At 34.4% G+C, this 144,179-nt stretch overlaps 9 protein-coding genes and 2 pseudogenes across 49 annotated transcripts; 4 read left to right on the forward strand and 7 right to left on the reverse strand.

Annotated features, from left to right (window-relative positions):
- Positions 1-6,059: 6,059 nt before the first annotated feature.
- Positions 6,060-10,126, reverse strand: LOC130979016 (GDSL esterase/lipase EXL3-like). Its single transcript, XM_057902359.1, has 5 exons — positions 9,877-10,126; positions 9,658-9,788; positions 9,072-9,299; positions 8,732-8,987; positions 6,060-6,260 (listed from the first exon to the last, which is right to left on the reverse strand). Exons 1-5 carry the CDS (start codon positions 10,085-10,087, stop codon positions 6,067-6,069), a joined length of 1,020 nt encoding a protein of 339 aa, XP_057758342.1. The 5' UTR covers positions 10,088-10,126; the 3' UTR covers positions 6,060-6,066.
- Positions 10,127-18,702: 8,576 nt separating this feature from the next.
- Positions 18,703-24,276, reverse strand: LOC130980304 (lysine histidine transporter 1-like; annotated as a pseudogene).
- A 3,249-nt stretch (positions 24,277-27,525) lies between these two features.
- On the forward strand, positions 27,526-34,109 carry LOC130980305 (uncharacterized). The gene is made up of 2 exons (XM_057903995.1): positions 27,526-28,002; positions 33,954-34,109. Exons 1-2 carry the CDS (start codon positions 27,526-27,528, stop codon positions 34,107-34,109), a joined length of 633 nt encoding a protein of 210 aa, XP_057759978.1.
- A 2,837-nt stretch (positions 34,110-36,946) lies between these two features.
- On the reverse strand, positions 36,947-43,474 carry LOC130978980 (lysine histidine transporter 1-like). 6 transcript variants are annotated; one of them, XM_057902316.1, is made up of 13 exons: positions 42,963-43,474; positions 42,725-42,870; positions 42,519-42,590; positions 42,092-42,408; positions 40,789-40,924; positions 40,584-40,688; positions 39,720-39,919; positions 39,129-39,512; positions 38,486-38,879; positions 37,851-37,956; positions 37,638-37,729; positions 37,477-37,545; positions 36,948-37,254 (listed from the first exon to the last, which is right to left on the reverse strand). In XM_057902316.1, the coding sequence occupies exons 7-13, from the start codon at positions 39,866-39,868 to the stop codon at positions 37,156-37,158; spliced, it is 1,293 nt and encodes a 430-aa protein (XP_057758299.1). In that variant the 5' UTR covers positions 39,869-39,919; positions 40,584-40,688; positions 40,789-40,924; positions 42,092-42,408; positions 42,519-42,590; positions 42,725-42,870; positions 42,963-43,474; the 3' UTR covers positions 36,948-37,155. The 6 variants fall into 6 exon arrangements, with proteins under 6 accessions (XP_057758300.1, XP_057758299.1, XP_057758297.1 ...); XM_057902317.1 differs by having other exon boundaries at positions 36,947-37,254; positions 39,720-39,881; positions 40,584-40,924; XM_057902314.1 differs by having other exon boundaries at positions 40,584-40,924; positions 42,725-42,754.
- A 2,802-nt stretch (positions 43,475-46,276) lies between these two features.
- LOC130979677 (heavy metal-associated isoprenylated plant protein 27-like) lies at positions 46,277-53,981 on the reverse strand. Of its 30 annotated transcripts, none has more exons than XM_057903177.1 (8): positions 53,427-53,981; positions 51,143-52,988; positions 50,246-50,618; positions 50,023-50,097; positions 49,776-49,842; positions 48,335-48,415; positions 48,074-48,211; positions 46,277-47,726 (listed from the first exon to the last, which is right to left on the reverse strand). In XM_057903177.1, the coding sequence occupies exon 8, from the start codon at positions 46,782-46,784 to the stop codon at positions 46,419-46,421; it is 366 nt and encodes a 121-aa protein (XP_057759160.1). In that variant the 5' UTR covers positions 46,785-47,726; positions 48,074-48,211; positions 48,335-48,415; positions 49,776-49,842; positions 50,023-50,097; positions 50,246-50,618; positions 51,143-52,988; positions 53,427-53,981; the 3' UTR covers positions 46,277-46,418. The 30 variants fall into 30 exon arrangements, with proteins under 30 accessions (XP_057759160.1, XP_057759165.1, XP_057759157.1 ...); XM_057903182.1 differs by adding an exon at positions 48,562-48,640 and having other exon boundaries at positions 48,346-48,415; positions 50,246-52,988; XM_057903174.1 differs by adding an exon at positions 48,562-48,640 and having other exon boundaries at positions 50,246-52,988.
- Positions 53,982-66,031: 12,050 nt separating this feature from the next.
- On the forward strand, positions 66,032-70,049 carry LOC130982386 (uncharacterized). Its single transcript, XM_057906377.1, has 6 exons — positions 66,032-66,236; positions 66,538-67,363; positions 68,608-68,685; positions 68,762-68,953; positions 69,199-69,280; positions 69,792-70,049. Exons 2-6 carry the CDS (start codon positions 66,731-66,733, stop codon positions 69,836-69,838), a joined length of 1,032 nt encoding a protein of 343 aa, XP_057762360.1. The 5' UTR covers positions 66,032-66,236; positions 66,538-66,730; the 3' UTR covers positions 69,839-70,049.
- Positions 70,050-72,303: 2,254 nt separating this feature from the next.
- Positions 72,304-78,880, reverse strand: LOC130982384 (lysine histidine transporter 1-like). 6 transcript variants are annotated; one of them, XM_057906375.1, is made up of 13 exons: positions 78,458-78,880; positions 78,184-78,334; positions 77,978-78,049; positions 77,551-77,867; positions 76,265-76,400; positions 76,060-76,164; positions 75,189-75,388; positions 74,598-74,981; positions 73,955-74,348; positions 73,288-73,393; positions 73,077-73,168; positions 72,916-72,984; positions 72,304-72,693 (listed from the first exon to the last, which is right to left on the reverse strand). In XM_057906375.1, the coding sequence occupies exons 7-13, from the start codon at positions 75,335-75,337 to the stop codon at positions 72,595-72,597; spliced, it is 1,293 nt and encodes a 430-aa protein (XP_057762358.1). In that variant the 5' UTR covers positions 75,338-75,388; positions 76,060-76,164; positions 76,265-76,400; positions 77,551-77,867; positions 77,978-78,049; positions 78,184-78,334; positions 78,458-78,880; the 3' UTR covers positions 72,304-72,594. The 6 variants fall into 6 exon arrangements, with proteins under 6 accessions (XP_057762358.1, XP_057762357.1, XP_057762356.1 ...); XM_057906374.1 differs by having other exon boundaries at positions 76,060-76,400; positions 78,184-78,213; XM_057906373.1 differs by having other exon boundaries at positions 76,060-76,400; positions 78,184-78,329.
- Positions 78,881-81,656: 2,776 nt separating this feature from the next.
- LOC130983290 (heavy metal-associated isoprenylated plant protein 27-like) lies at positions 81,657-82,127 on the reverse strand (annotated as a pseudogene).
- Positions 82,128-82,581: 454 nt separating this feature from the next.
- LOC130982586 (uncharacterized) lies at positions 82,582-87,984 on the reverse strand. Of its 2 annotated transcripts, XM_057906624.1 has the most exons (8): positions 87,719-87,984; positions 85,813-85,910; positions 85,297-85,674; positions 84,968-85,203; positions 83,790-84,005; positions 83,483-83,575; positions 83,285-83,386; positions 82,585-83,192 (listed from the first exon to the last, which is right to left on the reverse strand). In XM_057906624.1, the coding sequence occupies exons 4-8, from the start codon at positions 85,181-85,183 to the stop codon at positions 82,809-82,811; spliced, it is 1,011 nt and encodes a 336-aa protein (XP_057762607.1). In that variant the 5' UTR covers positions 85,184-85,203; positions 85,297-85,674; positions 85,813-85,910; positions 87,719-87,984; the 3' UTR covers positions 82,585-82,808. The 2 variants fall into 2 exon arrangements, with proteins under 2 accessions (XP_057762606.1, XP_057762607.1); XM_057906623.1 differs by lacking the exons at positions 85,297-85,674; positions 85,813-85,910; positions 87,719-87,984 and having other exon boundaries at positions 82,582-83,192; positions 84,968-85,271.
- A 2,510-nt stretch (positions 87,985-90,494) lies between these two features.
- Positions 90,495-93,042, forward strand: LOC130978967 (uncharacterized). The gene is made up of 4 exons (XM_057902303.1): positions 90,495-90,523; positions 90,952-91,156; positions 92,359-92,603; positions 92,738-93,042. Exons 2-3 carry the CDS (start codon positions 90,954-90,956, stop codon positions 92,594-92,596), a joined length of 441 nt encoding a protein of 146 aa, XP_057758286.1. The 5' UTR covers positions 90,495-90,523; positions 90,952-90,953; the 3' UTR covers positions 92,597-92,603; positions 92,738-93,042.
- A 33,805-nt stretch (positions 93,043-126,847) lies between these two features.
- On the forward strand, positions 126,848-128,029 carry LOC130980306 (uncharacterized). Its single transcript, XM_057903996.1, has one exon. The coding sequence runs from the start codon at positions 126,848-126,850 to the stop codon at positions 128,027-128,029; it is 1,182 nt and encodes a 393-aa protein (XP_057759979.1).
- Positions 128,030-144,179: the final 16,150 nt, after the last annotated feature.

Below are 144,179 nucleotides of genomic sequence, written 5' to 3' on the forward strand. Positions count from 1 at the left end.
ACATTTTAAGTCAAATTAATACAATTATGTTAAATATGCATTAAGATTATTTATTAAAATAAATCAACAATATAAATATATATTAAAATATAAAATATTTTTAAAATAAATTTAACAACATATATATTTATTCATAAATATATTATGACAAATTTTAATGATTGATATATAAATAGTATTTTTAAAATTCATATCTAGTCATGGATTGGAGTTGTAGATTTCCAAATCCAAATAAGGGGGTATAGATGAGCAAAGAGGAAAAAGAAAAACAGTTACGACGCCAACAAGGAGCCCAAGAGGTATTAAAAAATAAAAACAACCATTTGTAACATGAATTTTACTGATAAAAGTACCCATTAAATAAGAAAATTAATGTTGTATTCATTAAAGATGAATTTGGTACGACAAAAGTACCTAAATCCTAAATTTATGTTGACTTTTTAATAAAATTTTAGAATTATCCCCTATCATTTATCTTGGATCCCTCTTCTCTTCTTTCCCAAATCTCAAACACCTCCATTTATTCTCATTTTTTTTATTCAAAAAATTTGAGAAAAAAAATATAATTATAAAAAATTAACAAGAATAATAAAAAAAAAGATTAAAAATAAGTTGTGCCCCTTATTAGTGTTTCTGTATCTTTTCTGTCAGGATTGACACAAAATACACTAATTCAGTGTCTCTGAACACAATATCTCTGTCTATATCTCATATGTCAAACAAGATTTTGTATCTATATATTCCTGTCACAGTGTCTTGTCCTTGAAAACAAATGCAGCCTAACATCATAAATTTTTTGTAAAAAATGGCCCTGACAAAAAAAATACCTAGCTCATCAGGAAAGTCCGCGGATTAAGCGATGCAAGTTAAGCAAATTTTTTAAGTTTGAAGATTTTAAATTTCCAGCCCAACCCACCTTTTTTGACGGATTACGTGGACTGACTTGGCGAATTTCGGCCTGTTTGCCATTTCTAGCGGCGACGAATCCGACGATGGGGTGGAGCTTGAGAAGGAGTGCCATTGGATAAAGTTCACTTGACTTAGAAGAGAATGAACTAGTGAAACAACAAAATAAGCCCTAATTTATTTTTAAAGAGAATAAAGTTAAAATTTAAAAAATTAAATAAAAATATTTTAAAAAAGAAATGTTATCAAAATTTTAATTTCTACATTAAAAAATTTTGATTTTTTGTGTCTTCGCTTTAAAAATACTAAAAAAACTGAAATTTTATATTTTGACACTAAATTTTAATTTTATTCTCTAACCACCGGATATAAATACATAATATTGAGTTTTACTTTCCTAATTTCATTTCCAGCAAATAAACACACAATGTGGACTAAGGGGTCACCGATGGAAAACAAGAAGCTGTAATTAGAAACACAAAAATGGAAGGGAGATAGGGGCATACGGCAAGATCGATGACGATAGAACATCCATTTGTTGAATTTTTGTGTGGCAATTGGGAGGTTGTGTAAGACTTGGAAGTGGAACATGACAGAGAGAGCAAATGTAATGAGTCGCACATGGCCCTTCACTTTTCAATACCTAAATAATTGTACCTTCTAGTTCTATACTAAATTGTTGGGAAATAATAATAATATAATTTTGTTTTTTCCTGATTGATACGTGTACATTACAGTCACCTTGTTAATGAAAAAGTTGATTCTCAAGACTAATCTGTCCTTTGTTAAACTCTTTCCGCCACTAGCGGGTTCACCATGCATGCGTGCGGTCCATTAATTAGGCACTTGTTTCTTATTACTAAGATACAAGGACGAATTCCGAAATTTTAAAAGAGGAGGGTCAAATTAAATATAAAATAAATTAAAATATAACATAATAAAAAATTAATAAAATATAATTTATATTATATAAATTAAAATTAATAATTATAGTATATGAAATTAATATTTAATTATATATTTTAAAAGTTTGATATTTTTAAATTTATTTTGTAATATTTTATATAATTAAAATTGTTAATTTATTATTTAAAATCAATTTTAAATTTTTTTTAACATATATAATTATATAATATGTTAAAAATTTATTTTTTATTTTGTTTTAAAGTTTTATTTTAATAATTTTTATTATTTAAAAAATCTATTCAATTGTTATTGTTATTATAGAAAAAATTAAAACAAATTTTTTTATAATTATTATTTTTTTACATTAATCCAAACTTATATTTTTTAATAATTTTTTAATTATTTATATATGTATACGTTTTTATTATTTTTTAAATTTATTTATTAATTATTACTAATATATTATGATACACATTATAATTTATACATATTAAATTATTAACATATAAATTTTTTAGTATGTTAATATAATAAAATATATTTAATTTATAATATATATATATATATATATATAATAAACTAATAATATTAATTTTTTTAAAAAAATTAGAGAATTAACCTCCTTAAATCCACCACTGCTAAGGTGACAGCTTTTTTACAATTTTCGTGAGAAAAAAAAACTAATGACGGTTTTGTTATAAATACAGAAAACAATAAAATTAATCAGGAGATCATTTAAACAATTTTATTTACTAGAGACTTAGTAATTATTGTCAATTCCTCAATAAGATCATTTAATGATTTCACCCCCAAAGTCATACCATATAAATATCACAAATATTACATGTATAATTAATTTATATATAATTACTTATGTAATTTACCAAAAAAATATAACAAGAATAATTTTGAAAACAACCAAAAGTATATCATTTTAAAAAACATCTATTTAAAATAAAGCAAAAAGAATTGGCTGTTTGAAAGAAAACATTCAAAAAGAAAAAATTATTTTTGACTTATAATTTAAAACTGTCATAAAATTATTTATTTTAAAAATTTAAACTGATAAAAAAAGACAATATTAATGATTATATTTTTAATAAAGATATATGTAATGTATGAAGCTTATACATAATTTTTATTTAAATACTTAAATATTTAATAGCGCAATAAGTTACCCTCGTGTTAAAGTCAAGAAATTAAATTTGTAATTAATTAACATTTTACTTTCTTTTTTTTTTCCACGCGCATAGTTGCAAGCTACTTTAATCGGATAAATTTAGTTGCCTATATATCTATAAGAATTTTTCGTATAAAAAATAAATGAAAGATTTTATTCTATTTTATTTATATTCTGACACATCAATAATATGAGTCACGTTTATTATTTAAAACTAAATTTTTTAAAACTACCTAAAAACCATAGTTAAATAAAAAATTTCATATTCTTTTAACTAAATAACTATCTTTTTCTTTCCAACATGACTATTATATCATAATCTCTCATATTTACTCTTACAGCACTTAAAAAAAATTCTGATATGATTGTTAGATTCTATGTGTTTTTCACTATAATTATATTATTATACATTAAAATAAGCCTTATATTTATTTGACAACCCAACTTATGAAACCTAATCGTAGGCCACCGAAGAAATGCACCGGCTTCTGTATGTGTAGTGTGCTAACCATGTGACCTACCATATCCACGTCACGTTGGCACACGAACGGTGCTTTATGCGAGTAGAAATGTTATAAAAATAAAGTAAAAAGTGAAAACTCAGTACTCGACTTCACGTGAAGTTGATACCTGAAAGCTGTTAAATGATTTGATTAATTTGACTAAATTTTCATCTAACAGTTTTCAGGTGAAGTTTATCAACTTCACGTAAAGTCGATTACATTTGAATTTTTACTAAAAGTAAAAACTCAGGACGTTGAAGTTGATAATTTAATTTATTTGATTAAATTTTCATCTAATAGTTCTCAATTATTAACTACACATAAATTTTCACTTAAATGTTATTGTTTGTTGAAAAATAGAAATTAAAAATATATTATTAAATTATTAAAATAAAAAAATAAATTAATAATTAAAAATAATAATCAAAATAAATAAATTATGATTTTCTGTTACGTGAGTGGCGCGTAGTGAGTAATGCATAGAATATTTATATACGAATGCTTTATTCTGGTTGAACTAATTATTAATTAATAAATATAATTAATGTCTCTTTATGATTAGACCACAATCTTTAACACTAGAGACAAACTGCGAGACTGCTGGCAACGCAAATAAAGTAACTTCCTATTAAAGTATTGTATCTTTATATGTATAAATTTCTGGAAGGTTATCAGGTGTACCGGGAACATCGGTGTTTCAGTTGTTTTAACCGTTGATCTAAATTATAAAAAATATATATAATATATATTAATTAAAATCAACGGTTAAAACAACTGGAACATCGATGTTCCTAGGTATACCTGATAACTTTCCTTTCTTTATATTAGTTAGTACAACTAATTGTTTTGTCACGGGCAAAATGGAATAATAATATATGTATCGTGTATACTTTTGTATTCAACATATATAATTAGGAAGTTACCAAAAAAAAAAATACATATATAATTAGGTAGGTATAGATGTATGTGACTTTATCAAAGTCTGAACCCTTTATTTATTTATTTTTATTAGACAACTCTTAATCTTAAGTTACACAACACACACTCATTCACACATATTAAAGGTTCTATCACTGCTCCGTTATAATTGAGATTTGAATCTGAGATGTGGCTTTGTGAGGCTAACATATTGGCCATTAGTGCAATACCTCGGCCACAAGTCTGAACCCTTTAATTTGCTGCTTTTTTTTCCCCCTTGGACGGGGCTTTGCTTCTGCTAACTAGGCTTCACGGACCATTTTTAGGTTACGACAATGCATGGATGGGTACAAAAATGAAGTAATTAACAATAAAGTTTCCAACATGAGAACCATTTTTTGTCTTGATCTAGCTATATAATAATATGATGATAAATTGATAATCATTTGGTTTAACTGCCATACATCTATGTCCTCCTCTCTTGTTAATAAAAAAAATTCTGAATTTGGTCGTTTAAGAGTTTGTCGAGCAATTCGAATATACACGAGGTGAGATTTAAATAATCGATATTTAGATTTAATTTGGTAAATGTTTTTATAAGAGTGTTTGTGCTTTCTAAAAGTATAAGCACTTTATTTTATATTTAATAAATAAAAAATTTACGTGCTTGTATTTATAGCTTTTAAAATTCAGGATAATTTTAAAAGTATTTAAAGGAGAATTTTTTAAAATTATTTTGTATTTATTAAAATTAAAAAGTCTAATATAATTTTGTATATTAATTAATATTTAAATTTAATTCTTACACTAATGTTTATTATAGTATTTTTTAATTTTAAAAACTATTTATAAAATACACTTGTTATTCCTTATACTTATTAAAAATTATTTTTAATTTAATTTATCAAATAAAGATGCTACAACTTTTAAAATTTTTTTTTTTGGTTGTGGGTTCTAATTCATGTTTTAACCTCCGACATCAAAATATATATATATATATATATATATATATATATATATATATATATATATTTTCACGGTATTCTTTCGGTTCGAGGCCAAGGATCAATCCGCTGTTGTACTGAGTTCCATTTAAGAGTTTGTTGCTGACTAATAAATTACTACATGCACAAAACGAAACTCAAATCTTTAACACTTGTTTAAACAAACTAGTAAACTAACTACTAGAACAAACCAACTTGATTGACATCAATAGGTTTTTTTTTAATCTTTCTGTTTTTGTTCGGAACTATTTTGGAACAAACTATGCTATCATCAGTTTTACATGATTCCTGACCCAAAAACCTGAACAATTTTCTTGGATTGGATTAGTTGTTACACACCCAATTGTTCAACAAAGCCCAAGTTTCCTAACGCATTCCTTGTAAGTTACCAAGTTCTGAATAGTCATTGACGACGGAAAAATGATTCTCTTGATTTGGTGTTGACATTTGAAAATATATAATGTCTGTTTTTCTAGTCATTTTTCTTTATGATCTCTTTGACAAGGATATCATTTCCAATTGGGATGACTAAGAGTTTTCAGTTAAACCACATAGCTAGGTGAACTAAACAAAAAGACATACATTAAGTTACAAATAAAAAAGTATATGAATGAAGAAGTAACAATACATAGTGAGAATGAAACCAGTGTCAAAAGAAGTCGTTGATTTTGTCACGGAGAACCATAGAAGTGATCAATTTATAGGCTTTCTCCGTAGGATGGTAACTATCCCAGAATATATAGTTTGAATCATCCGTACATGTGTTTATGCTGAGGGAGTTGCAGGACATGCTCGCTTCTATAATTCCTGTTCCACAGCATCCTTTGTCTACTACTTCAAAATCTACATCAACAGTTACCATGTACATATAAATTTAATAGTGCAACTGAACATGTGCTAGCTAGCTAGCTAGTGAGATAGATATGGAAGTATGGAGCTCTATTATATATACGTATGTACGTACATATTGTTTTATGTTGGTAGTTGAGGTATATCTATTGCCATACCCATATGATATGATTTGATACCATGATAATTAATGAAAGAAAAAGTCTAGGGCCAGCAACTTTGTTAAATTCTGGCCAGTATGTAACCAACAAAAAAAAGTGAGTCATTAGATAAAATTTTACACCATTAAAACCATTATTGATGGCTATTTGATGGCTACAAATCACAAAAGTTGCTGGCCCTAACATTCTTCTTAACAAAGGGTGCTTGCTCCAATACAAATTTGAAGTATAAGTAGATATAGAAAAAGAGAAAAGAGGGAGGGAGTCCCATTGATTCATTACTCAATATGAATTATAATTCAGGTTTAATTATTTATAATGAATTATAATTTAACCTTAATTATCATTATTTTTTTGTTTGTAACTGATATTTTTATTAATGATTTAAGAGTAAAGTATCGTTTTTCTCCCCAACATTTGGGGTAAGTTTTAAATTTGTCTCTAACGTTTCAATTGTCTTATTTAAATCACTAACGTTTAATTATAATTTTATCCTTTAATAATATCAATTTTTTACTGTACATAGTACTCAATTATTTTTTAATCACATCTAGATAAATTATACTTAATCACATTACTTTCATTCTAAATAAATTTATTTTTTATAATTTTATACTTAAATAAAATAAAAAATTATTTAGAATAAATTATTCTAAAATCTTTCAGGACTTAAATAGGACGATTGAAACGTTATAAACAATTTTAGGATTTACCTCCAAATATTGGGAACAAAAACGATACTTTACTCTTAATTTAATGATTATCATTTTCATCTTAATAACTAAACAGTCATAATATGAATATCAATTATGATATATGTCTATAAAAATATTTTTTATATCTAATTTAAACAAGTACTTATATGATAAACTTTATAGGTTCCATTTAATTATGTTTAACATTCTATATTTATTGATTTTTTATACTTTTTAAACATTTACTGATTCTGAATGTTAGAATATCTTTTACAGGTATTCATTCACTATATTTTTTGATATCTAATTTATATTTACGTACTTTATCAAAGAAAAGAGGTATTCATTCACTATATTTTTTGATATCTAATTTATATTTACGTACTTTATCAAAGAAAAGACATATTATAATAACGTAAAAAAATGAGTTATATATGAGAAGTTCCATAAGAGTAAATATTTTGTAAATGTCTCTTTTTATTTAATTCGTTTACATTTGTATCCCTTTGTATGTTATGTATATATTAAACAATGATTTTAGAAAATTAAAAAAAATTTAAAATTTATTTTATTTAATATTTATTAATCGTTACAACCACAAATATGTATCTGAGTAAGATCTTTACCAGGACTAAGAGTATGAAAACGGTCCAACATTATGATTTATGAACATACAAGTGAATTTAAGGTTAGTCTAGCTAGTCGCTGATTTCTCAATGAATGTTATGTTAAACTAGTATCACCATAACTTACAGCATGACTATATTAGACCACTATTTATTATTTGTTTTTATGTAACAAAATAAACACAAAATCAACGTAGTGATTAATTAAAGAACTCATAAAAAAATATAATATGTCTGTCACGCAACTTAAATTTGGTCTTTTTAAATTATATTTCTGACAAATTCTTTTATCACTAAACTATAATATTATTTTAATATTTTTATTGTTTAGCTAAACCATTTAATGTAAGGGTAGTGCTAGGGAGCCAATGACCTAAGTGTATAATGTGTACAATGGGCTAAATCTTTGGTCCATGAATAAAATGAACATCACCATACTATCCAAAATAACCATCCGGATACCGAGGATAACCATCCGATACCAAGGATAATAAACATCTCAATAAAAATTTAAACTAATTTTAGAATTCACCAAGGATCAAACTCTTGATCTTTCGGATCTAGAACTCTAATACCATATCTGAAACCACTCATCTCAAAAACGTAACCTGACAGGATAATGTAACACTAATGGTCATATCTCTAATACTTCTTAAACCTCCATTGTACACATTATACCTTTGGCTCCCTATACTTTCTCTTAATGTAATATAAGAACCTTTCCCCTTTTACATAATATTAAATGCTAGTCATAAATATTGCAGGTGTACAATCAAATTTTGGTTAGTAGTAGTAGGTTTATTCATCCGTTTAAGTAAATATTATGATTTGAATTTTATTTTGTGTATTTACTAATCCATTGACCAGTGATAAATCATTAAATAAAGAGATTTACGATAAATTACTCTTTAATCTATCCAATTGAAGGATATCGCGTATAACAACCAAAATATTACAAGTGGATAGAGAGAGCATTTGATTACCATATTGAGCTGGGTTTTGAATCACATGATCTAATGTGTTGTAAATATCGAGGTAGACGATCCTAGCATATGGAAACTGTTTATTGAGGAGCTTTGTTTGAGAGAGGAGTTTCATGTTGAATAGAATTGCTGCTTGATTTTCAAAATCTGAACATGCTCTATTTATGCCTCCCTCTACTGTCCTCTGTGACGGCACACACCCTATAATTGGCATGCTAACCACTCCAATCCTCCTAGCACCTACCCCATAAAGCTCCTGCTTTCAAATTCCAATTCATCAATAATCAAGAATTTAGAAATGGGATCTATAATAATTCAATTCAAAACATATATAATATACCTTTAAGAATGTGAAGGCTAGTGAGGCCATTAAGTCAGTGTAAGATGGAATATCATATTGTGATTGTCTAAATGGAAGGTAAGTGTTAGCAATATCATCACTTCCCAGGCACACTATGTATATGCTCTTTGATACTATTGTTTCTGCTCTGTTTTCTCCAACTGCTTCCCTTATCTTCTTTTGGTACTCCCCCAATTTGTCTAATTGATCTGATAGTGACATTGCACCCTAAATCACAAACAATAGGAGTGTAATAATAATAATAATAATAATAATAATAATAATAATAATAATAATAATATGTATTCTCCTATTAGTTTAAATTTTTAAAATAAGTAATTTTATGATATAAGAATTCAATTCTTATTAATTTTAAAAGAAAATCAACATAAAATAAATAAAAAAAAAGATATGTAAAAAATTTATGCAAAATCTAAAAAAAAAATTTACTTAAAAGAATATAATAAAAATATAATTATTTATGTGTTTTTTTAGCATAAATTTTCCACACAAATGAATTTATTACTAATAAATAGTTTTGTCTGCATTGATGATATTTCAATATGAATAAAAGATAATAGCTTACTGCTGCTTTTGAGGTAAGAGGATCGTATCCAGCGCCTCCCGAGGCAAAACTTACACCAGTAAGAAGTTCTTGAAGTTGCAGATTTGGATCCAGATATGGTGGCAAAATATCTTTTACTCCAAATATTTCAGCTGGAAAAATAATAATAATAATAATTGAGTTAGAACATATTGATAATGTTGACTACTACATGCAATGGCACGTAATTGAAGTTTTTACCAATGAAATCTGAAGGGACTAAACCATTGCTGAACCTCCCATTAGGTTTATATCCTCCAGCAGCAAAGTCTCTACCATATGGTGGGAAATTGCATTTCGCAATGGTTTTGATGTAGTTGTTGTTACCTGTGTCCACTATGGAGTCCCCAAACACAAAGATTGCTGGCACACTTTCATTCTTCTTTCGTATATTCTGTTCTTCACACCTCATACCTTTGACACAACATGAAATAATAACAAGAATGACTATAGCCACATGATAATAAGGAATCGCTTTAAAGATAAACCTTATCATCTTAAATTTTGAGACTAGAACAATGATTGTGTATATATATTATTGCAAGCTATTTATAGACATTTCTTTAAATATACAAGATAATTAAGGTTCAAATATAAAATTATATACTGATATCATTTTATCTTAATTATATATTAGTGCAGGATGACAAATATTTTACATTTTAATTTAAAAACTTTAGATTCATGTTTTAGGAATAATATATTTTTTTTATGAATATACAAGAAGGGTCTTAATTTGTTTCAAAAAAATTTTGCACTCTAATTACACCAAATCTCATTAATTAATTTTGTAAAATATTTATATGATATACATATAATTATAGAAAATATTTAAGTCGCTTCTTCACTTGAAATTTCATGGTAATATATGGAAATTAATTTTCATGGATATTACAACACATATATTTGTTGAGTAAGTCAAGAGGTAGGTGAGGATCATGCATGATCATGTGAGTTGAAGTGTGTGTTTAATTATAAGCCATGAATTTTTAACGTAATGAACGCCGCTCCAAATATAGTGTAATTTTATCATTATTAACACTATTACTAGTGTGATTATTGGGTCTCATCTAATACATACTAATTATATTTGGTTGGTATTTTTATAAATTCTGCTACTTCTTTTCTATTTACAACATAATATTCTGCAAAAGTTGGATTAACTTGGTCAAAAACGTATTTCTGAGATTTTGCACAAATTGCCAATAACATTCAGTCAAGAATGTAGTTAGAGATTCGAACAATTAAACAACAAGATGCAAGTTATATTTCAAGTGACAACTTGAGTTTGAAACTTATTTAACATAACGAAATAAAGAGAAAAAAACTGCATAAATTGAGAAAACGGGTGCAGACGAAATTATCGGAAGGAAGCGCAGATGGAACTGCCGCTTGTCTGAAGGAAGCGCAGAGGGAACTTCTGCTTGTCGAAGGAAGTGCAGATGGAACTGCCGCTTGTCGAAGGAAGTGTAGATGCCAAAAAGAAACGCAGACGGAACTGCCACAAGGAAACATAGACGAAACGCAGACGAAACTGCTACGAGAAAACGCAGACGGAACTGCCACGAGAGAACACAAACGGAACTGCCACGAAAGAACGCAGATGAAACTGCCATGAGAGAACGCAGACGGAACTGCCACGTAGAACGCAAACAGAACTATCGAAAAGAGAGCGAAAACTATATGATTTATTCATGAGAATAGGTAAGCAGCGGATGACAATGGTGTTTGATCATTCGACTCGAAAAATCACAAGACAGAGGAAATAAACTAGTCGATGAGGTGAAAAAGCATAACAGGAGTGATAAAAGGAAAAGAAAAATGGCATAGAAAAAAATACAAAAACTACGATGATTTCACCGCAAGGAAAACAACCTATCCTCTTAAGGAGGATACCATAGTTCTGATACCATGTTATAAACAAGAGACTGAACTGGAGGAAGGATATGTGTATTATTGAGTGTGTTCAAGTTGTATGGAACAATACAATATAGAAGGGTATTTATAGGTGCTATGAGAATCGTAATAATAAAGACATAATATCCTATAATAAATATCCAAATATGCTAATTGATCATAATTGATCCTAATTATATTCTAACATCACTGTCAATCACAGTTTATAGAAATTCGAACAATTGAGATATTTATAAAATTGAAGATAAAACTATGACTTCTGTTGGATGTGCACCATATGAACAAGCTAGATCTCTTTTATTTAATATTACAATAATGTGAATGACTTCTTCTGAATAAATAGTGATAGAACCTAGCCCACAACAACCCCCAAATATCATCTTAGTTGTAGGGGTGTATATGGTCCGGCTCGGTTTGAAGATTTGGTCTGAATTCAAAGAATTTTGGACCATGAAGATCCGGACTCAAAGTGACCGGAGGAGAAGAAATGAAATCTGAAAAGTGAGTAAAACCGAGATCGGGCTATAGTTCAGGTCACCCAGATTCAGTCCGATGGTCCGATCATCATACATAATTAATATTCTTAATTTCTTATGTTAATATTTTATATTTGGAATGAATGATAGCTATTTTTATGTGAAATTTAAGTATTGTAAATTTTAATATTTTGTGTTATTAGTTATTATAAGACTACAGGTTAGTGTTTAATGTTTAGAATGCATAAGACTTTAGACTAATGTATAATATTGTGTTATTTGTATTGACTTAAATATTTGGTATTATTAGACAATATTAGTATTGATTGTAGTTATGCTTTAATTTTGAAGAAGGATTGGTTCTTGTTATATTTTTTTAAGTGAATTTTACTATGTTAATAATGGTTGGAATTTTAAAAATTTGGATATTTTCAAGAAAATATTAAGGTAATAGAAAGTTAATTGTCTAATTTTCGCTTGATTTTTACCCGATTTTTACCCTATATAATTGTGATAAAAAGTATGTAGGTTTCATCGGGTTTAGCATCGGATTCGAATCTAATAAATAAACTCAATATATATTTTAGACCAAATTTGTATCACATCAAACTCGGTTTCACTGATCGACTCATGAACACCTCTAATTAGTGGTAACTAATAATTAATTAGTATTCTTTAAGCATAATAATTGCGCAACTGCACTAACATGGCTTATAAGCTAAGGGCACATGGGAGTCTTCAAGCTAGACTAGCTAGTTGTGACTTGTGAGTAAATTTAAGAGTGGGTATGGCAGATTCAGGTTGAAGTTGAAGTTGAAGACGGTTGGGGATTAAAGGGGTATGGGTTTCCACACTCAAAATTAAGAAAACGTGCACCTTGCACTCACTCATCAGACAAGTAGACAAATCCATTCAAGGATCAGATTTTCAAAATGCGGCGCAGCACCAGAAACAAACTCAGAAATTAAAGAGTAGCTACAAATATATATAACTAAGAAATGTGTTTCCAATACTCAGAGACGGATCCAGAAATTTTGGGGCCAATAACATATATAATATTAAAAAATTATGCAAAAAATTATATAATGTAAAATACATTACAAAAATATATTGATAGAAAATATATTTTAAAGTACAAAAAATATATATGTACTTTTTATTAACAAGTGGTCGATTCTTTGTTTCATAAAATTTATCGATAATAAAATTTGTGTCAATTTTTTCTGTAATTTTCTTTTCAATATAATTAAAAGATAATTAACAAGAAATTTATCTTTCATTTTGTTTTTGAATTATTCTTCACAATATTCATAGTTGAAAAAGAATTCTCAGTTGTAGTAGTTAAAACAGAAAAAATTAATACCAAATGAATCAAGAAAGATATTCACAAGGAATTGAAAAATTTTATTTAATTAAAAAATATTAGTAATAATATCTTTTCATATTTTTTTAATATTGTTACTTATTTTTTAGATATTAAAAATAATTAATATTTAGGTTAGACTGAATTTTTATTTATATTAGACTAAATACTAAATAAATTTTAAAAAAAATTAAATCATACTTAATAACTTATTATTATTAATCTTTTTTTAAAAAAATTGGGGCGAGGCCTCCACTCCCCGGGCCGCGTAAGTCCGTCCCTGCCAATACTACTGAGTAAAACTCTCATGTCTTACACGAGAGATTCAATTGGTAGAAGCATGAAATACTTAATGAACTTTGTTTATTATTAGGTCAAATTTCTTTCATTTTTTTTAGCTGGACCAAATAAATACCACACAATGACAAAACAAAATCCTCAATGTACAGAAATTTTCCTACGCAATACTACTTACCTAGGAATTTAAGAAAAATGTAATTTATATTGTTTACGTATATAACTCTTTTTTTATATGATAAAATATATTTTTTATTTTTTAATATTTATTATTATTCCTTTTAATACAAAAAATAATAAGTACGTAGAAAAAAATATGTTTTGTAACATAACACCTATACAAAAATATATTATTATTCTTTTTAATCCATAATCATCATATAAATCCGCAATAAATTAGTGTTAGCAAAGCCTTTTTTTCTTTTGGAGAGTGATGTACTTTTGAATTTTCTGTTAGGAGTAAACACGGATCGGATATGACCAAAATTTCGATCTAATCTGCACTAAAATATCGGATCCAATCCGATTCATATATTTGCATATGTGATCGGATATGGGATATATCCGCAAAACATATAAATACTTTTTAAAAGTTTATTTTTATTAAAAAATATCAATAAAATATCTTTTTTCTATTTTTTAAATATATTTATTTTTAAAATAATATTAAATATGTTTTTTTTAAATAATAAAAATAAAATAATGTAACATATATGATAATTATTAGTTAAAATAAAATATAAAAATAATATTTATTTATTTATTTTTACTGACCCACTGATATGTATATCGGATACGTAAATATCTACATAAAATCTGCAATTTAATTGTATTAGTGTGCGAATTAGATCGATAGCCTTGCAAATTGGATCTATATCTGTAATTTTCGAATCGAATTTAAATAAATACCGCAGATATATTCATTGAATCAAATTCGATCCACAAACACCATACTTTTCATGGGTTGGGGGCAAGAACGATTTGAAAAAAAAGCCCAATTCTGTAAAAACCAATATGAAGAAGAAGAAAAATGGGGCTCTAGTGAACAACTAACTGCTATGGTCAAGATACAGACATCCCCCTGCTCTAATGTTAGTCAGCAATCTATTACTTGAATTATAGTCATGTAATAGTTATTCTCAAATGAAAAAGACTAAATCTTTCTTCTGTTGTTGTAATTGAAAACTTCGTCTATGTTACACTTGCGGTACATAGCCGGTCCCAAACCCGGATAAAGGAGGAGGGTTGTGTTAGGTCTTCGACAACCAAGATAAAAATATAGTCGAACCCCCAGCTTCCTAAGATGGGTAGGAGAAGAGGTAAAGTGGGATGCGAATGGAAGCGCGAAAGAGATGTGGAGGAAAATTGCAGAAGTTATTAGCAGAACAGTAAAAGAAAGCTTTGGTGAATCTAAAGGAATAGGACCAAGAGACAAGGAGTCATGGTGGTGGAATATGAGTGTACAAGATAAGATAAAGATAAAAAGGGAGTGCTTTAAAGAGTGGTCTCTATGCCGCAACGCAGATAACTGGAAAAAAATAAGGCGGCTAAGAAAGAAACAAAAGTGGCTGTAAGTGAAGCAAAAACAAGAGCATATGAGGGTCTCTACCAATCTTTGGGCACGAAAGAAGGAGAAAAAGGTATATATAGAATCGCAAAGAGCCGTGAAAGAAGAACGAGAGATTTGAATCAGGTTAAGTGCATAAAGGATAAGGATGGAGAGGTGTTGGCTCAAGAGGAGAAGATTAATGAAAGGTGAAAGAGTTACTTCTACGAGTTATTTAATGAGGGACAAAGACTCTTCCGAGCCTTGGTCGGTTATGCACAAGGGAATAAGATCAAAACTTTGACTACTATCGGAGGATCCGAGACTTCGAGGTAAAAAAAAAGGCTCTAAAGCAGATGAAAAACGGCAGGGCAATATGACCTGATAATATCCCGATTGAGGTTTGGAAGGATCTTGGAGAAAAAGGCATCAACTGGTTAACCAAGCTTTTTAATGAGATTTTAAGGTTAAAGAAGATGCTTAATGAGTGGAGAGCACATTGGTACCTATCTACAAGAATAAGGGGAATATGCAAAGTTGCAAAAACTATAGAAGGATCAAGCTTATGAGTCATACCAAGAAGTTATGGGAAAGGGTGATAGAACGGAGGTTGAGAAAAGAGACACAAGTAACAGAGAACAAATTTGGATTTATGCCAGGCAAATCTACCACTGAAGCGATATACCTTTTAAGAAGGATGATGGAGAGGTATCGTAGTAATAAAAGTGATCTACATATGGTGTTTATTGATTTAGAAAAAGCGTATGATAGAGTACCAAAGGAGGTCTTATGGAAGGTTCTAGAAGAGAGGAGAGTAATGATAACATATATTCGTGCAATTAAAGACATGTATGATGGGACCACAACTAGTGTGAAGACTCAAGGTGGTGTGACAGAGAAATTTTCTATTGGTATAGGATTACACCATGGATCATCCTTAAGTCAATACCTTTTCACATTAGTCTTGGAAGTACTCACAGAGCACATCCAAGAGCCTGTGCCATGGTGCATGCTTTTTGCCGATGATATCGTCCTTATGGGAGAGTAAAGGGAAGACCTAAATAAAAAGTTGGAATTATGGAAAGAAGCTCTAAAAGTGTATAGTCTGCGCATAAGCCGTAGCAAGACGAAATACATAGAATGTAAGTTCAGTCTGAGAAGGGAAAACCCTAATATATAGGTGAAGATTGGAGAAAATAGCCTATGAAAAGTTTAAAAGGTTTAAGTATCTTGGATGCATCATACAGGATAATGGAGAGATTGAACAGAATGTAAATCATAAAATCCAAGTAGGTTGGTCAAAATGGCGGAGTGCATCTAATTTTATATGCGACAAAAAAGTGTCTTTAAAACTTAAAGGTAAATTCTATCACACCGCTATAAGACTGGCTATGCTTTATGGTACGGAGTGTTGGGCGGCTAAAGGGGAGCACGAACATAAGTTGAGTGTGGCAGAGATAAAGATGTTGAGATGGATGAATGGTCATACGCGATTGGATAAAATAAGGAACGAAGATATAAGGGAGAGAGTGGAGTAGCACCCATTGTGGAAAAGATGGCTAAATCGCGTCTCAGGTGGTTTAGACATGTGAGAAGAAGACTGATAGAACATCCATTCAAGAAGGTGGATGAGATGGAAGATGGACAAGGGGTGAAAGGCAGAAGAAGACCCAAGAAAACCATCCATGAGGTGGTCAAACTAGATCTACATGTAAACGGTCTCTCTGTAGACATGATACATGACAAAGCACAATGGCATTGTTTGATTCATGTAGCCGACCCCACTTAGTGGAACAAGGCTTTGTTGTTGTTGTAATTGAAGAAATGAAAATAAAAATTATCAAGTAAATTTTTAGAGTTAGAAATTCTACGATACTTATGAAAACTATTTCCGTCGGGGTTTAAATGAAAAGAATCATCAGTTGCAAACTCTTTTAACATTTACCTTCAAATTGTGAGTTAATTAGAATAAAGAAAGTTACTTTTATTAATATAAGGATGTTAAACCTCTTTCGAATAACAGATTCTGCTCTTTTAAACTGATTTACCTCACTTCTCACTTATCTTAAGTGTTGGATATAAATTTTTTTTATGCATAAAACAAACAACATATTTTATCATGTTCATCCACTTTATATACTAAAGAAAAATAAAAATAAAACACTAAGCGAAAAGAAAGAAAGAAAAAATACTAAGCTATTGTGAGAACTGAGAAGAACTAATAAAAATTTTGGATACAATTAATTTAATTACTCTCTCACAAAGAAAATGTGTTACAACGAAAATAAAAAATGTTTAAAAGAAGTGGTCAAAACAAAAAAATGAGTGAAATATTTCTCATGAATGTTGAATATCTTGCCTCTTTAAAATAGCTAACTACTCCTTAAAGTACCCGAGTACTCCTTAGAGTATCTTATCTCTTTAAGAAATAAAAATTTTAGGAATGCACACATATATATATCCTAAATGATAAAAAGAATAAAAATTCATTTTCAACACAATAAAATGATTTAAAATTATATATATATATATATATGATGGAGGAAAAAAGATAAACTTAGCCTCAAAGAATCATGTGTAGTAAGTAAATGTTACTCAAACAAACACACATTTTCTTTAAAAGAGAAAAAAAAAAGAGATAAAACACATGTAAATACATCTATACACAGAAAATTTATGCAATAGACACCGTTACACTTACATCTAATCACTCACCATTGTAATTTATTACCGAATGAAACCAAAGCAACCCAATTCTTTTCTATTACTCTGTCCACCAAACATGAAAAATCTACAAAACACTGGGTAAAATATAAGGGACAGTAACATTTGCTTTAAAATATAGATATCAAACATTTATTATAGTTAAAAGAAAAAAGAAAAAATTAGTACTCAATAAAACAAAAAAAAATTACTGGTCATCATTAAATGTAATCAAACAATTTATTACCAATCTTTAGCAAATAATTCCACAAAAGAAGATAACAATATAATTAGTAGTCAAAGGCTTGCTAAGCATACAGTCTGCATCAATCACCCTTGCAGATTGCTCAACATCAATCACCCTTGCAGATTGCTCAACATCGAAATCCCTTTCTTTCAAAACAAATGATAGGATTAAACAAAAAATATTAGCTTCTCCTATAACTCATTCAAATACACAAACTTTCAAACTATTCACCAAAAAGTAAAGAGGCAAAGAAAAAAAGTGCAAAGAAAAACATCAAAGAAGGTTATCCCAACAGACCGACCTAAGAATGTAAAAATCAGAATGCAATTTGTTTTGCCAATCTTTATATTTTTCATCCAAATTCACACCCTCTATATCATACTTCTTCTCTCCTGTTTTAAAATTTGGGGTCAAAGAGAAAACACTTCTTAATTTTAATTATTAGCTGAGAAAAAAATTATGATAGCATAACCATCGATTTAAAAGGTAACAATCCTATTAGTTCTTAGACATAATCATCAATTTTACATAACTTTTTCTACAAACATTAGTAGAACTCAATCCATATCATTCACAGAAAAATGACAAATTCAACTCAATCCATTTTGGCCTATGATTAACACCCAAAAGGAAACGTGTTTTGAGAAAACATATTTTTTAAAAAATAAAATGTAGTTTTGTTTTGAGTATACTTTGTTTTGTTTAAATCTTTTATGTCTTCAATGCTGATGTTAGTCCTGCATGCCCTCCATTAGGCCTTGACCACTTCCATCCATCCACCAAAGGTCCATTCCTGCCAACTGATCATAAAGCAAGCAAGCATCATTAAATTGCAGCTAAATGATAAGCAACGGTGACATAATGAATACACAACACCACCACAATAAAAATACTTCTCCGACAAAATAACCTCTCAGGTTTCCGCGGCAACATGAAGTTCATCTTCTTTAATGAATTTAGTGAAGGATGAATGATCACACACTCACAAGGAATTGCTCGTCACAAACAGTTAATGAGCAAAATGCTTAAAGGTAAAAAAGTTGCAAACTTTGAGGGTACCCAACATCATAAAAAGCAGAATTCGAACCAAATTTATAAGAAAATAGAGAGAAATGAAGGATGGGGTATCGATAGAATAGGAGTGTACCGATTACTTGAGTTGGAGAGATGAAGCTTGAGGTCTTGGGGTTAGAGTTCGATACCGTAGCTCAGCCATTTCACGAGTTAAGTCTTCTACTTCCTCTTTGTCCTTTAACTTTTCTACTCGCAATTCTTCCTTGTTAGCCTTCAACTCCTGCACATAAAAAGGCATTACAATGAGAATTTCTATTTTAATAGGATATAAATTAAATCATTATGACAAAGATATATCAGATGACTAAAACTTGAATCCACCAACTGGTCCTACTTGAAGAGCACCTTGAGTAACATCGTCCATTAGCCCTGGTCCAGCCCCTGACCATGAAGTGCAATCCAAAAGATTTGCAATCTGCATAGCACACATACAAAACAGTAAATAACTATTATTTTCTTTTATAGAAAAAGATTTTATCAGAAAGAGAAATAAAAGAGATGAGACATCCTCACATAAATACAAAAATATATTATTAAAACCTAAAGGGATAAGTCATGTACCAATGTTAGATTATCCTTTTTCATTAGTTAGGAGAAAACACTTAAGCAGACCAGGAGCTTTTCATCATAGGAAAGCCGAAATGGTAATCCAAATTCCTATCCCAAATGAAATCACATTTGAAAGTACTCAATAAAATTCCTAGGGTTTACCTAAGCCAAAAACTAATAATGTTTTTCAGAAAGCAAACTTATATTATTCACAGAAAGCAAGAAACAGGCATGAAGTTAGCTCTTCTGCTTGAATGTAAAAATATCTACAATCAAGATATTAAAGGAATATATAGTGAATTTGCCACTCATAAGAAGGGCCAGAGTTATATGCTTATAGCCTTTCCTGATCTTATGCTCAAATTTTAGTGCCACTTAAGAAATAAAAAGTAGAAATCAACTAAGCTCGAAGTCCATGTGATTATCTATTTGATTGAACATATCAAATTCATTTAGCTTTGCCATGACATTTATCTTTGCATGTAGCTTTTCCAAATTCGACAGTGTGATTGACACTATCACATGGACCAACCTATGAATAGAAGAAACTTGTTATTTAAAACAACTATCCAGTCTATCAATTATTTGGAAAATGCATCTCTTCTTTTTTTAAAGTGTGACTAATAATTAATCAGTATTGGTATAAAATTTTAGTTCTTCTTCCTAGTATTGTTCTATCATTTTCTTCTTCCTTCTTTCTAAGTCAAATCCTAAAGACAGGTTTAATAATAATAATAATAATAATAATAATAATAATAATAATAATAGCAAAAAACTTTGCACTGCAAAAGCAAAGGAATTAAACTACACAAATAAATTCTAAAAAAAAAAACACCATATTTGGCACTTTCTATCAAACAGAGATCATTTTTGGAGAGCCAAGATATCATTTCTTTCTTTTAAAACTATTATGTCAAAATTTTTAGGTGTCTTGGGGAGGTTAAAACAATAGTATACTCACATTATTTATTTGGTGGCCAGTGCTCTCTCTCTTTTTTTTATTCCGTAAATTCGCACATATCAATTGCTAAATTTGTTTTCTTTATTTTAAATCAACAATGATGAGAAGACTCAAAAAAGGAAATTTAGAAAATAATAGAAACAATGCAATAATCTAAATAAGGACCATTCTTGCCTTACAGCAAATTATACTACTTTCACCACTAATATAACAATAAAGAGACACTACCACCTTTGCCACTGCTAAATGATCAAACCTGATTTGGTTTTGCTCTTTTGCCAGAACTATTTGATCATTTTTCTTATCATGACATTTGCTATGGCCTGTGGAAAATAGGAACCACTCTCACTGCATACTATTACCACCTATCACTGTTATGTTATTAAGCACACACCCATATTATCCCCAAGAGATTTCAGCTTCGGTTTTGGTATTCAAGCAATGTAGAATGATAATAAACATTAATACGAAATCAGATGGAAACTGCAAGAATCCTATGCTTACCTGTTTTTACCCATGAATTACAGAATTAATTACGACAACTCTTTAAGCTGCAACTTGTTGGTATATGTGCAAAACCTATACAGCAAAACAAAAACGACAAAAAAAATCATGCTTGAAGCAATCAGCAAAAGAAAAGAACTCTAATGTTAAAAACTGAAGCCCAATAGTGTTAAAAAAGAAAGAGTGAAACTGTATAAGGTGATTAAGTTACCCAAAACTGACCATCTTTGGAGACCTTGAGTGATGAAGAACTTCTCAAAGCTCAATGAACAACAGCAACAGTGTCTTCGAAAACCTCATCAGCCTTCACATTACCAAGAGATCCACAACCCGAACCAAAGTTTCAAAACGTAGCAGCTATTCTACCGAAACACTAAGCAGGTAAAATCAAAAGCAAACACAGCGTCGTACTTCGCGTAAACACGACTCCTAAGGCAAAACCCGCCGCTGCTGCTGCAGGGTCTCAGCCTCCTTTCCCACAGAAGGATTCATTCACCAACCTCAACTCGCAGACCTTTCCCTTTTCCCTCTTATTCAACTCACGCCTTTTCCAGTCTTCCTTTTTGCTTCTGTATTTTCTCTAATCGTGAATGGTTGTGAGATTGAATTGAGAGAGAAACAAATTGAGGAAAAAGAGAGAGGGAGAGAGAGAGAAATGATGAATTCGAAATTTTTTTTGAAGATTAAAACTTTAAAACTCATTCAAAAATTTTTGCGGGAAAATTCGCGCTCATGAGTTTTGTTTAGAATTTGAAATAAAAACATTTGGCTGATCAGTGAAAGGCAATCCGTGTGATGGTGTTATCAGCCAATCAAATGCTACGATTATCCACTGAAGAAAAAAACAAAACTACAGAGAACAGTTGTCACTCTCTTAGAAATCATTTAACAGTGCTAAATAGTGTGTGAATTTACTGTTTGGCTAGTTAACCATTATATATTAATAGATAATAAATAAAAAAATTTATTTAAATTAAAACAAAAACAGAAAATATTTACAAAATCTTATACTTTATAAATGGAAAGACAATACTTCTTAATCTTTTGTCAACAGAATATCAATATATAAGTAGCGTTACCGCTGAACACAGTTGGTTGAAGTCCTCTTGATTGAATACACCTGCACAGAGAAAGAGAAGATGGAAGATAATAATAAAGATATCAATAGAATATCAATATATAAAGAGTGTTACTGCTAAACACAGTTGGTTGAAGTTCTCTTGATTGAACACATCTGCAGAGAGAAAGAGAAGATGGAGCTGCTTTAGTTGGAGCTGGAGTGCTTGGATCACTATGCCATGTCTCAACTTGGATGGTTCGTTTATTCCTTTCATCCATCTCCCTCATCAATTAAGTTTATTTTTCTAATTGAAATTTTCATTTTTAATATAAGATTCAGCTATCAGTATCCTAAAAGCACACCTAAACATTACTACTAATCAAAATTTATAATTTTCTTTAATAAATATATTAAAAATTTAACTTTACATATTTTTCTATAAAAGTTTTCTTTCTCTTATTGGTCTGGCATCACGGTTTTGGTACTTTCATGGATATGCACACGGATGGCAGATGATTGAGATGCACATAGCTAAGTCTGGGGAGAGGTTTGATAGGTACCATGAATTAGGGAGATATGCCTTTGGGGAGAAGCTAGGGTTATGGATTGTGATGCCTCAAACACTCGGCGGACGTTGGTACAGACATAATTCACATGATTACTGGTGGCATGAATAACAACAAATATATTAGCAACGGCAGTGAGCCAGTGGGGTTTATCGAGAGACATGAGGATGTTATCAGTAACAGAGTTTTCAAAAGCCCAGAAGTAGCACAAACCCACAACAATGTAAGCAGCAATCAGTCCCTTCCACATGGCCTTCTTTGAAGGCTTCTCCGGCGTCGAAGGAACTATTGCTTGGATCTCGAAGGAACTATTGCTTGGATCTCAAATAACACATTGTGTGCAGCATACCCAAATGCTAGGGTCCCCAAACTCGAAAGAAGTCGAAAACGTTCCCCATCGTAGTTGAAGATCTTCCATCATATTTCACATCTGGTAAGGCACCTTTATGAGCCGAACTTATCCATGCAATCGTTGAGTAGCTGCAATTTTCAAATATATGTAACTATCAAGTTCTTAACTAATATAATTAATTACCATACTAATATTATTTTAGCATACAATATATATAAACTTTTAGGCTGTGTTTGGAAATTGTATCTAGCACAGAAATATAGAGATAAAAACCAGAAAAACAGAAATACATATAATGACCGATTTTTATCTTCTTGTTTTTGGCTCCAAAACAAGATCGAAACACGGTCTTAATTGATAAATAAATATGTGATTACCAGATGAACATGACGGCTGCGGAAATAGATACACCAATGATGGAATTGAAACTCAGGCTTGCAAAGATCATAATGAAGTAAGTGGTCCTAATTGGCTTACGGTCTTTGCAAAGAATCTGATGGGCCTTCTTCAAGGAATTTCCACCAGTAATCATATATATTATGTCCATACCAACATCCATTACGAATGTTTGAAGCAACACAAGCCATAACCCTAGCCTCTCTCCGAAGGCATATTGCCCTAATTCATTGCAATAGTAGTCATCCATATATATAACATGCATATCCATGAAAGCACCAAAACCGTGATGTCAGGACCCCTAAAGGAAAGAAAATTTTTATAGAAAAACATGTAAAGTTAAATTTTTAATATATTTATTAAAGAAAATTATAAATTTTGATTAGTAGTAATCTTCAGGTGTGCTTTTAGGATACATAATAGCTAAATCTTATATTAAAAAAGAAAATCATAATTAGAAAAATAAAGTTAATTAATGAGGGAGATGGATAAAAGGAATCAACAAACCATCCAAGTTGAGACATGGCATAGGAAAATCCAAGCACTCCAGCTCCAACCAAAGCAATGACACTGTGAAAAGCACTGTACCAAAAGATATTGATATTCAGAGAACTTCAACCAACTGACTTCAGTAGTAACACTATATATTTATATATTGATATTCTGTTGACAAAAGATAACAAAAGATTAAAAAGTATCGTCCTATAAGATTTTGTAAATAATTATAATTATTCAAACCTACTATGAATTACATAATAGAAAACCAAATTCAATCTAATGCCTACAATTCATAGGATACCTGAGAAATCCTAAATCAATCTAAACCCTACTAACCTCCTATATCTAATCGAAGATCTTCACCACCTACATCATCAGATCAGAGAATCAGAAGGAAGAGAGAAATCGAACTTGTAAAGCTAAATATCTTTCAGTCACTCCCACAAATCTCTCTCAGAAATCGATACTCATCTCTCTAAACCCTAACCTAATAACACTAGAGAGAGATAGCAGAAAAAATGTGGCAAATAATAAAAAATTAAATCAAACAACACAAACAGAGAAATAAAAGAAAGGTTTAAAGAAATGAATCAATCAAAATAGAATGCTCACCAGCCTGAGCAGGAGGAACAGCTTAGAAGCCAACTGAGTTTGCTGCTGCTGCTGAGCCGCCGCAGCTGAGCCCTTCTTGAGTGGAGACGCTGCTGCCGCCGCGGCGATTTGCCGTGAGGGGTCCTCGGCGTCGTCACCTTGCAAATGGAAAGGGTTCGACGTCGCCATTTCTAGAAAGCTGGCGCGACATGAAGTTCGACGAAACAGACCAGAGAGAGAAGATTCCACCGGCTGAACTAACCCGCGTCGTCGCCGTTGCTGTGCTCTCAAACGACGAGTTCGAGTAGCTACGGTTAGGATTTCGGATGGAGATCGTAGCGATTGGTGATCTCAGAACAATGGAGGAAGAAATTGGCGAAGATTGAAGAGACATACGAACTTGAAGGAGGAAAACGGGGTTGAAGAGGTCAAGAGGTAGGGTTTGGGAGATAGATCGCGAGAGATAAAAGAGAGATCGACGGAGCGAGTGTGTCTTTGTGTGTGACGAAGTAGTGGTATAAGACAGAGAGCTTGATTTACAAAAAAAAAAAAAAAGTGTGATACGAGGTTGGGTTATTTGTGCAGTTTTAATTGTACAGTGCAATTTAGATGGGATGATTTAAAAAAAAATACTGTTCTAATTTGATCCAATTTCAAATAGTTTTGATTAAATTGAATTTATAGTTTTTTAAATTAAAAAAATTAAATATACATAATAAATTTTAATATCAAATTTTACATAATCAATAGTAAAATAACAAATTTTAATAATATTTTAAAAAATAAATAATAACATAGAAATAAAATTATAAATTAATTAAAATAAATAAATAAATTTTATTTTAAACATAAAATATTTATTAAATAATAATAATAAATGAATAATATAAAAATATATAATAAATTAAACTTATAAATATAATAATAAAATAATATTATTATAATACATAACGTGGTTTGAATTGGATTTGATTGGTTTTACAGAACAAATCTAAAATTTGATCTGATTCATACAGTTTACAAAAATAGAATCCAATCAAATTTAACTTAGTGTGATTTTAATAAATTTTCGATTTAAATTAAAAAGGATGAATAATTTAATTTAAATTAGTTTAAATTCAAATACTCCTAATACCAATTAAACTCCCCACTCTTTATACAAGATTATTGCTTAATAGATTTTTAATATTTGAATAATAATTTCTATATTAGTATATAATATTATGACTTATATAATATTTTTAGTGATTACTTTAAACAAGCTTTAAGTTAGAATAATCCATTTAAAGGATAAACAAACACAAACTTTTTATCTGATAATGAGTTAGTCTTAGATTTAATAATTATGAAATGTTTTTATGTCTATTTCCTATGAGTATGAATTGTAGTTGTTAGTATAATTGATACTTGTTGTAAAATAAATAACTAAGATATATTAAATATAAAATAAAGAAATAGAATTAGGTGACTTTAGTATTAACATTCACCATAATTAATATCTCAATATAATATTTCAAAGATTGATTTGGTACTAATTATTAATCTAATTTGAATCCTGAAGCAACTTAAAAAGCACAGAAGAACCTAATATCTAATTTCTTCAATCCCTAATTTCTCAGATTCACTTCAATTATTCTATAGCATAAACTCAAGTTTTTTTTATTCACTACTTTTTTCAATGATTCTGTTTGTATTGAGCGACTTTAATTTGTTTTCTTTTGTTTTAGATTGAATCTTAACTCTATAATTTGTTATTGAACTCTTTTCAAAGCCAACTTCAGCTTCATTTGGAAATCCCCTATTTCAGGTGTAAACCATGACCTAATTGTAATTTTCTATTTTCTAAATCCAGAAATCCTGGTCATGTTTTTTCTGGTCCTAATTGTGACTCTCTGAAGTCATGAACTCTACTGAGAGGAAAGAATTATTCAGAAAGTTTTAATTTATGCCTAGAATTAATCATGTTTGTAGTGGCTAAGTCATCTGAAATCTAAACTAAATATAGGTGTTGTTGCTATCTGCATTTTGTGTAGGACTCAGATCTCTCTATTTCATTGGCTACATTCTGAACGGGTTGACTAGTTGTTTGCACTTATTAGATTTATCGCAAGATTTTACAATGACTAATTTGTTGCCATAAACTAACAATAGTTAAATCCTGGTCATGTTTTTTTTTTGTTCTATTTTATTTTAAGAGCTAATATGTGTCTAAGTTCTGTACTAACAGAAAACAAGTTCGCAGTGGAAAGTGGAGCCAAAACTGTTTGTATATGCTACTATGAGCAGGAAAACAACTGGTTTGTCCTTGCTTCTTTCATATATTTTATTTTTCCATGCTTATTGCATCCTGGCAATGTAATGATTATGTTTTTCCATTTTTTCTTTTGGGCATACTTATGACTTTTCCTATATATCTTATATAAGTGCAATTTTTTATGTCATTTTAGATTTTTCTTATTTTTAATTTCAGTGAATGATCAATTAAGTTAGATGATTTAACTATTTTTGTCTTTGCTCAATGAAGTGTATTGATGGATCTGTGTTCTGTTTGTGCTTGATATTTTTAACAGTGGAATTCTTAGAGAACTTTGGGTGCTGTTAACAGAATCCAGTTTGTTTGCCAAAATGCTATTCTTTGTGTGCCAATGAAATACACAATGTGTCCATGAAGGTACCAGGTTGTATGGGCATTCAGAAAAATATGGTAAGATGGGGAGGTAAGGTCAGAAGGCTAGGGAATTCAGAAAAATATGTCTTTTAACAAAAATGTTGGAAACAAATCTGGGATGGTGGAATTTGTAGGCCCTAATGGGGAGGTTTTCATCTGTAGAAGTGATGTGGAGATTAGTTTGTCTCACCAAGATGCATTGATTGAACTTGGTTGCTGTTGTAAGAATGACCTTGCTTTAGTACACTATGCTTGTGCACTCAAGTGGTTTATTAATCATGGATCAACAATTTGTGAAATATGTGGACACATAGCCAATAATATCAGAATCTCTGACTTCAACAAGGTTGTTGGTTCTGTGAAAGAATATGAATCCTTGAGGGAGAGAACTGTCAGTGGGGATCCTGGTCCTCATGTTCATGCAAATAATAATACTGGCGTTGATCCTGACGCTGTGGCTGCTATCCGGAGGCAAAGGCTAAGTGAGATTGCATTATGGTTTTGTCCTCATAATACCAGTAGTATAAACAACAATAGCATTGCCGACACAGTTTCACAGGTTGCTGATGATTTGGATTTTTGACGGTTTAGAATTTCTCAAATAAAATCTCGTCGAAGTATAGTTTCTAAACCAAGCAATAATCCTTTCATACAAAAGATTGTTTGTCACAAGTAACAAACCCCTAAATTTATAAACCAAAGTATTCAAACCTCGGGTCGTTCTCCCTAGGAATTGTAATGAAGTGTTTTGTTACTGGCTGAGTTATTTTGGGGTTTTGGATAAGAAGCATGAAAAGTAAATATCAATGAAAATAAACTAACAACTATAAAAGGCTCTTGGCAAGGTATGAAAATTAGAAGTCCTATCCTAGTTATCCTTCTCAATTGTGATGAGAATTGTTCATTGCTACCACTTAGTTAACCCTTACTAAATAAAGGAAAGTCAAGTGGATGAATTGACTTGAGCCACAAGTCCTAGCCAACTCCCAAGGAAAGACTAGTTTTAGTGCACTCCAAACCAATTAGCAATCTCTCCAATTACCAATCAACAAAGGAATTAGATAACTCAAGTGTCACTAATTACTCTACCTAGGCCAAGAGGAACAAAATCTATACTATATCTAGAAGAGGTATTTCAACAAACACATAAAGGACAATAAAAGTAAACAACATAAATTGCAAGAATTAAAGGGAGATCTAACTACAAAGGCAAGAGATCAACAATAGAAAAGCAAAGAAGAACAATTATTATGAATTACCTCTTATTGAATTGCAAGAAAATGGAAGGAACAATAGTAGATCTACAACAAAGCATAAGAACAACATAAAGGAAATTACAACAAAAGAATAGAGAAAGATCAATGTAACAACAAAGAATTGAAAGGTAGAAGTAGAAGAAAGCAAAGATTAAAACCTAGATCTAAGAACTAGTCCTAATCCTAGTCCTAGAGAGAAGTGAGAGCTTCTCTCTCAAGAAACTACTTCTAACTACTAAACTAAACTAATGGTAACTAACTTATGTTTTCCTATTCACTCCTTGGGTTAAATAGCATCAGAAATGAGTTGGATTGGGCACATAAGGCTTTTGAATTTGCTGGCCACGTTTTGCTTTAAGTGAACCAGGTGGCAGCAACGGCGCGTGCGCGTACAATGCGCGTGCGCGCCACCATACGTATAGCAACTATGGCAAATCTTATATCGTTTCGAAGCCCCGGATGTTAGCTTTCCAACCCAATTGGAACCGCATCATTTGGACCTCTGTAGCTCAAGTTATGGTCGATTAAGTGCGAAGAGGTCAGCTTGACAGCTTTTGCGTTTCCTTTATTTCTCCATGAGTTCTCCATTTCTACATGCTTTTCCTTCATTCCCTTGGTCCAATCTTTGCCTTCTAAATCTGAAATCACTTAGCAAACATATCAAGGCATCTAATGGAATCAAGGAGAATTAAATTTAGCTATTTTAAGACCTAAAAAGCATGTTTTCACTCTTAAGCACAATTAAAGGAGAAGTTATAAAATCATGCTATTTCAATGGATAAATGTGGGTAAAAGGTTATAAAATCCGCTAAATTCAATACAAGATAAACCCTACAAGTGGGGTTTATCAACCTCCCCACACTTAAACCAAGCATGTCCTCATGCTAAAACCAAGAATGAAGTAAGGGTATGGCATTTATTTAATGGGAACTAACTAAATGCAATCTACCTATATGCAACTATCTACATGAATGCAATTGCTTGGTCAAAATAAATAAATTCCCAAGAAGCATATATGCACAAGGGCTAAGGACTAGCAAGTTTAATCCACAATTGAATTGAGTTATCAAATAGTTTTACAAACTTGCATGAAGAGTGATGATTGATAAACCCCATTTTTAGGGTTTATCTTGTATTGGATTTAGAGTGTTTTGATAACCTTTTCTCACATTTAGCCTATGAATTAGCATGATTTTGTTATCTCTCCCATATTTATGCTTAAGTGTAAAAACATGCTTTTTAAGCCTTATTTTGATGAATTCTAATTTCTCCTTGATTCCATAAGATGCCTTGATGTGTTTGCTAGTAATTCCAGGATTGAAATAAGCTAGGCATGGATCAAAGGAGCAAGGAAGGAAGCATACAAGTGGAGAGAAGCATAAAAAGTCAAAGAAGCAAAGTCAGCTATGCACGCGCACGCGCACAAGGCGCCCGCGCGCACATTGCAGAATCGACCAGGGACGCGCACGGTACGATGACCGCACATGACTTCATTAAAGCAACACGTGCCTGGCGATTTAAGAGGGTTTCTGAACCCATTTTGGCGCCAAATGCTGATAGAAAGGAATAAAAGGATCAAGGATTGAGGGGAAGGCAGGGAATTGAGCATATAGCACAATTAGGATTAGTTTAGAGTTAGTTTTTAGAGAGAGAAGCTCTCACTTCTCTCTAGAATTAGGATTAGGTTTAGGTTAATCTCTCTTCTTAGATCTAGGTTTAATTCATGCTTTGATTCACTTTTCCTTTACCAATTCTTAATCTTCTCCTCTTCCTCTTTCTAGTTATGTGCTTTAATAATTGTAATTCTTCATTTTGTTTTGGATAGATTGTTGTTCTTTTATTTCCTCTTTCAATAATGCAATTTGAGGTAATTCATGATAATTGTGATTTCCTTGATTGTTGTTGTTAATTCCTTGCAATAATTGTTGTTAGATTTTATTCTTGTTCTCAAATTACTATGCTTTTCTTTTATGCCTTCCAAGTGTTTGATGAAATGCTTGGTTGGACTTTAGTGTAGGTTTTGTTCCTCTTGACCTAGGTAGAGTAATTAGTGACTCTTGAGTTATCTAATTCCTTTGTTGATTGATAATTAGAAGTTGCTAATTGATTTGAATGCCTCCAAAGCTAGTCTTTCCTTTAGGAGTTGATTATGACTTGAGGAATTAAATTGATTCATCCACTTGACTTCCCTCCATGGTTAGAGGTTAACTAAGTGGGAGCAATGAACAATTCTCATCACAATTGAGGAGGATAACTAGGATAGGACTTCTAATTCTCATATCTTGCCAAGAGCCTTTTATAGTTGTTAGTTTATTTTCATTGCCATTTACTTTTCATGCTTCTTATCCAAAACCCCAAAATAACTCAAAACCAATAACAAGACACTTTATTGTAATTCATAGGGAGAACGACCCGAGGTTTGAATACTTCGGTTTATAAATTTTAAGGGTTTGTACTAGTGACAAACAACTTTTTGTATGAAAGGATTATTGTTTGGTTTAGAAACTATACTTTACAACGAGATTTCATTAGTGAAATTCTAAACCGTCAAAAATCCAATCATCAATGATTGTAGGTGGAAACATGTAATTGAGCATCGAACCCTCACCGGTAGTGTTTGCACTCTATTCGCTCAAGTGTTTAGGGTTAATTCACTCAATTCTCCTCTAATCATGCTTTCCAAGATTTGTTCTTCTTCTAACAATCAACATATATTTCATGCATGCATACAAGTATCATGAGGTCTTTTCATAGGTTGTAATGGGGCTAGGGTCAAGGTAGGATGCATATTTGGTCAAGTGAGCTTGAAGTTTGAATCTTTGATAAGCTTAGACTTCCCACCTAACCTATGACATCCTATACAATTAAGTTCTAACCTAACTACCCATTCTTCACTTCTCCACATACTAATGCATTTTCTTTTTGATTCACATTCCATATGCATTGATTCTTTATTGTTTGAGCTTCACTTTGGGGCATTTTGTCCCCTTTTAGATTCATTAAACTGTGAGATATTACCCTGCCATAGTGTAATGTGTTTCCAATGCCAGTAAAAAGTAACCCAGCCAATCGTATTTAACATCCAGAAAACTGCCAAATAAAATGCGTCCCAAGCCGAAATATCACAAGTACCACCTCGTCATTGTTTTTCTTTTTCTTTCTTTTCTATTTTTTTTCTTTTCTTTTTTTCTTTTGTTTTTTTCAATTTTTTTTCTTTCTATATACAAGAACCTCAATGCATAAGGTTTTACATTTGATCAATACATGAGTATGTACCCAATTCCCAATATTTCCAATAATAATACAAAACTACCCTTTTATTCACCCAATGTCCCAAGGTTTCCACACTTGAATGATACTCACACACACTTGCCTAAGCTAAACAAAGATCCAAATAAGGACTTTTATTATTTTCTGCTTTAAGGCTTGTAATGTGCTAAATTAAGAACAAAGTGGGTTAATCGTAGGCTCAAATTTGGCTAACAAAAGAAGATAAAAGGTAAGGCCATTTGGGTAAGTGAGCTAATGAAATCATGGCCTCAATCATATAAATGTATGAATACACAAAATAATGGACATAAAGAATCAAACAAATCAAAGATTACAATCATAGGAAGAGAATAATGCACACAAGAAGGAAAAATAAGTGGTTATAAGATGTAACCACACTATTAGGCTCAAATCTCACTTGCTCGTGTTCTTAGCTCATAAATCATGTTCCACAAGATATATAATTCAAGCAAGTTCTATGAAAAGTTTTCACTCAAATCAATTGGTGCCCTATAGATAGAAATCTTGAAAATTTTCATTTTGACTAAGCTTATTGTGTATATATATATGCAAAACTAAGAAAATGCAAGTAAAAATCCTAAAATCCTAGAATGAAATGCAAAAGTGTTGGGATTAGAAATTTGTCACCCAAAATCGCCGACCGGTCGGACGACCTCCCCACACTTGAAGATTGCACCGTCCTCGGTGCACGCAAAGGAGAGCAATGTGGACGGATTGCTACAAGTGATGAGCTCCGTCAAAAGATTGTGCGGATGACTTGTTTGTTGCCCTATTTAAAGCTATTCATTTCTCCCTTCTTGGTGGCCAACCTAAAAGGATAGAAAGAAATATTAAGCCTATGACAAAGATATCAAAGCAAATAGAACATAAGCGGGGGTTAATGCCAAGTAGGAGTATGGTTCTCTACTACATGGTAGCTACAACATGTAGAGGAGGAAACAATAAGAGAAAATGACATATCAATGATACTTGATACAAGAGTAAGGTCAAAGCATGAAGAGCATGATGAGCATCAAGTTCAAACAAGAGAGAGTGGGCCATGAAAGACAATATGAGGTCATATCAATGCACAAAGACACAAGAGTCATTCAAGATGAAGCATTGATTTAAAAGTTTCATCACCCAACAATATCAAACAAGTCAAGAGGCACCAAAATAATGTAAGAATTTCTCAACAATTGAGTGTAAGAATCCAACACCATTATTGAAATGACACTTAGAAAAAAAAACTGAAAACATGCTATATAAACAAAATGAAAATGGAAATAGTAGAAGTATGCAAATGCAGTGAACAAAAGAAAATGGAAGATGAGAAAAAAACTCTTTCTTTCTTTCTTTTTTTTTTTTACCGACGCGTGTGCGTCATGCACGTTTACGCGTCAATGGGCAAATTGGTTGAAGGACGCGTACGCGCCAGGTGCGTGCACGCGTGCGTCGAGTTAGGCGAGTGCTTTAAGTGAACCAAGTGGCAGCAACGGCACGTGCGCATACTATGCGCGTGCGCGCCACCATACGTGTAGCAACTATGGCAAATCTTATATCGTTTCGAAGCCACGGATGTTAGCTTTTCAACCCAACTGAAACCGCATCATTTAGATCTCTGTAGCTCAAGTTATGGTTGATTAAGTGCGAAGAGGTCGGCTTGACAGCTTTTGCGTTTCCTTTATTTCTCCATGAGTTCTCCATTTCTACATGCTTTTCCTTCATTCCCTTGGTCTAATCTTTGCCTTCTAAATCTGAAATCACTTAGCAAACATATCAAGGCATCTAATGGAATCAAGGAGAATTAAATTTAGCTATTTTAAGACCTAAAAAGCATGTTTTCACTCTTAAGCACAATTAAAGGAGAAGTTATAAAACCATACTATTTCAATGGATAAATGTGGGTAAAAGGTTATAAAATCCCCTAAATTCAATACAAGATAAACCCTACAAATGGGGTTTATCAGTTGCTTCTGAGCAGCCTTCAAATTTTGTTACTGAAGATGCTGGCCCTGCACAGAGTCCTGCAACCAAGTGGGCCGTGGAAGGCACAGGGATCCTGCTTGCTACTGGCCTGCTTACAATCACCCTTGCGTGGCTGATAGCTCCTCGAGTTGGAAAGATACATAAGATTTAAAGCCAATCACAATAAGTGGTGAAACATACCAAATTCTTTATATGGTAATTTCTTACCTAGATGTCTTTTGCCTGAATGTGTCTGCATATTTTGGAACTGTCCTAAATATGGGGCCTCAAAACCTATGCATTTACATTAATTATTATAGGGTTGAACTTCAGAATGTCATGATAATAATGCATGCATTGGGGTCATGCAAGCATGGTATTTCACTAAAACATGGAGCAAAGACACTAGTCTGCCATTGCTTCCATATAATTTGTAGAGCTTGCCTTTATTTCTCATGTCTCTCTGTCTGCTAGATTAATACGAAATTGGAAACTTTAGCTAGCAATTTTATTCAAGAAATTTGTTATCATTCTTATAAAGGACATGAGATTAATAATGGACTCACGTTGATGTTATGGACTGGTATTTTCATACTGATCACTTATAAGGTCTTCTTCCCTTTGGCCATACGCATATTTAGGGCTTGTTTGGATATGCTTCTAATTAGAAAGCCTCACAGAATTAAACTAACAAACAATTAACAATCAAATGGATCTAACTACTCATAGTGTAATAAATCATCGTTCGTTTATAGATCAAGATTAAGCCTAGCCTAGAGTTTAGATAACTTACTCAGTTCCGATGTTTAGAGCCACATCAATTGATCAATCAATATGAATTATGTGGACTCTGGCTTATATTCATCTGTAGGCTTCATTTCTTGTTGTCTTTCTTTTGATTGGACATTTATATTGCAACAATACTAAAGTTATCTACGGATTAATTTATACACAAAAAAATAATATGGCTAGAAGTATATAAAATTAGAGTAAATAGTAACTCAGAAAAAAAATTTTAATATGTGATTAAAATGTCAGAATAAATTATTTTACTTTAAAAAAACATAAAATAAAATTTTAAATTTCCGAGGACAGTAATTTAAAAAATTATGCGGTGATTTAAATGTATAATGTCTTTAAAAGAATACTAAAACAATTTAAAATCACGATTTATTGGTAAACACGTAAAATAATTTAAAATATAGAATAATATATAATTTAAAATTGAATAATATTAATTATAAAAATCTATTAAGTATAAAAATGATGTGAATGAATTTATGAATGTTATATAATAAATAAGGAATGTATTTTTATTATTATAATATAAATTAAATGTAATAAATATAAATTATGTATTTATTTAATAAAAATATAAATTGATAAATGTATATTATTATAATGTGTTATTTTTTTGGAATTTAGATTTTCTAAATTTTGAATTTCACTTCAGTGGATAAAATAATCTCTCACAATTTATTTTATAAGTAGGACCAAGAAAAAATATGAGAGAGAAATCATTCAAAAGTGAGAGATCACATTTTACCCTCTAAATTAAAATTCAAAATTTAAAAAATCCAAATTTATTTTTTAGTTGCTCACAATATCCCTCAATCCGTCGGACTAAGGATTAATCCACACACGACCAAACCAAATTATTTATTATAATATGTTATTTAATATATGCAATCAATACTTTTATATAGAGTAAATATTAAGATAAAAAACATAAGACCGAAAAAAGAATAAATAAACGTTACTTATTAAATAGAAAATTTTGGCTACTTTTGTTTCCTAAAGTTTGGTTCCAAATTTTCAGTTTCTTATCTCTGTTAAAATGAAAATTTTGGCTACTTTTGTTTCCTAAGTTTGGTTCCCAAATTTTATTTTGGCCAAGAAACACGGAGTGTACTCTAATGAAATAACCTATTAAAAGCAAAAAGGAAAGCCATACTTAGTACTTATTTAAACGTCATTATCTTAACTAGGGGTGTGCATGGCCCGGCCCGGCCCGGCCCTGAACACTTTTGGGGTTAATTTGGTGTGATTTCATCGGGTTTAGGGTCGAGTATGGGTCTCAAAAATAGACCCGGTCATTATTTCGGGTCGGGTCCGGGCTATAGCTCGGGTCACCCGAAATCGGCCCGGTGGCCCGGTCATCATACACAATTAATATTTTGTGTTATTAGTGATGGATGATGGCTATTATTATGTGAAATTTAAGTATTGTAAACCTTAATATTTTGTATTACTAGTCATTATATATAAGACTATAAGTTAATGTTTTATATTTAAAATGCATAAGACTTTAGACTAATGCATAATCTTGTGTTATTTGTATTGATTTAAATATTTGGTGTTATTAGGCAATATTAGTATTGATTATGGTTATGCTTTAATTTTAGAGAAAAGTTGGTTCTTATTATATTTTTCTAAGTGAATTTTACCATGTCAAATAATAGTTGGAGTCTTGAAAATTTGGATATTTTTACATGCTAACTTACAAGAAGGTATCAAGGTAATATAATGTTAATGACCCGGTTTTCACCCGGTTTAGTCGTGGCCCGAAAGTGTATAGGTTTCATCGGGTCTAGGATCGGGTTCGGGTTTAACAAATAGGCCCGTTATATATTTCGGGTCGGGTCTGGGTCACATCAAACCCGGTTTCACCCGGCCCATGCACACCCTTAATCTTAACAAAAAATATCTTTTTAAATAAATAAATTTTTTTAATTTTTTAACATATTTAATAAATTTCTAATAATAAAAATAAAAGTACTAAAAAAATAAAAAATGTTCTTTTTAAAAAATTATAATTTACATTTTTTTAAATTCTTTTTTTTAAAAATGATATTTTTCATATAATAAATAAACAAAAATATTTTAATATTATTATATCCAAATACAATTAAAAAATAAAAAAATCTTTTCACATGAAATATCCAAACATAAAATTACTTTTATTTTTTCATAAAATCTTCTAAAACAAATAACTAAAAAAAAATCTTTTCTAACAAACTCAAGCTAAATAAACCCTTAAAATCCTTAAAATGAAAGTAGTCTGTTCTAATAATATACTTCACTTGATAAAGGTGTTTTTCTAAAATAGCTAACTAGACATTTTGACCAAAGGGCTAAAAGAAATAGATGAATAAATGTGATGAATAATATCGAGAGTAACATCATCGTTGACGCAACCTACTTTGTGCAAAAAAAGATCAAGAGAAAAATTTGTAGTCCTTAGCTTGCAGTATGATCTCCCTCATTGCGCCAATCGAGCCTAAAACCATCAATAATACTCCAAATACGATGCAAAACTGAAACACCATGAAAAAAATTTAGAGTCATATATATAGTATAATGGCAAATTTTGTGAGATTTTAATACATTCACTCTTAGTGTGTGTAAAAGAGTACTACACTTATATTTGATTTTTTATTAGTTATTAAGAGCACTATATATTTATTAGATGTCATATTATGCAATATATGGAAATTCAACTATATAGAACTATGAGAATAATTTTTTAAAATACATACCCAATTTGCACACCAGGATCCGCTAAATCTCTTTGGTTTATAGACTACTAGCCATATTATGCAAGGGAGCTGCGAAAGTTCATTAAATTGAATACCATCAGGGTTTGTTTGTAGGTTGCAAAATAATAAATAAATAAAATGGGATTCATTTATTTCCTTACGAAGTATGAGGTTGGAGCAAAGACAAGTCCTCCTAAGAAGCTAAGGAGCCCACCAAAAAATGGAAATATAATTGCAACTAGCATAGTAAGTGCTGCATTGCATGTGAACAAAATTTTCAACGTTGCTGTTAGATTCTACTCACGTGTGCATTGAAAAAGAACAACTATTATATATATATATATAGTAGGAAAAAGATTATGAAGAACACTCACCAACATATATATTGCGGGAAATGAAACGAAGGTACCAAGTTGGCTTGAAATTCATTCTCCGTACCATGAATGATTCCATCATGTCAAACACCGGAACAGCAAACACCTAGCAACAACATGAGAACTTCTCAGTGCTCTCGGGAACTCTTGCATTCATTTATTAGTTAAATGATAAGTCATTAATAAATATTTATAACAAAATTACTTTCACGAGATGATAATCCTCTTATTTATTCTAAGAGCACCTATACAAGTTTATATATCCAGATAATAAATTGTGATGATGATGCAATACATCTTTTTAATTATCAAGTTTTTGATTTTTTTTTTTAATGTTTTTAAAAATTAACATATAAATTTATAGTTTTTACTCTTTTAATTATTAGGAGAATAAGTAGCAAGACGAATTAGGATTTTTAATTATTACTTTATATAAAAATATATGTTGACTAATTTTTAATGTGCAGATAAATTCTTGAAACAGAAATTTGATAGCTAGTTAGTGACTTATGTTCATTTAACTATTTAAGTTTTTGTGTAAACAAAAATTTATAAAACTAAGATACGTGAAGCCCAATCTGGAACTCTAAACTAGCAAATAAATTAACACAGCCTTAGTGTAAAGCGAAATGTACCTGATAACTTCCAGTGACATGAATAACGACAAATATATTAGCAACGGCGGTGAGCCAGTGGGGTTTATCGAGAGACATGAGGATGTTATCAGTAACAGAGTTTCCAAAAGCCCAGTAGCCAAAGATTGCAACAGGGAAGTAGCACAAACCCACAACAATGTAAGCAACAATCATTCCCTTCCACATGGCCTTCTTTGAAGGTTTCTCCGGTGTCGAAGGAACTGTTGCTTGGATCTCAAGTAACACATTGTGTGCAGCATACCCAAATGCTATGGTCCCCAAACCGGTAAAAAAGTCAAAAACGTTCCCCGTCGTAGTTGAAGATCTTCCATCATATTTCACATCCGGTAAGGCACCTTTATGAGCCGAACTTATCCATGCAATCGTTGAGTAGCTGCACTTTTCAAATATATGTAACTATCAAGTTCTTAACTAATATAATTAATTACCATACTAATATTATTTTAGCATACAATATATATAAACTTTTAGGCTGTGTTTGGATATTGTATCTAGCACAGAAATACAAAGATAAAAAACAGAAAAACAGAAATAAATATAATGACCGATTTTTATCTTCTTGTTTCTGGCTCCGAAACAAGATCGAAACAGAGTTTTAATTAATAAATAAATATGTGATTACCAGATGGACATAACGGCTGCAGAAATAGATACACCAATGATGGAATTGAAACTGGGGAGATGCGAGAGGAAAAACTGAAGGCTTGCAAAGATCATAATGAAGTAAGTGGTTCTAATTGGCTTACAGTCTTTGCAAAGAATCTGATGGGCCTTCTTCAAGGAATTTCCACCAGTAATCATGTAAATGATATCCGTACCAACATCCACAATGAGTGTTTGAGGCACCACAATCCATAATCCTAGTTTCTCCCCGAAGGCATATTGCCCTAATTCATGGTACCTATCAAACCTCTTCCCAGACTCAGCCTCGTGCATCTCAATCATCTGCCATGCCGTGTATAACGTGCATATCCATGAAAGCACCAAAACTGTGATGCCAGGACCCCTAAGAGAAAGAAAATTTTTATAGAAAAAGATGTAAAGTTAAATTTTTAATACATTTATAGAAGAAAATTACAAATTTTGATTAGTAGTAATGTTCAGGTGTGTTTTTAGGATATATGATAGCTGAATCTTATGTTAGAAAAAGAAAATCTCAATTAGAAAAATAAAGTTAATTGTTGAGGGAGATGGATGAAAGGAATAAACAAACCATCCAAGTTGAGACATGGCATAGGGAAACCCAAGCACTCCAGCTCCAACCAAAGCAGTGACATTGTGAAAAGCACTGTACCACCACTTCCCATTCCTGGACCTTGTCACTGCGAGCCAATTATTGATATCTTTATTATTATCTTCCATCTTCTCTTTCTCTCTGCAGCAGTTGTGTTCAATCAAGAGAACTTCAACCAACTGTGTTCAGTAGTAACACTATTTATATTGGTATTCTGTTGAGAAAAGATAACAAAAGATTAAAAAGTATCGTCTTTCCTTTTATAAAGTATAAGATTTTGTAAATCTTTTTTGTTTTTGTTTTAATTTAAATTTATTTATTCATCTTTATATTTATTATTTAAAACTTAAAAATTAAAAGATTCAAACATCACTCTGATTTTTTTTTGTCCAGTTAAAATCCTAATTACAGTTATCTTTTATTAATATCTTTTGTAAATAATTTTATCTTATTTAACTTTCTTTTTTTAAAAAACTTACGTAGAAATTACCTTATTGTAGATGACATAAGAAAAACCTACCTTTTTCACATAATTTGATCCTTCATTCTATGAAATTAAAATACGATATGTATTAAAGATTAATACTAATAAACGCCGCGATAAATACTTTTCACCTTAAAATTTCCTTTCATCTCATACAAAGTAATTAGTAACACTATTTTATCCATGGAGTTTCGGTTGGATAAAATTGGTGTACACAAAAATAAATTTAAAATTTGCTTAAAATATGATAAATCCCATCTTAATTATTACGATTTTAACTTTTTCTGTTTAAATTTAATTGGAGGAGTTATTTGTGTACGATTGATTTTAATAACCACAATATGACAAAGCATATGTACCTATTTCATCCACTCCTCAAGTCCATTATATCATTGGATTTCAAATTTTCCTCTCCTGCACTCTTCTTTATTCGACACCCAAGCTTGGCTCCAATACTTTATCTCCTATTTCACGACTTCTGTATTTAGACTTTTGCTTTGAAACATTTTGCAGTTTCTATGCTTCCAAATACACCATGTGGTTGCAAAGAAGTTCGACACCTACCGCTGCTTGTACCTTGCTGGAATTGGTGCCGCAATCCATGACTTGAAGCATTCCTTAGCTCATCATGGCCATGTTCAGTGCGGACATTCTCTGGCCCTTTACGACACATTAGCCATCCATAGAAGCTGGTAAAATCCTGCAAAACATGTCACAAGCAACTTCAGAAGCATATTTTTTTACTATTTTGACTCTTCTGTTCATTGCATAAAAGCAACAAACATATCAATGGTGCCCCCTCATTGAATTATATATTGCATAGTTGTACGGTTAACATGAAACCCAAATTTTAGCATGATAGTGGATATGTAAACTTAAATGCATACTTCAAAATTTAAATACTTTTTGGAACTGATATGAATTCATCTTATTATCAAATGATGATGCAAGACTTAGTAAGTAAAAAAGATGAGATTTAAAGGGAGAGGGACAACTGGTAATGCATATAATTGGTTCATTTTGGAAAAAGAGCTAGCCATAAAGGATCTTGACGATCCTTTAGTGTCAAAAGCATATGGTGCAGTATTTACTCATCTATCTCCTGCATCCACTCCACTGCAATGAACTCTAGAATATGCAATGAACTCCAGAATATGAAATCCCCAGCCAAAGATAGGTAATTTCAGGATTAATCTTATTTATCATATCTATGGTAGTTCTCATATTGAAATGGGATGAAAAGGTTGAAATAAAACAGAGGCCAAATACTAAAACAAATTTTATAAGAAAACAACACAATGAGCTAGAAAGAGATGAGAAAACTGTGACTCTCACAGCAACGAAATGGAAATTTGAAATTGAACATTCAGGACAAACAGAATAAAAAGCAAAAAAGCAGAGAAAGAACAAAAGAAAGAATTGTAAGAAAACAGATCAAAATATATGTTGCAACATTTTCCACAAATTTTAACACCCAAAAGAGCTAAATTGAAAGGTAAATTGAATGGATTTTAGGATTTGTTATTTGTGCAACCCAATTCAATAACTTCAATCAGTGTCAATATCATTATAGTATATAGCAAGATTGGAAATTCTATTATGTGTACTTAAAAATGACTACCATTTATTATATACACAAATAATAATAATAATAACTCATTTGATTGATAAATATAAATTTTAAAGCACAAAATATCTGTTAAGAATTTAAGATTGCTTAAAAGGTTAAAAGTTTAAGTCCTTTTTAAATAATAAATACATTAAAAATTAAAATAGTCAAAATTCAGAGCATGTTGCCTAAAATGAGTTTATAGAGTGTGCATATATTGAATATGATTAGCCGCCGAAGTATTGAGAAAAACTGTACCTAGATTTGAATCTCAGAACTACTGCCCCAGTGCCCCTGAACCAGCGACCCTCTCTGTTTTCCGCTTATCATCAAAACCGTGGTATCCATGACTACCGTCTCTGGCCGTCGCAATGGTAGCTGGGATACCAGAGCTTGATGCCACACCCCCATGTCCCGCTGCCGCTGCTGCCTTTGTGGTCCACCTCACTGCAACAGATCTCATAACTCTCCTCTTCATCCCCAACATCACACTTCCTAGCAGCTGCAGCTACTCCATCAATGTAGGTGTCGATGATCTGCCACCTTGCAGGGTTCATGATCATCCGAAGATCTTACTATAATGGTAAGAGAATATTATTCATCAAATTCTTCTCATTCTCTGATGATAAATAAATTTTAACTGAATATTCTTTGAGAAGTGAGAAGGAAACCCAATAATTCTTACCTTAACACGCTTAAAATGTTTCTCCTGTTGTTGCACTCTCTTCACTTTATCCTCTTGCTTTTTCCTTTCCATCTAACAGAAAATCGAAAAACAACTAAAATTATTCAAAACTTCTATGAATTACATAACAGAAAACCAAATTCAATCTAATGCCTACAATTTCTAGGATACATGAGAAATCCTGAATCAATCTAAACCCTACTAACCTCCGATATCTAATCGAAGATCTTCACCACCTACATCATCAGATCGGAGAATCAGAAGGAAGAGATAAATCGAACTTGTAAAGCTAAATATCTTTCAGTCACTCCCACAAATCTCTCCCAGAAATCGATACTCATCTCTCTAAAACCTAAGCAAATAGTAAAAAATTAAATCAAACAACACAAAAAGAGAAATGAAAAAAGGTATAAACGAATGAATCAATCAAAATAGAATGCTCACCAGCCTGAGCAGGAGGAACAGGCTTAGAAGCCAACTGAGTTTGCTGCTGCCGCTGAGCCGCCGCAGCTGAACCCTTCTTGAGTGGAGACGCCACTGCCGCCGCGGCGATTTGCCGTGAGGAGTCCTCGGCATCGTCACCTCGCAAATGGAAAGGGTTCGACGTCGCCATTTCAAGAAAGCTGGCGCGACATGAAGTTCGACGAAGCAGACCAGAGAGAGAAGTGTCAATGAAGGATTCCACCGGCTGAACTAACCCGCGTCGTCGCCGTCGCTGTGCTCTCAGACGACGAGTTCGAGTAGCTACGGTTAGGATTTCGGATGGGCTCGTAGCGATTGGTGATCTTAGAATAATGGAGGAATAAATTGGCCAAGATTGAAGAGACATACGAACTGGAAGGAGGAAAACGGTAGTTGAAGAGGTAGGGTTGGGAGCTAGAGCGCGAGAGAGAGAGAGAGCGTGAGGAGGGAGTGTGTGTGACGAAGTAGTGGTAGTGGTATAAGGCAGAGAGCTTCTTCCTTTTCTCCGTTCACTTTGCCTTTAGCTTTTCTTTTTGATTTAAAACAAAAAAAGGAAAGTGAGATGCCACGTGAGGTGATAGTTATCATACTCGAATCGGCTAAGTTACTGAATTATTGGGTCATTAATTTAACGGATAAATTATTGGTTGAACTGATTGACCTAGACTTATGAAAATAAAAATAAAATATAATAAAAAATTTAGAATTAAAAAATTAAAATATATACTTTTATTAATATTTTAAAAGGTAAATTATTCATATAAGCTAATGGCACATCATAATTTCATAATGAGCAATGCTAGGGGGCCAGCAATATTTGTGATTGGTAGCCATCAACTAGCCATTAATGATGATTTGATGGTGTGAGATTGGTGTGAGATTTCATCCAATGACTCACCTTTCTCTGCTGGTTACATGCTGGCCAAAATGCAATAAAATTGCTGGCCCCTAGACTTTTCCTTTCATAATTCAGCCAAAAGAAAAATGGATACATGAATTAACTAGATATACCTTTTTATGTAATTTGAATTAGAGCAATTCTTCTAAATTCAAATTACACACATGCACAAAAGCACTAATTCGAATCGACCTGATTCAGATTACACACATATTTTGTGATATAATTTGCAATACTTTTCTGCTCATTCTTTTATTAAAGAATTAATAATTTATTAAAAAATTTATTAAAAATTAATAATTTAATAATTAAAAAATATATATATTTTATTTCATGCATTAAAAAAAACTAACAAAATATTTAATTACGAAACTTCTTTAAAATATTAATGAGCTATCAATTCGAATTTCATACAATACTCTTTTATGCATTTTTAATAGTTCATGAATATTCTTTAATAAATTTATTTAAATTATACCACAAAAAATATTTTATTCTATACAAAATAATTTAAAAAAATGACTTAAAAGATGTTAGAAGTACTATAAAAATTTGTAATGTTCTAATGACTTAAGACATTAAAGAAATACTCTACATAGTCAATAATAATTTAGAAATTAAAGAAAATATATTTTTATCATGTATTTACCTAAATCACTAGAATATTACAAACTTTGATAGTATTCATAACATCTTTTAAGCCATTTTTTTTAAATTATTTTGTATGAAATAAAATATATTTTTTAATTGTTTTATATGGAACAAAATATATTTTTTAATTATTTTGTATAGAATAAAATATTTTCTTTAATTTCTAAATTATTATTGACTATGTAGAGTATTTTATTTAAAATTTGAGTACATGCATGTATTTACCTAAGTCATTAGAACATTACAAATTTTTACAGTGCTCCTAACATTTTTTAAGCCATTTTTTTAAATTGTTTTACATAGAATAAAATATTTTTTATAGTATAATTAAATAAATTTATTAAAAAATTTATTAAAAAATATTCATGAGCTATTAAAAATGGGCAAAAAAGTATTGTATGGAATTCAAATTGAAACCTCATTAATATTTTAAAGAAGTCTCGTAATTAAATATTTTGTTAGCTTTTCTTATTGCATGAAACAAATTATTTTTTAATTTTTAAATTATTAATTTTTTAATAAAAGAATGGGCAGAAAATTATTGCAAATTATATCACAAAATGTGTGTAGTTCAAATCACTCTCTTTCGAATTACTATGGGCACCAAATTCTGTCCAATTCGAATTACTATGAATAGCGTGTGTCACCCTGATTCAAATTAGTGCTTGTGTGCGTATGTGTAATTCGAATTGTTCTAATTCCAATTATATAGAAACATATATTTGGTTGATTTATGTATCTATTTTTCTTTTGGCTGAATTGTGTGAAATTATGGTGTGACATTGGCTTATACGGGTGATTTGTCCTATTTTAAAAATATCTAGCTGTTCTAAACAACATGGAACATAAACAATAAGTATTTTGTTAATTTTATTCTATCATAAATATTTTTATTTTATTTTTATATTAAAATAATTATTATTTTCGAATTTTAATAATTTATTAATTAGTTTATATCTATTATACTATTATATATTACAAGTATTTATTAAAAAATAATATTAATAGATATTATATAATTATGAAAAGAAAATAATAAGTGAGTTTATAATTATTGTTAAATAAAAATATAATTAATTTAAAAATAAGTGAGTTTATAAATAAAATTAAAATAAATTAAATAGGAGTGAATTATTTGCTGAAAGATATCAATATGTATTTTAATTTGCATATACATTAGTAACAAGCAAGTTAGCTTGGTGGTTGTGGCTACGTCATTTTGAGAAAATTTTGAATTGAAACGGTTTGGTCGGATCGATTTTTACCAGTTCATACTGGTTTTTTATTTTGTGCGGTCCAATTATCAGACCGAATCAATATAGGATTCGATTTACTAATTTTTTGGTTGATCCGGTCGGTCTGATCTGATTTTGATAACAATGCGTAAGGTTATTAGCAGAAGACCTGTGCGTTTGCGGGCTAAAAATTTATGCTATGTGTTTCAAATTTGTTTTTTTCAGTCTTTTTGGATTGTCACTTTTTACGTTAATAAAAAGTATTTTTGTTGTTCAATTCTTAATTAAATGTAACAGATTTATTTACTCTATTACTACTCAACACATAAGTATTTTTTCCTAACTCTTCATAGTTTGCATAAATATCGTTGCTTTTCGAAACATTAATTTTGATGTTCTTTATCTTGTGTGGTCCAATCATCAGACCAGACCAATATAAGATTCGGTTTGCCAGATTTTCGATCGAACCGACCGATCTGGTCCGGTTTACCACTCTTTTTGTAATTTCCATTATTCACTGCATTAACAACTATGGCAGAGTGCTTCCTGAACAACCCGCCACTTTTTACAAATACAATGACACTGTACATGAAGCTCCACATATGACATGCACAGGATTGATTAACCAAGATAAGATAACATGTTATGTTATATTCACATAACAGTGCAAGCATTGGGGTTCTCATCGCTGAAGGTTGTGGTGTACTTGACCTCAAAGGAGCTAGCACGTGCCAGTTGAGAAGCTCCTGGATCCAAGAGCACGTTCCTGACGTACCCAGGCAGAGCCTTCTTGTCATAAGCCTCTGGCGCATACGGGTGCGAAACGACGTCGTATGGTACATATGGCCATAACTCTGCTTTCTTCCCAGTGCGCTGCCTCACGCGCTCTAACACTTTCTTTGGATCCACATAACCCTTTACGGTTAACTTGCTCTGGTTGGGTTCAACTTCCACTTCTGTCACGCCTTTGATCCATTCCACTGATTTCTTCACCCTTCTCTCGCACCCTTCACAATCCATCTTCACCTTTATTTCCACTCCCTGTATTGTTTCTACTTTTGTGCTGTATTCCACACCATTCCTCACACAGCTCTCCAATACTATCAAAAACACCCATTATTGTTTATTAGTTTTTACGTGCCTAATTAATCTAAGCTACCTAGTTTGCTTAGTTTATGAAATTTAATATATAGTCCCAAAGGAGCAATCATCTCGAATGCGGCCCTGCTTTTGGCAGAAGATTCTAGTGAAAAAAAAGTGAACCAGATTATTCTAGTGAAAATATATTTTTTTTAATTTTTAATTTTCTTTTATTTCCCATGGTGAAAAGTGAATACAATAAACCTACCCACCTATCGTCCATATAATATCATCATCCAAGGTGAAAAGAAAAGAACAAGTTTGTAATTGACCTCAAACAATAATTGATGTCTAGTTTTAGTCTTCTAGTTATAACAATTTAATACGAACGTCAAGCACATGCATAAAAGTGAACAAATAAATAAAAGGTTAATAATTAAATTAGCAGTTCGTTTCTGAAAAATTTTTTAATCAAATTAGTCTTTCAAAGATTACGAATTAATTATATTTGTCTTTCGGTTAATCCACTCACAAATTTTGTCACCAATTGATAATGTGAAATATTAACTGATAGCATACCTAACATATAATATGTTCAATTAGACGTTGAATTAACTATGTTTACGAAAATCTATCAATTTAATCACTATGTCATATTAGGAATAAGATTTTTGTAATTGACAAAAATGACTAAATTAATAAATTTTCATAAATATATTTGATCAATATTCAATTAGACATATCAGATATTATATATGTTATCAATTAATGTTTTATAATATTAATTTTTGAAAAAAATTGTGAAAGACAAATATTAGTCCTGCATGCCCTCCATTAGGCCTTGACCACTTCCATCCATCCACCAAAGTCCATTCCTGCCAACTGATCATAAAGCAAGCAAGTATCATTAAATTGCAGCTAAATGATAAACAAAGGTGACATAATGAATACACAACACCACCACAATAAAAATACTTCTCCGACAAAATAACCTCTCAGGTTTCCGCAGCAACATGAAGTTCATCTTCTTTAATGAATTTAGTGAAGGATGAATGATCACACACTCACAAGGGATTGCTCGTCACAAACAGTTAATGAGCAAAATGCAAAAAGGTAAAAAAGTTGCAAACTTTGAGGGTACCCAACATCATAAAAAGCAGAATTAGAACTAAATTTATAAAAAAATAGAGAGAAATGAAGGATGGGGTATCGATAAAATAGGAGTGTACCGATTACTTGAGTTGGAGAGATGAAGCTTGAGGTCTAGGAGTGAGAGTTCAATACCGTAGCTCAGCCATTTCATGAGTTAAGTCTTCTACTTCCTCTTTGTCCTTTAACTTTTCTACTCGCAATTCTTCCTTGTCAGCCTTCAACTCCGGCACATAAAAAGGCATTACAATGAGAATTTCTATTTTAATAGGACATAAATTAAATCATTATGGCAAAGATATATCAGATGACTAAAACTTGAATCCACCAACTGGTCCTACTTGAAGAGCACCTTGAGTAACATCGTCCATTAGCCCTGGTCCAGCCCCTGACCATGAAGTGCAATCCAAAAGATTTGCAATCTGCATAGCACACATACAAAACAGTAAATAACTATTATTTTCTTCTATAGAAAAAGATTTAATCAGAAAGTGAAATAAAAGAGATGAGACATCCTCACATAAATACAAACATATATTATTAAAACCTAAAGGGATAAGTCATGTACCAATGTTAGATTATCCTTTTTCATTAGTTAGGAGAAAACACTTAAGCACACCAGGAAGCCGAAATGGTAATCCAAATTCCTATCCCAAATGAAATCACATTTGAAAGTAGTCAATAAAATTCCTAGGGTTCTGTTCTATGTCAAACCTTTGCCAATATCACATTAAATTGCCTAAGCCAAAAACTAATAATGTTTTTCAGAAAGCAAACTTATATTATTCACAGGCATGAAGTTAGCTCTTCTGCTTGAATGTAAAAATATCAACAATCAAGATATTAAAGGAATATATAGTGAATTTGCCACTCATAAGAAGGGCCAGAGTTATATGCTTATAGCCTTTCCTGATCTTATGCTCAAATTTTAGTGCCACTTGAGAAATAAAAAGTAGAAATCAACTAAGCTCGAAGTCCATGTGATTATCTATTCGATTGAACATATCAAATTCATTTAGCTTTGCCATGACATTTATCTTTGCATGTAGCTTTTCCAAATTCGACAGTGTGATTGACACTATCACATGGACCAACCTATGGATAGAAGTAACTTGTTATTTAAAACAACTATCCAGTCTATCAATTATTTGGAAAATGCATCTCTTCTTTTTTCAAAGTGTGACTAATAATTAATCAGTATTGGTATAAAATTTTAGTTCTTCTTCATAGTATTGTTCTATCCTTTTCTTCTTCCTTCGTTCTAAGTCAAATCCTAAAGACAAGTTTAAAAATGAATAATAATAATAATAATAATAATAACAATAATAATAATAGCAAAAAACTTTGCACTGCAAAAGCAAAGCAATTAAACTACACAAATAAATTCTAAAAAAAAAACGCCATATTTGGTACTTTCTATCAAAGAGAGATCATTTTTGGAGAGCCAAACTATCATTTCTTTCTTTTAAAACTATTATGTCAAAATTTTTAGGTGTCTTGGGGAGGTCAAAACAATAGTATACTCACATTATTTATTTGGTGGCCAGTGCTCTTTCACTTTTTTTATTCCGTAAATTCGCACATATCAATTGCTAAATTTGTTTTCTTTATTTTAAATCAACAATGATGAGAAGACTCAAAAAAGGAAATTTAGAAAATAATAGAAACAATGCAATAATATAAATAAGGACCATTCTTGCCTACCAGCAAATTATACTACTTTCACCATTAATATAACAATAAAGAGACACTACCACCTTTGCGACTGCTAAATGATCAAACCTGATTTGGTTTTGCTCTTTTGCCAGAACTATTTGATCATTTTTCTTATCATGACATTTGCTATGGCCTGTGGAAAATAGGAACCACTCTCACTGTTATGTTATTATAATGAAATACCATGTTTATTAAGCACACACCCATATTATCCCCAAGAGATTCCAGCTTCGGTTTTGGTATTCAAGCACTGTAGAATGATAATAAACATAAATACGAAATCAGATGGAAACTGCAAGAATCCTATGCTTACCTGTTTTTACCCATGAATTACAGAATCAATTACGACAACTCTTTAAGCTGCAACTTGTTGGTATATGTGCAAAACCTATACAGCAAAACAAAAACGACAAAAAAAAATCATGCTTGAAGCAATCAGCAAAAGAAAAGAACTCTAATGTTGAAAACTGAAGCCCAATAGTGTTAAAAAAGAAAGAGCGAAACTGTATAAGGTGATTAAGTTACCCGAAACTGACCATCTTTAGAGACCTTGAGTGATGAAGAACTTCTCAAAGCTCAATGAACAACAGCAACAGTGTCTTCAAAAACCTCATCAGCCTTCACATTACCAAGAGATCCACAACCCAAACCAAAGTTTGAAAATGCAGCAGCTATTCCACCGAAACACTAAGCAGGTAAAATCAAAAGCAAACACAGCGTCGTGCTTCGGTTAAACACGACTCCCAAGGCAAAACCCGCCGCTGCTGCAGGAGGGTCTCAGCCTCCTCTCCCACAGAAGGATTCGTTCACCAACCTCAACATGCATACCAACCAACTACAACACCGTCAAACTTGCAGACCTTTCCCTTTTCCCTCTTATTCAACTCACGCCAGTCTTCCTTTTTGCTTCTGTATTTTCTCTAATCGTGAATGGTTGTGAGATTGAATTGAGAGAGAAACAAATTGAGGAAAAAGAGAGGGGGAGAGAGAGAAATAATGAATTCGAAATTTTTTTTGAAGAAGATTAAAAGTTTAAAACTCATTCAAAAAATTTTGCGGGAAAATTCCCGCTCATGAGTTTTGTTTAGAATTTGAAATAAAAACATTTGGCTGATCAGTGAAAGGCAATCCATATGATGGTGTTATCAGCCAATCAAATGCTACGGTTATCCACTGCATGTCACCGAAGAAAAAAACAAAACTACAGAGGACAATTGTCACTCTCTTAGAAATCATTTAACAGTGCTAAATAGTGTGTGAATTTACTGTTTGGCTAGTTAACCATTATATATTAATAGATAGATAATAAATAAAAAATTTTATTTAAATTAAAACAAAAACAAAAAGATTTACAAAATCTTATACTTTATAAATGGAAAGACGATACTTCTTAATCTTTTGTCAACAGAATATCAATATATAAATAATGTTACCGCTGAACACAGTTGGTTGAAGTTCTCTTGATTGAACACACCTGCATAGAGAAAGAGAAGATGGAAGATAATAATAAAGATATCAATAAAATATCAATATATAAATAGTGTTACTGCTAAACACAGTTGGTTGAAGTTCTCTTGATTTAACACATCTGCAGAGAGAAAGAGAAGATGTAGCTGCTTTCGTTGGAGCTGGAGTGCTTGGATCCCTATGCCATGTCTCAACTTGGATGGTTCGTTTATTCCTTTTATCCATCTTTCTCATCAATTAACTTTATTTTTCTAATTTAAATTTTCGTTTTTAATATAACATTCAGCTATCAGTATCTTAAAAGTACACATAAACATTACTACTAATCAAAATTTATAATTTTCTTTAATAAATATATTAAAAATTTAACTTTACATATTTTTCTATAAAAGTTTTCTTTCTCTTAGGGGTCTGGCATCACGGTTTTGGTGCTTTCAAGGATATGCATAGTTTGATAGGTACCATGAATTAGGGGAATATATCTTTAGAGAGAAGCTAGGGTTATGGATTGTGGTGTCTCAAACACTCAGCGGACGTTGGTACGGACATAATTTACATGATTACCGGTGACATGAAGAACAACAAATATATTAGCAACGGCAGTGAGACAGTGGGGTTTATCGAGAGACATGAGGATGTATCAGTAAGAGTTTTCAAAAGCCCAGAAGTAGCACAAACCCACAACAATGTAAGCAGCAATCATTCCCTTCCACATGGCCTTCTTTGAAGGCTTCTCCGGCGTCGAAGCTTGGATCTCAAGTAACACATTGTGTGCAGCATACCCAAATGCTATGGTCCCCAAACTGGAAAGAAGTCGAAAACGTTCCCCGTCGTAGTTGAAGATCTTTCATCATATTTCACATCTGGTAAGGCACCTTTATGAACCGAACTTATCCATGCAATCGTTGAGTAGATGCAATTTTCAAATATACGTAACTATCAAGTTCTTAACTAATATTATTAATTACCATACTAATATTATTTTAGCATACAATATATATAAACTTTTAGGCTGTGTTTGGATATTCTATCTAGCACAGAAAAATAGAGATAAAAACCAGAAAAATAGAAATACATATAATGACCGATTTTTATCTTCTTGTTTTTGGCTCCAAAACAAGTTGAAACACGGTCTTAATTAATAAATAAATATGTGATTACCAGATGAACATGACGGCTGCAGAAATAGATACACCAATGATGGAATTGAAACTCAAGGCTTGCAAAGATCATAATGGAGTAAGTGGTCCTAATTGGCTTACGGTCTTTGCAAAGAATCTGATGGACCTTCTTCAAGGAATTTCCACCAGTAATCATATAAATTATGTCCGTACCAACATCTTTGAGGCACTACAATCCATAACCCTAGCCTCTCTCTGAAGGCATATTGCCCTAATTCATTGCAACAGTAATCATCCATATATAACGTGCATATCCATGAAAGCACCAAAACCGTGATGTTAAGACTCCTAAGAGAAAGAAAATTTTTATAGAAAAACATGTAAAGTTAAATTTTTAATATATTTATTAAAGAAAATTATAAATTTTGATTAGTAGTAATGTTCAGGTGTGCTTTTAGGATACATCCAACCAAAAAAGAAAATTATAAATTATAGCTGAATCTTATATTAAAAAAGAAAATTTCAATTAGAAAAATATAAAGTTAATTGACGAGGAAAATGGATGAAAGGAATCTAACAAACCATCCAAGTTGAGACATCGCATAGGGAAATCCAAACACTCCAGCTCCAACCAAAGCAGTAACATTGTGAAAAGCACTGTACAACCACTCCCCATTCCTAGACCTTGTCACTGCAAACAAAAGATTAAGAAGTATCGTCGTATAAGATTTTGTAAATAATTATAATTATTCAAACCTACTATGAATTACATAATATAAAACCAAATTTAATCTAATGCCTACAATTCCTAGGATACATGAGAAATCCTAAATCAATCTAAACCTTACTAACCTCCTATATCTAATCGAAGATCTTCACCACCTACATCATCAGATCAGAGAATCAGAAATAAGAGAGAAATCGAACTTGTAAAGCTAAATATCTTTCAGTCACTCCCACAAATCTCTCTCAGAAATCGATACTCATCTCTCTAAACCCTAACCTAATAGAACTAGAGAGATATAGCAGAAAAAATGTGGCAAATAGTGAAAAATTAAATCAAACAACACAAACAGAGAAATAAAAAAAAAGGTTTAAAGAAATGAATCAATCAAAATAGAATGCTCACCAGCCTGAGCAGGAGGAACAGGCTTAGAAGCCAACTGAGTTTGCTGCTGCTGCTGAGCCGCCGCAGCTGAACCCTTCTTGAGTGGAGACGCTGCTGCCGCCGCGGCGATTTGCCGTGAGGGGTCCTCGGCGTCGTCACCTCGCAAATGGAAAGGGTTCGACGTCGCCATTTCTAGAAAGCTGGCGCGACATGAAGTTCGACGAAGCAGACCAGAGAGAGAAGATTCCACCGGCTGAACTAACCCGCGTCGTCGCCGTTGCTGTGCTCTCAGACGACGAGTTCGAGTAGCAAGGGTTAGGATTTCGGATGGAGATCGTAGCGATTTGTGATCTCAGAACAATGGAGGAAGAAATTGGCGAAGATTGAAGAGACATACGAACTTGAAGGAGGAAAACGGGGTTGAAGAGGTCAAGAGGTAGGGTTTGGGAGCTAGATCGCGAGAGAGAAAGAGAGATCGACGGAGCGAGTGTATCTGTGTGTGTGACGAAGTAGTGGTATAAGACAGAGAGCTTCTTCCTTTTCTCCGTTCACTTTTCCTTTCGTTATTCTTTTTGATTGACAAAAAAAAATAAAGTGAGGTACTCCGTTGGGTTATTTGTGCAGTTTTAATTGTATAGTGCAATTTAGATCGGATGATTTAAAAAAAAATACCGTTCCAATTTGATCCAATTTTAAATAGTTTAGATTAAATTGAATTTGTAGTTTTTTAAATTAAAAAAATTAAATATACATAATAAATTTTAATATCAAATTTTACATAATTAAAAATAAAATAACAAATTTTAAAAATAAATAATAACATAGAAATAAAATTATAAATTAATTAAAATAAATAAATAAATTTTATTTTAAATATAAAATATTTATTAAATAATAATAATACATGAATAATATAAAAATGTATAATAAATTAAAATTATAAATATAATAATAAAATAATATTATTATAATACATAACGTAGTTTAAATTAGATTTAACCGGTTTTGTAAAATAAATCTAAAATTTGATCTGATTCATACAGTTTACAAAAATAAAATCTAATCAAATTTAACTTAGTGTAGTTTTAATAAATTTTCGATTTAAATTAAATTGGATGAATAATTTAATTTAAATTAGTTTAAATTTAAATACTCCTAATACCAGGTGAGATTAAACCCCCACTCTTTATACAAGATTATTGCTTAATAGATTTTTAATATTTGAATAATAATTTCTATATTAGTATATAATATTATGACTTATATAATATTTTTAGTGATTACTTTAAACAAGCTTTAAGTTAGAATAATCCATTTAAACGATAAACAAACGTAAAAACTTTTTATCTGATAATGAGTTAGTCTTAGATTTAATAATTGAGAAATTCTCCATATACAAGCATTTTTTTATACAAGTCTTTACAAGTTATTATATTAACGCGCTTGAACGTTACTGCACGTTCTTCTTCCTCTTCCTGTTCTTCTTTTTTTCTTTCGTTTCTTACTTTCTCTTTCTCCTTCTTCAACCGTTACTACACAATTTCACTGCATCGTCTTCTTCTTCTTGCTGCACATTCTTCTTCCTCTTCCTCCTCTTCTTCTTCTTCTTTTCTTTCGTTTTTTGCCTTCTCTTTCTCCTTCTTCATTTACGTGCTTTTCTCTTTGTTTTCTTTTTTCGTTATTCTTGATTTCCATTATTTTTTGATATCAAGCTCTGAAATCATTTTTGAAGAAGAAGAAGCAGCAGAATATGAGGAGGAGAAAGAGAAAGAGTTCTGAATTATGCATAAAGTGTCCTTTGGGTGTATTTTCTATAATCGTTTGGGTGTATTTTCTGTAATCGTTTGGGTGTATTTCTGAAGTTTCATTATTTTCAAAACGATTTCAAAGCTTGATTTCAGAAACCATGAAAATCGAAAAAAAAGAAGTAAGAATACCAGTAATAAACGAGTAAAACAACTAATGAAAAGGCAAAGAGAATAACGAAGAAATATCGTTTGGGTGTATTTTCTATAATCGTTTGGGTGTATTTTCTATAATCGTTTGGGTGTATTTCTGAAGTTCTATTATTTTCAAAACGATTTCAAAGTTTGATTTCAGAAACCATGAAAATCGAAAAAAAAAGAAGCAAGAATACCAGTAATAAATGCAAGTAAACAACTAATGAAAAGGCAAAGAGAATAACGAAGAAATATTGTTTGGGTGTATTTTCTATAATCGTTTGGGTGTATTTTCTATAATCGTTTGGGTGTATTTCTGAAGTTTCATTATCTTCAAAACGATTTCAAAGCTTGATTTCAGAAACCATGAAAATCGAAAAAAAAACGAAGCAAGAATACCAGTAATAAACGCAAATAAAACAACTAATGAAAAGGCAAAGAGAATAACGAAGAAATACATGGAGGAGGAGGAAGAAGAAGAAGAAGGAGAAGAAGAGGAAGAGGAAGAGGAAGAGGAAGATGAGTTGTTCATAATCCACGGTGAGTGAAGAAGAAGAAGAAGAAGAAGAAGAGGAAGATGAAGAGGAAAAGGAAGATGAAGATGAGTTGTTCATAATTCACGGTGAGTGAAGAAGAAGAAGAGGAAGAGGAAGAGGAAGAGGAAGATGAAGAGGAGTCGTTCATAATTCACGGTGAGCGTAGCGCTTTGGAAATTAAATAACGCATTAAAAGACTCTAATGTGTAGCAACTTGTAAAACTTGTAAGTCAAAAAGACTTGTATGTGTAGCAAGCCTCTTAATAATTATGAAATGTTTTCATGTCTATTTCCTATGAGTATGAATTGTAGTTGTTAGTATAATTGATAATTGTTGTAAAATAAATAACTAAGATATAATAAATATAAAATAAAGAAATATAATTAAGTAACTCTAAGATTAATATTCACCACAAATAATATCTCAATATAATATTTTAAAGATTGATTTGGTACTTGTTCATACCCTGACCCAATAATAAAGGCCTAGGTCCAAAAGAAAGGCTTAGTCCAAAGGATTGAGCCTTACTAAGCACCGGCCTTCATATAAGAAGTCGGTGTCGACCACGACCTGCTCTAAAGAAGCCGGACACGAGATTAGGTGGCAGATAAGCACTCGTTCAAATGAGTAACTACCCCTAAAATCTCTCTAATCGCTTCATCAAGCCATATCTTAACCTCCATAAGATAATGGGACGGTTAACACCCTAAAGATATGGCATTACTCCAACGGTGGTTATTGGCTCACCACTATAAATACACTGACATCCCTCAGGTATCTCTAAGCCCAATACTCTCTAGACCTGCTCGCACTCTTGCTAACTTAGGCATCGGAGTGTCTTTGCAGGTACCACCCCCTCTCCTCGTACAAACAAGTCGGACGGAGCCTCCCGAGTTGCGCACTCATTCGGAAACCTCCTCCTTCACTCATTTGGGCCAGCCAACGCCATCTATTCATTTAATCTCCGGTTACCTACCGTAACATTGGCACCGTTGCCGGGGACCCGAGAGATCATCCATCGATGGCGGACAGATCCCACGAAGAAGTACCCGGCCGATGCTTCCGACGCTACGCGATGCAAAGCTTTTCCGACCACTCTATCAAAAGCAGCGATGAAGTGGTTCGATAGCCTCCCCCCGAGGTCGGTTACTAGCTTTGAAGACCTCTCAAGGAAGTTTTTGATGAGGTTCTCAATCCAGAAAGACAAGGTGAAACATGCACCGAGCCTCCTGGAATAAAACAGGAGGTCGGAGAATCTTTACGAGCCTATATGGAAAGGTTCAACAAAGCTTGTTTGGAGATCCAAGACCTGCCCACAGAGGCAGTCATAATGGGGTTAGTCAATGGGCTCAGAGAAGGTCCCTTCTCACAGTCCATATCTAAAAGACACCCCGTTTCTCTAAGTGATGTACAGGAACGAGCTGAAAAGTACATCAACATGGAAGAAAACGCCAAGCTAAGAGACCTGAGTTGGCGACCTGGACCCCCTCCCTCAACTAAAGAGAGGGAAAGGGAAGCCAAGAAAAAGGAAGAACTCGGTCTCGAGAGGCCAAGGAAATATCACTCTTATACTCCCCTGAAAGTTTCTATAGTGGATGTATATAGAGAGATTTGCAACACTGAAAGACTGCCACCCCCTAGACCCATTAAAAATAAAAAAGGGGGGAGCCGCAGCGATTACTGCGAGTACCATAAAATATATGGTCACTCCACTAACGACTGTTACGACCTCAAGAACGTGATAGAAAAGCTGGCTAGAGAAGGTCGGCTTGATAGATATCTCATAGAAAGGTCGGACAGTCATGGAAAAAGAAAGCGAGATGATATGGATAGAAGAGACCCACCACCGCAGACTCCAGAGAGGCATATCTACATGATCTCAGGAGGGTTTGCAGGAGGGGGACTTACCAAATCCTCTCGCAAAAGGCATCTCAAAAGAGTATACCAGGTCGGGGAGGAGACACCTGACCTTCCCACCATTTCATTCACAAAAGAAGATGGGCAAGGAATAATCCCTGGACACGATGATCCAGTGGTAATAACTATGATCCTAGCAAATGCCCATCTCCACAGAACCCTAGTAGACCAAGGAAGCTCGGCGGACATTCTCTTCAAGCCTGCTTTCGACAAGCTAGGGTTAGATGAGAAAGAATTAAGAGCCTACCCCGACACCCTATATGGATTAGGGGACACGCCAATAAAACCACTAGGATTTTTGCCCCTTCACACCACTTTTGGAAAAGGGGAAAAATCAAAGACTCTGAGTATAGACTTCATAGTCATTGATGAGGGGTCAGCCTATAATGCCTTAATCGGCAGAACTACCCTTAATCAGCTCGGAGCAGTGGTATCCACTCCCCACCTCTGCATGAAATTCCCGACCTTAGCGGGAATAGCAACGGTAAGGGGAGATCAAAAATTGGCGAGGAAATGCTACAATGAAAGCCTAAATTTGAGAGGAAGAGGCAGAGAAGTTCACACAATAAAGCTTGGCGGCGCAAGGGCCGGAGAAGAGCTGCGACCACAACCGGGAGGAAAAACCGAGGAGATACAGGTCGGTAAGGAGGAAGGAAAAAACACTCATATAGGAGCCAACTTGGGGGAAACCCTAAAACAAAAATTGATCGAGCTCCTAAGAGATAATTCCGACCTCCTCGCCTGGAAGGCTTCTGACATGCTTGGGATTGACCCCGAGCTCATGTCCCACAAGCTCTCGGTTTATCCAGGGTCCCGACCTGTACAACAAAGAAGACGCAAGCTCGGCACAGAACGAGCCATAATAGTAGAAGAGCAAGTACATGCGCTCCTGGAAGCCGGCTTTATTAGAGAGGTCAAGTACCCAACATGGCTAGCCAATGTAGTGCTAGTCAAAAAACAGAATGGTAAATGGAGAATGTGTGTCGACTATACCGACTTAAATAAGGCATGTCCCAAGGACCCTTATCCCCTACCAAGTATTGATACCCTAGTGGACTCCAGCTCGGGGTACCAATACTTGTCATTCATGGACGCCTACTCGGGATATAATCAAATCCCGATGTATGAGCCAGACCAGGAAAAAACATCATTCATCACACCCAGAGCTAACTATTGCTACGTGGTCATGCCATTCGGATTGAAGAATGCAGGAGCCACATATCAAAGGTTGATGAATAAAGTGTTTTCCCCTCACCTGGGGAGCCTAATGGAAGTATACGTCGACGACATGCTAGTGAAAACCAAGAAGGAAGTCGACCTCTTATCTGACCTCTCACAAGTCTTTGATACCATAAGGCTGCATGGGATGAGACTAAATCCCGCAAAGTGCGCCTTCGCGGTGGAGGCAGGAAAGTTTCTAGGGTTTATGCTAACACAAAGAGGGATTGAAGCCAATCCCGATAAGTGTATAGCCATCCTAGAAATGAGAAGTCCGACTTGTTTGAGAGAAGTCCAGCAGCTCAATGGCAGACTTGCAGCCCTCTCCAGATTTTTGGCAGGATCGGCACTAAAATCCCTCCCACTATTTTCCTTATTAAGAAAGGGATGCCAATTCGAATGGACTCCGGAATGCGAGGAGGCATTCCAAGAGTTCAAAAAGTTTTTAGGCCAACCTCCTATCCTAACCCGACCAGTACCGGGGAAAGACCTCGTTCTGTACTTATCCGTAGCAAACAGGGCTGTCTCGTCAGCCCTGATAAAAGAAGACAAGGTCGGACAACACCCAGTCTACTTCATCAGTAAGGTCCTACAAGGCCCTGAACTAAGGTACCACAAACTGGAAAAGTTTGCCTACTCCTTGGTAATAGCCTCACGATGGCTACGACCTTACTTTCAAGCTCACACAATAAGAGTCCGTACAAACCAACCCATGAAGCAAATCCTCCAAAAGACGGATGTTGCAGGGAGAATGGTTCAATGGGCAATAGAGCTCTCCGAGTTCGATTTGAGATACGAAACTCGGACAGCAATTAAAGCCCAGTGCCTCGCCGACTTCGTGGCAGAATACGCAGGGGATCAAGAGGAAAAGCCGACTACATGGGAACTCTATGTAGACGGATCCTCCAACAAAACGGGAAGCGGCGCAGGCATAATATTGGTAGATGAAAGAGGAACTCAGATAGAGGTTTCCTTAAAATTTGAATTTCCGGCTTCAAATAATCAGGCAGAATATGAAGCCTTGATCGCCGGACTAAAGTTGGCAGAAGAAGTCGATGCTACAAAGGTGATGATATACAGCGACTCACAGGTGGTGACCTCCCAAATAAGCGGAGAATATCAGGCAAAGGACCATAATATGAAGAGGTACTTGGAAAAAACTTTGGAACACCTTGGGCGCTTCGCAGAAACCGAGGTCAAACACATAACTCGGGATTTAAATAGCAGAGCGGATGCCCTATCCAAATTGGCAAGTACCAAACCAGGAGGGAACAACAGAAGCCTGATTCAAGAAACCCTCCAAGAGCCCTCGGTAGCAAAAACAGAAGATAAGCAAGAGATACTTGAGGTAATCGGTCTAGACCTCGGATGGATGAACCCCTTAATCGAATACATGAAATTCGACATCCTCCCTAAAGAGGAAAAAGAAGCTAAAAAGATCCGAAGGGAAGCACAACACTACACCTTGGTGAGAAATATCCTCTACAGAAGGGGGATATCGACACCATTGTTAAAATGCGTACCGACCTCAAGAATCGCCGAGGTATTGGAAGAAGTACATAGTGTGATCTGCGGCAACCATCTCGGAGCAAGGTCACTAGCCAGGAAAGTAATCCGAGCTGGATTCTACTGGCCGACCTTGCAGAAAGATGCCACAGAATTTGTGAAAAAGTGTCAACCATGTCAGATGCATGCAAATTTCCACGTAGCTCCACCAGAAGAGCTCATCAGTATCACTTCTCCATGGCCTTTTGCAAAATAGGGAATGGATTTGTTAGGTCCTTTTTCCCAAGCACCAGGACAAGTCAAATACCTGATCGTGGGGATAGATTACTTCACAAAGTGGATAGAAGCAGAACCATTGGCCACCATCACCGCTCAAAGAAGTTGCAGGTTCCTTTACAAAAATATCATCACAAGATATGGGATACCTTATTCCATTACTACAGACAACGAAACCCAATTCACCGACGCCACCTTTAGAAGCTTAGTAGCCAGTATGAAAATCAAACATCAGTTCACCTCGGTAGAACACCCACAAGCCAATGGGCAAGTCGAGGCAGCCAACAAAGTCATATTGGCAGGACTAAGGAAGAGACTGCACGAGGCAAAAGGAGCTTGGGCTGAAGAGCTCCCTCAGGTGCTATGGGCTTATAGGACAACCCCCCAATCCGCCACGGGAGAAACACCTTTCCGACTAGTCTATGGCGTAGAAGCTATGATACCAATAGAAATCAATGAGCAAAGCCCAAGGGTAATTCTCCATGACGAGGTCGAAAACGTACGAGGACACAAAGAGGAGCTCGACATGCTCCCCGAAGTCCGAGAAGATGCCCAGATAAGAGAAGCGGCATTGAAACAAAGGATGACTACAAGGTACAACAAAAAAGTAATTCGAAGAACATTTGCCCCGGATGACTTGGTCTTAATCAGAAACGACATTGGAGTCAACAAATCAGGAGAAGGAAAGCTCGCCGCAAATTGGAAGGGACCATACAAAGTCAATGAAATTTTAGGAAAAGGTTATTATAAAGTAACCGACCTGAACGGCACTGAGTTACCAAGGTCGTCGCATGCTTGTAATATGAAAAGGTACTACAGTTAAAAGCGAACTCTACTCCCTGATGTACTCTTTTCCCAACTTCATGATTTTTTCCCAAAAGGGTTTTTTCTGGAGAAGGATTTTTAACGAGGCATCATAGTAGAGGCTAAGGGAAAATAGGCTATTAAGACCCTTAGTAGCAAGAAGGTACCTCCCCAATTAATAAAGATCTTTTTCATCTACAATATCTCTTAAAATCCTTTTTATTTTTCTAAGTCTTTCTACGAAACGCGCCGACTTAAGCTCGACAAAACGTGAAAATCCCATGAACTGACCTAGATGGTCATCAGGATAAAACGACGAGGTACAAGTCGGCGTAAAGAGGTTATATAAGCCGATCGTAGACAACTCAGAAACAACCCGACTCATAAGTCAGGTCGAAACTCCGAGTAGGAAAGCTCGAAAACACTTCGACTCAAAAGTCGGAATGACGAACCGAGCAAAAGGAAAACGCATCGCAAAAATAACCTAAGTCATAAAAACCCAATAAAACGTGGTTGGGCGTAAGGAATAACAAAAAGAGATTGAAAAACCTAGGAAAAAGTTTAAAGGCTGCCTAAAAGTCCTTAAACAAAAAGGCTCGGAAAAACAGATGAGCCAATGGGAAAGGTTTTCGGAAAAAGATCAAGGGGATTTCGAAAAATCAAATTTTGAAAAATCAAAATTAGAAAAGCATATACACATAAGGTAACTTAAACCCTTATCCAAAAAAGGGTATTTATTTTGTTAATTTAAAAATCCTTATCCAAAAAAGGGCACTTGCTAAAATATTTTGTTTACGGCCTTAAAAGGCCAAAAGAAATTGTTCAAACGTCACCAAAATAACATATAAAGAGTTTAAAAAAGGGGGGACTCACAGGCCGAGCCCCCATATAGCCATAAAAAATCATTTCTGCAGAGGAGTAGATGGATCACCACTACCAGAATCAGGAGGAGCGCCACCGGGACCAGGAAGAGAAGCACCCACAGGAGATGAAGAGGAAGTCGGAGGAATAACTGAAGAACTCGGAGTGTCTTCAGAACGAGGAGGGGACTCAATGATCCTCTGCCCCCGAGTCTTCAATTCTGACTCGGAAACAACCACGGGGACAGGAGGATCCACGATAGCACCATCAATGACAACTTTATCAGGATGTAAAGGAGAAAGATCCAAGTCGGGAGCGATAACTCTGACTTGCTCCAGGAAAATCCTCCAAGACTCCTCGGCGCCATCAGCGATAGAGTCCTCCAAATCGGCGTACGCATTCCGAGAATTCAGCAAATCCTTCTTCACAGACACAAGATCTTGAAATAAACTCTGATAACTCTCCTGTGCTGTCTTCCTCAAACTCGCCTCCATATTGCATTGGGCCCGCAACTTGCTCTCCTTCTCCCGAAGGCTATATCTCTCCGCCCTCAGTTTAGCTACCTCCTCCTTCAACTCCCTCTCATGGTCCTGGTAAGCAAGAAGCCTCCATTCCAACTCCTCGACCTTCGAGGTTACCCCCAAAGAGCTGAGGGGAGTCTTCTCAAAGATATCCAAAAGCTTGCCACAAACGCCCGCCGCCCTAAAACTCTCCTCAGCCAGAATGGTGAGGTGGTTTCGAACAGAAACATCATCCATACTTATATGAGGATAGATGTTCTTTTGGACGAATGCAAGAGCATCCGCCTTAACCCCACCATCAAAAGAAGAGCCAGACTCTAAAGTCTTACGCTTCTTCTTCTCTGGCTCAGGAAAAAGTCGGGCGGAAGGGAGTGGCCGAGACAAGCTTGAAGAAGAAATCAGAATGGGCTGAGAGGGAGTCCCCACGTTCTGAGGAGGAGGAGGAGGAGGAGGAGGAGGAGAGACGATCGCCCTGGCACCACCGGCCCTGGCCCGGGACTTTGCCTTAGCCTCCTGAATTCTCTGGTAAGATTCCTGAGCATTCTTCCTTGCCATGTCTGCAAAAGAAACAAATTAGCAAAAGTTACAAGTCGGTAAACCTCGAGTCGACAGAAACAAGTCAGAAATAGGAAATGCATTTACTACCTAGTTGCGACCGAACAAAGGTCGGCGTCCCCTGGAGGAATTTCCTAGTGTCCAAGTATGGGGCCCTCCCCCACGCTTCTCAGAAAAACCCCACAATGGCCGCCTCCACCTCGTCCTGGTCATCTAGACCATACTTCTCACAAGGGGAGGCCTCCAGCCAATAGAGGGGAAAGCGAGGGGAAGAATGCTCATCCAGGAAAAAGGGGTGGTGACCCTCTACGGCTTGCACTTTGAAAAAATAATTTTTGAAGTCATGAAAGGATTCGTCAAAAAGGGTGAAAATTCTCCGACCTTGTATGGCTCGGAAAGACACCCATTGTTGCTTGTTATTTAGCCCACTAAAGGGCTTAGTCATGTGAAAGAGAAAGAAGAAAATCCTCAAAGAGGTCGGAAAGTCCAAAGCGTGACTAACAAACTGATAAATTTTCAGAAAACCCCAAGAATTGGGGTGAAGTTGGGTAGGGGCAACTCGACAGTGGTGCAAAACAGATATTTCAAAATCCGAAAAAGGAAGAAAAACACCCAAGCGGGTGATCATACATTCATACATAAAGAAAAAAATGAGGGGCCGCCTCATTGGCCCTCCCAAAACAAACCCGGTCTTCCGGACCCGGGGTTACCAACTCATATTTTGGCTCGTCCTCCTCCGAAGTACAAAGCCTGTGGTGAGTACGAAGATGAGTAATAAACTCAGCGTCGACCAAGGGTTCCTCCCCTAGGACCGTGACATCAACCCACTGAGAAAGAACATCTACAGAAGCCATTTTCTTTTTTTCTTATGAAAGGTGACAGAAACCTACAAAAAGAAAAAAGAAAAAAAAATCAAAAAATACGGTCCCTAAAGGGAGGAGATACGAAGCCAAAATCTACAGACCAACCTATCTACCCACAAAACAAAAGCATGCAAACACAAGGCATGTCGTGAAATAAGAAAAGCTAACCTTTATCCAAAAGTGAAGGTTGAAGCAGAAGTCTCCAAACACAAGAATGCAGCACGAACAAAGAAAGAAGAAGTTTGAAAGATTGCAGAAACGGAAAAATGAAAGAGAGGGAAAGTATTTATAAACATGCTAAGGGGCATAATGGTAAAAACGGAGCAGTCATTAATGGGAGTGCACCGTTACCAAAGCCATCAATCCCCAAATGCCTCCCTAACGGACACGACGCTTGAATAGACGTAACTGTTAGAAACAAAAGGTCGCGAAAATCACGTCGGTTTAAAAACCCGTGTTTCCTCCAAGAAAGTCGGCTACGAACCCGAGTTAAATACTTGAACCCAAGCCCTAAAGAGATCTTGGGCTCAAGTAGGGGCACTGTTCATACCCTGGCCCAATAATAAAGGCCCAGGTCCAAAAGAAAGGCTTAGTCCAAAGGATTGAGCCTTACTAAGCACCGGCCTTCATATAAGAAGTCGGTGTCGACCACGACCTGCTCTAAAGAAGCCAGACACGAGATTAGCTAGCAGATAAGCACTCGTTCAAATGAGTAACTGCCCCTAAAATCTCTCTAACCGCTTCATCAAGCCATATCTTAACCTCCCTAAGATAATGGGACGGTTAACACCCTAAAGATATGGCACTACTCCAACGGTGGTTATTGGCTCACCACTATAAATACACTGACACCCTTCAGGTATCTCTAAGCCCAATACTCTCTAGACCTGCTCGCACTCTTGCTAACTTAGGCATCGGAGTGTCTTTGCAGGTACCACCCCCTCTCCTCGTACAAACAAGTCGGACGGAGCCTTCCGAGTTGCGCACTCATTCGGAAACCTCCTCCTTCACACATTTGGGCCAGCCAACGCCATCTATTCATTTAATCTCCGGTTACCTACCGTAACAGTACTAATCATTAATCTAATTTGGATTCTGAAGCAACTTAAAAAGCACAGAAGAACCTAGTATCTAATTTCTTCAATCCCTAATTTCTCAGATTCACTTCAATTATTCTGTAGCATAAACTCAAGTTTTTTTATTCACTACTTTTTTCAATGATTCTGTTTGTATTGAACGACTTTAATTTGTTTTCTTTGTTTTAGATTGAATCTTAACTCTATAATTTGTTATTGAACTCTTTTCAAAGCCAACTTCACTTTCATTTGGAAATCCCCTATTTCAGGTATAAACCAGACTTAATTGTAATTTCCTATTTTCTAAATCCAGAAATCCTGGTCATATTTTTTCTGGTCCTAATTGTGACTCTCTGAAGTCATGAACTCTATTGAGAGGAAAGAATTATTCAAAAAGTTTTAATTTATGCCTAGAATTAATCATGTTTGTGGTGGCTAAGTCATCTAAAATCTAAACTAAATATAGGTGTTGTTGCTATCTGCATTTTGTGTAGGACTCAGATCTCTCTATTTCATTGCCTACATTCTGAACGTGTTGACTAGTTGTTTGCACTTATTAGATTTATTGCAAGATTTTACAATGACTAATTTGTTGCCATAAACTAACAATAGTTAAATCCTGGTCATGTTTTTTTTTGTTCTATTTTATTTTAAGAGCTAATATGTGTCTAAGTTCTGTGCTAGCAGAAAACAAGTTTGCAGTGGGAAGTGGAGCCAAAACTGTTTGTATATGCTACTATGAGCAGGAAAACAACTGGTTTGTCCTTGCTTCTTTCATATTTTATTTTTCCATGCTTATTGCATCCTGGCAATGTAATGATTATGTTTTTCCATTTTTTCTTTTGGGCATACTTATGACTTTTCCTATATATCTTATATAAGTACAATTATTTATGTCATTTTGAAGTAAGCTTTTACATTTATGTCATTTTGGGTTTCTCTTGTTTTTAATTTCAGTGAATGATCAACTAAGTTAGATGATTTTAACTATTTTTGTCTCTGCTCAATGAAGTGTATTGATGGATCTGTGTTCTGTTTGTGCTTGATATTTTTAACAGTGGGGTTCTTAGAGAACTTTGGGTGCTGTTAAGAGAATCCAGTTTGTTTGCCAAAATGCTAGTCTTTGTGTGCCAATGAAATACACAATGTGTCCATGAAGCCAAGGGTTTCATGTACCAGGTTGTATGGGCATTCAGAAAAATATGGTAAGATGGGGAGGTAAGGTCAGAAGGCCAAGGAATTCAGAAAAATATGTCTTTTAACAAAAATGTTGGAAACAAATCTGGGATGGTGGAATTTGTAGGCCCTAATGGGGAGGTTTTCATGTGTAGAAGTGATGTGGAGATTGGTTTGTCTCACCAAGATGCATTGATTGAACTTGGTTGTTGTTGTAAGAATGACCTTGCTTTAGTACACTATGCTTGTGCACTCAAGTGGTTTATTAATCATGGATCAACAATTTGTGAAATATGTGGACACATAGGCAATAATATCAGAATCTCTGACTTCAACAAGGTTGTTGGTTCTCTGAAAGAATATGAAGCCTTAAGGGAGAGAACTGTCAGTGGGGATCCTGGTCCTCATGTTCATGTGAATAATAATACTGGCTTTGATCCTGACGCTGTGGCTGCTATCCGGAGGCAAAGGCTAAGTGAGATTGCATTATGGTTTTGTCCTCATAATACCAGTAGTATAAACAACAATAGCAATGCCGACACAGTTTCACAGGTTGCTTCTGAGCAGCCTTCAAATTTTGTTACTGAAGATGCTGGCCCTGCACAGAGTCCTGCAACCAAGTGGGCCGTGGAAGGCACAGGGATCCTGCTTGCTACTGGCCTGCTTACAATCACCCTTGCGTGGCCGATAGCTCCTCGAGTTGGAAAGGTACATAAGATTTAAAGCCAATCACAATAAGTGGTGAAACATACCAAATTCTTTATATGGTAATTTCTTGCCTAGATGTCTTTTGCCTGAATGTGTCTGCATATTTTGGAACTACCCTAAATATGGGGCCTCAAAACCTATGCATTTACATTAATTATTATAGGGTTGAACTTCAGAATGTCATGATAATAATGCATGCATTGGGGTCATGCAAGCATGGTATTTCACTAAAACATGGAGCAAAGACACTAGTCTGCCATTGCTTCCATATAATTTGTAGAGCTTGCCTTTATTTCTCATGTCTCTCTATCTGCTAGATTAATACGAAATTGGAAACTTTAGCTAGCAATTTTATTCAAGGAATTTGTTATCATTCTTATAAAGGACATGAGATTAATAATGGACTCACGTTGATGTTATGGACTGGTATTCTCATACTGATCACTGATAAGGTCTTCTTCCCTTTGGCCATACGCATATTTAGGGCTTGTTTGGGTATGCTTCTAATTAGAAAGCCTCACAGAATTAAACTAACAAACAATTAACAATCAAATGGATCTAACTACTCATAGTGTAATAAATCATCGTTCGTTTATAGATCAAGATTAAGCCTAGCCTAGAGTTTAGATAACTTACTCAGTTCCGATGTTTAGAGCCACATCAATTGATCAATCAATATGAATTATGTGGACTCTGGCTTATATTCATCTGTAGGCTTCATTTTTTGTTGTCATTCTTTTGATATGTTTGCTCTGTGAACATCTAGCTTAAGAAGAATAATGTCACTAGCGTTTGTGTTGTAAGGTGGTTACTTTTCTCGGAGAAGTCATTTTTTAACTCTCTGGAGCACTGGCTGCACCACTTTACCCTAGAACAATTTTTGCTGGCTAACTATGAAATGGCTCTAATGAAAAAATTGAGGCTTAAATCTTATAGCAGGTTGTATTTTATGCTATCATTCTGTGCTTCTGGCCCCAAACCTGACTAATTGCTCCATTCATGGCAACTTCGAGAGTTACTGATTTGGATGGGCAAAGGAAGGGACTGGACAGCCTTAATCACATCATAGCTTTTTTAGTCTTAGTTGAATATAGTTTTTTCCATGTTCGGGTTCATTCCAAAATACAGTGGTGTTGGTTGTGTTTGGAAGTTGATTATACAACTTGTTTGCTTCTTCGATGTTGATTTTGGTTAGAAGCCTGCATAATTCAACCTAACCTATAGTTGATCGTATTGTTGTACAGAAAACAGCCAAAAGTGGTCTTCACATCCTACTTGGAGGTGTTTGTGCTTTAACAGTGGTTGTTTTTTTTTTCTGCTTTGTAAGTACTTCAGGCACCTTTCTATTGTATTTTGTTTGAGAAATTCGATCGAGTTTTGATTCTTGGATCCTGGTAGTTTTGTATACTTGAGTTATTGCAGTTTGTGCTTATTAGAATCAAGTATGGACCTGCACGTTATTGGGCAATCTTGTTCGTTTTCTGGTTTCTTGTGTTTGCAATATGGGCTTCACGGACCTTAGTACTTAGACACATGGTGCCCATACACAATGCTAGTCCTTGGTACTGTGCACGAAGCCAAGGGTTCCAGGTACCAGGCTTTTGGTTTAGGAGATGATTGTTGGAATATTATTTGTCATACTAATCAGAATGAATGATATTTGGTCCCCCACCCCCTTTCTTTTGCAAAATGTAATGATTGGTATTAATTCACAAGGTCATGGTCTGAATTTTTGTTTCTAGACTTTGATATACTTGGTTTCTTGTTTCTATTTACATCAGTCCAAACAAAGTAAATTCATTCTTCGTTTCCCAATTATTATGGAATATGTGCAGGTGGAGGAGCGACTAGTCTCTGTGGATGAATTGCTAGATGCTGATGAGGTCTTCTGCACAGTGTTACTTATCTTAGCAACAGGTATCTCTTGTAGTACTACATAGGTTTCAACTTTCAAGTCTTTAGGTCGGTGGTTTTTTATGTTGTTTATAAGTCTCTTACAAAATTTTCCATAAACTTATTATTCCCCGAAGTAAAAACACCCGCTCCGTCCAATGAACCTAATATATTTTAATTAAAGAATATTCTCAAAAGACATAATTGTCATTTTATAAAGACAGTGGTTATATATATATTGTTTTCTTCCACTAGCAGGGATGGTAGTTGGTAGGGATGGTAGTTGGTGGATTATTAAACTAGTCTATAGGTTTAGCTGTCTGAAAAGTGTCATGTGATATACTACGAATTATTAAGAAGAAAAGAAGATTAATGAATAACCGGTGACTTTGGTTTCCTAGCTAGTTAAGTCTTTTTAAATAATTGTTGGAAGACCTGGTGATTGGCTATGCGATTTAGCTAGCTAAATGCTTATTAGGTAGGTATCTAGGAAAACAAATTGGAACCAATGATTGACATTATTAAACTACTGTAGGTATCCTTTGGAGAAGGTATTGGAGCAGTGTTCCAGCAACTCTATAGTGTCCTTACAAGACTACAGATGGGTATTACAGAGGATGTGATGAATTGGACTGTTGAGTTGAGATACGCACACAAAGAAATAGCTGGCACTGCATCTTCGCTGAAATCCCGTGCAAATCTCCAATCACTAGACCTAGTTCTTTGAAAATTTTGCTTTTGGATATGATTAGTTCTTGTGGATAGTCACTCGGGTGTGTGTATTGCTATTGAATGACCATATTATTTGTCTTGTTATCTAATATTCTATATAAATTTTATTTTTATATTCAAAAGTTTATTTGCATTAATGGTTTATTATTTTTCAAATAGAAAAAATAATTAAAAAGATATAGGTATATAGCTATTAAAATCGATAGTAGTGTTGTCACTTTTTAAATTTAAAATAGACAAAAAAATAAAATATAGACAAAAAATTTATCGGTATCTAAATAATTAAACCAACGGCAATTATGTCGATTTTATTGAATCAAATATCAACAGAAACGGCGTCGATTTTATACAATAATATTGACGGCAACGTTGTCGATTTTAGTAAGAAGGTAAAGTTCTCAAACTCATATTATAGACGAAAATGATGTCGATTTTATTAAATTATTATCGACGGCTAGGCAAGCTGTTTTATTAAATTATTATCGACGGCTAGGCAAGCTGTTGATTACTTGATTTTATTCGAATTTTGAAAAATCGACAAGTTTAATAGCAACCATCTTCGCTGCCTATTTTGCCGTCGATTTTTAATACTATCGATGGCTTAGCAGTCGATTTTAACGATGTTTCTTGTAGTATATATATTACCAATATATAATAGCGTACATAAGAGAGAAAAAAAAAAAAGTGTATTAAGTATTAACGGTATAAAAGAGAGAGAAGATTTTAATTGATTGAGTACGTATTATCTCACGTTCTTGTCTTATTTATAAAAGAGAGAGAAAATAAAGTACCGCTCACGGTTAATATTGCACCGCCTAAATTAATTTGATTGGACATTTATATTGCAACAATACAAAAGTTATCTATGGATTAATTTATACACAAAAAAATAATATGGCTAACTCTAGAAGTATATAAAATTAGAGTAAATAGTAACTCCGAAAAAAAATTTTAATATGTGATTAAAATGTCAGAATAAATTATTTTACTTTAAAAAAACATAAAACAAAATTTTAAATTACCGAGGACAGTAATTTAAAAAATTATGCGGTGATTTAAATGTATAATGTCTTTAAAAGAATACTAAAACAATTTAAAATCACGATTTATTGGTAAACACGTAAAATAATTTAAAATATACAATAATATATAATTTAAAATTGAATAATATTAATTATAAAAATCTATTAAGTATAAAAATGATGTGAATGAATTTATGAATGTTATATAATAAATAAGGAATGTATTTTTATTATTATAATATAAATTAAATGTAATAAATATAAATTGTGTATTTATTTAATAAAAATATAAATTGATAAATGTATATTATTATAATGTGTTATTTTTTTGAAATTTAGATTCTCTAAATTTTGAATTTCACTTCAGTGGATAAAGTAATCTCTCAATTTATTTTATAAATAGAACCAAGGAAAAATATAAAAGAGAAATCATTCAAAAGTGAGAGATCACATTTTACCCTCTAAAATAAAATTCAAAATTTAAAAAATCTAAATTTATTTTTTAGTTGCTCGCAATATCCCTCAATCCGTCGGGCTAAGGACTAATCCACACACGACTAACCCAAATTATTTATTAATCCATTTCTATCTAATCTAATTATATCGAAATTCTGAATTTTTTTTTCGGGCTCGGCTAAGTGGTAGTATCGCCGAGCCCGAAAAAACCGAACCAACCAAAACCAATAAAAGAAAAAGAATACTTTCGTCGAGAAAAACAAAAGGAGAGAGAGGGATTCAAACCCTCGATAGTTCGTGTTGTGAACTATACCTGTTTTCAAGACCGGGGCTATCAACCCAAATTATTTATTATAATATGTTATTTAATATATGCAATCAATGCTTTTATATATAGTAAATATTAAGATAAAAAACATAAGACCGGAAAAAAATAAATAAACGTTACTTATGAAATAGAAAATTTTGGCTACTTTTGTTTCTTAAGTTTGGTTCCCAAATTTTTTTTGGGCAAGAAACACGGATTGTACTCTAATAAAATAACTTATTAAAAACAAAAAGGAAAGCCATACTTAGTACTTATTTAAACGTCATTATCTTAACAAAAAATATCTTTTTTAAATAAATAAATTTTTTTTTAATTTTTTAACATATTTAATAAATTTCTAATAATAAAAATAAAAATACTAAAAAAATAAAAAATGTTCTTTTTAAGAAACTATAATTTACATTTTTTTAAAAAATTCTTTTCTTTAAAAATGATATTTTTCATGTAATAAATAAACAAAAATATTTTAATATTATTATATCCAAACACAATTAAAAAATAAAAAAATCTTTTCACATAAAATATCCAAACATAAAATTACTTTTATTTTTTCATAAAATCTTCTAAAACAAATAACTAAAAAAAAAATCTTTTCTAACAAACTCAGCTAAATAAACCCTTAAAATCCTTAAAATGAAAGTAGTCTGTTCTAATAATATACTTCACTTGATAAAGGTGTTTTTCTAAAATAGCTAACTAGACATTTGACCAAAGGGCTAAAAGAAATAGATGAATAAATGTGATGAATAATATCGAGAGTAACATCATCGTTGACGCAACCTACTTTGTGCAAAAAAAGATCAAGAGAAAAATTTGTAGTCCTTAGCTTGCAGTATGATCTCCCTCATTGCGCCAATCGAGCCTAAAACCATCAATAATACTCCAAATACGATGCAAAACTGAAACACCATGAAAAAAATTGAGAGTCATATATATAGTATAATGGCAAATTTTGTGAGATTTTAATACATTCACTCTTAGTGTGTGTAAAAGAGTACTACACTTATATTTGATTTTTTATTAGTTATTAAGAGCACTATATATTTATTAGATGTCATATTATGCAATATATGGAAATTCAACTATATAGAAGTACGAGAATAATTTTTTAAAATACATACCCAATTTGCACACCAGGATCCGCTAAATCTCTTTGGTTTATAGACTACTAGCCATATTATGCAAGGGAGCTGCGAAAGTTCATTAAATTGAATACCGTCAGGGTTTGTTTGTAGGTTGCAAAATAATAAATAAATAAAATGGGATTCATTTATTTCCTTACGAAGTATGAGGTTGGAGCAAAGACAAGTCCTCCTAAGAAGCTAAGGAGCCCACCAAAAAATGGAAATATAATTGCAACTAGCATAGTAAGTGCTGCATTGCATGTGAACAAAATTTTCAACATTGCTGTTAGATTCTACTCCCGTGTGCATTGAAAAAGAACAACTATTATATATATATATAGTAGGAAAAAGATTATGAAGAACACTCACCAACATAAATATTGCGGGAAATGAAACGAAGGTACCAAGTTGGCTTGAAATTCATTCTCCGTACCATGAATGATTCCATCATGTCAAACACCGGAACAGCAAACACCTAGCAACAACATGAGAACTTCTTAGTGCTCTCAGGAACTCTTGCATTCATTTATTAGTTAAATGATAAGTCATTAATAAATATTTGTAAAAAATTACTTTCACCGTGTGTAGCATAAATTAATTAGAAAAGATAATCCTCTTATTTATTCTAAGAGCACCTATACAAATGACTGAATATTATATATCCAGATAATAAATTGTGATGATGATGCAATACATCTTTTTAATTATCAAGTTTTTTATTTTTTTATTTTTTATGTTTTTAAAAATTAACATATAAATTTATAGTTTTTACTCTTTTAATTATTAGGAGAATAAGTAGGAAGAGGAATTAGGATTTTTAATTATTACTTTATATAAAAATATATGTTAACTAATTTTTAATGTGCAGATAAATTCTTTAAACAGAAATTTGATAGCTAGTTAGTGACTTATGTTCATTTAACTATTTAAGTTTTTGTGTAAACAAAAATTTATAAAACTAAGATACGTGAAGCCCAATCTGGAACTCTAAACTAGCAAATAAATTAACACGGCCTTAGTGTAAAGCGAAATGTACCTGATAACTTCCAGTGACATGAATAACGACAAATATATTAGCAACGGCGGTGAGCCAGTGGGGTTTATCGAGAGACATGAGGATGTTATCAGTAACAGAGTTTCCAAAAGCCCAGTAGCCAAAGATTGCAACAGGGAAGTAGCACAAACCCACAACAATGTAAGCAACAATCATTCCCTTCCACATGGCCTTCTTTGAAGGTTTCTCCGGTGTCGAAGGAACTGTTGCTTGGATCTCAAGTAACACATTGTGTGCAGCATACCCAAATGCTATGGTCCCCAAACCGGTAAAAAAGTCAAAAACGTTCCCCGTCGTAGTTGAAGATCTTCCATCATATTTCACATCCGGTAAGGCACCTTTATGAGCCGAACTTATCCATGCAATCGTTGAGTAGCTGCAATTTTCAAATATATGTAACTATCAAGTTCTTAACTAATATAATTAATTACCATACTAATATTATTTTAGCATACAATATATATAAACTTTTAGGCTGTGTTTGGATATTGTATCTAGCACAGAAATACAAAGATAAAAAACAGAAAAACAGAAATACATATAATGACCGATTTTTATCTTCTTGTTTCTGGCTCCGAAACAAGATCGAAACAGAGTTTTAATTAATAAATAAATATGTGATTACCAGATGGACATAACGGCTGCAGAAATAGATACACCAATGATGGAATTGAAACTGGGGAGATGCGAGAGGAAAAACTGAAGGCTTGCAAAGATCATAATGAAGTAAGTGGTTCTAATTGGCTTACAGTCTTTGCAAAGAATCTGATGGGCCTTCTTCAAAGAATTTCCACCAGTAATCATGTAAATGATGTCCGTACCAACATCCACTATGAGTGTTTGAGGCACCACAATCCATAATCCTAGTTTCTCCCCAAAGGCATATTGCCCTAATTCATGGTACCTATCAAACCTCTTCCCAGACTCAGCCTCGTGCATCTCAATCATCTGCCATGCCGTGTATAACGTGCATATCCATGAAAGCACCAAAACTGTGATGCCAGGACCCCTAAGAGAAAGAAAATTTTTATAGAAAAAGATGTAAAGTTAAATTTTTAATACATTTATAGAAGAAAACTACAAATTTTGATTAGTAGTAATGTTCAGGTGTGTTTTTAGGATATATGATAGCTGAATCTTATGTTAGAAAAAGAAAATCTCAATTAGAAAAATAAAGTTAATTGTTGAGGGAGATGGATGAAAGGAATAAACAAACCATCCAAGTTGAGACATGGCATAGGGAAACCCAAGCACTCCAGCTCCAACCAAAGCAGTGACATTGTGAAAAGCACTGTACCACCACTTCCCATTCCTGGACCTTGTCACTGCGAGCCAATTATTGATATCTTTATTATTATCTTCCATCTTCTCTTTCTCTCTGCAGCAGTTGTGTTCAATCAAGAGAACTTCAACCAACTGTGTTCAGCAGTAAGTCAGTAACACTATTTATATTGATATTCTGTTGAGAAAAGATAACAAAAGATTAAAAAGTATCGTCTTTCCTTTTATAAAGTATAAGATTTTGTAAATCTTTTTTGTTTTTGTTTTAATTTAAATTTATTTATTCATCTTTATATTTATTATTTAAAACTTAAAAATTAAAAGATTCAAACATCACTCTGATTTTTTTTGTCCAGTTAAAATCCTAATTACAGTTATCTTTTATTAATATCTTTTGTAAATAATTTTATCTTATTTAACTTTCTTTTTTTAAAAAACTTACGTAGAAATTACCTTATTGAAGATGACATAAGAAAAACCTACCTTTTTCACATAATTTGATCCTTCATTCTATGAAATTAAAATACGATATGTATTAAAGATTAATACTAATAAACGCCGCGGTAAATACTTTTCACCTTAAAATTTCCTTTCATCTCATACAAAGTAATTAATAACACTATTTTATCCATGGAGTTTCGGTTGGATAAAATTGGTGTACACAAAAATAAATTTAAAATTTGCTTAAAATATGATAAATCCCATCTTAATTATTACGATTTTAACTTTTTCTGTTTAAATTTAATTGGAGGAGTTATTTGTGTACGATTGATTTTAATAACCACAATATGACAAAGCATATGTACCTATTTCATCCACTCCTCAAGTCCATTATATCATTGGATTTCAAATTTTCCTCTCCTGCACTCTTCTTTATTCGACACCCAAGCTTGGCTCCAATACTTTATCTCCTATTTCACGACTTCTGTATTTAGACTTTTGCTTTGAAACATTTTGCAGTTTCTATGCTTCCAAATACACCATGTGGTTGCAAAGAAGTTCGACACCTACCGCTGCTTGTACCTTGCTGGAATTGGTGCCGCAATCCATGACTTGAAGCATTCCTTAGCTCATCATGGCCATGTTCAGTGCGGACATTCTCTGGCCCTTTACGACACATTAGCCATCCATAGAAGTTGGTAAAATCCTGCAAAACATGTCACAAGCAACTTCAGAAGCATATTTTTTTACTATTTTGACTCTTCTGTTCATTGCATAAAAGCAACAAACATATCAATGGTGCCCCCCTCATTGAATTATATATTGCATAGTTGTACGGTTAACATGAAACCAAATTTTAGCATGATAGTGGATATGTAAACTTAAATGCATACTTCAAAATTTAAATACTTTTTTGGAACTGATATGAATTCATCTTATTATCAAATGATGATGCAAGACTTAGTAAGTAAAAAAGATGAGATTTAAAGGGAGAGGGACAACTGGTAATGCATATAATTGGTTCATTTTGGAAAAAGAGCTAGCCATAAAGGATCTTGACGATCCTTTAGTGTCAAAAGCATATGGTGCAGTATTTACTCATCTATCTCCTACATCCACTCCACTGCAGTGAACTTCCAGAATATGAAATCCCCAGCCAAAGATAGGTAATTTCAGGATTAATCTTATTTATCATATCTATGCTAGTTCTCATATTGAAATGGGATGAAAAGGTTGAAATAAAACAGAGGCCAAATACTAAAACAAATTTTATAAGAAAACAACACAATGAGCTAGAAAGAGATGAGAAAACTGTGACTCTCACAGCAACGAAATGGAAATTTGAAATTGAACATTCAGGACAAACAGAATAAAAAGCAAAAAAGCAGAGAAAGAACAAAAGAAAGAATTGTAAGAAAACAGATCAAAATATATGTTGCAACATTTTCCACAAATTTTAACACCCAAAAGAGCTAAATTGAAAGGTAAATTGAATGGATTTTAGGATTTGTTATTTGCGCAACCCAATTCACTAACTTCAATCAGTGTCAATATCATTATAGTATATAGCAAGATTGGAAATTCTATTATGTGTACTTAAAAATGACTACCATTTATTATGTACACAAATAATAATAATAATAACTCATTTGATTGATAAATATAAATTTTAAAGCACAAGATATCTGTTAAGAATTTAAGATTGCTTAAAAAGTTGAAAGTTTAAGTCCTTTTTAAATAATAAATACATTAAAAATTAAAATAGTCAAAATTCAGAGCATGTTGCCTAAAATGAGTTTATAGAGTGTGCATATATTGAATATGATTAGCCGCCGAAGTATTGAGAAAAACTGTACCTAGATTTGAATCTCAGAACTACTGCCCCAGTGCCCCTGAACCAGCGACCCTCTCTGTTTTCCGCTTATCATCAAAACCGTGGTATCCATGACTACCGTCTCTGGCCGTCGCAATGGTAGCTGGGATACCAGAGCTTGATGCCACACCCCCATGTCCCGCTGCCGCTGCTGCCTTTGTGGTCCACCTCACTGCAACAGATCTCATAACTCTCCTCTTCATCCCCAACATCACACTTCCTAGCAGCTGCAGCTACTCCATCAATGTAGGTGTCGATGATCTGCCATCTTGCAGGGTTCATGATCATCCGAAGATCTTACTATAATGGTAAGAGAATATTATTCATCAAATTCTTCTCATTCTCTGATGATAAATAAATTTTAACTGAATATTCTTTGAGAAGTGAGAAGGAAACCCAATAATTCTTACCTTAACACGCTTAAAATGTTTCTCCTGTTGTTGCACTCTCTTCACTTTATCCTCTTGCTTTTTCCTTTCCATCTAACAGAAAATCGAAAAACAACTAAAATTATTCAAAACTTCTATGAATTACATAACAGAAAACCAAATTCAATCTAATGCCTACAATTTCTAGGATACATGAGAAATCCTGAATCAATCTAAACCCTACTAACCTCCGATATCTAATCGAAGATCTTCACCACCTACATCATCAGATCGGAGAATCAGAAGGAAGAGATAAATCGAACTTGTAAAGCTAAATATCTTTCAGTCACTCCCACAAATTTCTCCCAGAAATCGACACTCATCTCTCTAAAACCTAACCTAATAGAAGTAGAGAGATATAGCAGAAAAATGTGGCAAATAGTAAAAAATTAAATCAAACAACACAAAAAGAGAAATGAAAAAAGGTATAAACGAACGAATCAATCAAAATAGAATGCTCACCAGCCTGAGCAGGAGGAACAGGCTTAGAAGCCAACTGAGTTTGCTGCTGCCGCTGAGCCGCCGCAGCTGAACCCTTCTTGAGTGGAGACGCCACTGCCGCCGCGGCGATTTGCCGTGAGGGGTCCTCGGCATCGTCACCTCGCAAATGGAAGTGTCAATGAAGGATTCCACCGGCTGAACTAACCCGCGTCGTCGCCGTCGCTGTGCTCTCAAACGACGAGTTCGAGTAGCTACGGTTAGGATTTCGGATGGGCTCGTAGCGATTGGTGATCTTAGAATAATGGAGGAATAAATTGGCCAAGATTGAAGAGACATACGAACTGGAAGGAGGAAAACGGGGGTTGAAGAGGTAGGGTTGGGAGCTAGAGCGCGAGGAGGGAGTGTGTGTGACGAAGTAGTGGTAGTGGTATAAGGCAGAGAGCTTCTTCCTTTTCTCCGTTCACTTTCCCTTTCGCTTTTCTTTTTGATTTAAAACAAAAAAAAAATTGAGATGCCACGTAAGGTCATAGTTACCAGAATTGAATCGATTAAGGTACTGGATTATTGAGTCATTGATTCAACCCGTAAATTATTGATTGAACTAATTAACCTGATCTTATAAAAATAAAAAATTAAATATAATAAAAAATTTAGAATTAAAAATTTAAAATATATATCTTTACTAATATTTTAAAAGGCAAATCATTCATATAAGCCAATGGCACACCATAATTTCATAATTCAGCCAAAAAAAATAGATACATGAATCAACCAGATACACGTTTCTATATAATTCAAATTAGAACAATTCTTCTAATTCAAATTACACACATGCATACAAGTACTAATTCGAATCAACCTAATTCGAATTACACACTTACACACACATTTTGTGATATAATTTGCAATACTTTTTTACCCATTCTTTTATTAAAAAATTATTAATTTATTAAAAAAATTTATTAAAAAATTAATAATTTAATAATTAAAAAATATATATTTTATTTCATGCATTAAAAAAACTAACAAAATATTTAATTACGAAAGCTATCAATTCGAATTTCATAGAATACTCTTTTGTCCATTTTTAATAGCTCATGAATATTTTTTAATAAATTTATTTAAATTATACCATAAAAAATATTTTATTCTATACAAAATAATTTAAAAAATGACTTAAAAGATGTTAGAAGTACTATAAAAATTTGTAATGTCCTAATGACTTAAGACATTAAAGAAATACTCTACATAGTCAATAATAATTTAGAATTAAAGAAAATATATTTTTATCATGTATTTACCTAAATCACTAGAATATTACAAACTTTGATAGTACTCATAACATCTTTTAAGCCATTTTTTAAAATTATTTTGTATGAAATAAAATATATTTTTTAATTATTTTGTATGGAACAAAATATATTTTTTAATTATTTTGTACAAAATAAAATATTTTCTTTAATTTCTAAATTATTATTGACTATGTAGAGTATTTTATTTAAAATTTGAGTACATGCATGTATTTACCTAAGTCATTAGAACATTACAAATTTTTATAGTTCTCCTAACATTTTTTAAACCATTTTTTAAAATTATTTTGCATAGAATAAAATATTTTTTGTAGTATAATTAAAAAATATTCATGATCTATTAAAAATGGACAAAAGAGTATTGTATAAAATTTGAATTGATACCTCATTACTATCTTAAAGAAGTTTCATAACTAAATATTTTATTAGCTTTTTTTTAATGCATGAAAAAAAATATATTTTTTATTTTAAAATTATTAATTTTTTAATAAAAGAATGGACAGAAAAGTATTGCAAATTATATCACAAAATGTGTGCAGTTCGAATCACTCTCTTTCGAATTACTATGGGCATCAACTCTTAAGTAATTCGAAGCTGTCCAATTCGAATTACATAAAAACGTATATTTGGTTGATTCATGTATCCATTTTTCTTTTGGCTGAACTGTGAAATTATGGTGTGACATTGGCTTATATGGGTAATTTGCCTTATTTAAAAAAAAAGTCTAGGGGCCAGCAATTTTATTGAATTTTGGCCAGCATGTAACCAGTAGAGAAAGGTGAGTCATTAGATGAAATTTCACATCAATCTCACACCATTAAATCATCATTGATGGCTATTTAATGGTTACCAATCACAAAAATTGCTGGTCCCCTAACATTACTCTTTTAAAAATATCTAACTATTCTAAACAATATGAAACAGAAACAATAAGTATTTTGTTAATTTTATTCTATCATAAATATTTTTATTTTGTTTTTATATTAAAATAACTATTATTTTTAAATTTTAATAATGTATTAATTAGTTTATATCTATTATACTATTATATACTACAAGTATTTATTGAAAAATTAGGAAAAGAAAATAATAAGTGAGTTTATAATTACTGTTAAATAAAAATATAATTAATTTAAAAATAAATGAGCTTATAAATAAAATTAAAGTAAATTAAATAGGAGTGAATTATTTGTCGAAAGATATCAATATGTATTTTAATTTTTTAATTTGCATATACATTAGTAACAAGCAAGTTAGCTTGGTGGTTGTGGCTACGGTTTTTCATTTTAAGGAAATTTTGAAATTGAAACGGTTCGGTCGGATTGATTTTTACCAATTCATACTAGTTTTTTATTTTGTGCGGTCCAATCATCAAACTGGACCAATACAAGATTCAATTTACTAATTTTTTGGTCAATTCGGTCGATCTGATCCGATTTTAATAACAATGCGTAAGGTTATTAGTAGAAGATCTGTGCATTCACGGGCTGAAAATTTCTGTTTTGTGTTTCAAATTTGTTTTTCAGTCTTTTTAGATTGTCATTTTTTACGTTAATAAAAAGTATTTTTGTTGTTCAATTCTTAATTAAATGTAACAGATTTATTTACTCTATCACTACTCAATACATAAGTATTTTTTTCTAACTCTTCATAGTTTGCATAAGTATCGTTACTTTTCGAAACATTAATTTTGATGTTTTTTATCTTGTGCGGTCCAATTATTAGACCAGACCAATATAGGATCGGTTTACCACTCTTTTTGTAATTTCCATTATTCACTGCATTAACAACTATGGCAGAGTGCTTCCTGAACAACCCGCCACTTTGTACAATGACACTGTACATGAAGCTCCACATATGACATGTACAGCATTGAATAACCAAGGTACAGATAACATGTTATGTTATATTCACATAACAGTGCAAGCATTGGGGTTCTCATCGCTGAAGGCTGTGGTGTACTTGACCTCAAATGAGCTAGCACGTGCCAGTTGAGAAGCTTCTGGATCCAAGAGCACGTTCCTGACGTACCCAGGCGGAGCCTTCTTGTCATAAGCCTCTGGCGCATATGGGTGCAGAACGACGTCGTATGGTACATATGGCCAGAACTCTACTTTCTTCCCAGTGCGCTGCCTCACGCGCTCTAACACTTTCTCTGGATCCACGTAACCCTTTACTGTTAACTTGTTCTGCTTGGGTTCAACTTCCACTTCTGTCACGCCTTTCATCCCTTCCACTGATTTCTTTACCCTTCTCTCGCATCCTTCGCAATCCATCTTCACCTTTATTTCCACTCCCTATATTTGCTTCAGCTTTCTACTTTTGTGCTGTATTCCACACCATTCCTCACACACCTCTCCAATACTATCAAAAACACCCATTATTGTTTATTAGTTTTTACGTGCCTCATTAATCTAAGCTAGCTAGTTTGCTTACTACAAGAGAACCGGCAGATAGCAGCGGTTATTTAGCCGGTTAGCAGCGGTTGTAACCGCTGAAATAACCGCTACAAGATGGTATTTTGCCGCGAAATATTTTTGCGGCGGTTATAACCGCGACTAAACAGTAAACTAGGGTACATGGAGATGGCAGCGGTTAGTAACCGCCGCAAAATTCCATTTTCTGAAAATCAGTTGTTCTAATATAACAACGGACTTTTAACCGCTACTAAATGTATTATTATGGTTTTTTTGTTTCAAATCCGAATTATCATATATAATTGTTAATTTAATTCCTGTTACATTCTTCCACTTCGTAAGTTGCTTTAATTTATTAAAACAACAAAGAACTAATGAAATTAAAAAACACAATAGTTGAAAAATATTTACACATGAAAAAATCATCATAAGAGAAATTTGTCTTCAGTACATCAATGTATGTAAACTAAAAATTAAAAACTCAAGTCATTAAACAACAAACAATAAAAAAGTTTGTAAACTAGAAAATTAAAAAGTCAAAGGTCATTACACAGCAAACAATAAATAAGTGTTCAGATTCAAAGTTTTTTTAGATCAATTGATTTGGTTCCATAATATTTCATTTAGATCATTAGTGCCACAAGATCATGTTGCCCGGGATACGGTCGGTGCACCTCCTAAAGCTTCCAGATTCGCAGCTACGTCAGGAGGCAAATTACCTCCTTGTTGCTGTATTAGGTATCTTAACAAATTCTCCATTGTTTGTGACTTTGCCTTGTCCTCTGCTCTCTCTGCCTTTAGTATTGCTGCCTCTGCCTTAAGTTCTGCAATTTCCTTTTGATAATCCTCAACTTGCACACTGGAGGCTGACTGTTGTGGAATATAACGAAAACACTGAGTGGGACACGGTCCGAAACCCATTCCACGAACTCGTCCTGGATGCTCCTTGCCAAGAACTTGTGAGAGGGAATCATTCTGTGAAAGCTCCTTGCTGGAGGCGTCTTGGCTCTCAATATGCTCAATTGCTTCCTGCATACATGTGATATTTGGAGTTAAACTAATTTTAGGACTACAATTGTAAGTCCAACAAGAAAACTGGAAAATTAAACAAGATGACTTACACCAACAAGACGCGCATCTTCATTTATATACGTGCCATCCTGTTTTTTATGTGTCATGGTCCATATCTCTCCTCTATCAATAGGTCTTCCCTGTCGTTGCTCCTATAACAGTCATGTGGACACAATGATAGTTAAAAAAAACTTTATACTACAAAACACTAAGCCAAAATCTAAAACTGAATTACTGTTATTGATTACTTCTTCATGTCGTTTTCTGGCCAATGTTTTAGAACCTCCAGTATATGTGTAACGTTGCTTTGCACGGTTTGCAGCATTTTTTCTGCACTTTTCCTACAAAGAAAAAAAGAAGAAGATAAAAGTGAATGGGATAATTTAATACGTTTAAGGTCTATCAAATAGCCATGAACACTTTCAGGAAAAAAACATAAGGTCAAGGTATTTTGGATATAAGTTTTTCTACTGTCACAACAGATACATCATATCTAGCAATAATTCAGATAGTTTTAAAATGAATAGACTGAAAAATCGATTGAATATTTGTTACCTTTGTTGAATCCTTCAACCGATACTCAAGAAACCACTTCCAGTGATTTGCATCTATTCCTGATGGTTTATGGTTGGCATTTTGCTCAAAAGTCCTTCTACTATCATAAAACTTATGGAACAAGTTATTTCTTGTGTTCTTCCAGTTTCTTCCTATCCTTTGTATGATTCTCAGCTTTATTCTTCCTCCTCCATCATCCTCATAGTGAAACACTCGCTGCAAACATTTCATATAATAAGTAAATCAAAATTGTTACTAATCTTACACATGGTGTAGAATTCCAAAACGACCACATTAATCTAACTCTTATTGGTTTCTATTTTTTTCTCCAATCTTTCTTACGTGGATGATGCAATCCATTACAAATTTTTCACCATCGCTAAACTACTCCTCTTGATGATCCCTTTAATATGTAAATTCAGATTACAAGAAGAATATTCTTAAGAATGGTATATGGTAAGTATAACGTATTTGCTATCTTTTTAATCTATGTATTTCAATCTTACATATAATTATTCATCCTGAATTTCTTAGCTTAAACATTCTAAGTAAGTAACAACATTTCTGCATATAATTTGATTATACATAAATTATTTGTAAAGGTGTATTATTATTATTATTATTATTATCATTAGTTACATTACTAAATGTGAAGGGATGAACTAATAAATTGATGAGTCCTAAGTAAAAAAACTTATCATAAGATCACATATATTAAGATTCTGATGTGAAAGGATGAACTAGTTAAATAGTCTAGTGATGGGGTAACTTACATCATTATTAATTTTAATTTTTTTACTACTTTTTATAATTTACAAAAAAAAGTGGGATCATGATTAATTACTTAAATTAACCAAATTTAAGTTATATTAATTGTTAAAAATAATTATGATAAGTCAATCAATTTTATTTCCGTTAATAATGTAAAGATATGTCACAAGGGGAAAGTTATCCTCTAATTTAGAGACGGGTAAATAGAATTCCTAAACACATATTTATATATTTTCAATGATTTTGCAAGGTTGAAATTCATGTGTGTGCGTATTAATCTTCCCCTTGTTCTATCGATTTAAGAGAAACAAAATGAAAAATTTTACAGTTGAATTACAATTGATCGACGTAAATCCAATTTCAAGCAGTAGTAAAGCCTTGCTATTCAAAATTAACTCTAAAATTACCTTGAACTGGTCAAACACGTGCTCCTTGATAGCCTTGTTCATTGTCCTCCAACTTTCTTCACAAATTGGTAACTGTTGAAAATCAGCCCCCAAACTCCCCAAGAACCCGCTTAATAGGCCAGCTGATTGACCAACTTCTTGCATCTCCTTGTTAAGGTGGAGTACGATCTTCCTTCTAGGAGGAAGTGCTAATGCCTCCTTAACCGTAAGATCCATCCTTTTTATCACGCCGTTTTCTAATGGAGGAAACAACATTGTAGTTACAGAGAGAATTATAATTCAATAAAAAATTTAAAACTGATCCTTAGAATACGAGAAAAAAATAATACCAATGACATCAACTTCCCAAAAATCGGTGTCCTTTTTTTGCTGTTAGCATTGCCTCGATGTTCAGCTTCATGCGCGGCAAACAAGTCGTCCACATGATCATCAAACGACTCGACCTCATCCGCCTCTGGGTCATAGTCTTCATCTTCTGAATAGACATCTGCATCTTCATCGCGATCCCAACTCTCTGTGCGCATTGCAGGAGCTCGAGAGTGACCCGTGTCACTCAACGGAGCCAACCGTCTTTCATTGCGTGGAGGTCGAAACGGCACAGCATTAGCACGAGATTGTCGACCACTGTTGCACGAATGCGGAAGTGGAGGCGCTCTAGCACGTCGTTCTGCACTTGAAGTGTTAGCTCCCGCATATGTGGTTCGATCCTTGTGTACAAAAACAAATTGGGTAGTACATCAACCAACCTTTTTTAGTATACCCACAAATTAAATTGAATAAAAATATATCCTAAAATGCAATTGAACTTTAGGATGCTCAGCTCAGGCCAGCATTGCTTAACTAACCAGAGTAGCTTGGGTTTGATTCTCAGGGGCAGCAACAGTACGAGCTGCACTACTAGCGGTGTAACGAGGTTTCCGAGGCATTTGATTAATCCTTTGAACTGCATAAGGTCATTATACAATTAGTAAGAGATGGACAAAATAGAAAATCAAAAGTACAAAACAAAGAAACCTTCACCAACAGACAGCTGTTGCACACATATTTCTTAAAAAAATGCAAATTATAAGCTAAGTTATCAACTTAAGTAAGGAACCTATGCTTCGGTACCGTTATCTGATTGAAGAACTTTTTCGAAAGATATTTATTTGTCGTAACATTTTTTGAAGTAATCACATACTAAAAACAGAACTTGAAAATGGAGGTGGGTTGAGAAACACTGAGTAAATGTGCGGTTCTTGAAGTTAGCATCACAAACAATCGAAATTGCGAGTGTGAGGCATCTTGTTATTTGTTTCGTAACACTGACAGTGTAACGGACAGCCCCAAAATTTTTATAATCTATATGATAAAAGAACAACATTAAACAATTTACACCTAATCCTTCAAAGGTCGTGATTGGATCAACCCCATCCCTTTCACCCTTTACGCGAACTAACAAATCTGCAATTGAACACTATTAGCTTTCTGACGAAGGCTTTGAATATGAACACCCCATTCAGTAAAGCTCAAATTAATTTATCTGACTATACTATAAAACTGAAACGACATTAGAAAAATATAAATGTTGATAAGATATTTAAAAATACATAATAAACTTAAAAGAATCAGTAATTTTACCTGGGAAACTAGTAGCTATAAAGATTGAAAATCAGGAATTTTATTTACACTCTTAAAATTTTTCAACTTACTAAAAAGGTTGCTCTCTGCAATATGTGCAATTTTGAAGAATTAAAAGAATCCGAAGCTACATCTTTTACTCGTACTTGCAATGAATTTAGTTCACTGAGTAGTGTTGAGTTTAGTCACATTGTAAGTAATCAAACAAGGACCATGCATTGGTATGAATAAAGATTAGAAATAGATGGCCCATATTAGCAACAAAGAGTAAAAAGTTTTTATTTTGATCACAATGGAACGGTGGATAAACAAAAATCAATAGAGACCCATGCCTATGGAAGGACAGGGCCCAATGAATATTGCAGCAGAAAAAAATCCTTGAAGTACCATGTCCATATACATACATGTCAATATTCCTTAGACAAAACAGCTCACTAATTATTAAGAGCATTTGCAAGAACGTGTATATAGATCCTTTAGGAATTAATTGAGTTCAAAATGGTGGGTGTATACATACAATACATTTCACTCATACACCTTTTTAATATATATATATATCCTTTAGGAGTTAAATCAGTTCAAAGCGGTGGGTGTGTATAGACAAAACAGTTCACTTATACACCTTTTATATATATATATATTCTTCATTATGTATTAACATATGTGAGCAACAAGTAGAGCTTCTGAGATTGTTTATTCAAAGTTAGTTCCTTTTTTTCCCCTGTTGGTAAAAATTAGGAGTTATTCAAAATAAGCTTGACCAAACGCACTCAACTAAGAAAAGGCTAACAAATGCATTAGTAACAAGGAAAACCAAACTGCAAATAAAACCACATAAAAAATTAATAGAATACAACAAGTAGTGCCCAAATTTTAATATTCCAATAGTAGCTACTGAAGAGATGCATAAGCAGAAATCTAAGCTAAACAATCAACTCTGAGTGTACATGTTATTATATTGGAAAAATAGATCGTGTTAAACACAAACATAAAAAACAAAACTTGGTCCAACATACGCTTATTATTCGGTGACGTAAGTAGAAATAACTAAAGATAGGGATGCAACATTGAAGGAGGAAGCTATGGGAAGAAATGCATGTGCACGGTGAATGAGGGGTTTCATACACTTACTTTTGTTCTTCGATGAGTGACCTTAGATTGATGCCAATAGAGACTGCGTTGCCGATGAGTAACCTTAATGCGACGCCAACAGATACAGGAACACCAAGCGGTGATTAGGGGTAGATGAAACAATGGCTGATGATCCCTGGGACGGGCGGCAACGACAAATGCTGGTGGTCAGGCGGCGAAAGTGGATTTGGAAGACGAAAAGGGTCTGAGCTGTTACGTTAGGTTTAGCCGCTTAGGAGGTTTTGTTATCTTAGTTGAAGGTGGAATACGGTTTACGCATTTTTGGGGGAAGTAAGCTCTGTGGTCAAAGAGGTGGGTGAAACTAACCCCTAAAATGTTGATAATATTTTTAATTAGTTTTTCCATCAGATAATTCGCTGAGTAGGCCATTATTTGATTTCACGTTCCCGTTTTTTTAAATTAATTATTAAATCCTTTTTTAAAATTAATTCTAAAAATTACATTATCTTATCTCTAATAAATAAGATTACATTTATCCAAAATTTATAACACGTTTTCATAATTTAAATTTTAAAAAAGATATGCTGTTAGTTATATTTTTTTGACTTAAAAGTCTATATAATTATATGCACTCTCTCTAATAATCACCAATATTGTCATACTAGATAGTCTTCTTTTTCTTTCATATGATGGGCTATCAGTGCTTATAATTTTCTCTTCTTCTTTTTTTCACATTTACCATTCATCCAGGTATCACCTTATCAATTATGAATACTTGTTCATTCTACCATTCTATCATATGCATCTATTCATGTTTCGAATTCAGTTTAAAAAATTGTGACTACTTATTAATTTGTTACACGCATGACTATTTCGTTAATTTGAACTAATTATTATGTTGTATTTAAGATATGGAATTCACAAGTTCACAATTTTAAATTTCTTTACGATTTAAAAATATAAATAAGTAATTTAATATTTTTTAAGTTAAACAAGCAAGAATAATTTCGTTTTAGTAAAAGTTTTTTACTATTATTGTTCATTGTCTATTTTGGATTTTGATTTTGTGAAATATTAAATTAATGATGAATTATTCAGATTTTTAATAATTAGAGTGTTACTAAATTTCAAATGTTATTCAAACTGTTATGAAAATGTACTAATTATATAGATAAATTTTGATGAATCGTATTCTTTAAGTAATTAACCCTTGCTTTTTTTACATATCTTTCAGACTTACATTTCAATATCTTTTACAAGTTATCAAAAAGGTGGGTAAGAATTTACATATTTTTTTAACTTTTGATTTATTTTATCCGCATTTTAGTTTGTCATAATAACATAAATTGTGGTGTGATATTTGTTATTTTCTTTAATAATAAAATCCTATGTATTATTTAATTTTGTATCAGTAGTTAATTATTTCTTATTCTCGTATTATCTGTTTGCTAAAAAAAATGAAATAAATTGTTTAAATAGCTGGTATGGGTCACACCGTGCTTAATTCAATTTTGTTGTTTTATTTAAAAAAAATTACAATTTAAATAAAAACAACTATTTTCGGCTTCATTGCCAATTTTATAATATTGACCTGTGTTTGAAGGCAACAAATAATTAACTATCAGACTATTTTATTCCGAATTTATTATTTGCTTCAAATTATAATTTAATGTTATTATTTTTTAACATTCATTTTGTATCAACAAATACATCCAGTATTAATTGAATCATAAAACCTATAATTCAAGTTCTTAACTAATTTGGGCATATAAATTTATTATGGTTAATATTTATAATGTTTTAATGCATATTCTTTTTTAATCTTAAACTAATTTGTTTTTTATTTTAAGGAGTAACAATGACTTATTGTTTAGTTTTTTTTTTCATTATTTTATTGTTCACTAAATGAGCAACGCATTTATTGAGTAACTATTTTTGAACGAAAAAAAAGAAAACTCTTTCTTTGTTTTCTTGTTGTACTCTATATATTATATAATAATAAATATTGTTGTTTTCATTTTTAAAGTGCTGAATATGCTTTTCGATCTATGCCTCCTTTGTATTCATTTAGTGCAAACAATTTTTTAGGCAAGCTAAAAGTATTTAATTGATGATTAAATTCGTAGCTGGACTAATTAGTACACTTTGTTACTTAATTTAGGCTACAATTTAAGAAATAAAAGGTTAATAAGATTCATGTTATTTTTTATTTTTAAATAAAAAATTTAATTTGTAATTTTAAGCAGTTAAAAAATGAAAAAATTTGCTTTTGGAAATACTAACTTTATTTTTAAGAATATTTTTTATTTACTGGATAATGTTATTTTTTCAGTAAAAAAAATTAATGTTAAAATTTAAACCTTTTATAAGTGTTTTTTTTTAAATATTTATTTTTTAAATTTTCAAATTTTCAAATTTTTTTTATTGTAACCTAAAATTAAACTACATTTACAATATTACAAATACTAGTAAACAATATATTAATTGAGTCCCTACACGATTTTTTTTAGTAGTAATTGGTTCAAGTAAAAAAAAAATTGGTATATAAACCTAAATAAAAGAAAAAAAAATGTAGTACCTAATTAAGCAAAATTTGATGCAAGGAATTAATTAAGTAAAAAGTATATGAACCTAATTAAAAATTTTATTAAACTATAGGACCAATAGAGTACTTAAACATGTTTTATTTAATTCTTCTTCAGTTACGTTAGTTGTATTTGACTAATTCTTTTCAAAACATGAGTTTTGTACTACAAAGATGATCTATTTTATAATGTATTAACCCTTTCTTCTTAAAACATTTTGCAGTCTACGATATCGCTAGCTTTCAACCCTACATACAAGGTACGTTACTTCTTAAAAAGTCTCGTTTTTTATGAACGGCTCTTTTATTTGGTGGTAATAATAATGTACTCCCTAATTTTTCTATTTCTTTATTCTCGAATATCCAAAATTGTTAATTTTTTTTAAATAGTCTATAATTTTTAAATTTTCATATTATATTAATGAAAACTACAAAATGGATCTTTTATATTGATGATGATGTTGATGTGTTGCGCTTTTACATGCTGCTGTGTTGTTAATTTTGAAGTTTCTCACTGTTTAATGCTGATTTGAGTTGTCTTATTTTGCTCAATGTTGCCTGAACCATATAAATTGGCTGCTTGTTTTACCTGTTTGATGTAATTTGGATATATGAGTTATTTTGCTGCTGATTGTTTATTCAGGAACGTCCAATTTACTGCCGGAATGCTTTTCTCATTTTGTTCCAGGCATGACGCACAGCAGCGACGTTCTGGGGCTTGGAAATAAAGCCTCTGGCAGCAAGAAGAGGTCGCTGCCGAGTGACTCCGAGGACGACAACGAAAGGGAACTGCAGATGAAGATGAAGATGATCCTGGAGGTTTTTTCAGACTGCGATGCTCAAGTGTTACATCTGATGAATACGGGAGTACTTTTTGTTCTGCTAGTGACGAGGTAATAAATTAATTTTGTTTTTCTTTATCTAGTGCAGAAGTAGGGCTGCGTTTGTTTTTAGAAACATGACATTGAGACGGAGACAATAGGACGGAGACACTAAAAATTATTTTTTGTGTATTGTGTTTGGATACGATGGACAAGACACTAATTAGATGTCTAGTATTATATTTGGATACACATGGACAAGACTAAAATATTATATGAAATGACTAAAATAGTCCTGTGATTCCAAATTTTCTACATCAATACAAATTAATTTAATAAAAAATGAGAGTACGTAGGAGTACAGACAGAACTTGAAAAAATATTTAAATAGGCAAAAAATTTTAATAAAAAATATATTAGTATTTATATTAAAATAAAATTTATAAATATAATTATTTTATTTTAAAATTTATTATTAATATGTAGGAATACATATGGTTAAGATTAATAAAAAAAAAATTTGAGTTTGATTAATAAAAAATTTTGTTTAAGGTAATAAGCCAAATTAATTTTAAATAAAAAATTAATTTAAAAAAATCCATTTTTACATGAAAAAATAATTAGTTTTTACATATAAAAATTTATTTTTATTTAAAAAAAAACTAATTTTTTATCTAAAAACTGATTTTTCTTTATAAAAAACTGATTTTTTCTTTAAATTATATAAAATCAATTACAATTTATAATTTTTTTTAACATTTTAAAAGATCAATTTTACTTTTGATAATATTTATCTTTCAAAAGTTTTAAGATTAATTATTTTTGTTATTATTTTTATTACAAATCAAATAATATAATATAAGGTTAAAATGGTATTGAAGTAAAACGATAAAAAGAATTATCTACCCCCAATAAAAAATTCTACAGAAAGGAGAGAATACCTGAAAAAAAAAGAAATAGAGAAAGAACAGGAAGAAAAAGGTATCTCTGAACAACGCAATAGGAAAAATAAGAAGGAATAATAGTGGAAAAAAGGAAAACAAAATTTATAAAATTATCCGTGTCCACTCTTCCAAATTCCGTGTCCATCATTGTCCTTCGTGAAAGAGTGGACACAAAAGTATCAAAAATTGTCTCGGAGACAATATGTCCACTGTCCATGTCTCTACTTCCAAATACTTTTTAAACAAGTGTTGTCCATGTCTCCGTGTCCTGCCCTCGAAAACAAACGCTACCTAGCAGACTGTTAACAAATTCATTTTGTTTATATTAAGTGGTCCACCTACTCCTGGGCAAACCGCGCAAATGAACGAGACAAGGGCCCTAATTGGTGGTGGGACAGAGTATGTGGTGATGGACAGTACACCGTATCCTAACTTTCATGCTGAAATCGGGGTCCATCGGGACCCTCCCTACATTGTCCTCCTACGCGAGATGGACGCCCTTCATACTTTTCCCCCTCATGCCCTTCCACAGGAAATTGCTGACAGAGTAGCTGAAAACGCGGATTGAGGATATGGTAATTGTTTTACCCTTTGTGTTTCTTCACAATTATATTGTCTGTTGATATTATTAAGCTGATTTTGTTTTGTTTGGGCTGTATTTTGATCAAAGTGTTATGTTGTTGTTTCTTTCTTTTTCTTCAATTTTCAGATTTCACAGAGCATTCATCCATAGCTGTTGGAAAGCTTTGGAAAATGTTTTAGGTATGATATGAGAATGCTCATTGTTTGTTTGACTTTGGGAAATGTACTATGTACTACTGAGATGCTGCTGAATTTTAGAGAAGTTTTGTTTTCAAAACTCAATCTTCACTTTGATTAATTGACATGGTATGCACGCTTTTCGCTTTGAATGTTGCCAAGGCCAATTAATCACTACCTTGGCTTGTCATTTCTCTGTTTAATTGAGATTTCCCATTCTTATATTTCACTAAGCTGCTTCATATTCCTTATTTCCACTCATCTTTGAAGAGTGTTTGTCTGGACCCAATTGCATTAAATCAAAATAAAAAATCTGAATTTTCTCTTCGAAAATAGTAATGGTAAAAAGAACAAGCATTCTACTCTTGAAATAAGATTACAATTATACAATGCCTTCTTTTCTCAATTATAATAAATTTAAAGTGCATCAAAGGTAGAAGTATGGTTGAAGATGCACATTACAACGTTAAAGAAATTACAATAAAAAAGTATATCAAAAGTATGATTGTTTTGTTGACAATGAACTCGAGACATTAACTTGGGTTTAATGGAATGTACAAAAATAAAAAATTTCAAACAAATTGATTGTAGTAGCTGTTACCGAAAGTCCAAAAGGTTTCACTTTACCAACTACTTTCGATGATTCTCATTGAAGCCTAGGTTCTTTAACACACATATAGCAATATGGTCCACCCAAATTGAAGACTAAAGACACTTGCCTCCTCAACTTTCTCGTACACTCTCTTAATCTTCTTACAAGCTTGCACATGCAGCATAATAAATGTTGTGTTTGTTTAGGGGAACATGATATTAAGATAGAGACATTGAGATATAAAATTATATTTAATAGATGAGATATTAATAGAAATATTGTATTCAAAGATACTAAATTAATATATGTTATATTTATTTTAATAAGAACATAGAAACACTTATTTTTTATTTTTTTATTATTCTTATTAATTTTTTATAATTATATTTTTATTATTATATTTTTTTTCTCAATTTTTTTAATGAAAAAAATAAAATAAATTAGATTTTTATAATTTATTTTATTTTATTATCAAACAGAATATAAAAATACTAAATTTAATGTCTTTGTCTTTTATATCTTATTTTCAGTGTCTTGTCTTATCCTCGTAAACAAACATAGCCAAATGATTGTTGGGGGACTTTGGATAACCCTAGTTAAAATTCTATATGTCAAGAAATTAAAACAAGCGGTTTAGTTTTATTGTTTATACAATTATTTAATCATATTGGTGTTTTTTTTATGACAATTCACGCAGATGGTTATTTTTGTGGACATAACATTATATAATTAGAAACACATATTTAAATTTATTTTATGCTAATAATGTATTAAAATAAAATTATTAAATATTTGTTTGGTTTGTGTTCATTTGTTTTTTTTTTTTTTGGAATTACAAAAAGACAAAGAATTAAAATTTAATTTTTCCTAATTTTCTATAAAAGAATCTAAGCACAAAAAATATTAAAAATAAAAACCAAAAAAAATTGAGTAAAGTATATTTTTGTTTTTGAAATTTATTAAAAATATCCGTAAGTTTGATTTTATTTTAATTTTATTACAAAATTTTCGATTTGTATCAAATATACACTTAACAGTTAAATTTTTAAAAATTTTAGGACCAATTCAATAATAATACATGACAACTATGTCTGATTTACTTATGTTAAAAATTAATTTTATAAAATTATTATTGAATTGGTTCTAAATTTTTTGAAAAATAACCACTAACAATATATTTAATACAAATAAATTTTTTTGAATAAAATTAAAATAAAATAAAATTTAAAAATAAAAAATATATTTTGCCCTATCTTCTTAAACCAGACGTTCCATGATTGTTTGAAGTGCAGAATGCTATAATATATATCCCAAAATGTAGCCCTCCATTCTCGTGAATCATATTACTACAATACTACTACACATTAATTGAACCTTCCAATCTTTTGTTTGTTTACCTTCTCTTTGCATATTCTCTTGAAACTATCGTTTCTACGTAGGCCCTTGCCGGCGAAACCTTCGGCAATTTTTATACTTATTTATTTGCATATACCTTTCAACCTTTCACACTCAAATTTTCTAAATTCCTCACCCACTTTAATTTAAGTAATATGAATGTCTATACGAGTTATATTAGAGAGTCAATAACTTAAGTTACTCCATTTAATTTAATATTTATAATTTTACAATTATATATTTATTATATTTAATATTAATTAATTATTCTAACAATAATTAATGAATATAAAATAAAATTAAAAATAGTTAAAATACAACATAAAATAATTTCAAACTTCTTTACACTGATTTTTTATTAGCTTTTAAATATATTTTGTCAATATATTACAAGTTTTATTATTCTAAGAAAAACAATCAGTACTTAAAATTCTACTTTTAATATACTAGAAGTGTGAATAAATTTTATACATATTTTAGTTACGTCAACAATTTTTTTTATTACAATTATTAGATATTATTTAAAAAATAAATATAATTAAATTATTGTATTTATTTTTTTAGTGCATCATAGTTAAACTCATAACTAAATGCTTATGGAGACTCAAATCCATAACATTCAACAAACTCAGCTCTACTTCACATTATGTGTCTAACACTGAGGATGTCATCATATTATTCAAGTTCTAAGTAGCACAAATTGATACGAATTACTAATTTGCTAAGAGAAAAAAAAATGTGGAGAGAGTGAGAGACTATATTATTCTTACAATTTAAAAATTTGTATATGCGTTTTTAGTTTCGAAAAACCAAGTTATTTACTATTGTTCTAATAATTTGTTAGTATATGTGATAAACATAATTATCCATTTTTATTTTGGGGAATTCTCCCACTTATAAGCAACCGATCGATGCAATTTGGTAAAATTTGTTGAATATGAAGCAAATGTGTTAATGGCAATCACGTACACAGTCTAACTGCCCCCATATAAGTTTCATTTTATGGAGCAAGCTTTATAAAATAAAAGACAAGAGCAGGCAGCAGCAATATCTGCTTCGTATATTAACTTTTTCACAACAGTCCATATGAATTTAATAATGGCCATAGGTATAGCGATAGAGGCTAAAATTATTTTATACCTCCCTTCAATAAGTCTAACTAATAATAAATAATTGTTCCAAAGAAAGTGCAAACACCACCCCTTTACCGTTCATCTTATTAACTAGTTAAAAAAAATGATAAGGCTTTTTAATGGGTATGTCCGATAGATTCTGTTTGGTATGAAATACTTATATTAAAACGAAGATGTTGTAAAATAAATAAATAAAAAATATAAAATAGAAAAATATAAACATGCTCTTATCTTACTATAATATAAGTAATTTATCTATTTACTAATATTATAAATATTATAGCTTAAAATTACAGAGAGATAAGAGAAAGAGTTTATTAACAGAGAAGAATATTATAATTTATAAGAGAGAAAGTGAAATATTTTATTGCTGTGTGTAATCTTTTTTGTATTAGGTCATGCTTATTTATAGGCGTGCAAAAGCATTGCTATTTGGTATTTCATTAATTTCATTTTGTTTTGAGAAACTAAATCCTCGTCTTAAAAAAGAGTGAACCGCCCATTAAATGGGCATCCACATCACCAGACTTATCTTAACAGAAGAGATTGTGTTTGGTATGAAATACTTATATTAAAACAAAGAGACGGAAAAAAAATTGAAATTTAGTATTGTGTTTAATGATTATAGATTAAAATTAAAATTTTAGTTTTAAAATACAAAATTTCAGTTATTTCAATATTTCTAAAAAGTGAGAATATATAGAGCTGAAATCTTTGGAGACGAAAACTAAAATTTTAGTAATATTTCTTTCTTAAATTACCCCCTATCAAAATTTAAAAATTCAACTCTACCCTTTGATGAAAATTACTTAGGACATTCTCCTACATTCTTTCTCTGTACAGTCACTCTCCTCAAAGCATGACATCATCGTCGCCACCAGGACCAACTCGTCATCGTCATCGGAATCACTGTGACTTCCTTCTTTCTCTCTTCTCCTTCTTTTCTTCCTCATCCTTGCACCGCTAGTGTTTACTAGCTTATCAAATCCTTCTTTGTCCTCTTCTTTCCGTATCTTGTCTTAGCTGCCTTGGCTTTATCGTACCTCGTCTGTCTCTGTCTTGTGCTCGTCTGCCTACTTCTTTCATTTTGTCATTGGATCGAGTCCTCTACAAGCTCTGCTCTGCTCTCTATTGTCGATGGCTTGCTCTTTAATGGCGCAACCCGACGCTTACTCGTCATTATGCCGTCGCCGTCGCTCGTCCCTATGCCATTTTTCATCTTTTTCTATGAGTCACTAATTCTTTTGTTAAGGGGATTAGGAGTTTTGTTTTTATTTTCATGGATTATTAATCTAAGTTTTATTTTATTTTGAGGTTATGCATTGATCTATTTTTAAGGTTGAGTTTTCATTCTTCATTCTTTAAAGGATTAGTAATATTGGTAAATATGCTAATTCTGTTTTAAATTTTGTTTATTATTTTAAAAAATTTAATATCGGAATTACAGTTTGAATATTTTTTCTCATTACTTTTTGATTTGACTAGGAATAATATTTTAAAAAGTGTGCGACGTTATTTTTCTTTTAACTCTCAATTGTTTATGACTAGTTTAAATATGTGACACATACAATACTTTTTTATAAAACACCATCTGATATATATATATATATATATATATATATATATATATATATATAAAGGCTGTAAAATTAAAATTAAAGTAAAAAACGACAACATTTAACCCTAAAATTTTCATTTTTTACAAACACAATTACAAAACCTCATTGAAGATATTGCAAGAAGAGAAGATTTTTTTTCAAGCTAGCGTTGGTTCAAATAAAATTATCATACTACAAGATTATAAGAAAAATAATAAGTGACCTATTAAACTTTACAAGAATAATGCTTCTTATTCTTTTATGTATAATACTTTTTCTTATTTATTAGTACTAAACTACAATATGTAAATCACTTATTCATATAATTCGCATGCTTTACATTTTCCTTTCTAATTTTGTGCTATGATTGAAAACATACTTCTTTGCCCTTAAATTTGCTATGTTTAATCCTCTCTCATTACCATTCGATGCCTTGATATGTGTGTTAAGTGATTTCAGAGATTAATAGGGTAAAGTTGAATTTCGTGGATATTGTTCTGCAGAAGTGGAGAGAGTGGGTTATGGAGTGTGTTAGCACAACTTCTATGTCGGTGTTGATAAATAGGTCGCCAATAAAGCCGTTCAAGATGGAAAGAGATTTGCGACAAGGTGATCCTCTATCTCCATTCTTGTTTGTTCTTGTTGTGGATGTCCTACATAGAATGATTGGAGTGACAGTCAGGAACGGTCGGATAGCTCCATTACTTGTTGGGAGAGACAATATAGAACTGTCACATCTCCAGTTTGCTGATGATACTGTGTTATTCTGTCCACCAGAGGAGTATTAAAAATTACAAGAGGCTGCTTCGTAGTTTTGAGGTGATGTTGGGGCTAAGTATCAACTTTGACAAATCCAACTTGATCCCAGTCAACTGTGAACAACAGTGGGTTCAAAGTATGTGCAGCTTGTTGGGGTGCAAAGAGGCTACTCTCCCGATCAGGTACCTTGGAATCTCCTTAGGAGCTAACCCAAGGTTAGTCAAGACTTGGAAGTCAATTATAGACAAAGTGAAAGAGAAGCTCAGCTTATGGAAATCAAAGACACTCAACAAAGCGGGGAAGCTTGTGCTCATCAAAGCAGTTCTGAATAGCCTCCCGGTATATTATTTAAGTTTATATAAGATGCCGAAGGGTGTTCAGGAGAAACTTATTTCATTATAGCGAAGGTTCTTGTGGAGTAAGGAGGATGGCAAGAAGGGGATGACTTTGGTTAACTGGGAATTGGTCCAAGTTCCAAAATAGCTAGGTGGGCTAGGAGTTGGTAATGCGATGCTTCGTAACACAGCTCTCCTGTTTAAGTGGTGGTGGTGATTCTCAAAAGAGGAGGGTCCGTTGTGGAAGAAGGTGGTTTGCTCATGTAATAGTCTCTCTCCTACTAAATTATTATCTTCCCAGACTTTACCTACTAGAGGGGGCCCGTGGAAGGATATCTGTCAGCTACAGATCAGGGAGCAACATATAAGAGACAAGATGATAAATGGCTTGTCTATGGAGATTGGCAATGGCAGGAAACTCTTTTTTGGGAAGATGTGTGGCTAAGTGGTGGTCCTCTAAAGGAAAGGTTTCCAAGGCTTTTCTCAGTTTCAGATCAAAAAGAATCTGTCATAGGGAACTATGGTTTCTGGGATGGGTTAGAGTGGATTTGGAACTTCCAGTGGAGGCGTGAGCTTTTCCAATGGGAGTTGGAATTGGTGAATCAACTACATGATGCTTTGAGACCGATTAAACTAGCTTTTGATAGAGAGGATAGAGTTGTCTGGAAGTTTGACAAGCAAGGCATTTTTTCTACTAACTCATTTGTGCAGGTCTTGCAGGTGGAAACACTACCGGAAGAGATAACAAGCTATAGCTTCACGAAGACTATTTGAAAAGGCTTAGTCCCCTAAGAGTGGAGTTACTTGCCTGGTTCGCTTTAATAGGCAAGGTGAACACAAAGGAAAGGTTGTGTCGTCTCGAAATCGTTAATCAGGATGAGAATGTGTGCGTATTATGTAATCATGATGTGAAATATATTCACCACTTGTTTCTTGGCTGTAAATTTACCTGACAGGTGTGGTGCACTTGGCTATCTAATTTTGGCAGAAAATGGTCTGTTCCGAGTACCCTCAAGGAACACTTTGAAAGCTGGACAGGTGCTACAGGTAGAAAGGAGGAACATAAGGTGTGGTTTATAAGTTTCTTTGTCATTGTATGGAACGTCTGGCTGGAAAGGAACAGGAGGTTGTTTCAGAATAAAAGTAAAAGTGTCGAAGACATCATCAACATGACGTGATTTAACTACAAGGAGTGGAGGTGTGAAAATCCTTTTTGTTGTTGATGGCAATACTGGAGATGACATTGGGATGCATATATATTCGCTCTGACAAGTTACTAGGTGGATATAACAGACGTTGTTTTATTTTATTTTTATTTTGTTATTGTCACTACTTTGTGCTCCATGTTTGTGTTGAGCTTCTTTGTTTCAAAAAAAAAAAAAAAACAAAAAGTACCAAACCAGTGATAATATAATAACACTAGTAAAACCACATATCTAATTCATTACTTAATAAATAAGTCAAAAAAATAAAAAATTTTCATCATCTCTATACTTTAACATGTGGTGATTTCAATGAGTCAATTATAGCAGCGTCAAATAATTCTTGTGGTAGCTTTGGTGGATTGATTATGGCAAAACAGAGGAATTTACAATTTTCTATGTTAAAAGATGATGAATCATTATTTTGCATTTGAAAAAACCAAAATAATGCGTAGAGTTTGGGCTTTTTATATAAATAAACATTGGAAAAACATTAATTCTCAAAATACGCATGACTTAAATTAATGACTGAAATACGCATGGCCAATTCAATCTCGCCGGCCACGAAATGGAGTTCCACACCAAATCGCAAGTGGCGCCCACGAAATGCAGGGAAGAGCAGCATGCTTTTTCATTTTGTGGCTGGCAGAAAGGAGATGGGGCTTCTTCAAATCTTGCAACGATGTTTGTGGTGGAATCATTATCCACAATGGATCATCGCAAACGAATGTAATACCTTCTGCTGTATGAGAAATTTCTCCATTAGGATATATAATCATGTAAACATTCTCCGCAGCCATACAAATAGCAGACCAATATTACTACCTGGAAATTTTAAAGAAAGAATGAGGGTGCAGAGGTTGAAGGCTAGTTTGGAATGTGAGAAGAGAGTGATAATAGTTCCTTTCGCCGTTGATCCACGAGCGTTTATATAGGAAAATTACGGTACCAATTCGTGGCCGGTACACCTGAGGTGCACCAATTCGTGCCCGCCCCCCTTGGAATACCCATTTCGTGGGTGCTAGCCACAAAATGGCTGCTCCCCCATTTCGTGCCCGACACAGCTGATATGGCCCCTACTTCACTCTCTTCCATTTCGTGGGCGCCACTTGCGATTTGGTATGGAACTCCATTTCGTGGCCGGCGAGGTTGAGTTGGCCATGCGTATTTCAGACATTAATTTAAGCCATGCGTATTCCTGGAATTAATGTTTTTTCCATGTTTAAGAAAAAGGAAGGGGTATGAAAACAAACAAAAAAAAGAAAAAAAGAAAATTGATAATACTAAATAATGTGAACAATGGACATATCGGATATTTAATTCAATAGGTATACAGATAATTATGTTTATTATTTTTACTGGGATTCTTTTTTTTTTATTCGATTTACTTATATACAATTAATAATAGCTTGATGTTCAATTCACTAAGTGTATAAATAGTTATTCTCATGTTAAAGTTTAAGAAATAATTTAAAAGGTAGAGTATTTTTTTATTTTGTTAGGTCAACTCTAAAATTTATTATTTAAATTATTTATAAAAATTATTGTTTATCTAAAAAAAATGATCAGAGCAACAAACGCTATAAAAAAATTTAACAAGTGTATGTCAATTTTATCGAATTACCAGGATAATTAGACTTCTATTCATTTCTCATTAGGAACTATATTTTTTTTTTTTTACTACAAGAATTTGAGTTATATTATTAAAATAATTCGATTAAATGTATGATCCAATTTGACTATAATTCTGTGAGGAAAAAAAATCCATGTTTCTATTGTGGGAATTGCAATGGTAAAACCTGGAACCAAAGATACTTAGACATATAACAATTTACCAACAATTTATTGTGGCCTTACTAATTTGAGAGATGTCAGCATCAATTTCATTGAGAACTAGTGAAGTTGCACGGGGTATGATAAGTATAATGAAAAAAAAAATTAAAATATTGTTAGATTAGGTGCTTAATATGGATCTTTTATATTAAATTGAATCATAAAAATAAGAATATATAATTTTACTTTTTAAAAAAATACAAAATTTTATTAAAAAATTAAAAATACCGTTTAATTATAATAAACACATTATAATATAATTGTATAATAAAATTGTGAACAAAACAATTTAATATTAAGGGGTAAGTACGATTTTGGTCCTTTAAGTTTAGTGTCAGAATCGAATTCATCCCTCTTGTTATTTTGCCATTAAAGTCGTCTTTAATATTGCATTTGTATTTAACTTCGTCCTTTGTAATTAAAATTTATTTTAATGACAATTCTATCCTTTTTATTTCGCGGGAAATGCTTGATTTCTTTCCTTGGACGAGAAACCCTTAACGTTTCTTATTCATAACACTTGGTTTCTTATTCACAAGGCTTGGTAAAGGAAATCCAATACGTTGTGCCCTAAGCCATGATCGGAGAGGACCGGAGATGTTGATGGACTAAAACCGAAGAGTGGAGGCGAGGACGAGGAAGTGGAAGAAAGGGACGTGAGGATTCGCTGGAGCATTACCGATAGGGTTTGAGTAGGTATGTTTTTGTTCCTTCTTTTCGGTTTGGTAGCTGTCGCTGCAGTGGGTATTCTCGGGTTAGATTACTTAGGGTTTGGGGGTGTGTTTATCGTTGGAATGAGGCCATGTGTGTGGAGAGTAGGGAGTAGGTAGTTCCGTCTGTTTCATGTTCTATGTTAATGTGTATGTGTTGTTGTACTCTATTTCAGGGTGTGGTAGAAGACGATGGGTAATTTTAAAGTGAAGGTTTACCATGGAGGATGGTTTACGTATAAGAATGGTCCATTAGAGTATGCGGGAGGAGAAACAACGGTGATAGAAGATATTGATGGTGATCGTTGGTCTGTTTTTGAAGCGTATGCTAAGCTAAAGCAACTTGGTTACGTCAAGGAGAATATCCCATCATTATGGTTCAAGGATCCAGTTGCTGAAGACATGGAGAAAAATCTGAAATTGTTTAAAACTGATGCGGATTCCATTGAGATGTGTCGAATAGCAAAGTTGAGAGACCATGTAGAGTTATATCTTGTCCATAAGGTTCAGGAGGAAGAGATGTTTCCTGATGTTGGCTACATTGATATTGGGGATAAAGAAGGGATGGGTGACATTAGTGAGGGGCTGGAGCTGGTTCCGTATGGTGGAGTAGATGAGGGGGGAAAGCAATCTGAACCATTTGCTGCTGAGTCTGGGGCAGAGGTCGACAATGAAGTTGGGTATGATAAATCTAGTAACAGTGACAGTCTCGATTCGGAGTACAATCCATCTGGGGAAGAGGATGATAGTGAAGATGATGTGCACTTTACTGATAGTGATGATGATGTTGATCCTGAGGTTAGTGGGTTTCAAGATGTGAATGTGATGAGTAAAAAACCTAGGGCTATGAATAAGAATGCTTGTGTAAATGAGCAGTTTGAGAATGTTGAGGGAGGAGACAGTGATGAGGGAGATTTCGATCACCAGGTTGGGTCTGATTCAGAGCATGAGGGCTTCACATTTCCAGTTCACAAGCTGCAGAAAGATATGAGTCAATACAAATGGGAAGTTGGCACATTGTATGCATCTCGGGAGGAGTTCAAGGACACTATAACTGCTTATGCTGTGCATACGGCAAGGTCAATCAGGTTTAGGAAGTGTGACTTGCAGAGGGTTAGGGCTGTTTGTTCGGGTGATTGTCCTTTCTGGGTGTATGCTACGAAGGTCAGGGGTGAGGAAACTTGGCAGCTACGCAGCATGAACTTGACACACACATGCACACAAGCACACAGGGTGGGGATCTTACATTCGAAATGGTTGGGCAAGGCGTTTAAGAAGAAGGTTGAGTCGAATCCGAAAGTGAAAATAAAGGAGTTGGTTTCCAAGGCATAGAAGAAATGGAACTTGACTGTGACTAAGTCACTGGCCACTAAGACCAAGCAGATTGCACTTGATCAAATTCAGGGAACCTTCCGAGAGCGGTATAAAAGAATTTACGATTACGGACAGGAGCTTATGAGGGCAAATCCAGGATCCTCCGTTCGCATACAAGTGCAGAGGTCCCCAGATCTTGACAGTGAAGCACCAGCATCATCAAGGACCAGTTACTGCATCTTTCAGAGGATCTATGTGTGCTTGGAAGCATGCAAGCAGAGCTTCCAGCATTGCAGGGATTTTATTGGCCTAGATGGATGCTTCTTGAAGACACCCCAGGGAGGACAGCTGCTAACTGCAATTGGGTGGGATCCCAATGACCAAATGCTGCCAATTGCGTATGCAGTTGTGGAAGCCGAGATGAAGGACTCATGGAGCTGGTTTCTAAGTCATCTTGCATCTGATGTTGGGCTGGATAAGATGGGAAGATCTACCTTCATGTCTGACCAACAAAAAGTAAGCAATTAACACTAAATTTATAGAGTGAAATGCATCCATTCAATTCTCCCTAATTACAATTTTCCTGATTCTATGCGTGCAGGGTCTGTTGCCAGCATATGATGAGGTTATACCTGGCGTGGATAATCGGTTCTGTGTGAGACACTTGTACAGCAACTTCAGAAAGAGGTTTCCAGGATTGCAATTGAAGAAACTGATGTGGAAGTGCGCTAAGGCAACTCACTGGAGGGATTGGGAGAGGCACATGGCCGAGATGAAAGCTGTGAATCAGGAGGCCTATAGGTACCTAATTGCTATCCCTCCTAGGTATTGGTCTAGATCTAGGTTCACCTATAACTCTAAGGTAGATACATTGCTTGAAAAGTGCAGTGTGACTTGTAAGCTACTTCTTGCTATGTTATGTTTCTGTCAACTTTGCCTATGAGCAACTATGACTTGTACTTGGTTGCTGGATTGGACCAGCCATCCCTTTTGGGATTACATATGTGCCTGAAACACTTTTTATTATCTAATGTTATTATGACATTTTACCATATTAACAGAGGTTATCTTTGATTCAAGTTTGTTATATTGTTAGGAAATTAGTCAGTTATAGATAACAGTTATTTAACAAGCAGAAATCAAATTCACATAATTGTCATTTATACATGATGAGAACCAATTCAACATAACACATTCATACCAGGTACATAATTGTCACCTAATAACTTACCACCAAAACACTTCTCACCAACACACAGTCAACAAAACCAACCCTAAAAGAATCTACCAACAACAACAACAGCATCATAGCCATACACCCTTTTCATACCATGTTCAACGGAATTACACACTTAGGCCTAGACATAGAAAAATTATGCAGCAACAGAAACAGGAACCCAGCCCACCCAACAAACCCTAACAGAGCAACAACCATTAACTTCCACTCTGCCGCTTTTGTCCTTGATTTCAGGGAGGCAAGCTTCTTCTTCATCCTTGCAATTTCTGGGTTTCCCAACTCTGTCTCCGACTCTGCCCAACGAAAGAAGTTGCAACCTTCATGAACCTACACAAAATCACCCTCTTCAATCTCCACTCCTCAACCCAGATAACTCAACTGAGAAGAAAAGAAAGAAAAACAAATCCCATAATAAACACAGCCCCAAAATCTGTGCCCGTAGTTCTCCTTCGTCCCCGAGGTACGCAGCACCAACCTCTCACCATGGGAACAGAGCAGCAACACACCATGCGAGGAAAATTTGCTCCGAGACGACATCGAGCTTTCGGCAGCCATGGCATTCTCCCTCCTCGCCGTGGACGACGGTGGTGTCGGCAGCAGATCCAGATGCAACCAACTTGCCCTTCTTTTTTGGGGTTAACATATACCTATACCCTTTAATTTTATATAACCATTCTTCTAACTACCCCAACGAGTCAAAGGGCATTTATGTCCGAAAAAAAATTTAAGGGCGAAGTTAAATACAAATGTAACATTAAGGACGACTTTAATGGCAAAATAACAAGAGGGACGAATTTGATTCTGGCACTAAACTTAAGGGACCAAAATCATACTTACCCCTAATATTAAAGTCTGGTAAAAAAATTAACTATAAAATTAAAATTTTAATGAACAAATTATTACCTTAATATAACAAAAATATTTGTTATGCCATTTACTACAAATTACAAAAAATGATGAAATTCTATTAATAAAAAATTATAATACAATGCAGTATAGTTATCACCATATTTAGATAATGAACTTTTAAAAGTTTATATTTGAAGATAAATGATATTATTAATGAAACTAAAATCCATACGACTGGCAAGATTCTCTGCCAAACTAAAATCAATCCCACACTAAGCTGTCAATTAATGAGACACTATGTAATAAGCCAAAAAAAAACATATGACCCGTAAATCAAAACGGACCTGCTACACATACAAGCTTACAAGCTTACAAGTTAGCCCAGCCCAAATAGAACTCACGCGCATGAAGAGAGATTACATGGAGCGTCACATTCATGCGCTCAACACTCAAACGGTTACGTATGGCAGACTCTTCCACTTCTTCCACTTCTTCCACTTCTTCCACTTCTCAAAGCGCTTCGAAAACAAGGAAACCCTTCCATTTTCGAGCGAAAATCAAAGTTCAAAATATACAAGTCATTGTTCGAAATCTCCGTCAAAACACCATCAAACTCTCCATCAAGAATCTGAAGAGAAAACAAAGCAACCATACTCAACGTAAGTTCATTAAGATTCCTGTATATTTTCCATATTACAAACTACGTTTTACTTTCTTTCTACGTCGTTGTTCTAGGGTTTACTGTTATTCTTGCTTCTTTGTTACACTGTTCTTCTACGTTGTTGTTCTAAGTTATCCTGTTATTCTTGTTGTTCTAGATCTTCTGGTAACTGATTTTTGGGGGTTTATTCCGTAGATTGGGGGGTGTATACTGCTTGACCTTGTAATGTGGCTTGATATTGAAGCATGTTTGAGTGATATCTGACTGATATATATGGATACTATATCTGAATCATATCTATGGGAGTATCTCACTGTTATCAATGGGTGTATCTGATTCTTACATATGGGTGTATCTTACTGTTATCAATGGGTGTATCTGACTCATATATGCGTGTATCTAACTGTTATTAATGGGTGTATCTGACTCATATATATGGGTGTATCTTACTGATAACTTTGAGTGTATTTTTCGTTTCAGAGAAAATGGCAGCAAGAAACCAAACAAAAGATCTTAAGTGTGCCACACATCTCCTAAGTGATAAGTTCAGAAACATGACCGAGGAGAAGAAGGCGATTGTGAGGGATTTAGGATTCGGTGGGTTGATACACATCCCACCACTGAGGGTGGATCACCAACTGTTAAGGGAGCTGGCAAACAACTTCAAACTTGGGGAGAACAGACTGAAAACAGGATATGGTTCTTTCCAAATAACACCAAAAATAATAGGTCATGCGCTTGGCATCAATGCAACAGGTAACTAGCTTAAAATTATAGGTGTATATTAAGTTGATGCTTGGGTGTATTTGAACCGACTTGGATACTTTGTTGTTTTCCTTTTTGTAGGAGATCTATTTCCTGAGAAAGTTGAGTATAAGAAACTTTCTGATGATGACAAAATAATTTTTAGAAGATTCCAGGGTAAGACCCTCAAAAGTCTTACCGATGAAATGATGGAAATCGGCGTTGGCAACGAAGAGGAACGCCTGATGTTCAAGAGGATATTCATCCTCTATATACAGATGGCGTTCCTTTTGCCAACGACGATAAACAAAATATCGCCTGTGCACCTGGCCCCAATTTTTAAGATGGACAGCATATCGGAGAGAAACTGGGGGGGGGGCATGTTTTGAACTTCATGGTCAAGGGCATCACAGACTACCAGGAGAAAAAGAAGAAGGCAATTGATAGCTGCCTCTTCGCCCTGATGATAATTTACTTTCATCTTTCAAAAAACAAAGGCAAGAAGAGGGCTGAAAGACCACCAAAGCCCTGCATTGCCAACTAGAGTAAGGAGCAGTTGGTGGAAAGAATGACTGCAGAAAGAGAGGAAATTTTGGTAAGTAAACATAATATGTTGGATGTATTTTATTTACCTGAATACTGCTAACTAAAATATCTCATGTTTCAGGGGATTGTGAAGATGGCGGAGACAAGAGAAAAAAAATGAAAAAAAAGAAAAAAAAGAAAAAAAAGAAAAAAAAAACAAGAAATAAAAAAAACAAAAAAAGGAAGGCGAGTCCAACATCGTCTTCGAAGACAGAAACAACTACCAATAGTGACACTTCTACCTCTGAGTCTGAGACTCAAGAAGACTCAGAGGATTCAGGAAGAAAACGCCCCAGCAAAAAGGGGAAAAAGTAAGTACCATACTTGGGTGTAATTTCTTTTTCTAGTTGGGTGTATCTTGTGTTTCATTTGGGTGTATTTTTAGTATGTTCTAAATAATGATTGTTTGCCTTCCAGAATGGACTCCAGAAAAAGAAAGAAGAGGCAAGAGGAGTCAGATTCTGATTCAGAATCTGAATCTGAACCAAGTGATGAGTAATATTCTGAAATTATTACTCCTTTCTTTTGGCTTCATTATAAAGATTTCATGTATTAACTGAAGTGTCTCTTATTAACTTATAGAAGCAAAGAATCATCACCGGCGGAGAAGAAAAAGAAAAAGAAAAAGACAAAAACAACACCAAAAAAGTAAGCGCTTCTTTGGATAAAAATTCTGTGATAAAATTAGTTATTTATTTCTGATTCTTACTTTTTTTTTCAACCCAAAACACAACCAAAAAAGAAAAAAGTTGTTGTAGAGGATTCACCTCCTGAAAAAGATCAATACTTTGATGGGTACAGTACCTCGTAAGCTATATTACCGTCTATCGTCGTAATTATTTTTGTTAACATCTTCTTTTATGAATGTAGTGAGACATATGAAATATCAAGTGACGAACTATATGAATGGCTAAGGGAAAACGTTGATAAATCTGCTGCAGAGGGGTATGTCTTGCTGGGGTGTCTATTTCAGATTTTGGTGTGTTTTGTTTGCTAATAATTGTTTCTTGTTTCACAAGGAGAACCAAGCTGACCTCCGATCGACAGAAGGTCGCTATGTGTCCTCTGAAACGTAAGAAGCTTTATTTAATAAAATCTTATTATCATGATTTGGGTGTATATTGTACATTCTGTTGGTTGTATCTTGTGCATTCATTTTGGTGTATTTTATACCTGTATCCTATTTTGTCTGAATAACATGAAATCTGTTTTAGAATACCGGCTGTGAACTTGGGAAGTGATGATCCTTCCTCTCAAGGACACACTGAACAGAGTAGTGTAAATCAGCCGTCACAGAGCATGTAATTTCTCTTTCAAATAACCGTTACTTTTGTTCTTCTATTACCTTCTACTTCTAATTCTGTATATATTTTTTTTAGAAAAAAAGACCTTTATTATTTTCTTCAAGAAAAAAAAGGCACGAAAAAAAAGCAGAAACTGCGAGTATGTAAGTTTTCAAAAAACAAAGCCTGTCTTCTTTTTGAATTGTTCGGGTGTATTTTTTGACTTTCTTTGGGTGTATTTTAGGTTGAGTCCGGCTGATTCGGATATGATGGTTGTGAGAGAATAGACACCGTCGGAAGCGCTTGCAATGTGAGTTTTCCAATAATATTTCAACCTTATAACCTTATTATTTTCAAAGGTGTTGTTAACCTTTCATTTTTCTTCTTGTTTAGAGTTCCGATTCAGGTTTTTGTGCCGGCGTCCCAAACAACCAATGAGACAGATTTTGAACCAACCCCTATGCTACAGATTGAAGGGACTACAGAAACGTAAGAAATAGTATTGGGTGTATATTTGTTTAGAGTTTGGGTGTATATTTGCTAACAGTTTGGGTGTATATTGTTCCTGATTAATTTTTTTTGACGCCATGATTAATTTTGTGTAACTGTGCAGCACTCCTGAACCCCCCAAACAACTTCAAGAAACCACACCCACGCTTCCCCCAGCTCCAACTAAAATGTAAGTTCATAAGACTAAAATCAATCTTTCCTTATCATCCGTATATTCTTATTCTTACTCTTATTCTTATACATGATGATGCAGTCATCCAGCCGCAGAAGACGCTGCTGCCATGTTGATGATGGCACGGACAGCAAGCTATGTTCCTAAAACAGATCCAGGGGTGCCATCATTCAGCCTTGGATTGACTGATTCAAGCCAGGAGGGGGCGTCAACGCAGGAGACAGAAAGGGCAAAATCTCCAGAAGATGCAAATTTGATAGAACAATTGGACGATTTGGTCCAAAAAATAGCAAGCAGTGCGGCGAAGGGAAAAAACAAAAGTCCACAAATTCCGAGGGAGACTGGGGTAGAAATTTCTGCGAAGTTTGAAACTCCTGGGGGATTAAATCAGATTACGGATGATATGAAACAAAAGTGCTACATCTGGGGGACGAGACTGAAGAAAGACGCAGATGGCAATACTAACGAGTATGAGGAGATGTGCACTATAATTGCCCAAGATGAATACATTTTGATGAGAATGCACCTTGCATCCCTCCAGGCAAAAAGTGATATAGAATCTCAGGTAATATTAGAATAACATTAATATTTTTACACGAAAGTCAACTGCAATGTGTATTAATGTAAAATTGATTTCGGCATTTATTTCTAGATTGTATCTGCCATCTGCCTCATCCTCAACCAGAAAAATGAAAAGAGGTTTCAAGAACAAATATACTGTCTCCCCCCCGATATTGTGGTAAGTGTTACTTCTACGAACTTTGGGTGTATTTTCTGTATTGATTTGGGTGTATTTTTTACGTTTAATTGGGTGTAAGTTGTGAATTTTCAATATTTCATTTCTTGTTTCGCAATTCTTGCAGAGCATGGCACTTTCGGATCACCCAAAGGGGGAATTCGTATCACTGAAAACGAATAAGGAATTCAGAGTGGAAGACTACCCGAGTTTTATTCCCTTCATAGATAAAAAAAAATTAACTTCGCATCCATATGTAAGTTTTCGTTTGCTAAATTTGTTAGTACGCTTATTTACTTATATGCCAAATAAAATAACACTGTTGAAATGTGGCAATCCTTCAGATTTTTGCACCTGTTTGCCACACGGGGCATTGGTGGTTATGGCTGATAAATACAAGGAAGCGGAAATGTCATATACTTGACCCGCTACACAAAAAAGCTCCAAGCGAAGAGAGAAAGAAGCTTAATAAATTCACTGTAAGTTGCCTCTGTCTTCTTTACTTTAATAGATAGGTCTATTTCGTTAGTTGTGTTGGGTGTATATTGTCCATTCAATTGGGTGTATCTGGTGCATTCATTCGGGTGTATTAATGATTTGTTTTGGTATTTAAGGGATATGTATTTTCAAGATTGATAGCATATGCCGGCGGGGAACCTCTGCAGAAAGGCGAGAAGGAGAAGGAAATTAAATCATCATATGTTAAAATATCAGGCCAAAAATCAAGGTATAAATTTGTGACTCTGAACATTAAACTTTCCTAAATGAGATTTGTAATTTATTTTCTTCGTTTTCAGCTATGACTGCGCTATCTACATTATGAAGTGGCTCGAGTTAATTGAGCCAAAAAACATTAAAAAGGGAAAGTATGAACGGGATAATTGGCCACAGGTAACTGTCTTTAGAACTATATAACTATGTATTACTTTACTGAATTAATATTGCTGTTTAAACAGAATGTACTTTTTAATTGTAGGAGGAGGTGGACCACTATAGAGTGGAGTATGCTTCCCGGATACTATTCAGTGAGATGAATAAACAGAGAGATCGGGCAATTAGAGAGAGTAGTGCTATAAGGCTGTCAAAGCCATCCTCTGTATTATTGAGTCCATTTTGTCAGATAAATTCTGCTAATATAGAAACTGCGTAATCCAACTGCTGGGTAGTTTGTAAATTGAACAAATGATGTAAATATTTGCCATTTATCAACAACTTCTATTCCATGTATGTTTTTTCCATAGTTAAACTATCTGTGCTGTTAAACTGCCTGTGCTGTATTCAAAAGCTGTATTACAGGTGGTAAAATATGAAGGAAAAAATCAAGGCATATATAAACGCAAATTATAAACTGTTACACCCAACGCAAGTCTAATAATACACCCAAGATTGCATAAAATATACACCCAAACTGTATGTGCTGTATTCAAAATGTATGAATTACATGTACTAAAATATGAAGAAAAAGATCAAATCAAATATACACCCATAACCTGCGAATTTTTACAGCTTTTGTTCTATATGTATCTATATACGTGTCTATATGTAAATTGTGAATTAACAAAAATATACCCAAAAGAACAGTGCTTTTACACCCATATTCTATAAAACTATACACCCAAAGAGTTATCCCCTGCTGCTGGTACCCTGAACTGATAATTCATAATGTGTCCTTGATATTGGCTGGAATTTGAATGCACTGCTGATGCAGCTTCAAACAGGTTTATCTGAATATAATACTCACACATTAGCTAAACTATTAACGAGAAAAATAAACTCAATCGCCACAAATTTAAAGAACATTACTTTTACCTCGCTTAAAACTTTCGTCTTCTTCTTTGTGGCATTTGCAATCTGTTTCTCCAACTTTGAACCTAGCCTGTTTTTTGGACGTCCTCTTGTTCGAATCCTTGGCGGGCTTTGAAGCTCGTTAACGGATTCCAAGTTGGCATCTTCGTGGGATAAAGAAGATGTCCCCTTCCTTTTGACTTTTAATGATTCCATCTCGGCCATGACGTTATCGTACGTGTAGCGACCCTCAATTTTAAAAATATAAATATAAATAAGTTATAATTTATTTTATAACATTAGAATTCTTTATTTTTAGAAAATTATTTTTATTATTAGTAATTGAACTAATTTTATAATAATATAAAATTAATCAAAACCATATTATTATTATTATTATTATTATTATTATTATTATTATTATTATTATTATTATTATTATTATTATTATTATTATTATTATTATAAAACATTGGATATAAACATCATGAGTATTATATGTACTATAAACTTATATAGTTTTGCTCCCTAGTGTTATAAAATCATTGTTGTCATTATATTACACTACGTTGTTATTATTATTATTATTATTATTATTATTATTATTATTATTATTATTATTATTATTATTATTATTATTAATTATAAAGTATGGAAATGAAAGACGGTTTATGTTTTGGTATTAAGTTACATATATATCATTATTATTATCCACTAAAGACTATGCATAGACGTCCACTATAGTTTATCCTTATCATTATATATATATTATATTAATTTACTTCAGATATTATAAATATAATAATAATATCATTCTTATAGTAATGATTATATTGGTACGCTAACAAAAGGATTATGTAAAGCAGTAAGAGTGAGAACGGGAAAAAAGAAAGAAACGAAGGAGCATAACCGAGAGAGAGAAAGAGAGAAAACGGAAACCTCCAACAAACTTTTGGCTTCAATTTCTTGCAATCCGTAACTCCAATAAAAAATCTAATCCGGTAAAAGTATTCATATCTTCCTCCTCTACACGTTGGCACCACTTTTGGTCGGTAAAAGTTGACGGTGACATAACTTCTCTATCCCTTGAGTTCGGCCAACAGGAGTTTTAGGAGGCACAGACGATTCTGGACGTTTTCTTCTTCGATAGCTCGATCAGAAAGCTTCTCCGGAGCTTTGAATATTTTGATTACGTACGAAGGTATGGTTTTGGTTTCTCATAGTTAATGTTTAATGTCACGTGAAAACTTAGGCTAGATGACCTTAAGATAGGAATGAACTGAGTGAATAATTGATGGATTGTGTATATGGTATAACATATGTGGTTTAGCTGTTATTAATAATTTGCTATTGAAGTTGGTTGGTTTTGGGAAAAGATTTAATATTGGTATTTGTTTGACTTTGAAATAATTTGTTACTGGAAATAATTTGAATGACTGAGAGGTGTTTGGTTTGGTAGTTGGGACCCTTGAAGGGTGGCAGAAATTCGAGTTTTAGAGGAGGTACTGCCAAAGTTTCTGCAAGAACTGAAGTTTTCGATTTAAAGTGATATTTTAAAAGAAAGAGATTATCATGTAGCTTGTGTATTTGAGACTATTAGTTGACCCTCTGTCGCAAGATGTGACCGGGCACTTTAACTCCCCGGATTCCCCCATGGGCATGCATATATATGAATATTGAATATTATATTTGAGCTTGGAGTTTAACTCCATGGAATACTATATTATTGAGCTTGGAGTGTGACTCCATGGAATATTATATTTGAGCTTGGAGTTTGACTCCATGGAATATTATTGAGCTTGGGGATGCGCGCACAGAGGGACTGTCCAATGGTTAACTACCAGGACTTGTCGGGTTGGCTGTATAACCGACAGATGAGACTCATCAGCTATAGGACAGGCATACATCATATGCATTTGTTTGCTTTGTTTGGGTGTGCATTGCTTTAGTTTGCTTAACTGTTAAATTCTGCTTATCTGCTACTTGTTCTACTTGCTGTAAATGCTTCTCTATTTGTGTTTTCCTTGTCTGTAATGTTTGTCTATGTAATTAAGAGGCTGGTGCACGAAATTGCAATCACACTTTTGCAACTCCGCACAACTAACCAGCAAGTGCACTGGGTCGTCCAAGTAATACCTTGCGTGAGCAAGGGTCGATCCCACGGAGATTGTCGGCTTGAAGCAAGCTATGGTTATCTTGTAAATCTTAGTCAGGATATCAGAAATTATCAGGATTGATTATAAAAGCAAAAGAACATGAAATGGTTACTTGTACTGCAGTAATGGAGAATAGGTTGAGGTTTGGAGATGCTCCATCTTCTGAATCTCTGCTTTCCTACTGTCTTCTTCATCAAACACGCAAGGCTCCTTCCATGGCAAGCTGTATGTAGGGTTTCACCGTTGTCAATGGCTACCTCCCATCCTCTCATTGGAAATGTTCAACGCACCCTGTCACGGCACGGCTATCCATCTGTCGGTTCTCAATCAGGCCGGAATAGAATCCAGTGATTCTTTTGCGTCTGTCACTAACGCCCCGCCTTCAGGAGTTTGAAGCACGTCACAGTCATTCAGTCATTGAATCCTACTCAGAATACCACAGACAAGGTTTAGACCTTCCGGATTCTCTTGAATGCCGCCATCAGTTCTAGCTTATACCACGAAGATTCTGGCTAAGAAATCCAAGAGATAACTACTCAATCTAAGGTAGAACGGAGGTGGTTGTCAAGCACACGTTCATAGTTGAGAATGATGATGATTGTCACGGATAATCACATTCATCCGGATTAAGAACAAGTATTATCTTAGAATGGAAGCAAGCATGATTGAATAAGAAACAGTAGTAATTGCATTAATCCATCAAGACACAGCAGAGCTCCTCACCCCCAACCATGGGGTTTAGAGACTCATGCCGTGGAAGGTACACAAAAAAACGTGTAAAAGTGTCATGAGATACAGGAACAATGTCAAAAGGTCCTATTAATAGTAAACTAGTATCCTAAGGTTTACAGAAATGAGTAAATGACAGAAAAATCCACTTCCGGGCCCACTTGGTGTGTGCTTGGGCTGAGCAATGAAGCATTTTCGTGTAGAGACCTTTTCTGGAGTTAAACGCCAGCTTTCATGCCAGTTTGGGCGTTTAACTCCAAGTTTCATGCCAGTTCCGGCGTTTAACGCTGGAATTTCTGAGGCCGAATTTCTATGCCGATTTGGGCCATCAAATCTTGGGCAAAGTATAAACTATCATATATTGCTGGAAAGCCCAGGATGTCTACTTTCCAACGCCGTTGAGAGCGCGCCAATTGGGCTTCTGTAGCTCCAGAAAATCCACTTCGAGTGCAGGGAGGTCAGAATCCAACAGCATCTGCAGTCCTTTTCAGTCTCTGAATCAGATTTTTGCTCAGAACCTTCAATTTCAGTCAAAAAATACCTGAAATCACAGAAAAACACACAAACTCATAGTAAAGTCCAGAAAAGTGAATTTTAATTGAAAACTAATAAAAATATACTAAAAACTAACTAAAAGATACTAAAAACATACTAAAAACAATGCCAAAAAGCGTACAAATTATCCGCTCATCACAACACCAAACTTAAATTGTTGCTTGTCCCCAAGCAACTGAAAATCAAAATAGGATAAAAAGAAGAGAATATACTATAGACTCCAAAATATCAAAGAAACATAGTTCCAATTAGATGAGCGGGACTAGTAGCTTTTTGCCTCCGAACAGTTTTGGCATCTCACTCTATCCTTTGAAGTTCAGAATGATTGGCATCTATGAGAACTCAGAACTCAGATAGTGTTATTGATTCTCCTAGTTAAGTATAATGATTCTTGAACATAGCTAGTGTATGAGTCTTGGCTGTGGCCCAAAGCACTCTGTCTTCCAGTATTACCACCGGATACATACATGCCACAGACACATAATTGGGTGAACCTTTTTAGATTGTGACTCAGTTTTGCTAAAGTCCCCAATTAGAGGTGTCCAGGGTTCTTAAGCACACTCTTTTTGCCTTGGTTCACCACTTTATTTCTTTCTTTTTTTCTTTTTCTTCTCTTTTCTTTCTTTTTTTTTTCGAAATTTTTTTTTCTCACTGCTTTTTCTTGCTTTAAGAATCAATTTGATGATTTTTCAAATCCTCAATAACACTTCTCTTTTTCCTCATTCTTTCAAGAGCCAATAATTTTAACATTCTTAAAACAACAAATTCAAAAGACATATGCACTGTTCAAGCATTCATTCAGAAAACAAAAAGTATTGTCACCACATCAAACTAATTCAACTAGTTTCAGAGATAAATTTTGAAATCCTGTACTTCTTGTTCTTTTGTGATTAAAGCATTTTTCTTTTAAGAGAGGTGATGGATTCATAGGACATTCATAGCTTTTAAGGCATAAACTTTAAATTTTATTAATTATGAATTAAGACAAAGACTCAGAAAATAAATATAAGATGAAACTAGAAATAGAAAAACAAAAAGAAAAAAAACGAAAAAAAAATAGGCTCCTAATGATAGAGGTTCTCACAGAGTTAGGACTCAACAACCTTGATTTTGAGAAGTGGATGCTCCCTCAGCTTGAGAGGAGAGCTTTTGGCGTTTCATCTCTTGGATTTCACGCCCCTGCTTCTCTTGTTCCTTCAGCAATTTGCAGAGCATGCAGTTCTGATTCTGCTGTTCTTCCCTAAGTTGCTCCATAGTTTCTTGCAACTTGGTGATAGATGCTTCTAGGCTGGCCCAGTAGCCAATTTCAGGAAATTCAGGGAGGAACTCCTGCGCCCTCCTTTTGATAGAGTTTTCTTGCACTTGTCCTTCCATTGACTTCTTGGTGATTGGATGTTCAATGGGTATGAATTCATCTACTCCCATCCTCACCCCAGCCTCTTTACAGAGCAAGGAGATCAAGCTTGGGTAAGCCAGTTTGGCTTCAATGGAATTTTTATTTGCAATTGTGTAGATCTCACAGGCAATCACATGATGCAATGAATCATCACTGCTCTCTTGATGGTAACCTCAGAACGGTTGCTAGTGGGCAATATGGAACGCCCAATAAAGTCTAGCCAACCTCTTGCAATTGGTTTGAGGTCTCCCCTCTTGAGTTGGTTTGGGACACCCTTAGAATTGGTTATCCACTTAGTTCCAGGGAGGCATATGTCCTCTAGAACTTGATCCAACCCCTTATCTACTCTTACCATCCTCCTATTGAAGGAGTCAGGATCATCTTGCAGTTGAGGCAACTTGAAGATTTCTCTTATTTTGTCCAGATGGAAGTACATAACTTTCCCTCTGACCATGGTTCTATAGGTATGGTAAGCGGTTCCAGTCATTCTCTGCTTATCTGTCAGCCACAGATTTGAGTAGAATTCCTGAACCATGTTCCTTCCAACCTTTGTCTCAGGATTGGTTAGAACTTCCCATCCTCTGTTTCGAATTTGCTCTTAGATCCCCGGATATTCATCTTCTTTCAGATCAAATTTAACTTCCGAGATCACTGACCTCAGACCCATTATTTTGTGATAATGGTCTTCATGTTCTTTAGTTAAGAACTTCTCTTGATTCCAAAGATTCTTTGGATTAGTCTCTTTCTTTCCTCTTAAATTGGTTTGTTTTCCTTTAGGAGCCATGATATTGATGAATCTTGGCTTGGTGATCACGGAAAAGCACACCAAACTTAGAGGTTTTGCTTGTCCTCAAGCAAAAGAAAAGAGAGAAGAGAGGGGAAGGAAGAGGAAATTCGAATGGTGTGGTGGAATGAGGGAGCCAAACGTGCATTTATAAGGTGGGGAGTGGAGTTTTCGAAAAAAGAGAGAGAGATTTGAAAAGATATGGAAAGAAATTGAGAAAAGGGTGAAATTTTTGAACAATGTTTGTAATTGATTTGAAATAAATTTGAAGAATGGTTTTGATTTTTGAAGATTTGAAAGTGAATGATGAATGATTGAAGTGTGATTTTGTAGAAAAGTATGGGTGAGAAAAGGAAAGTTTGAAAAAATTTGAGTTGAAAACAAAATTGTGGTCCCCCCACCTTGCTGGCGTTAAACGCCCAGAATGGCACCCATTCTGGCGTTTAACGCCCATTTGTTGCCCCTTTTGGGCGTTTAACGCCCAGCCAGGTGCCCTGGCTGGCGTTAAACGCCAGAATTCCTTTATCACTGGGCGTTTTTCCAAAACGCCCAGGATGCTGCACACCTGGCGTTAAACGCCCAGAATGGTGCCCATTCTGGCGTTTAACGCCCAAAATGGTACCATTACTGGCGTTAAACGCCCAGAATGGTGCCCATTCTGGCGTTTAACGCCCAAAATGCCCCTTACTGGCGTTTTTTCGCCAGTAAGCTCATTTTCTCTGCTTTTTGAGCTGAATCCTTCTGTAACTCTGTGAATTCCTTCATTTTTGATACTTGCCTCTGTAAGAACTAATCATATAACCTCCTAATGACTGGGTTGCCTCCCAGCAAGTGCTTCTTTACTGTCTTTAGCTGGACCTTCACTGAGAATTACTCAAGTCTCAGTTTTGAGCACTCCTGCTCAAAATTGCCTTCAAGATAATGCTTGATTTTCTGTCCATTAACAATGAACCTTCTGTCAGAATCAATATCCTGAAGCTCAACATATCCATATGGTGACACTCCTGTGATCACATACGGACCCCTCCACCGGGATTTGAGTTTTCCTGGGAACAATTTGAGCCTGGAGTTGAAGAGCAGAACTTTTTGTCCTGGCTCAAAGACTCTGGTTGACAATTTCTTGTCATGCCACTTCTTTGCCTTTTCCTTATAGATTTTTGCATTTTCAAAGGCATTGAGTCTGAACTCCTCTAGCTCATTTAACTGGAGCAATCTTTTCTCACCAGCTAACTGAGCATCCATGTTTAGGAATTTGGTTGCCCAGTAGGCTTTATGTTCCAGTTCCACAAGCAAATGACAGGCCTTTCCATACACCAGTTGGTATGGAGAGGTTCCTATAGGAGTCTTGAATGCTGTTCTGTATGCCCACAGAGCATCATCCAAGCTCTTTGCCCAATCCTTTCTCCGGGCTATCACAGTCCGTTCTAGGATTCTTTTTAGCTCTCTGTTAGAGACTTCAGCTTGCCCATTTGTCTGTGGATGATACGGAGTTGCCACTTTATGGCTGATTCCATATCTAACCATAGCAGAGTATAGCTGTTTGTTGCAGAAATGAGAGCCCCCATCACTGATTAGTACTCTGGGAACACCAAATCTGCTGAAGATGTGTTTCTGGAGAAATTTGAGCACGGTCTTGGTATCATTAGTGGGTGTAGCAATTGCTTCTACCCACTTAGATACATAGTCTACCGCCACCAGAATGTAAGTGTTTGAGTATGATGGTGGGAATGGCCCCATGAAGTCAATCCCCCATACATCAAACAATTCTATCTCTAATATCCCTTGTTGAGGCATGGCATATCCGTGAGGCAGGTTACCTGCTCTTTGGCAACTGTCACAGTTACGCACAAACTCTCGGGAATCTTTATAGAGAGTAGGCCAGTAGAAGCCACACTGGAGGACTTTAGTGGCTGTTCGCTCACTTCCAAAATGCCCTCCATACTGTGATCCATGGCAATGCCATAGGATCCTTTGTGCTTCTTCTCTGGGTACACATCTGCGGATCACTCCGTCAGCACATCTCTTAAAGAGATATGGTTCATCCCAGAGGTAGTACTTGGCATCTGAAATTAATTTCTTTCTTTGCACTCTGCTGTACTCCTTGGGTATGAACCTCACAGCTTTATAGTTTGCCATATCTGTAAACCATGGAGCTTCCTGAATGGCAAAGAGTTGCTCATCTGGGAAAGTCTCAGAGATCTCAGTAGAAGGGAGGGACGCCCCAGCTACTGGTTCTATTCGGGACAGATGATCAGCTACTTAGTTCTCTGTCCCTTTTCTGTCTCTTATTTCTATATCAAACTCTTGCAGAAGCAACACCCATCTGATAAGCCTGGGTTTTGAATCCTGCTTTGTGAGTAAGTATTTAAGAGCAGCATGGTCAGTGTAAACAATCACCTTGGATCCTACTAGATAAGATCTAAACTTGTCAATGGCATAGACCACTGCAAGTAACTCTTTTTCTGTGGTTGTGTAGTTCTTCTGTGCGTCATTTAGAACACGGCTGGCATAGTAAATGACATGCAGAAGCTTGTTATGCCTCTGTCCCAACACTGCACCAATGGCATGGTCACTGGCATCACACATTAGTTCAAATGGCAATGTCCAATCTGGTGCAGAGATAACTGGTGCTGTGACCAACTTAGCTTTCAGGGTCTCAAATGCCTGCAGACACTGTGTGTCAAACACAAATGGTGTGTCAGCAGCTAACAGGTTACTCAAAGGTTTTGCAATTTTCAAAAAATCCTTTATAAACCTTCTGTAGAATCTTGCATGCCCAGAAAGCTTCTGATTGCCTTAACATTGGCAGGTGGTGGTAATTTTTCAATTACCTCTACCTTTGCCTTATCCACCTCTATTCCCCTGCTTGAAATTTTGTGCCCAAGGACAATTCCTTCAGTCACCATAAAGTGACATTTCTCCCAGTTTAAAACCAGGTTAGTCTCTTGGCATCTTTTCAGAACAAGTGATAGGTGGTTAAGACAGGAGCTGAATGAGTCTCCATACACTGAGAAGTCGTCCATGAAGACTTCCAGAAATTTCTCTACCATATCTGAGAAGATAGAGAGCATGCACCTCTGAAAGGTCGCAGGTGCATTGCACAGACCAAAAGGCATCCTTCTGTAGGCAAACACGCCAGAAGGGCAAGTAAATGCTGTTTTCTCTTGGTCCTGAGGATCTACTGCAATTTGGTTGTAGCCTGAATAGCCATCCAAAAAGCAATAGTAATCATGGCCAGCTAGTCTTTCTAGCATTTGGTCTATGAATGGTAAAGGAAAATGATCCTTTCTGGTGGCTGTATTGAGCCTTCTGTAGTCAATACACATGCGCCACCCTGTGACTGTTCTTGTAGGAACCTGTTCATTTTTTTCATTATGAACCACTGTCATGCCTCCTTTCTTGGGGACAACTTGGACAGGGCTCACCCAGGGGCTATCAGAAATAGGATAAATAATCCCAGCCTCTAGTAATTTAGTGACCTCTTTCTGCACCACCTCCTTCATGGCTGGATTTAGCCTCCTCTGTGGTTGAACCACTGGTTTGGCATTATCCTCCAACAGGATCTTGTGCATGCATCTAGCTGGGCTAATGCTCTTAAGATCACTTATGGACCACCCAAGAGCTGTCTTGTGTGTCCTTAGCACTTGAATCAGTGCTTTCTCTTCCTGTGGATTCAAAGCAGAGCTTATAATCACTGGAAAAGTGTCACCCTCTCCCAGAAATGCGTACTTCAGGGATGGTGGTAGAGGTTTGAGTTCAGGTTTGGGAGGTTTATCCTCCTCCTGAGGAATTTTCGAAAATTCCTTTGCTTCCTCTAGTGCTTCTTGATCAGGTTGACAAGCTCTGATTCTAGGCTTTCAGCCATATTGATCTCTTCTACCAGAGAGTCAATAATGTCAGCGCCCATGCAGTCATCTGGTGTGTCTGGATGCTGCATAGCTTTTACAGCATTCAACTTGAACTCATCCTCATTGACTCTGAGGGTTACTTCCCCTCTTTGTACATCAATGAGAGTTCGTCCAGTTGCTAGGAAAGGTCTTCCTAAAATGAGAGTTGCACTCTTGTGCTCCTCCATTTCCAGCACTACAAAGTCAGTTGGAAAGGCAAATGGCCCAACCTTGACAATCATGTCCTCTATTATGCCTGATGGGTGCTTAATGGAGCCATCAGCAAGTTGGAGGCATATCCTGGTTGGTTTGACTTCTCCAATCAACCCAAGCTTTCTGATAGTGGATGCAGGTATTAGATTGATGCTTGCTCCAAGATCACATAGAGCTGTCTTGGTGCAAGTGCCTTCTAATGTGCATGGTATCAGAAAGCTTCCAGGATCTTGAAGCTTTTCTGGTAAGCTTTTCAGAATGACTGCACTGCATTCTTCAGTGAGAAACACTTTTTCAGTTTCTCTCCAATCCTTCTTATGACTTAAGATTTCCTTCATGAACTTAGCATAAGAAGGTATTTGCTCAAGTGCCTCTGCAAACGGAATCTTTATTTCAAGAGTCCTTAGATAGTCTGCAAAGCGGCCAAATTGCTTATCCTGTTCCGCTTTGCGGAGTTTCTGAGGATAAGGCATCTTGGCTTGATATTCTTCAACCTTAGATGCTGCAGGTTTATTCCTTACAGAAGTGGTTGAAGAAGCCTTGTTAGAGGGATTACTGTCAGCACTCTCAGGTGTCTGATTTTCCCTAGGCGTCTGAACGCCAGGATTGGGTGGAAATTGGGCGTTTAACGCCAACTTTTCCCCCTTTTCTGGCGTTTGAACGCCAAAACTGGGCAAGGAATGGGCGTTTAACGCCAGCTTTCCTTCCCTTTCTGGCGTTTGAACGCCAATAAAATTCCTCTCTGGGCTCTTACTGTCCTCAGAGGGATTTTGAACAGTGGTTTGGTTATCCTCTGTCATTTGTTCCCTGTTTGGCTTTTTACTCTTTTGAGCAGTGTTATTCAGTGTCTTCCCACTCCTCAGTTGAACTGCTTGACATTCATCTGTTATCTGTTTAGATATTTGCTGTTTTGCTTGATTCAACTGTAGTTCTATGCTCTTGTTAGCAACCTTAGTTTCATAGAGCATCTCTTTAAATTCTGCTAACTGTTCTATCATCAGGATCAATTGTTGATTAAGCTCATTCATCTGTTCTTGAGGATCAGGATCAGTGACTAATGCCATCATTTCCTCCTTTGGAACGAACTCATTGCTAGAATATAAGTATTGGTTTCTAGCAACAGTGTCTATGAGCTCTTGAGCTTCTTCAATTGTCTTTCTCATGTGTATGGATCCACCAGCTGAGTGGTCTAAGGACATCTGAGCTTTTTCTGTAAGCCCATAGTAGAAAATGTCTAACTGTACCCACTCTGAAAACATTTCAGAGGGACATTTCCTTAGCATACCTCTATACCTCTCCCATGCATTATAAAGGGATTCATTATCCTCTTGTTTAAAGCCTTGGATGTCCAGCCTTAGCTGTGTCATCCTCTTTGGAGGGTAAAAATGATTCAGGAATTTGTCTGATAACTGTTTCCATGTCTTTATGCTTGCTGTAGGTTGGTTATTCAACCACCTTTTTGCTTAATCTTTTACAGTAAATGGAAACAGTAATAGTCTGTAGACATCCTGATCCACCTCTTTATCATGTACTGTGTCATCAATTTGTAAGAACTGTGCCAGAAACTCAGTAGGTTCTTCCTGTGGAAGACCGGAATACTGGCAATTTTGCTGCACTATGATAATGAGTTGAGGATTTAGCTCAAAGCTGCTTGCTTTGATGGGAGGTGTGCAGATGCTACTCCCATATGCAGCTGTAATGGGGTTAGCATATGACCCCAGAGTCCTTTTGGACTGATCAATCCCACTTATGTCCATAATGGACAAAAGGGAAATGATAATGATTGCAAAGAGATAAATTTTGTTTATATATATATATATATATATATATATATATATATATATATTTTAGATAACCGAAAAAATTAAAATAAAATAAGATAAACAAAAGAAAAATAAAATAAAAAATTCGAAAATAAAAAAGAAAATAAGATCAAAGTTAATTGAGAACTGAATCAATTAGTCAATTAAGAAGATTTTGAAAATAGCAATTAAAAAGATATGATTGAAAAATGTTTATGAAAAAGATTTGATTTTTGAAAAGAGGAAAGAGAAAAACACAAAAAGACACCAAACTTAAAATTTTTAGAAAATCAAACACTAATTTTCAAAAATTTTAAAGGAAAAACACAGAGACGACACCAAACTTAGAATTTTTATGAATCAAAAAGGGGCTAAGAACATGCAAAATCGAAAATTTTAAAAGAAAAACACGAGCATGCAATTGAAACCAAACTTAGAATATGAAACTAGACTCAACTAAAAGACTCTAAACCAACAAAAATAAAACAGTCCTAATCTAAGCAACAAGATAAGCCGTCAGTTGTCCAAACTCGAACAATCCCCGGCAACGGCGCCAAAAACTTGGTGCACGAAATTGCAATCACACTTTTGCAACTCCGCACAACTAACCAGCAAGTGCACTGGGTCGTCCAAGTAATACCTTGCGTGAGCAAGGGTCGATCCCACGGAGATTGTCGGCTTGAAGCAAGCTATGGTTATCTTGTAAATCTTAGTCAGGATATCAGAAATTATCAGGATTGATTGTAAAAGCAAAAGAACATGAAATGGTTACTTGTACTGCAGTAATGGAGAATAGGTTGAGGTTTGGAGATGCTCCATCTTCTGAATCTCTGCTTTCCTACTGTCTTCTTCATCAAACACGCAAGGCTCCTTCCATGGCAAGCTGTATGTAGGGTTTCACCGTTGTCAATGGCTACCTCCCATCCTCTCATTGGAAATGTTCAACGCACCCTGTCACGGCACGGCTATCCATCTGTCGGTTCTCAATCAGGCCGGAATAGAATCCAGTGATTCTTTTGCGTCTGTCACTAACGCCCCGCCTTCAGGAGTTTGAAGCACGTCACAGTCATTCAGTCATTGAATCCTACTCAGAATACCACAGACAAGGTTTAGACCTTCCGGATTCTCTTGAATGCCGCCATCAGTTCTAGCTTATACCACGAAGATTCTGGCTAAGGAATCCAAGAGATAACTACTCAATCTAAGGTAGAACGGAGGTGGTTGTCAAGCACACGTTCATAGTTGAGAATGATGATGATTGTCACGGATCATCACATTCATCCGGATTAAGAACAAGTATTATCTTAGAATGGAAGCAAGCATGATTGAATAAGAAACAGTAGTAATTGCATTAATCCATCAAGACACAGCAGAGCTCCTCACCCCCAACCATGGGGTTTAGAGACTCATGCCGTGGAAGGTACACAAAGAAACGTGTAAAAGTGTCATGAGATACAGGAACAATGTCAAAAGGTCCTATTAATAGTAAACTAGTATCCTAAGGTTTACAGAAATGAGTAAATGACAGAAAAATCCACTTCCGAGCCCACTTGGTGTGTGCTTGGGCTGAGCAATGAAGCATTTTCGTGTAGAGACCTTTTCTGGAGTTACACGCCAGCTTTCATGCCAGTTTGGGCGTTTAACTCCAAGTTTCATGCCAGTTCCGGCGTTTAACGCTGGAATTTCTGAGGCCGAATTGCTACGCCGATTTGAGCCATCAAATCTTGGGCAAAGTATGAACTATCATATATTGCTGGAAAGCCCAGGATGTCTACTTTCCAACGCCATTGAGAGCGCGCCAATTGGGCTTCTGTAGCTCCAGAAAATCCACTTCGAGTGCAGGGAGGTCAGAATCCAACAGCATCTGCAGTCCTTTTCAGTCTCTGAATCAGATTTTTGCTCAGAACCTTCAATTTCAGTCAGAAAATACCTGAAATCACAGAAAAACACACAAACTCATAGTAAAGTCCAGAAAAGTGAATTTTAATTGAAAACTAATAAAAATATACTAAAAACTAACTAAAAGATACTAAAAACATACTAAAAACAATGCCAAAAAGCGTACAAATTATCCGCTCATCAGAGGCCCCTTGTCTGGTGAAGGAATGACGAGGGTTGTTCCACCAATGATTCAGAGGATTAGAAGTGACAGAAAGTAGAAATGTTGGGTTAAAGTTATATTCAGAACTAGAATACCTTAGACAATTTACCTAACTTCCGGTTTAGTTGAATTCTTAAGCTGAAATCTGAGTGTCGAAGTTCTAGGAATGCCTCTGGCTTTCCCGAGACCTTTTATATTAACTATGTGGGCACCTTTACCATACTGAGAACCTCCGGTTCTCATCCCATACTATGTTGTTGTTTTTCAGATGCAGATCGAGAGACACCTCGTTGAGCGTCTGGGTATTCTCCTTACGAGTGAAGAACTACCTTTTTGACTGTCATATTTTGATTTTGGGCTATGTATACATGTTTATAGAATCTCCATATGTACATTTTGTGTTTTGTCCCTCCTAGAGGTCGACTTGGAGATACAGGGATTTACTTTGTGGTTTGACTTTTATTTTGGGTTGTATATATATAATCATATACTCTGGCCGGCCTTAGCTTCACAGGTCGAGTCTGGAGCTTGCTATCTAAGTTTTGGAACTCTGATATGTATATATGTTTTCAGCTTCCTTTTGATTTTTCCTGTCCGTTTTACAAATATCCATGCGAGTGTGACACGATTTCCTGTTTATCGTTTTTGATTAGCTTATCCTTCAAGGCTCCTAGATATGACTTCATCCAACTATATCTATGTACATATCCTTTTCTTTTAGATGTCGTAATACCTTGCCACCTCTGCTTTACGACTTAAGCGTAAGGCCCTATGTGGTAGGGTGTTACATTATGGTATCAGAGCAGTTCGTTCCTATAGAGCCTGAGGGATTAACTGATTATGCTTCTGGGCATACTCTGGGTGTGTGTATGTGCTATTAGGATATCTGATTGATATATGTGGCATAAACGTTCATGAGCATGCATTTGGAACTTGAAGCATTAGACTTGCGATATTGAAACTGCTCAACTTAATATCACTTGTTTGGTGTGTGAAGGGACCAGATGTCGACTCACGGACGCGGTCGCGACCGAGGTAGAGGTAGGATAGGCACTGTTACTCCTGGCCCGGCAGGGAATGATCCAGTAGACTTCATGGCTGCCCTGGGAAATATGGCTGCGGCTATGCAGGTGACAGCCGAGGCACTGGGTAATCAGATAAACCAGGGTAATCACGGAAACAATAATGATGAGGACGGTCCCATGACACTTGCTATATTTCTGAAAGTTCATCCTCCGACCTTTAGGGGAACCTCAAATCCCACAGATGCAGATAATTGGATTCAAGCTATGGAATGGGCACTGCAGGCTCAGCAGGTTCCTGAGGAGCAATGGGTTGAGTTTGGAACTTATCAGCTGCAGGATGAGGCTCAGCATTGGTGGCAGGGGACACGACGTATCCTGCAGCCAGATGGCGCTGTGATTCCTTGGGAGATTTTCCGAACAGAGTTCTATAAGAAATACTTTCCTAATTCAGCCAGAAATGCCAAAGAACTTGAATTGATGCAGTTAAAGCAGGGACAGATGACTGTTGCTGAGTATACTAGCAGGTTTGAGGAGTTATGTCGCTTTTCTCGTATTTGTCAAGGTGCGCCTGATGATTTTGCTGAGTGGAAATGTATTAAGTATGAGGGAGGTCTTCGAAGTGATATTCTGAGCTTCGTTGCACCAATGGAGATCAGAGTGTTTTCAGAACTGGTAAACAAAAGTAGAGTTGCTGAGGATTGTCTGAGAAAGGCGACCTCAGATAAGAGTGATCAGCGAATTTTTGTTAGGAGAGATCAGGGAAGGAACTTCGCCCCTAGAGGACAAGATTTTAAGCGAGGCGGTTACACCTCACAACCACATTTGGGTCAGAATAACTTCCAGAGATTCAGTAATAATAACAGCCAGGGAAAAGGCAAAGGAAAGCAAGCTCAGACCCCAGCGAATGATTTAACTTGTAGGAGGTGTGGAAAGTACCACCCGAATACTCCGTGCAGGGCTGGTTTAGGTGTATGCTATTACTGTGGTGAAGCTGGGCATTTGTCTTGGAATTGTCCAGAAAAGAAGAAGAATCAAGAAGATGGAAAGGCACAACATCAGGGACGCGTGTTCACTATGACAGCGGATGGTGCTGGAACCGCAGATACTTCGATAAGAGGTAATCACGCACTGATAATCGAAATTTTCGACTGCCTTGCGTAGTAAATAGCACGTAGCATTCATTGTAGTACATTACCGAGTTGTGAGCTTTGTGATTTTCAATTGAGCGATCGACTAAAAACCTCTGAATGGTGAGACAGAACGATAGTTGGTCAGCCTAGAAAAGTGACTAAATTCTTGGAGAATAATAATAAAAGTGGCGCAGCAGTAGTGGGTTGAATTATTTTGAGTATACAACTTAAGTTATACATAAAGAACCGGAAATGTTGAGAGTTATGCGGGACAGTTACCTAAAACCCAGAGATGGTAAGTTATGAGGAAGAGACATGACATAGGTTGAACCCGTAATTGATAATCAGTTATGTGTCAAGAGAAAGAGTAAGTTGTGATAGATTTAGTGTCAGAGGCTGAACCAGTTTCGATTGAATTACGAAAGGTGACACCATTGGAATCAGCAGAACCTGGGAGCTAGATGAAGCGAGTATTAGAAGCGATAAACCCATCGTTCCAATACCAACCTGCCTTATAACCTTTCTGCATCGAGTTTATCTTGTATCTTCCGCTTTGCGTAGACTTTTAAGCCATAAGAATATCCTGAATTTGCAAACTAAACATGTCAAATCTTTCTGTTTTTCTTTGACATGTTTAAGAAGGGAAGTTACGTTAGTATAAGTCTCTTCCATTTTATATCAATTTTCGAGGACGAAAATTTTTGTAAGGTGGATAGAATGTAGCGACCCTCAATTTTAAAAATATAAATATAAATAAGTTATAATTTATTTTATAACATTAGAATTCTTTATTTTTAGAAAATTATTTTTATTATTAGTAATTGAACTAATTTTATAATAATCTGAATTTAATCAAAACCATATTATTATTATTATTATTATTATTATTATTATTATTATTATTATAAAACGTTGGATATAAACATCATGAGTATTATATGTACTATAAACTTATATAGTTTTGCTCCCTAGTGTTATAAAATCATTGTTGTTATTATATTACACTACGTTGTTGTTATTATTATTATTATTATTATTATTATTATTATTATTATTATTATTATTATTATTATTATTATTATTATTATTAATTATAAAGTATAGAAATGAAAGACGGTTTATGTTTTGGTATTAAGTTACATATATATCATTATTATTATCCACTAAAGACTATGCATAGACGTCCACTATAGTTTATCCTTATCATTATATATATATATATATATATATATTATATTAATTTACTTCAGATATTATAAATATAATAATAATATCATTCTTATAGTAATGATTATATTGGTACGCTAACAAAAGGATTATGTAAAGCAGTAAGAGTGAGAACGGGAAAAAAGAAAGAAACGAAGGAGCATAACCGAGAGAGAGAAAGAGAGAAAACGAAAACCTCCACCAAACTTTTGGCTTCAATTTCTTGCAATCCGTAACTCCAATAAAAAATCTAATCCGGTAAAAGTATTCATATCTTCCTCCTCTACACGTTGGCACCACTTTTGGTCGGTAGAAGTTGACGGTGACGTAACTTCTCTATCCCTTGAGTTCGGCCAACAGGAGTTTTAGGAGGCACAGACGATTCTGGACGTTTTCTTCTTCGATAGCTCGATCAGAAAGCTTCTCCGGAGCTTTGAATATTTTGATTACGTACGAAGATATGGTTTTGGTTTCTCGTAGTTAATGTTTAATGTCACGTGAAAACTTAGGCTAGATGACCTTAAGATAGGAATGAACTGACTGAATAATTGATGGATTGTGTATATGGTATAATATATGTGGTTTAGCTGTTATTAATAATTTGCTATTGAAGTTGGTTGGTTTTGGGAAAAGATTTAATATTGGTATTTGTTTGACTTTGAAATAATTTGTTACTGGAAATAATTTGAATGACTGAGAGGTGTTTGGTTTGGTAGTTGGGACCCTTGAAGGGTGGCAGAAATTCGAGTTTTAGAGGAGGTACTGCCAAAGTTTCTGTAAGAACTGAAGTTTTCGATTTAAAGTGATATTTTAAAAGAAAGAGATTATCATGTAGCTTGTGTATTTGAGATTATTAGTTGACCCTCTGTCGCAAGATGTGACCGGGCACTTTAACTCCCCGAATTCCCCCATGGGCATGCATATATATGAATATTGAATATTATATTTGAGCATGGAGTTTAACTCCATGGAATACTATATTATTGAGCTTGGAGTGTGACTCCATGGAATATTATATTTGAGCTTGGAGTTTGACTCCATGGAATATTATTGAGCTTGGGGATGCGCGCACAGAGGGACTGTCCAATGGTTAACTACCAGGACTTGTCGGGTTGGCTGTATAACCGACAGATGAGACTTATCAGCCATAGGATAGGCATACATCATATGCATTTGTTTGCTTTGTTTGGGTGTGCATTGCTTTAGTTTTCTTAACTGTTAAATTCTGCTTATCTGCTACTTGTTCTACTTACTGTAAATGCTTCTCTATTTGTGTTTTCCTTGTCTGTAATGTTTGTCTTTGTAATTAAGAGGCCCCTTGTCTGGAGAAGGAATGACGAGGGTTGTTCCACCAGTGATTCAGAGGATTAGAAGTGACAAAAAGTAGAAATGTTGGGTTAAAGTTAGATTCAGAACTAGAATACCTTAGACAATTTACCTAACTTCCGGTTTAGTTGAATTCTTAAGCTGAAATCTGAGTGTCGAAGTTCTAGGAATGCCTCTGGCTTTCCCGAGACCTTTTATATTAACTATGTGGGTACCTTTACCATACTGAGAACCTCTGGTTCTCATCCCATACTATGTTGTTGTTTTTCAGATGCAGATCGAGAGACACCTCGTTGAGCGTCTGGGTATTCTCCTTACGAGTGAAGAACTACCTTTTTGACTGTCATATTTTGATTTTGGGCTATGTATACATGTTTATAGAATCTCCATATGTACATTTTGTGTTTTGTCCCTCCTAGAGGTCGACTTGGAGATACAGGGGTTTACTTTGTGGTTTGACTTTTATTTTGGGTTGTATATATATAATCATATACTCTGGCCGGCCTTAGCTTCGCAGGTCGAGTCTGGAGCTTGCTATCTAAGTTTTGGAACTCTGATATGTATATATGTTTTCAGCTTCCTTTTGATTTTTCCTGTCCGTTTTACAAATATCCATGCGAGTGTGACACGATTTCCTATTTATCGTTTTTGATTAGCTTATCCTTCAAGGCTCCTAGATATGACTTCATCCAACTATATCTATGTACAAATCCTTTTCTTTTAGAAGTCGTAATACCTTGCCACATCTGCTTTACGACTTAAGCATAAGGCCCTGTGTGGTAGGGTGTTACAGTACGCACGGTGCAGAATTGCAGTCAGCTCCTCCAATTCGGATGCAAATTCGCAAATATTTTGCGAACGAAAAACCAATTGATCAAACCTCTTGCTTCTTGGCTCCATCAGTGGCTCGTCGTGGCTGCTTTTGATGTGTGTGTGCCGCCTCTTTACCTTCTTGCTCCATCATTCCAGTATATATCTAGGGGACACTTGGCTTACTTGTTCGAAGCTTAACACGCTTAGTGCGTGATGGCACAGTATCCCTCTCGACTCGAATAATAAGCATTGGCATTTTACCTCGGCTGCAACTGAGTCGTAAGTAACCACAAACTTGTTGAATATTGAGCTGGAAACTTGTTCTCCGACTTCGTATACTGAATAGCCTAGAGCGGAATTCTTTAATCTGGTGATGCAATTCGCCTTTCCTCTGAATTGTGCTTGGACTTCCCTAAACTTTGCATGAGTGTACGCATCTTGAAACTGAGCTTCAATGGAGGATTTGGTTGCACACGGTATGACCGTATGAAAATCTGCAGCATCTGATTCTCTCTCTGCTTGCTCCCTGCTTCCGAGGCAATTATCGTATTGTTTGACGAACTGAATAAGCGAGCTGTTCCGGGTGATATACTTGTTAAAAAATGAATGCATGCTCTCGCTCCTTTGTGTGCTTCTCATCCCTGCCTAGAAGTGGTGATCCAGATAGATAGGAACCCATATGTGACGGTCTTCGTACAGATCTGCATAATACACCCAAACACAGACTGTAAATACACCCGAAAGAACATGCAATTTACACCTCTGCTGCAGATTTTAAAAAGACATTACCTGAAAGCCATTTGTTGTCCGCAAGACCAAAATTCACCAGAAAATCGTTCCAATTCCTATCGAATGAGTATTTGCTATGAGAGTTCCAAACAACTTGGCTCATTTCTTGTTCAATATCGGCATGTTCCTTGTACCCGTTGAATTTGCTTGGAATCTTCTTCATGATGTGTCAAATACACCAACGGTGAACTGTTGTTGGCATACAGGCCTCTAAAGCCCTTTTTATTGATGCGCACTGATCGGTGAAAAACTCTTTCGGAGCATTTCCTCCCATGCAACGAAGCCAGCATTGAAATAACCATTTGAATGATTCAATTTCTTCGTTCTTGATCAAAGAGCATCCGAGAAGTGTTGACTGACCGTGGTGATTCACCCCGACAAAAGAACCACAGACCAAATTATACCTGAAACAAATTACCATAGTCCAGAATGCAAAATCATTAGGTACACCCCAACAAATGCTTCGTATACACCCAATGAAACAGCCAATATACACCTCTGCTGCGGATTCGTAAAAATAAATTAATTTAGCATCATAAACAGGGGCAGTTTGTTACCTGTTTGTATTGTAGGTGGTGTCGAATGAAATGACGTCTCTGAAATACTCAAAGGCAGCTCTGCTTCTTGCATCGGCCCAAAAAGTCAGCTTAATCGGTTGATCCTCCTCGAGTTCGAGCTCAAAAAAGAAATTTAGATTCTTCTCTTTCATTCTTAAGAAATATTTCCCGAATTCCTTTGCATCTTCTTGTTCGGAAACATTCTGCACTTCCCTGGTAATGTAATTCCTCACGTCCTTTTCGATAAAATTTAACTTGCGGTGACCCTCGGCAGCCGCAACAAATGATTGGTAGGTTTTGCTTGGTCTGATACCGGCCTCCTCGTTATTCTCTATCGTACGACGAATGGACATGCTTAGTTCCCTGTGCTATTTGAGCATCTCTGCTTTACTTGGACAGCAGGGGTGTGAATGATCGAGCACAACCTTTGAAATGATCCAAGCACCGACATCCTTCAATGTGTGTATATAAATTCTTGCAGGACAGTTTAGACCGGCTGTCGGATTGGTCTTCTCGGTCGGAGATATTTTAGATTTCCATTTTCCCTCTCTGCTACATGTAATCAGTTGATTCTTAATCTCGTTTCCCTTCCTATTTATGCACCGAACTCTTGTAGAGAAACCTGCAGCCTTGGCGTAGTTCCTGTAAAATTTTCCAGCATCTTCAAGGGTGGTAAAGGTCATTCCAACCTTCGGAACAAGCTCGTCATCAACAACCGAGAGAGGCTACACAATACACCGTGTCAGAAACTGTGAATACACCCATAGATATGATTCAAATACACCCAATCATGTCTAATATGATACACCCGAACCGCAACAACTCAACTACACAATGACCTTTAAAGCAATAAACTGTAAATACACAGGCTGCAGAATACACCATGTCAAAAACTAAAAACACACCCAATCATGTCTGATATAATACACCTGAACAACAACTCAATTAAAATAACAAAAAACCAGTAAAGTGTAGATACACCCACACTTCTAGAAAAAATACACCCCAAAAAAAACCTGATCTACACCCGAGCGTCTGCTATAAATTCCAGGTAATTAATCACAACTAATACATTGAATCGACAGATTCATGTTAACGTGTTAGTTTCACAGTCAATGTTTAGCAATTTTTCAACTACACAATGCTATACAAATTACAGAAAGAAAATTCATACTAATCTTATGTAAATCAAACCTCAGGAACTTCGTTAGATTCAAATTCATAATCCACTTCGCCTGGATTCAGCTGACAATCTGAGGTTGAATGATCCATTATCTTCAAAACGAGTTCAAACTTTGATTTCAGAAAACAGCAAATCAAAATAGAAAACGAAGCTCGAGTTGCAGAGAGAGAAAAAGGTAACGTAAACAAAGAACATAACAGTGAAAAAAAGAGAGGAAAAGAACGATGGAGAAGAAGGAGGGAAGACGCGCGAGAAGAAGAACAACCAAATCTCAAAATAACGAAAACGAAGAAGGAAACAAATATTTTAAATTCGGTAGTTAGATATACGTGGGATCTTATATAGCGCGTGTAATCAACGTATATGGAGCAACGCGTATTTTGGTTTTATTGTTTAATGAACTTGTAAAGCATACAAGCCCTAATGGCTTGTATGCAGAGCTTTTCTGAAATCAAAATCAATTACAATAGAAACTTAAAACTAAGATTTCAAACTCAAATTAATAAAAAATCAACCAAGAGGATGAGGGTTCCATTAACTGGACCATTCTTTATTAATGACATGTATTTAATCTTTAGTCAAGGTTTAAGTCTATAAAATAATCCTGCCAATATTGTTGATTCTCAATTAATTATGCAGTTGGAATATCTCATAATATAAAGAGAGACTAAAAAATAAAATAGCATAACCATTTGAAACACAATGGCTCTATTTTTTTAGAAGTAATTTATTAAATATTTAAAACATCTTATAATGCTAAAAGTCTTTAGTATAGTTGCAACATATGAATGAAGAATGGTGAATACAGTGAATGGTCTGGGAACAGTACTGGTTCCCATCTTTCCTGTCATACTCATAGAAAGGTTTGCACATATGGAAGGCATACAAACTGCATACAGTGAATGGTTTGTCGTGCATAATCTTTCCAACATTATCACTACAGATTGACACACTTGTTCACCCAAAGCCGTCATTGGCTTTTCCTGAATAATACCAAAAAACAAAGACGTAATTAATGTTATTTAATCTATCATTTAATCACTAAGATATTTGAATTCATAATACCATAAAATGAAGAAACCTCTCCATGCAACAATATATGTTGATTATTTGAATTAATCATTATATGTTACATAAGTTCAATCACAAATGAAAAAAATAATTTGAAAAGAAAACAAACATATATATATACTCTAATGCATACTCTCACAGATCAAAACATGAGCAAAAGTAATTCCAAATCTTATTCACTATGTCTAACCAAAGCTTTGAAATGGAGAGTAACGGTAGTATTCAACCTGATTATCAATATTTGTTATTTTTCACACTTTTTTTTATCATAAAAACTTTAACCTAATACCCTCTTCTGCTGGAATGTCTTTCAAACATAGCATAATACACAAAGCAAACCATATAATTTCAAAAAGGATAAAAATAAAATACAAATCCTTATAACATATAGCTCGTATGAGCCTTAACCATTCAATGAAAAAATAACCTAAAGAACAATAGTCAATCAATCAATGATGAAGATGACAAATAGACCCTTTTCAGTAAAAATGCATAACATAAAAATATTTATCAATAGGTGCTAGGGCGATACAATGCTTTGATATGGAATTTTCAATAACTTGATTTTTTTATAGACAAATAATAATAAAAGAAAACTACAAACTTCAAGCTTCAGCTAGATGAGAAAAATTTTATGTATCTTCATGACAGGCTTTAGCAAATGACGAAAAACTTGAAGATAGCATTCATCCCCTATGAGTTCATAAAACAATCTGATAATTAATAACAGAGGATAACACATAATAGACATAAGTGTTTTTTTTTATCTCACATCAAGTTTGAAAATCATGTCTATATAAGTCATATAGTACTTACCTGACAATTGTGCAAGGGTTGAAAGCATGCTATTACTCTAACAACAATTGTTGATCTGCCTTCAATTCCATTCGCATGTTTTAATGCACCCCAAAAGATATGCCACAATAGAGTATGGCAATGAAGGCACTAAACTAATAACTACAAAATAAAAAATAAACTAATGTGAGAATGGGTATGGCAGTGTTAATGGAACCTATCCTACCTGCGAAAACAAAGAATAATATGAGTTAGTTACTTTGTTATTTATGAAATGAAATTGTCTCAATTTGAGGATTCATTCATATCCATCATATATACCTTATTTGAGGCACAACTGAACCAAGCACCATCAGCAGAACCACCATGCCAGAGAAGGCTTTGCAAGGAAGAATGTGAACCTGAACCACCACTTTCTTTCTCCAATTCCTCCCTTCTCTTTCAATTATTACATTCAGGACTGCCATCATGGTTTCTTCACCTCCTTGCTTCTGTGGTGATATTATTTTCTTTTTTCTGAGGTTATGATAATGATAAAGATATGAAAAGATCACATAAACAGTTAAAATCAAAATATTTACCAAATTTCATTATCAAAACTCAAAAAGGAGATACCGAACCATGTATCATAAACAGTAGAAGTTACCAAATCTTAGTCAATAATGTATTGGAAAAATAAGATTATAGAGAGGTGATATGAAATAAAAATCAAGATTTTAAAATATGGTTAAAAAACATATTAAAAAATATAATAGTAATGTCACTCTTAAATTAAAAGAATATAAAACCACTATTAGAAAAAATTAAAATAAAAAATAAATGCAATAACAAATCAATCAAATGCTGACTTCAAAAAGAAAGGAAGAAGACCGAAACAAAAGGGATTGCAAGAAAGAAAGCAGTAGAGTAAGGGGTGCACAAAAGTGTACATATTCACTTGTTATGAAGAAAGAAAGCCGTAGTGTCAGGGATTGCAAGAAGTTAGAGTACCGCAAATCTAAATGAAAGATTGGAGATCCCATAAATCTGGCTGTTGCAAGAAAATGTCTCTGGAAATCAAGGAGAGCTGTTGGATCTTGGACTCCGAAAGCTAAACCTTCTTACCGGGGTTGCCCACGAATTTTCAGTAGCCAATTTGATTTTGCCTTCACGTACTCTGCTCCATTAATGGAGTGATGAAAAGAAAAAAATTGAAAAATATGATCTATGAGGGTGATGAAAATGAATATATACTCTGAAAATACAAAGCCAGGACATCAAAAACTAAAGGAAAAATGATTAGTTCATGCTGCATTACTTAACAATCTCATTTGGTTTGTACATTGGATGCAAATTGAAGATAAGAGGGAAAGAGATTAAGACCTTTTGGCGAATTGCAAATAGAATCCCGGCAACAACAATGAGGTTATGGATTTACTGCATCAAAATCATCTCAGCCTCACCAAACTGCATGCCCATTGTTGTCGATGCCAGTATGCATCTCTCGCTCCTCCCTGTCGTGTCTCTACTTCTTCCCTCTGCTTCCCCGCAACAAACACAATACCATAATGCATGTCACCATCAAGAAATCTCCGTTTGACAAAGAGAACACAGAGATAACAAAAATAAAAGAAAAGAAATGTTGCAGAGAGATATATAGATATAGGAGAAGAAAGACATGAGAGAAGATAGAGAAAGAAAGAGAGTTATGGTAAGAAGAAAATTGAAATTTGATTATTTGAGAGATGGTTTGAATGCTTGATAAGGTTGTGCATATTTAAAATTCAAATTTCAATATCAAATTACATATAGATTTAGTCAAAATTAAAAGGACGGACATTAGGAACATCTTGAAAATGAAGATGAATCCTTGTCCGGTTGCAAATCTAGTCTTTACGGACAGAAAGATAAAGACAAATATAAAATTATTATATCGTTGTTGTGCTCTCTGCTTTCATAGTCTCATTGCATGTGCTCTTTGTGGCGGTGACTCAGTACCTTCCAGCGATTTGCGCACCCACTGCGACCACCACCGACATAGCATGGTCCACCACCGTAGCAGTCGCCATCTCATCCACTGCCGCAACTGGTGCACGAAATTGTAATCACACTTTTGCAATCCCGCACAACTAACCAGCAAGTGCACTGGGTCGTCCAAGTAATACCTTGCGTGAGCAAGGGTCGATCCCACGGAGATTGTCGGCTTGAAGCAAGCTATGGTTATCTTGTAAATCTTAGTCAGGATATCAGAAATTATCAGGATTGATTGTGAAAAGCAGAAGAACATGAAATAAGTACTTGTTATGCAGTAATGGAGAATAGGTTGAGGCTTTGGAGATGCTCCATCTTCTGAATCTCTGCTTTCCTACTGTCTTCTTCATCAAACACACAAGGCTCCTTCCATGGCAAGCTGTATGTAGGGTTTCACCGTTGTCAGTGGCTACCTCCCATCCTCTCAGTGAAAACGTTCCTATGCTCTGTCACAGCATGGCTAATCATCTGTTGGTTCTCGGTCAGGCCGGAATAGAATCCAGTGATTCTTTTGCGTCTGTCACTAACGCCCCGCCTGCTAGGAGTTTGAAGCACGTCACAGTCATTCAGTCATTGAATCCTACTCAGAATACCACAGACAAGGTTTAGACCTTCCGGATTCTCTTGAATGCCGCCATCAGTTCTAGCTTATACCACGAAGATTCTGGTTAAAGAATCCAAGAGATATCTACTTAATCTAAAATAGAACGGAGGTGGTTGTCAGGCACACGTTCATAGTTGAGAATGATGATGAGTGTCACGGATCATCACATTCATCCGGGTTAAGAGCAAGTGATATCTTAGAATGGAAGCAAGCATGATTGAATAAGAAACAGTAGTAATTGCATTAATCCATCAAGATACAGCAGAGCTCCTCACCCCCAACCATGGGGTTTAGAGACTCATGCCATGGAAGGTACACAAAGAAACGTGTAAAAATGTCATGAGGTACAGATACAATGTCAAAAGATCCTATTAATAGTAGACTAGTAACCTAGGGTGTACAGAAATGAGTAAATGACGTAAAAATCCACTTCTGGGTCCACTTAGTGTGTGCTTGGGCTGAGCAGTGAAGCATTTTCGTATAGAGACCTTTTCTGGAGTTAAACGCCAGCTTTCATGCCAGTTTGGGCGTTTAACTCCAAGTTTTATGCCAGTTCCAGCGTTAAACGCTGGAATTTCTGAGGCTGATTTGCCACGCCGGTTTGGGCCATCAAATCTTGGGCAAAGTATGGACTATCATATATTGCTGGAAAGCCCAGGATGTCTAATTTCCAACGCCGTTGAGAGCACGCCAATTGGGCTTCTGTAGCTCTAGAAAATCCACTTCGAGTGCAGGGATGTCAGAATCCAACAGCATCTGCAGTCCTTTTCAGTCTCTGAATCAGATTTTTGCTCAGAACCTTCAATTTCAGTCAGAAAATACCTGAAATCACAGAAAAACACACAAACTCATAGTAAAGTCCAGAAAAGTGAATTTTAACTAAAAACTACTAAAAACATACTAAAAACTAACTAAAAGATACTAAAAACATACTAAAAACAATGCCAAAAAGGGTACAAATTATCCGCTCATCACAACACCAAACTTAAATTGTTGCTTGTCCCCAAGCAACTGAAAATCAAAATAGAATAAAAAGAAGAGAATATACTATAGACTCCAAAATATCAAAGAAACATAGTTCCAATTAGATGAGCGGGACTAGTAGCTTTTTGCCTCCGAACAGTTTTGGCATCTCACTCTATCCTTTGAAGTCCAGAATGATTGGCATCTATAAGAACTCAGAACTCAGATAGTGTTATTGATTCTCTTAGTTAAGTATAATGATTCTTGAACATAGCTAGTGTATGAGTCTTGGCTGTGGCTCAAAGCACTCTGTCTTCCAGTATTACCACCGGATACATACATGCCACAGACACATAATTGGGTGAACCTTTTTAGATTGTGACTCAGCTTTGCTAGAGTCCCCAATTAGAAGTGTCCAGGGTTCTTAAGCACACTCTTTTTGCCTTGGTTCACAACTTTATTTCTTTCTTTTTCTCTCTTTTTTTTTCGAATTTTTTTTTTTTGCTTCAAGAATCAGTCTGATGATTTTTCAGATCCTCAATAACAGTTCTCTTTCTCCTCATTCTTTCAAGAGCCAACAATTTTAACATTCTCAAAACAACAAATTCAAAAGACATATGCACTGTTCAAGCATTCATTCAGAAAACAAAAAGTATTGTCTCCACATCAAACTAATTCAACTAGTTTCAAGGATTAATTTCGAAATCCTGTACTTCTTGTTCTTTTGTGGTTAAAGCATTTTTCATTTAAGAGAGGTGATGGATTCATAGGACATTCATAGCTTTAAGGCATAAACTTCAAATTTTATTAATTATGATTAAGAACAAGACTCAGAAAATAAATATAAGATGAAACTAGAAATAGAAAATAAAACAAAAAAAATGCAAAACATAGGCTCCTAATGATAGAGGTTTTCACAGAGTTAGGACTCAACAACCTTGATTTTGAGAAGTGGATGCTCCCTCAGCTTGAGAGGAGAGCTTTTGGTGTTTCATCTCTTGGAGTTCACGCCCCTGCTTCTCTTGTTCCTTCAGCAATTTGCAAAGCATGCAGTTCTGATTCTGCTGTTCGTCCTTAAGTTGCTCCATAGTCTCTTGCAACTTGGTGATAGATGCTTCTAGGCTGGCCTAGTAGCCAATTTCAGGAAATTCAGGGAGGAACTCCTGCGCCCTCCTTTTGATAGAGTTGTCTTGCACTTGTCCTTCCATTGACTTCTTGGTGATTGGGTGTTCAATGGGTATGAATTCATCTACTCCCATTTTTACCCCAGCCTCTTTACAGAGCAAGGAGATCAAGCTTGGGTAAGCTAGTTTGGCTTCAGTGGAATTCTTATTTGCAATTGTGTAGATCTCACAAGCAATCACATGATGAACCTCCACTTCTTTTCCAAGCATAATGCAATGAATCATCACTGCTCTCTTGATAGTTACCTCAGAACGGTTGCTAGTGGGCAGTATGGAACGCCCAATAAAGTCTAGCCAACCTCTTGCAATTGGTTTGAGGTCTTCCCTCTTGAGTTGGTTTGGGACACCCTTAGAATTGGTTATCCACTTAGTTCCAGGAAGGCATATGTCCTCTAGAACTTGGTCCAACCCTTTATCTGCTCTCACCATTCTCCTATTAAAGGAGTCAGGATCATCTTGCAGTTGAGGCAACTTAAAGATTTCTCTTATTTTGTCCAGATGGAAGTACATAACTTTCCCTCTGACCATGGTTCTGTAGGTATGGTAAGCGGTTCCAGTCATTCTCTGCTTATCTGTCAGCCACAGATTTGAGTAGAATTCCTGAACCATGTTCCTTCCAACCTTTGTCTCAGGATTGGTTAGAACTTCCCATCCTCTGTTTCGAATTTGCTCTTGGATCCCCGGATATTCATCTTCTTTCAGATCAAATTTTACTTCCGGGATCACTGACCTCAGACCCATTATTTTGTGATAATGGTCTTCATGTTCTTTGGTTAAGAACTTCTTTTGATTCCAAAGATTCTTTGGATTATTCTCTTTCTTTCCTCTTAAATTGGTTTGTTTTCCCTTAGAAGCCATGATATTGATAAATCCTGGCTTAGTGATCACGGAAAAGCACACCAAACTTAGAGGTTTGCTTGTCCTCAAGCAAGAGAAAGGAAGGAGAAGAGAGAGGAGAAGAGCAAATTCGAATGGTGTGGGGGAATGGTGAGGCCGATCGTGCTCTTATAAGGGGGGGGAGGAGATTTTGAAAAAAATAAGAAGAGATTTGAGAAGATATGGAGAGAATTTGAAAGAAAGGGTGAGTTTTTGAATGAGATTTGGAATTGATTTGAGATAAAATTGAAGAATGGTTTTAGATTTTTGAAAATTTGAGATTGAATGATGAAGGGTTGAGATGTATTTTTGTAGAAAAGTATGGGTAAGAAAAGGAAAGTTTGAAAAAATTTGATTTGAAAACAAAATTGTGGTCCCCCCACCTTTCTGGCGTTAAACGCCCAGAATGGCACCCATTCTGGCGTTTAACGCCCATTTGATGCCCCTTTTGGGCGTTTAACGCCCAGCCAGGTGCCCTGGCTGGCGTTAAACGCCAGAAAGCCTTTATCACTGGGCGTTTTTCTAAACGCCCAGGATGCTGCACACTTGGTGTTAAACGCCCAGAATGGTGCCCATTCTGGCGTTTAACACCCAAAATGGCACCATTCCTGGCGTTAAACGCCCAGAATGGTACCCATTCTGGCGTTTAATGCCCAAAATGCCCCTTACTGGCGTTTTTTCGCCAGTAAGCTCTTTTTCTCTGCTTTTTGAGCTGAATCCTTCCGTAACTCTGTGAATTCCTTCATTTTTGATACTTGCCTCTGTAAAAACAAATCATATAACCTCCTAATGACTGGGTTGCCTCCCAGCAAGCGCTTCTTTACTGTCTTTAGCTGGACCTTTACTGAGACTCACTCAAGTCTCAGTTTTGAGCATTCCTGCTCAAAATTGCTTTCAAGATAATGCTTGATTCTTTGTCCATTAACAATGAACTTTTTGTCAGAATCACTATCCTGAAGCTCAACATATCCATATGGTGACACTCCTGTGATCACATAAGGACCCTTCCATCGGGATTTGAGTTTTCCTGGAAACAATTTGAGCCTGGAGTTGAAGAGCAGAACTTTTTGTCCTGGCTCAAAGACTCTGGTTGACAACTTCTTGTCATGCCACTTCTTTGCCTTTTCCTTATAAATTTTTGCATTTTCAAAGGCATTGAGTCTGAACTCCTCTAGCTCATTTAACTGGAGCAATCTTTTTTCACCAGCTAATTGGGCATCCATGTTTAGGAATCTGGTCGCCCAGTAGGCTTTATGTTCCAGTTCCACGGGCAAATGACAGGCCTTCCCATACACCAGTTGGTATGGAGAGGTTCCTATAAGAGTCTTGAATGCTGTTCTGTATGCCCACAGAGCATCATCCAAGCTCTTTGTCCAATCCTTTCTTCGGGCTATCACAGTCCGTTCTAGGATTCTTTTTAGCTCTCTGTTAGAGACTTCAGCTTGCCCATTTGTCTGTGGATGATACGGAGTTGCCACTTTATGGCTAATTCCATATCTAACCATAGCAGAGTGTAGCTGTCTATTGCAGAAATGAGTGCCCCCGTCACTGATTAGTACTCTGGGAACACCAAACCTGCTGAAGATGTGTTTTTGGAGGAATTTCAGCACGGTCTTGGTATCATTAGTGGGTGTAGCAATTGCTTCTACCCATTTAGATACATAGTCCACTGCCACCAGAATGTAAGTGTTTGAGTATGATGGTGGGAACGGACCCATGAAGTCAATTCCCCATACATCAAACAATTCTATCTCTAATATCCCTTGTTGAGGCATGGCATATCCGTGAGGCAAGTTACCAGCTCTTTGGCAACTGTCACAGTTACGCATAAACTCTCGGGAATCTTTATAGAGAGTAGGCCAGTAGAAGCCACATTGGAGGACTTTAGTGGCTGTTCGCTCACTTCCAAAATGCCCTCCATACTGTGATCCATGACAGTGCCATAGGATCTTTTGTGCTTCTTCTCTGGGTACACATCTGTGAATTACTCCGTCTGCACATCTCTTAAAGAGATATGGTTCATCCCAGAGCTAGTACTTGGCATCTGAAATTAATTTCTTTCTTTGCACTTTGCTGTACTCCTGGGGTATGAACCTCACAGCTTTATAATTTGCAATATCTGCAAACCAAGGAGCTTCCTGAATGGCAAAGAGTTGCTCATCTGGGAAAGTCTCAGAGATCTCAGTAGAAGGGAGGGACGCCCCAGCTACTGGTTCTATTCGGGACAGATGATCAGCTACTTGGTTCTCTGTCCCTTTTCTGTCTCTTATTTCTATATCAAACTCTTGCAGAAGCAACACCCATCTGATAAGCCTGGGTTTTGAATCCTGCTTTGTGAGTAAGTATTTAAGAGCAGCATGGTCAGTGTACACAATCACTTTGGATCCCACTAGATAAGATCTAAACTTGTCAATGGCATAAACCACTGCAAGTAATTCTTTTTCTGTGGTTGTGTAATTCTTCTGTGCATCATTTAGAACACGGCTAGCATAATAAATGACGTGCAGAAGTTTGTTATGCCTCTGTCCCAACACTGCACCAATGGCATGATCACTGGCATCACACATTAACTCAAATGGCAATGTCCAATCTGGTGCAGAGATGACTGGTGCTGTGACCAGCTTAGCTTTCAGGGTCTCAAACGCCTGCTGACACTGTGTGTCAAACACAAATGGTGTGTCAGCAGCTGATGAGCGGATAATTTGTACGCTTTTTGGCATTGTTTTTAGTATGTTTTTGGTAGTTTTAGTTGAGTTCTTAGTATATTTTTATTAGTTTTTAGTTAAAATTCACTTTTCTGGACT

The sequence above is a fragment of the Arachis stenosperma genome, chromosome 5, assembly GCF_014773155.1.
Source record: "Arachis stenosperma cultivar V10309 chromosome 5, arast.V10309.gnm1.PFL2, whole genome shotgun sequence".
In the NCBI taxonomy this organism is placed as follows: Eukaryota; Viridiplantae; Streptophyta; class Magnoliopsida; order Fabales; family Fabaceae; genus Arachis; species Arachis stenosperma.

Excerpts from the sequence above, each read along its gene's own strand:
- LOC130982586 (XM_057906623.1), bottom strand. The coding sequence starts at position 85,222 with ATGTTGTTTCCTCCATTAGAAAACGGCGTGATAAAAAGGATGGATCTT. Across the intron at positions 83,387-83,482 it reads CCAGAAAACGACATGAAGAA|GAGCAACGACAGGGAAGACC; the intron begins GTAATCAATAAC and ends TGACTGTTATAG. Across the intron at positions 83,193-83,284 it reads AAGATGCGCGTCTTGTTGGT|GAAGCAATTGAGCATATTGA; the intron begins GTAAGTCATCTT and ends ACATGTATGCAG.
- LOC130982384 (XM_057906372.1), bottom strand. The coding sequence starts at position 75,337 with ATGGAAGATAATAATAAAGATATCAATAATTGGCTCGCAGTGACAAGG. Across the intron at positions 74,982-75,188 it reads GCCATGTCTCAACTTGGATG|GGGTCCTGGCATCACAGTTT; the intron begins GTTTGTTTATTC and ends TCTTTCTCTTAG. Across the intron at positions 73,394-73,954 it reads ATGTCACTGGAAGTTATCAG|GTGTTTGCTGTTCCGGTGTT; the intron begins GTACATTTCGCT and ends TGTTGTTGCTAG.
- LOC130979677 (XM_057903179.1), bottom strand. The coding sequence starts at position 46,784 with ATGGATTGTGAAGGGTGCGAGAGAAGGGTGAAGAAATCAGTGGAATGG.
- LOC130980306 (XM_057903996.1), top strand. The coding sequence starts at position 126,848 with ATGTCGACTCACGGACGCGGTCGCGACCGAGGTAGAGGTAGGATAGGC.
- LOC130980305 (XM_057903995.1), top strand. The coding sequence starts at position 27,526 with ATGTCTTTTAACAAAAATGTTGGAAACAAATCTGGGATGGTGGAATTT. Across the intron at positions 28,003-33,953 it reads TTGCCGACACAGTTTCACAG|CCTTCAAATTTTGTTACTGA; the intron begins GTTGCTGATGAT and ends GCTTCTGAGCAG.
- LOC130979016 (XM_057902359.1), bottom strand. The coding sequence starts at position 10,087 with ATGAGGTGTGAAGAACAGAATATACGAAAGAAGAATGAAAGTGTGCCA. Across the intron at positions 9,789-9,876 it reads AGTCCCTTCAGATTTCATTG|CTGAAATATTTGGAGTAAAA; the intron begins GTAAAAACTTCA and ends TTATTTTTCCAG. Across the intron at positions 8,988-9,071 it reads TAGCCTTCACATTCTTAAAG|GAGCTTTATGGGGTAGGTGC; the intron begins GTATATTATATA and ends ATTTGAAAGCAG.
- LOC130982386 (XM_057906377.1), top strand. The coding sequence starts at position 66,731 with ATGTCTTTTAACAAAAATGTTGGAAACAAATCTGGGATGGTGGAATTT. Across the intron at positions 67,364-68,607 it reads TAGCTCCTCGAGTTGGAAAG|AAAACAGCCAAAAGTGGTCT; the intron begins GTACATAAGATT and ends ATTGTTGTACAG. Across the intron at positions 68,954-69,198 it reads CACGAAGCCAAGGGTTCCAG|GTGGAGGAGCGACTAGTCTC; the intron begins GTACCAGGCTTT and ends GAATATGTGCAG.
- LOC130978967 (XM_057902303.1), top strand. The coding sequence starts at position 90,954 with ATGACGCACAGCAGCGACGTTCTGGGGCTTGGAAATAAAGCCTCTGGC. Across the intron at positions 91,157-92,358 it reads TTTGTTCTGCTAGTGACGAG|TGGTCCACCTACTCCTGGGC; the intron begins GTAATAAATTAA and ends GTTTATATTAAG.
- LOC130978980 (XM_057902317.1), bottom strand. The coding sequence starts at position 39,868 with ATGGAAGATAATAATAAAGATATCAATAATTGGCTCGCAGTGACAAGG. Across the intron at positions 38,880-39,128 it reads GCAGCCGTTATGTCCATCTG|CTACTCAACGATTGCATGGA; the intron begins GTAATCACATAT and ends TGAAAAGTGCAG. Across the intron at positions 37,957-38,485 it reads ATGTCACTGGAAGTTATCAG|GTGTTTGCTGTTCCGGTGTT; the intron begins GTACATTTCGCT and ends TGTTGTTGCTAG.